The following is a 144,179-nucleotide window of genomic DNA, read 5'->3' on the forward strand; positions in this document are numbered from 1 at the left end:
ACTCATTTTCCACCTCCCCATAACCATTTCTTGTCCTTACCTGAGTTGGTTTGCCACATGTTTGGCATTTTCCAAGTAGGCAAAACTCCCACCTAATTTGGTTATTTGGGAGTTATTATTCCTCTTGGAATTATGTGCCCACAATTTTCTATATAATCAACACTCACCTCTCCCTTATAAGCTAATTTAGAGTTAACTCATATGAGTTCATATCAGCTCAATCAATACAAGTGAGTGTTGATCCATATTGTATCTTTTGGAGTGTAATAATATCATCATTTTGTTATTGCACCATATTTCAGTATTTCATCCTCCTTGTTGCTATCGTGTAGGAGGTTGATCTTGGTTTTGCATGTGATCCTGGGAGATTGAGTCCATCAGTGAATTTGATAGGAAGAACGATCTCACACATGTGAGAGTGCTACATAAAATATCTAGTCAAAAGATAAGTTTGAAGTGGGAAAGTGACATATGCATGCAAGTCATTTATGAAGGCTTGTCATATGCAAACTTAGGAGCTTGGGAGGAATTAAAAATTAGAAGAAATGTTAATGAAGTTAGGAATGAAGAGATTAGTTAACTAAAATTAGAGGAATTTAGGAATTTTGGTTAAGGTTGGATTTGAAAAATTAAAATTAATCAAACTTTAGAAGGATAGTTTGGAACATAATTATTCTAAAATGAATTATGGAGGGAAATTTAATTAATTAATTATTATGACTAGAAGAATAAAGGTTGAAGTGAACTTGAATTAATAATAAATTCAAGTCGTTAAATTTAAGTGTCTACATTTTACACCTCTTTGACACGGTGTTGTTGAATAACATCACGCCAAAGAAAAGTATGGCTCGGTGTGGAAATAGAAACAGGTGCATCAAATGAATTAATTCATCATACCTGTTCCAAGCATTGATTAGTTTATGGGAAGTATCTTCCTCAAACAAAATAAGGAAGGGTTATGTACCCTTTAGAAAATGGCTAAAAAATGAATTTTCAAGGAAATTATAAAAAAAATAGAAGAAAACTAGCGAAGAAAGAAGGGGAATTGATTCAAGAGAATCCTTGGTTTTTGGCAATCTTGCATCAACCAAAAACATTTTCTTTCTATTTTTCTTTTTGTTTTGTAGTTTGAACATTTCATTGTGCGTTTTGCTGCATTTTCACACTAGATCTTGTGGAGATGGATTTTGTTTGTGGACATGTTCATCTACCTTATCCTAAGTCTGCGGGACGTTTGGATCTTTTTCCAGCAAGTTATCACTTCCAAAATTTGAGATAGTTTTTTGACAGGAGCACTGGAACCGTTTGAACTTATTTTCCTTATGGAGAATCTTGTGGATAATTTCCATAGCTTGCGGAGCCTAATTTCATTGCTTCCAATGTTCCTTGGCTTGTGGCCAACCTTCCTTTGGGTCTACACATTATTCTATGTTGTTTCTAGAGGGATTCCTTTCGTGGAGGCCGACCTTGTTATTTTACATGTCACATCTTCTTCATCGGCGATTATTCCATTTTGGGCCGATGCAGATCATCCTTGAGCTATGAAAATCATATAAATCAATGTAATCAAGAATTTAGACACAAGTAATACATACATAAAAGATCAATCAGAGGATCCAAAGTTGGGTTGGATTCTTGCTTCAACCTAGATACTATATTTGAGCATGTTTGTAATCAAGCCTATGTGCTGAATCTTGTAAGCCCGCATGTTGTCTCCCAGTTTGTATTTGAATTCCATGAAATAATATAAGCCTTATTCTGCATTGCCTCCATCATATTGTGCTACTTCTGTTGTGTTTACTCTTGTTGCAATGTCCAGATTGTTCTCTTTAAGGAGGCTCCTATCCTTGATTGCGTTAGGAATAATAGATGAATTTGACAAAAGAAAAAAGAAGAAAGAAAAAAGGTTGAAATATGTACAAATGAAAGTGAAATGAAGGTAGAAGGTGAGTAAGTGCACCAAGATGGTGTGCAAAAAGGGGGGTATAAGTGGACACTTTTTTTTCTTTCTGAAATCAGCTAAACCTAAACTTAGAGGAGAAATTTGAGACTCGTCCACTCAAAATATGAAGATACTAAAAGAACAAAGATTGTAGTACTCTGAATTTAGTTTCCAAAATACTATTATTTTTCAAAATTGGATAAGATTAAGGGGGTCAAATCCTTCGCGAATGAAAAACAGATCTTGATTTTTTCTGAAAAACATAACATAGTGTCTGGCATGCGCATCAAATAAGTCATAGTTAGATTTAGTATTTTGACAAATCCTTCAATAGAAAGATAGTTAAGAGTGAGCACTAGAAGTTGTGTATTCTTTTGTAATTTTTTGTTGAGTATTTTTTTTTTTATGATTTTTCGAAACGGTCACATCCTCTCTCTCTATATATATATATATTTGGATGAGTAGATCAAAAGTTATTAAAAAAATGGTACACATATGTCTCTGAGAACTATGAAGACACTAGTAAAAGAAATTCAAGTTTAATATGTTAATGTTGTTCAAATTTTTTTAAAAATATATGGTTAGAAATATCATATTAGGGTGAAATTATGGTGGCAATTTTAGAAATACCCACTTGATAATGTGTAAACCTGATGACGATGAAGTTGAGAAACTAGTTTGGAAGAAGAAAAAAAGTAAAAAGGAGGCGAAAAAGGCTCCAAAGCCTCAACCTTGTTATCCAAGCCTAAGTACAAGGCAAAACACGTACGGGTTCTTTAAATAAAAAATGCGTATGAGTTTTTTAAAACAAAAATGCGTTCGGGTTTTTGAAAAGACAAAACGCGTATGTTGTTAGAGTAATTGGGTCTTTACTTGATTAATTAAACAATAGTTGTTTAATTCTTTAAGTTTCCAATTATCTTTTTACACTTAAGCTAACATTAGGTGCATATAATCAATTATTTTAATTAATTATTATGTGCAAGCCTAGGGTTTTCCCTTTTTAGGGTTTCTTGACCTATTAGAGGTTACTTTTTCTTTTCATTGTATTATCTTTTCACAATACATTTTTTGGTGAATTGGAGCTCTCATTTTTGGAGAATATTTTTCCTGTGTTTTTTGTATGTTCTTCAGATTTTGCTTCATTGCTTCTCCTTGTAACAGGTTATTCGGCTTGCAGAAGATCTTCAGGCTACTATGGGGTTGTATTTCTCAACTCGTATATGGTATCAGAGCACAGATCTACAGCTACCTATTCCTGTTTTTTGAGAATTTTGCATTTGAAGCAGATCTGGGGTTTCAGGCATTTTTTGTGTGCTTAGGGTTAAGGTTTTTTTTTTGAGCACTTTGGGCCTAAACGGACCTCACCATCGTGCTTAGAAGACCCAAAAACCCCTATAGTCATATAAAATTTGTCCATTTTTGACCCCTCAGCATCTGGGTGATTTTTTTCTCCAAGCCAGGCCGTACGACCTTGACACGCAAATCGAGAAAAAAATTTGAATTTTTTTTTTTTTGCCTTTTTATGACATGCAGGCTGAATTGTTTTGATTTTCAAAAAAATCAAACAAATAAAAAAAAATGCATTAAAAAAAAAAAGTGTTTTTTAACACAATTTTTAGGGTACCGGACCTGACAGTCCGGCGCCATACGGACCTATTAGGCCGGCCCCACCCGACGCCGCAGGCCTCCGGCTCCAGCAACGCCCACCGGCTTTTGCTTCCCTCCGACGCTACCCGCCCATGAAGTCCTTGCCTCCGGCTGAAACCTCCCTCTGGCGCTGCCCACCCATGAAGTCCTCACCGCTGGCCGAAACCTCCCTCCGGCAACAGCCCGCCCGTGAAGTCCTCGCCACCGGCTGCTACTCCGTCTCCCGCTGACGACTTTCCCTCCGCTCCGGCCGCCACTCCAACCGTCGCTCCTGCCCCGCCAGCGAACCACCACCATCGGGCTGAGCTCCGCTCTGCCCCAGCACCTCCTGCACCCGGCCCGAGCACCACCTCTACCCGGCCTGAGCCCCACCTCCGCCCAGAGCACCACCAGCCCCTCCTCTCTAGTCTTTTTGAGAGGAGGTTGGTTTTTTGGGCCTAGATCGTGCATCCGGAGTTGGATTTTGGCAAACGAATAGGCGTTGGAAAGGTGATTCTGAGCCGGACCTCGTGGTGGTGAATTTTTTCTTGGATCTGCTATTTGACTATGTTTTTTTTACCAGTCAAAGTCAGACTTCATTTTTGCACTTCCAGGGCCATAGAATGGGCAAACGGCTCCGTTTTTTGAAAACGAATAGGCATTGGAAAGCTCTCAGCATGCTCTATTCAGATTTGTGATCTTTTTTCTCAGGATTTTCACTAGGTACATGAGATATCAGTTTGAAGTTTTTTTGCTTATGCACTACTTCCTTCTCATTACTATGTACTAGGGTTTGGGTTTCTCCATTGTGGGGGGGTGTTTTTTCTCACTTTTTGTCATTTATATCAGAAATCAAGAACACCTAAACTCTCAAAAACAAAAAAACCCTTCTGCATCTTTTGTCTATTCTGAAAGATCACATAATAAAAACAACCACCAAGCAGGTGCAGGTGCGGAGTTTTTTCTTTGTTCTCATGGTAGATCCTTCAGTTGAGTTGTTGAATTTACACAACTATCACACCTGGAAGCCCCACATCACGAGGCTTCTCAGGTCATGAGGGTTGTGGGCTACTTTGGATGAGGTTCAGCCAGACCTACAACGTCCTTATGAGATTCTTATGTACCGAAACAAGCTGGATGAGGCCATGGGTTTGATCACTTTGCATGTCTCCGACAGTCTTCTGTTTCACCTTGATGAGTTGCTTACTCCTCGGGATATGTGGTTGAAGTTTGATTCTCTCTTCGGGAGGGTCAATGAGATTCAGGCATTACAGATTGAGGTAGAGTTGACTTCTTTGTTACCTGATTCCTTTCCCACTATTGAGGATTTTTTGAACAAATTCAAGACTACTAGATCTACTCTTCAGGGATGTGGAAAGAACAAGACTGATATAGAGTGCATTCATTTGATTCTTTCGAAGCTTCGGGGTCCCTTTTAGTTTTTTGCCTCTGATTTCTACTCCACCATGGATGGCTTGGGTACTAATTTCACCATGCCTAGCTTTGATGTCTTTTGTGAGTGATTGTCTCGTGAGAAAACTCATCTTTCTCAGCTGGATACGCTCTCAGGATCCAAGAACAAAGCACTGGTTGCTTAGTCCTCTAAGGAGAAGGAGAAACATAAGCAGAAACCGAAGCCGAAAAAGCCTTCTGCAGGTAGTGAGAATTCCTCCAAGCCTGCTCCTAAGTCTAATTCAAAACCAGTTCCTCCCAAACAAGGGAAATCTTCACAGTCCAGTGAGTCTTCCTCCAAGACTAAGAAGAAATCATCATAAAAATGCAATTTTTGTGGAAAGGACGGACATCCAGTTTCCAGGTGTTGGAAACAATTAGAGGCTTTAGAGGAAGCCATGCAGCAGCATCACATTTCCTCACCTCAGGCATCTTCTCCTTCCACAGGGAAAGGTCATGCTCTCACTGCTAGAGCTTCGACCTCTGGGTCCACATGGATTCTAGATTCTGGTGCTTCTCACCATATGACACACACTCAACAGTTGGTTACTTCTCTTGCCTCTTGTGGTATTTCACAGATTTCAGTGGGTGACTTAATTCAGCTTTCCATCTTGGGTTCAGGTTCTGTCTCTTTGGATGGGGGTACTCTACAGGATGTTCTGGTTGTCCCTGACATCTCGACCAACCTCCTATCCATTTATCAGATTTGCCACTTTGGCTCTGGTAAGATAGTTGAGTTCTCACCACATGATGTGGTTATTCGGGACCTCCATGACCCTGATTTGGTTGTGGCTTCTGGTAGTGTGGATTCTGCATCTTGTCTCTATAGGTTTGATGAATTTGAGCCCTGTTCGGGTATAGGTTCATCTCTCATAGCACATGCAGATTCAGTGAGTAAGCTTTGGCATGAGCGATTGGGCCATGTCAATTACAAATATCTTCAGCAGATGAGTACACAGGCACTTGTTCTTGGGCTCCCACAGATTTCCTGCACTAATGGTGTTTGTCATGTTTGTGTTCTTGGCAAGCATCACAGAGATCCCTTTCCGAAGAGGAGAGCCTCTCATGCTTTGGCACCCTTGGAGTTGATTCACAGTGACCTCATGTCATTTCCCACTCCTTCTTTTTCAGGGGCCAAGTATGTACTCATTTTTATTGATGACTTCTCTAGGCGCACATGGGTGTACTTTCTTAAGTACAAGTTTGATGTCTTTGATTCCTTTCAAATTTTCAAGACATATGTAGAGAAGTAGTATTTGGCGAATACATACAGATAATGGGGGGCAGTATGTGAATCAGGCTTTCAGAGATTTTTGCACTAAGCATGGTTTGCAGCATCAGTTTCCTGTTCCCTACATCCCTCAGTAGAATGGTGTCGCTGAACGTAAGAATAGAACTTTACGGGAGATGGCAAATTGTATGATTCAGTCTAGGTCCATGGATTCATCTTTTTGGGCTGAGGCAATCAATTATGCCGACTATATTTAGAATCAGATGCCTCACAAGGCTATTCGACATATGACTCCTGAGGAGGCTTGGTCTCATGACAAGCCTGATGTTTCCTTTTTTCAAGTATTTGGTAGTGAGGCATGGGCCTTTATTCTTGATGCTCAGAGGAAAGCCATGGAGTGGAAGAGCTAACCCCTCATTTTTGTTGGCTACTGTGAGGATGTTAAGGCGTATAGGTTGTTTGATCCTGATTCCAGAGAGGTCTTGTTTCGATAGGATGTTCAGTTTGATGAGCGTCTTCCCACAGTGGATACCCTGACTCCAGTGTCTACTCCTCTGCCTACTCTGGCCACTGCACCACTTCAGGATCTTTTTGAGGATGATTCTGATGATTGTGCTGATGATCCACCATCCCCACCCCCACCATCCCCACCTCCACCTGCTCCACCTTAGATGCCCAAGTGGGCTCGCCTTACTATTGCAGCAGCAGGTCCTTTGGCTGGTGATCCTTTAGATACTCATCGCACTCATTCTCATACTATGGGTTCTAGTCTTTTGAGTCATGCTATTTTAGATGATCCTCAGAAGTTTTCAGAGGTGACAGGTCACCCTGAGTGGGATTGTGCTATGGAGGAGGAGTATTCTTCTTTGATGAGGAATCATACATGGGATCTCTGTCCTCTTCCCAAGGGCAGAAAGATGGTTAGGTGTCACTGGTTGTATCGCACTAAATATGCTGCTGATGGTTCCATTGATAAGTACAAATCACGTCTTGTTGCGAAGGGTTTTTCACAGGTTGAGGGTATTGATTACTCCGAGACATTTGCCCTTGTTGCCAAGATGAATTCCATTCGCTTTGTACTATCTCTTGCAGCTTCTCGGTGTTGGCCTTTTTTTCAGATGGATGTGAAGAGTGCCTTCTTGCATGGGGATCTAGAGGAGGAAATCTACATGGAACAACCTCAGGGATTTGTGTAGGATAGTTCTTTGGTTTACAGACTTCGGCGTTCATTGTATGGTCTCAAACAGGCCCCTCGGGCTTGGTATGAGAAGATGGACTCTTTCTTGCTCTCCATTGGCTTCTCCCGTAGTCATTCTTATCACACCATCTACATTCAGCTTCTTGAGGGTGACATCTTGATTCTTGTGCTATATGTTGATGATCTTCTCATCACGGGTAGCTCATCATCTACGATTCAACATATTCAGCGTGCCTTGATGGATTAGTTTGAGATGATAGATCTCGGTCTGTTGCACTATTTCCTTGGTCTTTAGGTGATTCAGTCTTCTGATGGGATCTCTCTCTACCAGTAGAAGTATGCTCTTGACATGCTTCAGCGCTTCGGCATGCTTGATTGCAAGCCTGCTCCCACACCATTTCAGTCAGGGGTTGTTTTGACCACAGCTTGTCCCACTCCTTCAATCGATTCTACACTTTACATGCAGTTGGTTGGTAGTTTGTTGTACCTGACTCACACCCGTCCTGATATTTCCTTTGCGGTTGGTCTTGTCTCTCGATTCTCCCATGATCCTCATGAGAGTCATTGGCAAGTTGCCAAACGTATTTTGAGGTACATTTAGGGCACTAGTTCTCATGGCATTCATTATACATCAGGGGAACCTCACATTGTTGGCTACATTGACTCAGATTGGGCTGGTGATGTCACAGATCGAAAGTCTACTTCCGGCTTTGTTTTCTGTCTTGGCTTTGGTCCTATCACATGGTCTTGCAAGAGGCAGACTGCTCATGCATTATCATCTACCGAGGCTGAGTACTGCTCTGCTGTGCTCGCTAGTCAGGAGATCTTATGGCTTCGACAGTTGATGATTGAGTTTGGTTTTCCTCTTGATAGTCCCACTGTTCTTTGGTGTGACAATCAGAGTGCTATTCATATTTCCCGCAACCCGGTAGAGCATCAGCGGATGAAGCACATTGAGCTTCACATGCATTTCATCCGTCAGTTGATTCAGGATGGTGTTCTCATTCTGGAGTACATTCCCACTTCTGCGCAGGTTGTAGACATCTTCATGAAACCTTTTGCATCGCCGCGCTATCTTTAGTTGCGCTCTATGCTTGGGGTGAAGGAAGTTGTCCTTGGGGGGTCTTTATGAGGCCTTCCTTCCTTCTTCTTCTTTTAGCATGTTCTTTTATCTCTTTTTGGAGAGGAGTTTTTTCCCACTGAGTTTTCTCCTTTGTCTCCATTTCATAGAGATTTCATTGTATTTGGGTACCTGATCAGACCTTGTTGCCGGGACCCATCTTTCATGCTTTCAGTAGTTGTTCTAGGTTTTAGCTTCTCCCTAAGTCTAGCTCAAGGGGGGGTGTTAGAGTAATTGGGTCTTTACTTGATTAATTAAACAATATTTGTTTAATTCTTTAAGTTTCCAATTATCTTTTTACACTTAAGCTAACATTAGGTGCATATAATTAATTATTTTAATTAATTATTATGTGCAAGCCTAGGGTTTTCCCTTTTTAGGGTTTCTTGACCTATTAGAGGTTAATTTTTCTTTTCATTGTATTATCTTTTCACAATACATTTTTTGGTGAATTGGAGCTCTCATTTTTGGAGAATATTTTTCCTGTGTTTTTTGTATGTTCTTCAGATTTTGCTTCATTGCTTCTCCTTGTAACAAGTTATTCGGCTTGCAGAAGATCTTCAGGCTACTGTGGGGTTGTATTTATCAACTCCTATATATGTGTTATGTTTAGTAAGAAAAAATGTGAATGGATTTTCATTACACAAAGTTAGATTAGTAATATGTACTTGTATGCAATTCATTTGGCATTCCATTAGGTTTTTCAGCAGGATATATACATAAAAGTATAAGTTACATTTTCTCTTTGTCTTTTATTTTTCTTATACTTTAAGTTATATTTTATGTATATATTGTCAGGATGTTTGAGTGTGGTTTCAAATCTCTAGGAGTCATAATTCAAATTCTAGATTTTAGATCTTATAATTTTTTAGACTTAATCAAATTTTAGTAATTAGTGGGCTCGTATCCTCATTCACTTGCTATCTCTCTATCTCATGCTCTTTGTCTCCCCTAAGCTCTAGACCTATCTATTTTCCTATCTCTATCATCCTCCCTTCACCTCTCTCTGTCTCACTCTCTCCTCTCTCCCCAAGCTTTAGATCTTATAATTTCTCAAACATAATCAAATCTCAGTAATCACTAAGCTCTCTCTCTCTCTCTCTAGACCTATCACTCCCCCTCTCCCCTTCTCTCCCCCATTTCTCTATCTCACTCTCTCCTCTCCTCCAAGATTTAAACCTATCTCTCTCATCCTTCTTTATATCTCCTTTCTATTCTTATATCTCCTTTCTATTCTCTAAATATGTGACATGCATTCTCTCCTTTGTATCTCACCTATCTATCCCCCTCCCAAAATCTCTCTCTCTCTCTCTCTCCATTTATCTTTGTCCCACACTCCCATGCTCCATCTTTACTTCTCCATCTCCCTTCTCTCTCTCTCTCTCTACATACCTCTTCTTCTCTTCCTCCCCAGCTCTATAAATCTTCATAAATATTTCTCTCTACTTTTTTATTTCTCGCTTCCTCCCTCCATCCTTCCCTATCTATTTTTCTTTATCTCACACTCTTTATCTTCCCTCTCCTTTTCTCTACCTAGCACTCTTTTCACCCCTCACTACTTTTAACTCCCCTAACTCTCTACCTCCTTCCCTTCATACTACTCTATCTTTCTCTCTAAATATCACCTCCACTTTTATCTATCTAAACTATCTATATCTCTCTCCTTCTCTTTGCACCTCTCTCTCTCTCTCTATCTAGGTATTTAGATAAATATTTTATGGGAGGAGTGCAAAAAGGTAGGTAGATATAGATAAGTAGAGAGAAATGAACAAAGAGAGAGGTAGATATATAGGTAGGGAGAGAGAGAGAGAGAGAGAGAGAGAGAGAGAGAGAGAGAGAGAGAGAGAGAGAGAGATGTAGGTTGAGAAAAAGGTAATAGAGAGAGAGAGTGGGGAGAGAGTGAGATTGATAGAAGTGGGAAGGTTTGGGAGATAGAGGAAAAGATAGAAATAGAGGTATTTTAGGGAGGGAGATATATATAGAGAAAGAGAGAGTGAAATATGGGAGATAGTGATAAGTTGAGAGGGGGAAAATAGATAGAGAGAGGTGGAGAGGGAAGGAGAGATATAGAGATATGTGATATGTGATATATACACAAGTGGAGGGGAGACTTGGAGTGAGAGAAGGAGAGGTATTTAAAGAGAGGTCTTGGGTAGATAGAGATAATTAGCTAGAGAGAGAGTATGGATATGGAAAGAGGGAGGGAGAGAAATAAAGGGATAGATCAATAGAGAGAGAGGTGATATAAATAGTAGAATGGAGGGAAGGAGGCATATAATTAGGGGAGATAAAAGTAGATAGGGATGGAAAGAGGGGTAGGCAAGGAGGCATATAATTAGGGTGCTCAAGGGACGATGCCGGTAGGGTATGACCCCGAGCGTTTGACTGAGTGGGGGGGGGGGATAGGAGAATGCATAAGGTAATAATTCCTAACTAGACATGTTGGAACCAACGGTTCGTTATCACGATGAGTAGAACGATAAATTGGCCACGTGACAACATTTGATTGAATGAGTGGCGATTTTTTTGCCAACTGAAAAAATGTTGCCCTAATAAAACCATAGGGAAACTTGAAAATACAAGATAGGATTTTGTAAGGACCTCTCTCATGGCCTCATAGGTTCAAATGGATTGTTCGCAGGTGCCATGGATTCTGAGTTAGGGTCCGTCAAAGTTTGACAATTTTTAGCACTTAGGGTGCTCAAGGGACGATGCCAATAGGGTATGACCCCGAGCGTTCGACTGAGTGGGGGGGGATAGGAGAATGCATAGGGTAATAATTCCTAACTAGACATGTAGGAACTGACAGTTCGTTATCATGACAAGAAGAACGAGAAATTGGCCATGCAAAAACATTTGATTGAATGAGACTGACGATTTTTTTGCCAACTAAAAAAATGCTGCCCTAATAAAACCGTAGGGAAACTTGAAAAACCGAGATATGCTTTTGTAGGGACCCCTCTTGTGGCCTCATAGGTTCAAACAGATCATTCACCGGTGCCACGGATTCCGAGTTAGGGCCCGTCAAAGTTTGACAATTTTTAGCACTTAGGGTGCTCAAGGGACAATGCCAGTAGGCTATGACCCCGAGTGTTCGACTGAGTGGGGGGGGGGGGAATAGGAGCATGCATAGGGTAATAATGCCTAACCGGACATGTCGGAACCAATGGTTCATTATCACAACAAGAAGAATGAGAAATTGACCACGTGAAAACACTCGATTGAATGAGACTGATGATTTTTTTGCCAACTAAAAAAAATGGATCGTTCGTAGGTGCCACAGATTCAGAGTTAGGGCCCATCAAAGTTTGACAATTTTTAGCACTTAGAGTGCTCAAGAGATGATGCCAGTAGGGTATGACCCTGAGCGTTCGATCGAGTTGGGGGGGGGGAAATAGGAGCATGCATAGGGTAATAATGCCTAACTGGACATGTCAGAACTAATGGTTCATTATCACGATGAGCAGAACGAGAAATTGGCCACGCAACAACATTCGATTGAATGATACTGACGATTTTTTGCCAACTAAAAAAATGCTGCCCTAATAAAACCATAGGGAAACTTGAAAAACTGAGATAGGATTTTGTAGGGACCCCTCTCATGGCCTCATAGGTTCAAACAAATCATTCCCAGGTGTCACAGATTCTGAGTTAGGGCCCGTCAAAGTTTGACAATTTTTAGCACTTAGGGTGTTGAAGGGACGACGCCGGTAGGGTCTGACCCCAAGCGTTCAATTGAGTGGGGGGGGAATAGGAGCATGCATAGGGTAATAATGAATTATATTGTATTGTATTGTTCATTAAATGAATTGTATTGTTCATTATACAAACAACACTTACGATGAAATGAAATGAATTGTGTTGTTCATTAAATAATCATTATTAACCATTGTTAATTATTGGATTGAAGATTAAAGTTTTCCATGATAACACCATGCACACATGAGCAACAATTTATATGATCAAATATCAACTTCTGTATATATGAAAATGTCAAATGATTACAAGTGTATGTCCATACACAAATATGGCATAAACGCCAACTCAAACAAAATGTATGTCTATATACGTGAATGTATGTCCATATACAAAATATACATGCCAACTAGACATGTAAGCATCCCAAAACTATCTATAACATCATAAGCTACTTATGGATCATCAAAATTGATCCTCTTCGCCGCACTGCTCGACTTCGAAGGATCCTACATAAGAAAAAACAAACCACAATTAAGATTAGTTATATTATATAACTCATATTCGAAAAGTTAACATAAAAATGAACTATAATTGAACTATTCTTGTTTACCTCATCTCGACGTTTTCTCTCCGGCTTTGGAGGACCCTTGATGTATGTCTTCGATAGAGGAGGTATGTTTTCAATATTTTCATACACAACCTACATATGTTCACAAACATGACATTGATACAAGTTAGCATATAATTTTCACTGATAATAACGAATTATATCTACTAAACACAAAATAAAATAAACACACATGTAATTTAGGTATCTCTTCTTCTTCTACTTCATCTTTAGGTATAGTGGGTGTAGTCAACAAGGATGTGAAGCCAATAATTTTCTGTACATATACACAACAAGTATATGAAACTATCAATCTATGTCTAGACGTGTATAATCATTATAAGTTATTTAAAATATTCATTCAATCATATTTGCATTCAATTACCTTTCCCTTGTCTCCAACTGCACTACCAGATCCTGAATCACACAGCCCCACACTCATGCTACTTGTGCCCTACAAGAGTAAAATAAGATATACATGCAAGCTACTACATAATCTAATTAATACCAATATAAATGATGAGCATGTATGTACAGTAAAATACAAATGACTAGGTGCAATAATATATGTACTGTAAAACTATCAAGGCCAAATGAAATGGCTGTCAAGGTGCCCTCCTGGATCTATGTCAACTCCTCCTCTGTCATCAACCGTTAAATAGACCATGTAAATAAAAATTAGTACTTAATATTATCTAGATTATAAATATTAATTTAAAATATAGAATGAACTATGAAAATACAAATATTACCACTACATCATCAATTTATGATGAAGGTGCCTCCTTGCCTCTAACATGTGAGGACTCTCCAAGGTATCCTCTAGTCTCTGTCATAACATCTGGTGCATCATGCATCTCATGCACCTCATAATCTGCAGTGTGTGCAGGAGGATCAACAGGCTGTCCAAATGGACCCAAGCATACGTGCCCACATGGGGCACGCAAATGTGTGGAGCCGAGGAGAACATGTCAGCGCCACTGGATGCACTACTACCATCAAAAGTAGGCTGAACTACTGCCCCGGCCTGAGAAACCAAAAGGCTAGTCAAAGAGTGAATAGCCGATATGGTTTGTGACACCGCCTCACAGATGATATCTAGATGTTGCACTGGAGGTGGGGGATCAATAGGAGGAGGGGGGATATATGGGTCCTGGACTACTTTGACTATCCCAGGTCTGTTTTGGGGCATACCTAAACCCACACCCTGGAAAGGTTGGATGTCAAAGTAGTTCACATATTTTCCTAAAACAAACTCAGCATACAATTTTCTGATGAAGTAGAAGGGGACATAAAGATTGTTGTTGGGTGGTTTATCGAAAACCATCCACCATATATCCCAAAAGTTTGTCACAATACCATCATTTGTGCACCATTTAATAGAAAGTTTTGTTTTTTTGAGGTCTACGGGTTGACCAGTGCGGGGATTCACAAACAATGCGGCGATAGCGGCTTTGGATATCTCAAGATCCTTGATCTCCTTATAGGACAAGTCATCTGCATATTGTTCCCTCATAGAATCTCGCCACAAAAGAGCAACATTGTGCTCCTTAGTGACGGTTTCTATACTCTTTATGATCGACGTGAGGGGATCAAACATTGGGTTCAGGCAAGGGATCCTACGATAGACATCTACAATCCCCCTCAATTGGTTCAAATTTTGTGCAATTAAATCCTGAATTGAGGGGGGGTTTGGCAAAGGAGGGTTTTGTGCAGGAGGGTTTGGTTGTCAGAAGCGGTTAATGAGGAAATACTTGCACTCTCGTGCCCTAGATGGGTTTTAATTTGAGACGTGCCTCCATTGTTGTGGAGATTCATACCTCAAATCGTTGAACCGATAGGAAAGGCTATTCAGGTTGATAATTCTTCCTTGCTTATTCTGCATCTGGATGCTAGGGTATTGATTTCAATCAACCCTGGTTGTGATTTCCCCAAAATGGTTAACATTAACCTAGAATCCAAAGTTGTTACATGCCCTGTTGAAATCCTTGGCGGGGTGAGTGCGTGCTTTCTCTATAGGAAAGAGGGGCATATTCGCAAGAATTGCTTGATTATTAACAAATTCAAGGGTTCGGATAGACCTCGAAGTCAATCCAATAACCCGCAACTTGTGCATACGAAGCACATCCCGAACATGGAAAACCTTAATGCCATTAGTAAAAAAATCAATAATCTCTTAACTGGAGAAAATTATAAACCCCAAGAACCTGATAAAATATTTAATTCGGGTAACTCTGGAGTTGTCCCCACCCCTCACTCTGTGATCTCAGATGCTCTAAAACAGATGAATGAGAATTTGTAGGATGAGTTTCAGATTGTGGGAAAAAACCCTAAGAAAAGAAGGAGGAAAAATGCTCAACAATTAGCCTTGGAAAAAATTAGGGCAAATGCTCCTAATAATTCAAGTTATGCGATTAAAAAAATGAATATGAATAGCAATTTAATATCACATATGGAGGACGATGTGCATGAGGTCCCCCTAGAGATGAAATTCTCTATCTCAGCCTCTAGTGATAATAATCCTGGAACACAAAATCATAAAGATAGGGATGGTGTGAGTGGTGAGCTGAGTAGGGGAGGGAGCTGGTCTAGGGTGATGAATAAAGCTCCCCATAGAAGTTCGATAGACATGGATGTCTCATTTGAGATTGATTCATCAAAAGACTCCAAATATCACCGAGACAGATCCTTCCTCCATTACTGAACCCACCCTTGACGCGATTTCTATCATTCCCCCGAAGAAGTTTGTTGAATTAGAGGATACCTGTGTGATTGAGGTCATTTTTGTTGACCCTAAGGCTGGTGAAGCTAATTCCCTATCTAGTGATGTTGTTAATTTAGACCTTCCAGATAGGTTGAAGGAATTCGAGCCTAGTTTTGAGACCCCAGAGACCCCCAGTCAGGGGGACAATAGGAAGGATTCTGAGGTTGAGGATCAAGGTGAAGAGTGCACAGGAGAAGAAGGAGAATGGACAACAGATAATGAAAACCCCAAGGCAATTCCTAGAAGAAGAAGGGGTAGACCTCTGGGATCCAAAAACAATGGTGCTAATAATAGAAGGAATAATGAGGAGAGGAAATATCTCCTGAGATTCTTTAACAAATTTAAGGCATCCAAAGAATAAAAATATTACACCATGTTAAGATGAACTGCATCTCTTGGAACATTAGGGGTTTGGAATCTCCAGACAGGAAACAAATTGTCAGAAAGTTTGTTAATCAACATAAAAACGCAGATTTTATTATGTTTCAAGAACTCAAGGCTATCAAGTTTACCCTGGAAGTCAACCTAGAATTTATATGGAAAGACTCTATCAAGGTTTTCTCAAAGCATGACAAAGGTAGAGGAGGTGTTGGAATACTTATTAACCCCAAATGGAAGGAGCACATAGTGAACCAAGGATGCTCGCCATGTAACAGAGCGGTCTGGGTGTCCTTAGAAGATAATGGAATCAGATTTGGAATTTGTTCTGTCTATGCCTCCAATGACTACAAAGAGAGAACTAAAATGTGGGATTAGATCGCTGCATTGCCGGATATTCCTTGGATTGTTGGGGGTGACTTTAATATGGTTGAAACTCATGAAGATAAAAGTGGAGGTATCCCTATGGAATGGAAAGGGATAGAGAAATTACATTGGGAGAGAATGAAAAGCCAAAAGAAACTGTTTGACCCCCTGTTCTACAATAAGAAAGATAACACCAAAATTGGGTACACTTGGTGCAACTATCGGAGAGGAAAACATAGGATCTACTGTAGGCTGGATAGATTCTATGTTAACAGAGAGCACTTCTCCTTTGACCTTGGCAAGAATGGCAATCCCGTGACAGTTTATCCGACCACACTTTCAGACCACCATCCTATCATTTCACAGATTAAGCTCAAAGACTCCCCCAAGGGACAAGGAACTCCCAAAGATAAATTCTTTCTAAACTCCAACCTTTTAAAAGACACTGATGTGTTGAGTGCAATCAAGATTGTCAGGCTGTTTAACAAGAGTAATAGATTGTTGAACTCTAGTGTGGATAGATGGAATCATAATGTCGATAGTTGGCAAGTGCTACTTCAAACCATAGGGCAAAAGAAAGTCAAGGATTATAGGTGGAAAGAGAGAGCACTATCTAACAACCTACACTTATGTGAGGCTGAGATCCAAGACAATCCTTGCAATGTTGAACTTTCTCAAAAAGTAGCCCTAGCTAGGGATAGCCTCAGAAAGCATCAACAAACTAAGACCAGAGGGGCCATGATCAGGGCTCGAGCTCATTGGATGCAATTTAGGGATAAAGGATTCAAGTTCTTCTTCAATATGCTGAAGAAAAACCAGTGTAGAGAACAAATTGATAGGATTTGGCTAGAGAACAGAGAAATAAAGGATCTGGAGGATATCAAGGAGGCATTCTTTCAATTCTTCAAAGGTCTCTTCACATCTGAAGATTCCGCTAATTCCTGGGAGGCAAGTGAAAAATGCAGAAGGATTATCCCCTCCAAGATTTTAGTGGAGGATGCACAGACATTAAGGAGGCCCATCACTGTGCAAGAACTAAAAGGTGCCATTAAAAGCCTGAATAATGATAAATCTCCGGGCCCGGATGGTTTGACGGTAGAGTTCTACAAAGCTAATAAGGATTGGGTTTGTCATGACCTATATGAGCTTTACTCTGAGGATTTTGCCACTGGTTCCTTAGGGGAACACATTAATAGAGGGATTATCAAATTAGTTCCCAAAGATGGAGACAAGTCTCTTATAAAAAATTGGAGACCGATAACACTTCTTAACGTATCTTACAAAATATTGGCTAAGACCCTTGCGATCAGATTGGAGAATATACTTCCTAAGTTCATTTGCTCCACGCAAACATGCTTTATCAAAGGAAGATATATCCTTGAAAATCTAATTACCAGTTGGGAAGCCATGGAATGGGTGAAGACCTCAGGACAGAACGTGGCCATGTTTCTCCTAGACTTTGAGAAAGCATATGATAGGGTAGAATGGGGGTTCATTCTGATGATGTTAGAAACATTTGGTTTTACAACAAAATTTTGTAAATGGGTGATGGTTTTACTCAAAGATGCTTCGACCCAGGTGGAAGTTAATGGTTCCCTATCATAGAACATTAATTTAGGCAGATCTATTAGACATGGCTGCCCCCTAGCCCCTGCTCTCTTTGTTGTTGCAGCCAATGCTCTGTTTTACATTCTAAGAGACTCTACTATCTCTCCTAAAGTTCAAGGGGTCCAACTTCCGAATGGTGAGGAACTGATCAATGCACAATTTGCTGATGACACGACACTCTTTATAGAAACCAGTAAACAAAATATGGAGGCCCTGGAAGGAAAAATCAAATTCCTAGGAGAAATATCAGGGGCTAAAATCTCTCAGGGCAAGTCTACCATGCTTGGGTGGGAGGAGCGGCCTCCTAAGTGGCTACAATAGTTTGGGATCCAATGGAGAGGGCCCAATAAAATAGTCAGATACCTAGGAATTCCGTTTGCCATATCTCCATCCCTCAAAGAGATGTGGCATTGGGTTAGAAGGAAGATAGACAAAAAGCTTAACAAATGGAATAATAGGTATCTCTCACTTTCCGGGAGAGTGCAGGTGTGTCAAAAAGTTCTCTCCTCATACAACATTTACTACTCCTTAGTATGGATCTTCTCCAATTACCAAATCCTAGAGATACAAAAAACCATTAGGAACTTCCTTTGGTCTGATGGAAAAGGTAAAAAGAAGATGCACTCTGTGAAATGGGAATGGTGTCATAAGGACAAGATTCTGGGAGGGCTAGGACTAAAAGACTTGAGAATCCAAGGGATTGCTCTTGTAGCAAAATGGATATTCCAGGCACTAGATGGTAATGAACCTTGGAAGGTTCTGGTTAGGAATAACATTTTGAGGGATGTACCGAAAAAGGCCAAATCTTGGAAATCCCTACCTTTTTGTGACCTTGTGGTTGGAGACTACGCAGTCTCAGTACAAGGGTCGAATGTCTTCAAGTCTATCTGGAAGGCCCGGGATAGTATTAAGCCCTTCATCAGCAATAATAGAGTCAACAACAATGAGCTAGTCCATGGAGGTAGATCCATTTGGTGGAACCTCTTGCACTCCTCCAAACCATTGGCTCTTATGCAGGGGTGCTCTACCAAAGAATGGGCGGAAAAAGGCATCTACTGCTTTAAAGACATTATTAAGGATGATAGGCTACTTGACTAGGATACCCTCAGAGTTAGATTTAACCTTCAAGGCTCCCATAAACAGACTTATAACATGCTGGAAAAAGCTTGCGAGAAACTTTACTTGCCCAAAAAGTGCAAGAATGATATTGACTATTGTAAGGAACTTTTGTGGAATAATACCATCTGTGTATCTAATATTAAAGCTAGCATTATATATAAGACACTAACATATGATGAAGCAATAATTTTCCATGTTAATAAATTGTGGTTTGCAGATTTTTTAGTTGAGCAATGGCAGAAGGTTTTTACTAGACTGTGGTGTAGCCCTGTTGTTCCCAAAGAAAAGTGTTTTAAATGGCTTATGATTATTAATAGGTTGTCCCTCAGAAAAGATCATAACAACTGTGATATTTGTAATATTTGTAGGGTTCTTGAATTAGTTAGACATATTTTTTTTGAATGTAGCATTGCTAGAGAAATCTGGTTACTGTTTGGTATTGCTATTCCTAGCCAATTTACTGTGCTTGATGTTATAGTCAAGTATATTAAGGGTCTGAAAAAAGACACTAACCTCTTTTGGTATGTTCTTACTTATGAGATTTTATGGTACATTTGGAAAATCAGAAATGAAGATAAGTTTCAGGGCATAGGTAGAGCCCTTATTGAGTCTTTTCGTGGACTCACCCTTCACCAAATTCTCTTGCAGGTATCAGTGACGATGAATTTAGAAAAGAACTAATTATTCAGGTTCATAAAGGATGGAAATGCAAGGATGTTCCTTCATGAGATGGAAAACAGATACAAATGGAAGAAGGCAATCGGAGGGAAGCAAGATGTAGACCTATCTCTGGAGTCCCTGGGAGCAGAGGTTGCTAGAGCTAGAGACTCTGTTAAAGACCAGATCCAGATGCTCACAGAACTTCTTGACAGAAAACAAGCTGTGTGGATGGAGGGCCCCAGGGGATGGACTATGTGGGTTGATGCATCGCAGGAGCAGATTCTGTGTGGATAATCGGCTGGCAACTTTGAAGATAGTGGTTTTTTGTATAAAATATTATAGTCTCATGTTCTAAAAAATGTATTCCTCCATGTATATATCTTAGTAGACAATCTGCTTACTGTTTTGTAAATGTGGACCGGGGGTCCAAGTAGGACACTCTTTTTGTAACAACGTTTATTTAATTATATGCAATATAAAAAAATATATATAATATATAATATATTATAGATTATATAATATAAATTATTATATTATATAATATAATATAGTATAATATTATATATTATGTATTATATAATATATAATATAATATAATAATATATTATATAATATAATAATATATTATATAATATAATAATATATTATATAATATAATAATATATTATATAATATAATAATATATTATATAATATAATAATATATTATATAATTTATAATATATTATTATATTACATTATATATTAAACATAAATTATGAGCGAGCTAGCCCCGAGGTTTAGATTATTCCCAATCTACATGGAGATGTTGGTAACATTGTTGGGATAAAATTATAATATAATATAATAATATATTATATAATACATATTATATAACATTATATATTATATAATATATAATTTATTTTTTAATTTGAAATTACCTATAAAAATCGGATATCCAATTTGTTTAGGTGTTTACCATGCCAAGGTGTACTGACACCCAGGCCAGTTAAAAAGTCAACATGGATCTTTGCATTTTTAGGCGAGTGGAGAGGGCTATTTTTTTCACATCGCCACTTTTTGGCTCCCCATGATCTTGCACTAACCCGTCTGCCTCTTTGGGATCTTCCGGTAGGAGCAGGATCTGAATTGGTCTTTTTGATTTGCTGTGCTCCACCGGATTGAGACTTTCTCACCAGTCCGACAAATTCTCCCTTTTTCTTAGCTCTTCTTGCCTCTTCCTCAGATTCAGTTTCTGAGGCCATCGGAGATACTGCAAGATAGGTTATTTTGGGTTTTTCTTTTTGCTTCAGCACACCTTTTCCGAATGGGCTTGGTTTTGTAGGCTGAGTCACCTGAGCAGGAGCAGACTTAGTTGCCTTACGTTTTTTCTTGGAGGGAACCAGATCAACCTTGGGTTTCTTGGTTTCCTCTTTGGCTTCCTTTTGAGCATATTTTTCTCTTGCTTTCTTCACCTCCTCCTTGGTGAAACCCATTTGAGTAGCTACTTCTTCTACCATCTTAGTTACTTTTCTCTTCTGGGTGGGAGCAGTGAACTACATATGTAAACTAAGGTCCTTTTCCTTAAATGTGCCAAATCTCTCTTCCTTGGGATCCACCGATTGACTCAGAAGGTATTGTGCATATGCCTCAAGTGTACCAGAGCCAACTTCATACCCCATGGGCATGATCTAGACTATCTGAGGCTCCACTGTTTCCATTAGACATTGATCTTTATCAAACATGAAGCAAATGGTTTTCTCATATTTCTCAACTACCTCCTTCAGAATCCTTTCCTTGTTTTTCATTGCTACTTGGAAGGTTTTAAAATATCCCCAGAGGGCAGATATCCTCATGTTTGCATCACCAACTTCCCATAGACCTTCCTTGATCTGCATGGCCACTGGTCTATAATAGGCCCATTGGACCTTACCGTTGATACCGGGTATCTCATTCAGGAAGTAAAGTGCTAGGAAAATAAGGAGTGTACCATATTTAAAAGTATGCTTTTTATCCTGCTTAATTTTCTTCAGATTGCTCAATAATTCATTTAGAAGTGCAGTGCATAGATCATATCTCTTATCTTCCTTGAGCATTTGGTACACATAGTAGATAGCAATACTGGAGACAGATTTGTACTGGTTGGACTGGTAAACCTTGTATCCGTCTACCATTGAAGAAAACTTTACATCATTCTCCAAAATGTCATTCATAGTCATGGCTCCACTGTCAAATTTGGATCCAGTGGTAGCTATGATGATTTCATTTGATACCTTTCTTAGACTGGGCACATCATCGGTTTCAGCTAAACCAGTTACAATATGTATTTCTTGCTTGGTGATTTTGTGAGACCTATCAAGCCATATAAACTCATCATGCACATGGCTAAGGATGTAGTGAATCCATTTTGCCTCATCAAACAATGAAAATGCATGAATTGTGAGAAAATATTATCCTTCAACACCTTATATTTGGGTTTGAGATTTTCCAAACCATCGGCCAAATGCTTGTTATATAGGTCCAACATGTTTGCATTCCCAAGCTCTTCAAGGTCACAGTGAATGTAGGCCCTAATATCTTCATTATACAACACATCATAGGACACGAATGAGAATGCACCTTTCGGGTCATCCCTGACCAATTTAAATGGATGTTTCTTGAAGACTGGATGAGCCCTATCCTTAATTTCATCCACCAGAGGAGTCACAATACCAAAAACTAAAGCCATTTCGAATCCTAGGGTTTGCAAAAAACTAAAAAATCTGAACAAATAGATACCTTGCTTCACAGTCGAGTGCTAGAATTCACTTAGAAGTTGTTGAAATTGCTATTGAGATTGCCAAGTTTCTTTTCTCTCACTTATACTCTTACTCGCTTGATCACATTGTGATAAATCAAGTCTTGAAATGCACTTTTATCCTTCGAAAACCTAATTTTTTTACTGTAACAAATGTAGCAACCGGTTATCATGATCTTCATGAAATTTCATACCGGAGCACAAGGTCCTTGAGAAACTTCCAGATATCATCTACACATATGATTCAATCCTTTTGCAATCTTCTGGAATTGATTGCAGACCATCGAAGAGGGGGTTCTTAGGATTTGCATGAAAAAATTCTCCTAAGGCATAAAGCCCTAGTTACCGGTTGAAGATCCTACACCAGATTTGAGTGCAGATTTGTTGTCAGCTCTGGATTCATCATTTCTCACCCACATCTTCTCATGCTTGTCTTCAATTTCTTCTACTTTCGCTTTACCTTTCTCATCTGATTTGTCCTTGATTACCAAAGCACTGTTTTTGCTTCTGCTGAATTTTGTAATATGATCGGTTTTGTTGCATGCTCTGCAAACAACATTATTTTGCATAGGTCTAAAGTTCATTTGATTCTATCTTGTCCAACACTATTTATAAATATGTCCAAACATTCCACAAGCATAGCATCTTTTATTCTAAAAGTTGTTCATTACTGCTCTACACATTTTTGTAAGCACACTTAGTTTTTAAAATTTTCCTAAGTGTTGCCATCAATGCCAAAGGGGAAGAATGTTGGCATGATGATGATTTTTGTATCTGGTGACTTCATGTGTTGTCATTGATGGCACACATATGTTTTGATTGTCATAGTCATCTTAGTTAAAGGGTAAACTGGTACTACTATTAAGTCATTGTATTGTTAACCGATATCATTTGTATAGAGTAAGTTCAACTAGTATGAAGATGTCTAAACTGGCATATGCAGTTAAGAAAATCAGTTTTGGTCAGTTCTACTATTACCAGAATCAAGATGCAGCAAAGAGAGACAAGGAGGCGCATGGAGACAATCACTCAGTATGATTTGAAGTGAATCAGTTTGTGAGTTTGATGCAGTCAACACTCAACCGGTATCGATGTTCCAATTGGTTTCCCAGTTTGTGTGATGAGTTATCACCGGTTGTGATGTGTTACCACCAACCGACACTTTGGTGGAGATTTGTGTCGTGTTAAGGAAGATTGTCTAGATTCACTAAACTTAGAAACTTGTGTCAAGGTTCAGGAGTTGACATGAAATCTAATGTCTATAAAAAGACATTGTGATGAGTTATTTCATTTACAAGATACAAGTGATGTTATGAGTTGAAGTAGATGCGATTTATTGAAGGAGTTGCAGAGTATGTCAGTGATGTAGTAATGTGTGAGCATAAAAGGATCTAAACAAGCATCATGTGATATTCTTAGATCATACCACTTATTGTTTTCTAATCACTACAACAGTTAAATCCCCTAATTGGGTAAGCTCTAACAAGCTTCATTGTAGAAATCCTTTAACAAGGCGATTCATTAACTTGGATCTAAATCCTCCACTGAGGTTACCTTTAACCAGGTATAGATCCTAACAAGGCTTGGGATTTGCTCTTGACATAGCATTTTGTAGACCTTAACCGGTCAGTTACCTATTCTGCAGATAGTTAACTTGTGAGTTCCATCTCACTGTGGTTTTTCCCAGTTGGGTTTTCCACGTATAAATATTTGTGTTATGGTGATTGCTTTTATAACACTTTGGATTATATGCAAAGTCATTAGTAAACTAGTCAAATATTATTACCGGTCTGCAATTAAAGTGTTATAGTTTTTGCTATCACTGATTCACCCCCCCTCTCAGTGCTTTATAAGTTTATCAAAACACTGACCAGTAAAGGTAGGAACATTATTCATGTTGTTCATCATATTGTTATTGTTCATCATTCCATTATTCATCCTACTTCTATACTGACTTGCCATATGACCAAACTTGTTGCAAGTAAAACATCTACCATTGAATTTATGGGCATTAGGTTGTCTTACTGGAGGATTCTTTCTCTTCTTCTGATCAAGTTTAGCATTGCCTTGTCCAGATTTGGAGGATTCACCTTTCTCAAATCCTAGGCCTCACATATCCTTTCTATGTCTCTAACTTTCCAGCATCTCATCAAGCCTTGCTGAACTAGCTTTCAAGATCTTTCAATCTCTTGACCATTGTTCCTTGATTGTGTCAATTCAAGCTTCAATTGATCATTCTCATAGGTAAGCCTGAAGAATTCATCAACTCTTTCCTTCAATGATTGTGCCAGATTCTCTTCATTCTTCTCCCGATCCTTAATCTCCTTAGTCAGTCTCATCACAATGAATTGCATCTCATTATTCAAAGAAACATTCTTTCTCAAGCTTGTTAACCTCACCAGCTTTGTTCTAGTATTCCATGATTTGATCTTCTTTCTCCTTCAACTTGTCCATTAATTCCATCCTCTTTTCTCTATAGACACTTTCTTGATCCTTTAGCTCACTAATGAATTCATCATCAACATTCAGGTTCTTCTTCAAGGTCCAGACCTCACTACTAGCTGCATTAAGATCCTCAAGTGCCACATTGAGTTGGCTCAAAAAATCGGAATTCCATATAATCAATCTCCCAGATCTTCCTCAAGCGGTTAAGCTCCCTCAGAGGAACTAGGCTCTGATACCAATTGTTAGAATCAAAGATCACTGAGAGGGGGGGGGGTGAATCAGTGATCTACCAAAAGTAAAATCCTCAAACTTATTCTTTATCCACCAGTTAGCAATGCATAACAGAAAAGAACATAAACATGCAACTAAGAATACACAAATCTACAACACCAAAATTTTTACGTGGGAACACGAAAAGGGAAAAACCACGGTGGGGTTGGAACCCATAGTATTCATATACTATGGCCAGGAGTACATAAATATTACATAGATGGGGAATGCACTTGCATTCAGGTTCACTGCCTAGAGCTCATTGCTCAATTATAATTGCTCGGAAGGCTACAACCTTCAGGGAAGTCTCACTGACTTACAATTTGATTTATAGTGAGGAAATACAATGAAATGAACTCTCAATTAGCATCTAACTATGCAAGAATGAGTTCCGGTTAAGCACTGAATCTTTGACTATCTTCGCTCTTCTGAATACTCTGTTTTTATCTCAGTCAGCTACTGGTTGGTCTGAAAGCAAAGTGCGCACATGAAACTGCACTCAATCACACCAAAATGGATCACCACACTACTAACACACCAAAAATCAATCACCAAGTCGATCTTATATATCTAGTAGCTCCAAGTCGACTTCAATCTTGAACAAAACATAGCATCGGACCAAAACGTTATAATCACACACTTCCTAAGGGTCTTCCCAATCACTGAGATCACAAAAACAATCACCAAAAACATCACAATCATCATAAATTATTCTGGATCAAAACATTACTAAAATACCATGTTTTACCAATTAATTGCCTACCGATTAATTCCAGCTTTCAGATAAGTTGAATCACGACTGCCAGATTGAATCACCAAGAAGAGTTGTCATCAATGACAACCCTAAACAAATATGCAACTACTGGAAATCATCTAAAATCACTGGATGAGTGTCAATTGCCAACATATCTAGCCAACCAGAAGCTTCAGGGAGAATTTCGCACCATTTTGTACTCAAATAAGAACTTACTATAAATAGTAACCTCATGTAAATGCAAGGTTGAGACACCATTTTCCAACAAAGAATTTATGGTTTAACAATAATGAAATTGTCTACAAAACTAATATATCTTACTATTTCTAAGGATTTTCTACATTACATAGAGCATGTTGAGAAGTCTTTCATTGTTTGGATAATAATCCAATAGTTGTATGGAGACATTGAATCTTCATTATTAGTGATGTTTCTTTAGACAACTAGGCTTTTATGGATGATATCAAGACTTATTTTTTCCCATCTTTATTTTAGAAGATTATTTTAGATATGGTATCAACATATTGTATTGTCATTGATATCAACCCTTAGTATGGTGTGATGTCTTTGATGCTTCCATTTGTACATTGATGATGTGTAGTGATGATAGTGAAGTTCATGGCTGGATGTCATGCTTTGATTGAGACCAATTAAGGTGGTATTGTGTATACTTATTGTCAGTAAGAATGTGAATCATGATGATGTATTAAGATGAAGATTAGAAGTATTAAGATGAGGATTAGAAGTACATCAAAATGGTGATTAGAAGTATGATGATGATGGTGATTGTCATGAGCATACTGTAAACTCTTTTTCTATATCTCTTGTTTTCTCCTAAATAAGGAATTGATGTTATAAAGATGTTGTGGTCTTTGTGACGAGCCTATCTTATGGTATTTTATTTCAAGTGTTTTGGGACCTTATCTTACATTTTGAGACATTAACTTTGTGTTTATAACCATTTTTAAAGTCATAATGTTGGAAGACCTTGATATGTCTCTAGTCATTTATAATGCTATCATGGATGATATATGAATGCAATATGAATAGGTTTTATCTATAAAAAGTGTTAAATGTTGTATTTAAGTAATTATGATTTTTTTAAGATCTTTGTATTTTAACCTCGGTGGATGCAGCTAATGGGATAAGGCATCTAAGTTGTTGAGATGGATTAAATGTTGATGCCAGGATGTGGCAGAACTGTGAAGGGGTCGTGGACAACAAAGAAACGAGTCAAATCTATTTTACATGGCTAGCTAGCTATTGTCACCATCTAGAGACTCCTTGGATCATTTATAAGGCAGTTAGCTTTTCATTAATTTGCCATGTCTGCTCGAAGAGAAAATATGGGAATAAGATGTAAATGCAACAATGAGGAAACAAAGTCCTATTAGTTCTTAGATATTTCATGTTTTTAATAAAATCCTTCCTCCAAATTGTTAAGAGTGGAATGTCTATTGTGCATAGAAAGTTTAAAATCCTTCATTTTTTGCAAATTCTCCTGGTCTTTCTTGAAGAGATTAGTTAGAGAAAGCATGCAATCTTTTGTTTACTGTTAAAAGCATTTGAATAAAGATACAACTAAACTCTCTTTGTTGTCAGCATGAGTAATGATGTGATTATGTGTGTGTATTACTTGAGTTTATAATTTACAACTGAGAAGACTCATCCAAGCCAGCCCACTTGGTGAGGATTCTGTGTATTTGCTTCTTGTATATTTACTTCCTAGTTAGTTTCATTCTGTTTTTGGTAGATTTCATAATCGACTATTCCTACAGCCAAAGAGAACAACACAGTCATTCTTGCTAATTAGAAGGATTATTATTTCAAAACTAGTTTCAGTTGGAGTAGAATGCAGTCATTGTATGTTAGAAGTGTTTTCTTTGTAATTTTTATTTCATCACTTCAATTGTTTAAAACTATGATAGCATAACTCCTAAAAGTTCTTAGTGCACAAATAGTGCTGCATCCCATTTCAAGCTATACGTCCTTGGGTTTGATAAGATCAATGAGCTTAGTGATTAAATCTGAAGGCTACCTAGAAAAGATATTATATCTTTGAATTAAGGTGTTATGCCCAGTTATTGATTCATTGCTTGAGTCCAACACTTTTCATATTGTTGAAAGTATGAGAATGTAGGATGTTATACTATTGACTATCTAGGAGAATTCTCTACATTTCTCTTTAGTTGAAGATATGAACTTGTCATTTGGAAATTATCTTGTATTTGTTGGGAATGATGTATCTTTCTCTTTTTAGGATACTAGAGTTGTTGTAGATGGTTTTGGCATGATATTACAAGACATTTGGAGAATATGGTATATATCATGCAATATTGATCTAGTCATGAGGTAATCTGATAATATTGTACCCTACTTTTGGGATAAGAAAAAATAATAAGCCCGAGGTTCCAAAAAATATCTAATATTGTTGAATGAGCATATATCATCAAATACCTTCCACTGAAGGTGTATATCATAATTCCCTTCAAATGAAAAAAGGGTTTATGTTGAGCATAGGTTCAAATTTGTTAAAATATGAAACAAAGGCATAACATAAGATATTTCTAAGAAATAAATAACCTATAAAAAAATTAATAAATTATTGAAATACTAATAGATGTGTAATTTTCTAGGTGACAATATTGAATTTGTTGGAATCCAAGAACACTAAGAGGGGTGGGGAGGGGAGGGCGGGGGGGATGAATCAGTGTTCTACCAGACATAATATTTTTAACCTTATTAACAAATCCACTTAATAACCAATATGCAGAAAATAAATTAACAAGAAGTAATATTAATGCAACCACATGAATCAACACCATAACACATAGATTTAAATGTGGAAAACCTCAAAGAGGAAAAACCACGGTGGGATTGGAGACCCACAATATCTATCCAGTGGCCAACTAAATAAATATTACAAGAGGGGCCTGCACATGCAGGAAGGCACACTGCTCATCACAAAAGGAGCCTCACTGATTACATATCCAAAGTACTAGATTACAAATAAAAAATTGAACTCAGAGTGAGCATTTGCTATGCTGGATGAGTTTCGGTTAAATCATTGTCTGTACCGGTTATACTGTAACCTCCCTTACCGGTAGCTTAGATCGCTTCCCAAACCTCTAGACAAATAATCAAGACCCATTACAAATCTTTACATTCACATTTTATCAATCAAGATCTCGCTCACATACCATCACATAACCTATCACATCTCTTATTTTTCATATCCACAAAATGATCTAACCCAAACTGACTTATATACCCAATTACATGAATAAACACAAATGCCTTATGTTGGCTTACAACCATATTTCAAATGATAAGACACATGTCGGTCTAAACAAAATATAAACATGAAACAATATGATCATTGTCGCTTCCACGCTTGCTGGATCAATCTCCTATGTCGGCCTTAGAATATCGGTTCCAAGTTTGTCGGTTACATGCCTGTCGGTTCCTTGAATGTCGGTGAAGTGAATGTCAGATATGAAGTGTGTTGCCATCAATGAAAACACCTATAACCCAGATGAGTGTAATTTGCTAACAAAATTAAGATCTCACAAAGAGAAGCTACTAAAAAGATTTAAAATATAAGCTAGGCAGCGTGTACAAGTAGACTGAGAGAGAATAGAGGTGGCAAGTCCAACTAATAAGGAGTGGTCAACAATAAATAAGTTTAAAAATAATAATTTTTTTTTTTTTTTTGCAATGATGACCTACTCACCTAATTAAATTAACTTTATTAACCTTAGAATGTGTAGTAAAAGTATGCAAAAAACATCTAGGAAAATGAAAAAAAATTACAATAGCACCCCACTTAGATATCTTAAGTAGGAAAAAAAATGAAGCCTATTGAACTACCCATGTACAAATAAATTCCACCCAAAGAGAAGAATCCCCTTCCCCATAAAAATAAAGAAGACTTATTAAAGCAGAGAGCGATAATACTCCTAGAATAGAGAGAAATATAAGGACTAAGAAGGCTGCTAAAGTGGATAGTGAAGATTTCTATGATCCTCTCTAATGTTGAAAAGTATTAAAGATTAATAATGTGAAAATTTTTGCCTCTTTAAAAATACAGAACTACTAATTTTGAATCATTAATTAAAATGATTAAAAAAATTTACCTTAAACCTTCAATCCCATGCATAATGGTGGCAACCAACAAACATTTGAGCACCCAACAAACTTTCTGACATTTGTCTTTTGCACAACATCCAAAAAACTTTGTGTCCTAATCTAAGCCTGCACTATGTGCAACTTCTCATTAACATGCCTTCTCACTCTAGCCTATTCACTATCAATTTACACACCCCCAGACAAACCAATTCATGGGACATGATCACAAAGATGTCTAATATCATGTTGAAAATTGGTGAGCAAATACATTGAAAAATTAATCAAACCATGGCTACAAATAAAATCACTTTAAATAATCTTTATTAATTTGATTTTATTTGGATCTTTTATATTACAATTGAATGACTTATAAAGCCTTCGTTTTCAACCAACTAACCTACAAGAATGCGACTTCCAACCAATTATTTATTAAACTAATTAATATTGCAACCGTACAATGCAACTGCGCAACTTCTCTGACCTTAGTCATTTAATTATATCCGAAATAGAATGTTTGCTTCATTATGTTGGCACATCATTTTTGAGAATATGATAAAGAAAATTCTACATGAAAGCATAGAGGTGGGGGATTATAATGAATATATGTGTTATACTTGGGAAAATTAGACAAACCTTATGGCTGATTTATGCTAATGCACATAGATCTCTTGTGTTTTAATTCAATCTAAAGTAAACTACATGCCAATCTCTTAAGAAACTATGTAGATATCTTATTTTTTAATATTTTTTAATTTTTTTAAATTTTGATTTATAATGCTGATCTAAGATGATGAATGGGAATCAAAGAATTTGAACCAGAAGTTATGGCTGATTTTTGGTAATATGCATGGATCTTTTGAGTTGTTTTAACTCAACCCAAAGTAATGTTAGGATGAAGAAATCAAATTGAAAACATCAGATAAACAAAATTAAATATACACAATACAAACAACAAGAACACACAGATTTATCGTGGTTCGACAATTGCCTACATCCACTCTTGAAGCAGGGGAATCACTATATTATTCACCAATCTGGTTTACATCTACACAGCTGCAATCAACTTTGGCAATCAAATTTAGAAAATGAATTACAATCAGCTCTTAAAGAGCTTCCAAGAAGAATATGAATAGCCAAGAGTTTTGGCGGCAAATAGGGAAGGAGTCCGTTGGACTTCAACTTCCAACAATCTCCCACTAAAGGCCAACGAACTGCTGCAACAAGTAAATTCCCCCACTTAGTTTTGCTATCAGTTATTGGAAAGGCCGAGAGAAGCTCGGTAGAAATCGAACTTCTCCCACTTAACTACTTTAGTGAGTACATCAGCTGGATTCAGATCGGTATGAATCTTGTCTACATGAAACTTGCCTTCTTCAACCATATGGCGAACATAGTGACTGTGAACATCAACATGTTTTGACCTTGGCTAAGATGTTTGATGTTTAGTCATAAAAATTGCACTGCTGTTATCACAAAACAAAGAAAAATCTGATTGCTTCAAACCCAACTCGCTGAACAAGAGTTGCAGCCATACCATCTCTTTTGCTCCCTCAGAAAGAGCTATGTATTCTGCTTCCGCGGTTGATTGAGCAACTATATGTTGCAATTTTGAAGCCCAACTAATTTCTGCCCTAACAAATGTGAAAGCATAACCAGAAGTAGACTTTCTTTTGTCTAAGTCGCCGGCAAAATCTGAATCGGTAAACCCTTGCAAAACTGCCTTGTCCTTTCCAAACCATAAACAAAAATCAGAAGTACCTTTGAGATACCTCAAGCTATACTTAACCACCTCCCAATGTGATTTACCCAGATTAGACATAAATCTACTCACCAATCCTATGGCATGAGCAATGTCCGGTCAAGTAGACACCATAGAATACACGAGGCTTCCAACTGCAGATTTGTATGGAATTTTATCCATAAATTCCTTATCTTCTTTTGTTTTAGGACACAATTGAGAAGACAACTAAAAATGAGAGGTTAAAGGTACACAAACAGTCTTAGCATCCACCATACCAAATCTGTCCAAGACTTTTTTAATGTAGTCTTGTTGAGATAGTTTGAGTTCTCTCTTTTTTCTATCCCGAAAAATAGTCATTCCTAAGATTTTCTTTTCTACCCCTAAATCTTTCATGGCAAATTCCTTTGCTAAATGAGTCTTAAGTTCACTCACAATCCTCATGCTTGAGCTGGCTATGAGCATATCATCCACATAAAGGAGAAGAATGACAAATTCGCCATTAGGAAGCTTTTTGTAATAGATACAAGGATCAGACTCGCTGCGAGTAAACTTGTGATCAATCATGAATTTGTCAAATTTAAGATACCACTGCCGGGGGGCTTGCTTAAGCCCATACAAACTACATTTCAATCTGCAATAAAGGTGTTCCTACCCCTTTTTAATGAACCCTTCCGGCTGATGCATAAATAATTCCTCATCAAGGTCGCCATGGAGAAATGCTGTCTTCACATCCAGCTGTTCAAGTTCAAGATCCCACGCTGCAACTAATCCCAATATTGCTCAGATGGTAGTCATTTTAACTACTGGCGAGAAAATTTATTTGAAGTTGAGGTCTTGCTGCTGAGCATATCCCTTTACAACTAGTCTCGCTCGAAATCGTTTGTGACCATCGGCTTCATCTTTTAGTTTATACACCCATTTATTTCTCAATGCTTTCTGTCAGGCAGAAGTGGCACCAAATCCCATGTTTGATTCCTCACTAGTGTGTCCATTTCTTCGCACATTGCAATGTGCCAGTTATCACGGTCTGCATTTTTACAAGCCTCTTTGTATGTTGCAGGCTCTGGTTGATCAGAGATGAGCAAAGAAGGTTCAACCTCTTCACAGAACAATAAGTCATAATTAGAAAATTTTGCAGGAGGTCGCCTCTGTCTGGTTGATTTCCTCAATTGACTCTTAGCTGGAGTAGTAGAATCATTTAATTTTTGTGATCCCTGTTTAGGCAAGCGAACATCTCTCCCATTTTTAATTTGCCTGGGAGTTTTACTGACATGTGGATTTTTGTCCACATTTGATGTTGTCAAATTGTGAGAATGAAGACCTTGCTCTGCCTGCGTTCTGAGCATGTGAGGAGAGCTAGGTGCGGTGGCACCATATCCCATTGTAGGGGGTTGTTGAATTTGCAGAGAGTGGGGAGCCGTGGTGGCATCCTCCACGGTTTGCGTTGGAGGATGACCCCACGGTGGGACTGCAGAGGATAGTTCTGCAGGGGCGGCCACATGGACTGGTCTGCAGGCGGGGAGCACACGAGAGTGGGTCTATGAAGGAGAAGGAGAGGTTGGGGGGTCGCGGGGGGTCTGCAGGGAGGGCCCGCAGGGTGGGGAGGCAAGAAGGCTAGCAGGGAGCTCGCGGGGAGAGTAGACTACGGGAGGAGCACGGGGAAGGCAGCAAGGAGCTGCGGAAGACTCCCGGGAAGGACTGCAGGCTGCAGAGTGTGAAGATTGCTGGAAGGGGTGTGCTGCATGTGAAGGCAGTGCATCATGCCTTGGGGAGAATGCACTTGCAGAATGTGGTGGAGGTGCAGAGTACCATGGAGTATTCTCAACCAAGGTTGAAAAACGTGAGCCAAGATGCTCACCATAAGAGTGATCTTCCAAATGTGCTCTATTTTGCAAACCCCCAAATTCTGAATTAAAAGAAGACCAATTATTTTCAACACTCACTTCATCATTCTCAGTCTGAGAATTATATTCAACAGATGTAGATGTCATAGGAGCTCCCACTGAGTGAGAGACCGGAGGCAGAGCGCTGGTAGTCGCATTCTGAAATAGAGACATAGGAACAAACTCTGTCTCTGATTTATTTGAATCTTGTAGTGCTGGAAAGGAGGTTTCATGAAAGACTACATCCCTACTGCAAACAATCCTTTTGTGAACTAGATCCCACAATCTGAAACCAAACTGCTCTTCTCCATACCCCACAAAGATACATTTCAGCGACTTTGGATCCAATTTTGTTCCCTTTTCTTTAGGTATATGCGAGAAGGCTTTGCATCCAAACACATGAAGATGCAAATATGAAATCCTTTTCCCTTGCCATTCCTCTTCCGGAATACCAAAATCCAATTTAGATGATGGACTTCGGTTAATTAAATACACTGTTGTGTTACACGCTTCTGCCCAAAATTCTTTGCCTAAACTTGCATTAGACAACATACATCGTGCCTTCTCAAGGATTGTTTTATTCATCCTCTCGGCTGCACCATTTTCTTGAGGAGTGAAAGGAACAACCTTGATTCTTCTAATCCCATTATCAACACAAAAATTATCAAATTTATGTGAACAAAATTCCCCACCATTATCGGTTTGTAAGCATTTAATCCTATGCCCAATCTGATTTTCAACTAATGCCTTGAAAATTTTAAATTTTGAAAACACTTCTGATTTCCTAGAAAGCATATAAATCCATACTTTTCTTGTGCAATCATCAAGAAATGTTACAAAATAGTTAGCTCCTCCAATGGAGGTTACCTCGGTTGGTCCAAAAACATCCGAGTATACAAGCTCCAACGGTGTTGTCTTTGTGTCACGCCCACCTTTCAAAAAACTGACTCTCTTTTGTTTGCCATAGAGGCAATGTTCACAATAGGCTAAGTCCACAAGCTTGAGGCCTGGTAGCTGATTTCTTGTATGCATAACATGAAGACCTTTCTTGCTATTGTGCCCAAGTCTTTGATGCCAAAGATCTGCTTTTCTGTCCTCAATCACCATTGCAGCTCCCACTTCACCATGAGTCTTAAAAATGTAAAGACTTCCCACTTTATTACCATTTGCAATCAGCATGGTACCATGTGTTACTTTCCATGTATCCGGAAGAAAATTAACATTTAGACCTTGACCAAAGAGCTGTCCAACGGATATCAAATTTCGCTTCAATTTTGGGACATGGCGAATATCTTTGAGTAGCCATGTTTTACCACTTTCTAATGGCAACAATACATCCCCTTTGCCTGTAATTTCACAAGCTTTGTTATCTCCTAAAAAAACATTGCCAAAGTGCCCTTCATGGTAGTTGATGAATGCTTCAAGACATGAGGTAGCATGGTAAGAGGCACCAGAATCAAGCACCCATGAATCCGGAGTAGTGTCGGTTGTTGAAAGGATTAAGACGCTATCATCTTTATCATAAACGGTATTTGCTTCGCTGTCCTGCACTCTCTCTTGTGCTCTTTTGAAATTTCTGCAATCCTTTTTCACATGACCCGCTTTGCCACAAAACCAACATTCACCATTTCTGTTTTTAGACTTCGATCTCTTTGCTGATTTCAAACGTCTATGGTAATTATTTCTGCCTCTGTTATGATTTCTACCTCTATTATCGGTGTTGACCACCATTAAAGCTTCACCGGATGAAGGTTCATCATTCTTTCTTCTCAAATCCTCGCTGAGAAGAGTAGCTGCTACATCATTAAAAACTAATTTATTTTTACCAGATATAGATGTGCTAACTGCTGTTACAACACCATCCCAGCTGCTTGGTAAAGAACACAATAACAAAACAGTCTTGCTTTCATCATCTTGTGTCATCCCCACCGAAGTCGCTTGACTAATCAATGTATTGAATTCATTGATGTGGTTTGCCCTAGCACAACCTTCCTTCATTTTCAGTTTGTACAAGCGCTTCATAATAAAAACTTTATTTGCAATCAAAGCCATTTCATACATGGCTGAGAGTCTGTCCCATGCTTCTTTTGTTGTTGCATCACCCATGACATTGAAGAGAACATTATTGGACAGCGAGAGAAAGATTGTCGCTCTCGCCTTCTTGTCCAATTTTACAAAATCTTCATCAGCCATCCCAGCTGGTTTCTTTGCTATCCCTTCAAGCGCGATTGAAAGGTATTGCTTTATCAGCAAAGACTCCATCTGCACTTTCCATAATCCGAAGCTTTGACCGGAGAACTTCTCTATCTTTGATTCTTCCATGATTCTGGAAATTCAAACACCAAAATCTAAACAGCGATCTAACCTCGCTCTGATACCAATGGTTAGGATGAAGAAATCGAATTGAAAACAACAGATAAACACAATTAAATATACACAACACAAACAACAAGAACACACAGATTTATCGTGGTTCGACAATTGCCTACATCCACACTTGAAGCAGGGGAATCACTATATTATTCACCAATTTGGTTTACATCTACACAGCTGCAATCAGCTCTGGCAATCAACTTTAGAAAATGAATTACAATCAGCTCTTAAAGAGCTTCCAAGAAGAATATGAATAGCCAAGAGTTTTGGCGGCAAACAGGGAAGTAGTCCGTTGGACTTCAACTTCCAACAAGTAAAACATCATCACACAATGCTTTCAATCTTTGATTTAGTAGCTTTGAAATTCCAAGCCTAATAATCTTTTTTAATGGCGATTTTAACATTCAATTGTATGCAAGTTATTAAAGGCTCTTAGAATCAACACAGTCAGTAGCAACAATGTTGTGTTAAGTAATAAAAGTGGGAAACATCAATATATGAATTTGTTTTTTAAATTAAAGAAAAAAATGTTATTAAAATAATAGAAGATTATAAAGTAGGTCTGGTAATTTAAAAATGATTATTTATTATATATTAAGTTTAGGATAATTGTGCTTATGTGAATAAATTTCATTAGATTAGTCTAAATCACACTTAAAAGATTGTGCTTTCCTTTTAAAATAGATAATCTTACTCACTAATCAATAAACATAACTTTAAATAGTTTGTTTTAAAATATCAAGTTATTTAACAACTAATAAAATTATTAATAAAAAATAAGACAAATACTTATCACTTTTTAAAATAAACAAAATTATTAATAATTATAAAATCAATAAACTATTTAATATTTAAATATAATCCATTAAATGTAACTACCTAAACCATCCCTCGCAGCCTTGTTGAGTCCTCAACATCTGCATTCTTGCCTACTTATAAAGAATATAATTTGCCTATATTTACAATTTCCACAATAAACAATAAACAATATATACAACTTCAACATCTGCATTCTTGCCTACTTATAAAGAATATAATTTGAGTATATTTACAATTTCCACAATAAACAATAAACAATATATACAACTTTAAAATTACGGAAATTTTTTTCATAATAAATGTAGTCACATAAATCTGTCCACTTAATTAAATGAATACTTAGTATTTATTTGATTATTTAACCATCAATTAATAATTAATTAAATTAATATTTAATTAATTCATCTTAACCCTCTTCTCCTATTAATTAAATAAATTATTCAATTTATTTGATTTAATTCACTTAACCAAATTCATACCATTAATTAAATAAATAAATCATATTTGTTTAATTAAATCTTCTCTCACATTTAAATAAATTAATATTTATTTAAATCCCCCAAAATCCCACCTCTCACATTTAAATAAATTAATATTTATTTAAATCCCCCAAAATCCCACCTCTCACATTTAAATAAATAAATCATTTATTTAAATCACCTTTATCCTCCACCCACTTGTATTTTCCTACAAAAGCAAGTTGCACAACTATTTTAAATAAATTATTTATTTAAAATCCTATTTATCCTCACCCACTTGAAACCTTTAATGGTTTCCCTTAAAGTATTCAAACTTGATGGCTTTAAAGTCTTCAAACTTGATGGCTTCCTTCTATAGTCTTCTTAAGACTTTAATGGTTTTCCTTAAAGTCTTCAAGCCTTTAATGGTTCCCCTTAAAGTCTTCAAGCCTTAGTGGTTCCCCTCAAAGTCTTCAAGCATTTTAATGCTTTATCTTCCTTTTTCTCATTTAAATAAATTAATATTTATTTGAATATTTATCCAAATACAACTTGCACACATTTATTGAAATAAATGAATTTTTATTTTAATAAAATCCTATTTTCCCTCACCCACCAAATCCACTTGCAAAATCTAATCCCCTTCTAGATTCTTCTAACCCCTTCCTAATTAGCTTAATCCATCCCCTAATTATTGTCACATTCCTAAGCAAAATGGAGTCACTTCTCAAAGCCTAAAAGTCTTGGATAACCTTTGAAAGCTTCCAACCTTCAACCACTAAATGGTTCAAAGTCTTTGATAACCATTGAAGTCTTTCAACCTTCAACAACTTAATCCCCAAAGTCTCCAATAACCATTAATGGTTACCTCAAACCCTCCCACATGGTTAAAACATTTGTTTTGACTCAACCTCTACCCAACCCAAGGGTCTCATCAAGCCTTTAATGCTTTGACCATGATTATCTCTTAATCATTTGCACAAAGGTTTATCCTTGCATTAACTCCTAATCCAGTGGGTAATCCTAATTTAGGCTTGACCCTTACCTTCTAGATAACCATGAGGTCTCCTCAGGCATTTAATGCCTCCAACCTCTTCTCTCAACCCAATCTTATGTTGACACTTGTCACCATTTCATTGGTGCAAATTGTGCACATGGATCCCCAACTTTCAAGCTTGACCCTTGATTAAACCTTTCAATCCTGGCCATCCATTGCTCCATTTTTCCTATAAATAGAGCCCATTCCTTCATAATCCAGATCCTGAAAAATTGTAAGCATTTAGACTATAGCCATTTTAGAGAGCATTTAGCATAGCATAACTAAATCTTGTCTTTTTGGTAAAATCAATCATTTTAGCATTAAAAATAGCTTTTCATTTCATGTTTGGAGCTATTCTACAAATCTCAATCCTCCATAAGCATCCATAGTGCAAAAAGCTGCTGAGAGCTACACTATTTTGGAACTTGGAGAGGAGAGGAACAAGGGAGAAAGGAGCTAATATCATGTTAAGAGATAGTTGGAGATATCTCATTGTCTTACTTCTTTAGTTAGATTCATTAGCATGTTTTTAGTGTCTCCTTTGGAATGCCTTCATGTTTTAGTTTTTGATTGACTAACTCTAACGTCTTGTGTGTTTTGTGTTACTTGATCATAGACTAACATTGTGCCATTTAGGAGGGCATCATTTGTTTAACCCGACGTGAATGAAAGAGCAATCATTTTGAAGACTACTAACTTTTGAATGTTTTAATTGACACACAGGTCATTCTCTTGCATTTTTCTTCTCAATCTAGCACCTTCACAAATTGATACTTTAACGCTATTGTCTATAATGTTGCTCTTTCATGTTAAATAGCACTTCTGTTTTCACACAGAGTAGAGCTATTGTAACAAAGAGTTGTAAGAAAATTCCTTGTAACCGAAAACCAAAAATTTTAGGCTTGTAGAAGCCCACCAAAACATGCAGATTTTTCTAACTAATTATCTTTTGTGCAGGTTTTAACTAACCCCTACAATAGCATTATTTTTAGCAATTTTAGCTTAGGAAATAAATTTGTTCATATTGCTAACTTTGTCTTTCAAGTTAGGATAAAATAAATTCATTTTCCTTTTGGGTTAAAATCAACTACACTTTCATTTGGAGTTTTAAAAAGAACCATATCTTTCGTTTGGAGCTCTAAAAAAGAATCACACTTGTTCAAAGTTAAAAAGAATCACAAAAACAAACACGCAAATTTTTTTATTTTTTATTTTTTGTTGCAAAGTTAGGAACAAATTCTTTTGGTGCTTAAAATCAACAAGGAAAATTTTATTTCTTGCATCAAGATAAAACTTACAATCCACACTTCCATTTTTGGTGCAAATAAAATTCACAATCAACTTGTCTCATTTTTAAAGCAATTTTACTTCATGCAAACGTGTTTTTCATTAAGTTGACCAGGATTCTCAAATTCTAGTTTACTCCAACAATTGCCTTTGAAAATTAAAAAGAACACCATGATTGTTGGAGCAACATCTCCAAATAGATAGAAAATCATTGTGATGACAAATTAAAAGGAACAAGTGAATTTTGTGTTTGGCACACTTGTGCAAAAGAGTTGGTCGAGTGGTCCTACCTCTAACACACACTATCCTCTCCCTTGGCTCTCGTGGTCCTAGGTGCAAGAGAAAAGTGTTAGTAACGCTCAAATTTTATCTTTTTAAGAGAGGCCTGCCAAGGGATCGATACTCTTGGGAACGACCTCGAACGGTAAATCCTTCGAGCCGCTATAGAAATCAGGTGAGAGCGAAAGCTGTAGCCTTGGGTATAGCTGTTCCTACAGTGTAACTGGCCGAAAGGACAAATGGGCCCCACCACCAGTTACAAGGCTCTTAAGTGAGTCACTGCAGAATGAACTTATGTCCAAAGCCATCGAACATGACTAAACACCTTTAAGTAGTAGCCCACCTGTTCTATTGATTGAGGATATTTGAGGTATAATTTAGTGCAAGAGCATAGAAGGTTTTGCTCCCAAGATACTCACCATACATATTTCCTTGAGTAGAAACATAGCTTTTTGAAAAGTCACTTGTGGCTTGATAAAAGTGGTGACTCCCCCATCATAGGGATCATCTATTTGTTATGCTCGTACAAGACTTAGTATATCACATCCTTACCTGCCACGGCGGGATTCATAAGGTATGTAGTACCAAAGTCGAAGAAATATCAAGATGTGGGCTAAATTTATCACAACTGGCCATTTGACCTTAGGGATAAAAAGTGTTTGAAGTGTGTTCATTTTACAGACCTAGTGCGAATTGAGCCGACTTCAGGCTTTGGAAATACACCTTAAAATACATCTAAAGGAAGGGTCAAAAACAAGTCCAAGAATTGGGTTGATCTAGACCCATACTCATTTGTGCCTTTGAGGCTACAATCTTGTGTTTGTGTGCTTGCTTTGTTTTCTTGTCAAAGAAAAATCAGAAAATCAATCCCAAAAACAAAGTATTCATCCAACATCTGTCAACACAACCAAAAATACCAAAAACAAAGTGCAAACAAACAAAGAGTCAAAAATTTATGACCATTCTTCACATCTTGCGAAAGAAGAAGTGTCATCAGAGTATCACCTTGAAAAGGAGACCACTAAGCTCAAAGGCTTTAATCAAAAGGAGGAAATTCTTCTATATCAATCGACAAATCTTTGTCTCCCATAGAGTCTTTCTACATCGCATGCGTCTATACCTTCAAGGTAAAACAAACGAGTTTGATTCAGAATCATTGAACCGCAGAGCTTTTATGCAATATAGAGCTCTGAGTTATCACAAAAAATCAAGGAGGAAAGATTAATCCCAATTTCTTCCCAAACATCTGTATCACCTACAACACAGCTCGAGAAGTGCCACCAACGTCTGAAAGGGAAGAAGAAGAGTTTGTCCCATTTGTGACACAAAGTTTTTATTGAAAGTTGAAAACATTTTCATCCATCATCCCACTCATACATCATCACTTCATCATCAATCCATCCCAACTCTCAAAACATTAAGAGGTTCTTGTCCCACGATTCCTTTTAGATATTGCTTGAAATCAAACACATCACATCACTTTTAGATTGTTTCTACATCTAGGATAAGCTCATCCTAAGAGACACATCTACGCAGGTTAAAACTAGTTCATGAGTGAATCCTCTCATTACTAGGTAGTCAAAATCTGTAACACATCTCAGATTTCTCTACACCTTATCACATCCAAAATCATCAAAACAAACAAGCAATTCAAAGAAAGAATTCTGGTTACATTTACCTTTAGAGTGCTAGAGATCTACAATCCACCAACCATCAATCTTTCATTTCATCACCAACTCATCATCATCTTCAATCAACTTCAAAACAAACTTGCAAACAAAATGGCTCAAACCCGATCACGATCAAGGCAACGAGAAATAGAAATTGAGGAAGAAGAGGACAACCTCAATGAATTTCAAGAAGCCCTTGGAGGAAATGTGAATGATGAAAACCCAAGTACTCCCACTCCTTCAACAATCGAAAGGGTTCAGCATAACCCTCATTTTAACAGATTATTTGATGAAATATTAAGGAGCAATGCGAATGCTCACTTTTTAAGACTCGCTCAAGAAGGAGCCAAACTCCCCTCAGACTTTGATCTTGCCCAATTAAGACAAGCATCAAAAAGACAAAGTCGCCATGAGGAGGAAAGAGGTAGAAATCACATCAGATATAACATCCCTCGAGGTAACCCACCACCTCCTCCTCCAAATGAAATGGAGATGTTGCGGCAACAAGTCGAGAATCTCGCCCAACAACTTCATAGTGGTGTTAAGACCAATCAATTCTCACTTAATGACATCTGTCCCTATCCGTTTGATAGGATCTTTATATGCCACCCTTTCCATGCGGGTTCGAAACACCAAAATTTGAAAAATATAGAGGAAAGGGAGATCCCCGCGATCATGTCCGAGAATTTCATTCCGCTTGTCTCGAAGTCGCTTATGAGGACACATACCTAATGCACCTTTTTCCCCAAAGCTTGGGAGGAACAACCACATCATGGTTTTACCGACTACCAGGTGGCATAAGAACATTTGAGGAACTCATCCAGAAGTTCCTATCTCATTACTCTTATAATATTGAACGCGACATCACCATGGCTGATCTGTGCAACACCAAACAAAAACCAGGTGAATTATTCTCAGTATTCCTGCAACGATGGCGCCAAATGTCTAGCAGACGTTCTCTTCAGTTACCTGAACAAGAACTAGTGGAAATTTTCATTTCCAACTTAAACGAAGAAATGGAATTTCACCTGGATGTCAAAGACACAGACTCTTTTAACGATATGATCACCAAGGGTATAAAATGTGAAAGGGCACTCATCAAAAAAGGACTCATCAAAATCTTTAATGAACCCAAAGATGGTCCTCACCCGCGCTTCAATAGTGATAAACCGAACTTCTGGAACAAGAATAAGAATATCGTCAACGATGGAGTTGTGGATGCTCGAACTATCCAAAATGCACAACCTGTGGTTCGATTTGCAGGACAAAATCCTCCACCTCAAAATAACACAAATGTTCTTCCTAATCAAGGTCGCATCACATCTCATGATGAACCAAGACCCCGTCCACAAAAACAAAAACGCACATACACTCCCTTAGGGGAACCCATTGAAACGGTGATGCGACAACTTATTTCTCAGAATTTGATCACTCTACCTAAGTTATCAAATTATGAGCCCCAAGTCAAACCAGCATGGTGGAAGGATACTGAACATTGTGAGTTCCATCAAGGAAGAGGACAGAAGACAAGTAATTGTCACCGATTGAAAGATCTCATTCAGGATCTTATTGACCGAGGAGAAATTGAAATTGAAGGGCATGACCCAAAAACAACCAATAATGATCATCAGATGTTCAAGAATCCACTTCCATCACAAGATCAAAGGGGTCCTTCGACGTCCAGACGAGGTCCTGATACCATTGATTATACGCAAGCTGCGTATAATTACACTGTCAATCACCTGTATGATGCCAGTGAACAAATTGCAACCATAACCCTCAAAAATCCCACCTCAAATTGCAATGTTGTTACGCGTCGCGGCAAAGTTACCATCAAGGCAGCTCCACAAGGCACCACCTCCATCCCAAAGCAGTACAATCTTGTGGAACAATTAGATAAAATGCCTGCGCTCATATACATTTTAGAACTATTGCGCCTATCACCATCTCATAAAACAATCTTGGATCAAGCACTCCAGGAGGCGTCAGTCCCTGCAAACCTGAACACAGACCAATTTCAAGCCATGGTTGGAAATCTAAAGTCATCACCTTGTCTCACTTTTTCTGAAAGTGACAACTCTTCCTTCCAACAACCTCATAACGCTTCACTACACATTGAAGGCTTTATCAACCAACACAGGATCAAGCGAGTCTTGATAGATAATGGAGCAGGCCTAAACATTTGTACACTACAGTTGGTCACAGCATTGGGATATGCAATAGAATCAGTGGATCCTCGCAAGAAGATCACCATCAAGGCCTATGATGATGCAGAGCGTTCATCCAAAGGAGCGGTGGTGCTACCAATCCAAGTGGGCCCTATGGTAAAACACATAATTTGTCAGGTTCTAGACCTTCCTCTGCCATATAATCTATTATTAGGAAGACCTTGGATACATGCCATGCAAGCCGTTCCATCTACCTACCATCAATGTATCAAGTTCCCACATAATGGTGCAGAGATCACAATCCTGGGTGATGCAAATCCCTTTGCATTTTGCCATAATATCAGCCATCAACCAGAAATTACTGTTCCTAATAATAGGGAAGCCATTTCCTCTACATCATATGTAAGTCGCACCTCTCTTGCCAGTTTGAACACCCCTATACCCAAGCAAGAAAAGCTTAAAATGAAAGTCGCAGAGGAAGGTCCCGGGGAATATAACTTAAGTCAACTCTTTTGTGTGGGACAAATGCCCACTTCTCCTAAAACACATGGTAAACCACAGCAGTTACTCCAGCAACGACTAATCACACCAGCATGTGCTTGGACGCCTTTCGTCCTTGGAAGGAGTCAAGAGGAAGAAACACAAGATGAGGACCTAGCGGACTGGATCTATAAAGATCCCATCACCACTGACATACCACGAGTTACACTTCCTACAGAACAGTATGGCAAAGGCCTCCTCATTATGCAAAGAATGGGATATGATGGTCAGAGTGCTTTGGGATACTGCAAACAAGGACGACATGAACCGCTGCTGCCAGAGTTCAAGCCCAAAGGTAATACAGGCCTAGGCTTTGAAAAAGAGATCCTTCCTAAACTCAGATTTAAAGGAAAACCTAGCAAACCATTTTGCCCACCTACTGTAAAGAGGACACCTTTCATAATCAAAGAACCATCAAGCAATATTGTCACTGCCCCATCGAGGCTCACAAACCCACCGCAACCGTCATCAGTGCCAAAAATCCCACCAATCGAACTAGTAATCCCATCCACAGCAGTCATCACATCAATAAAACCATTCATAGCAGCAACTATATTGGAACCCGTAGTAGCATCTATGGCACCAACCATTCCAATAGAAGCCACTAAATCAACCCTATCGATACTTCCAGTGACAAAACCTTTAAACCCCACCACAGTTCCTGCAGCACCGATCACCTCAAAGGTACATAAACCAATCACACCTGCAGTATTCAACTCCAGCGACATCCCAGTATGGTATAGCAATCGGATGCTGGAAAGTGATTCAGAGACCGACTCACATGAGTGGGAATTTGATTCTGTACAGCTTAACACTTCAGATGAGGAAGACACGTCACCACCTCCGCCACGCAAAGACATTCCTATTTACGGAGAAGCACAGATAAAGACCACTTGGGTACCTGAGCTGGAAACATCTTCCACAGACCCTACGTCTCATCCTACGTCGGATTCTGATAGGGAGAGTACCATCAACGACCTTCACCACACTTTCTTAACCCTCACTGATACATCTCCCACACTTAACTTAATCGATGAAGTAATGCCCATTATCCACCCTGAACTCATCGAATGGAACCAACCAAATCCCCCATGTCTTGACCTCTTCCAAAATGATGAGGCTATCATTGACTTTTTGGAATTAAGGGATAATCTACCAAGCGGGGATCACAAAGCTGGATTTGCCATTGAACTTAATAGCACAGCATACTTCAGGGCGGATGCCAAACCCTTCAGCTGCAAAAATATAACATTAAAACATGGATCTTCCAGTGAAAACCACACTATGGCACTGTTTGATCCAACAAAAGTAAAAAGAAAGAGCGTATCCAACGGTGAAAACCTCTCTGAAGCACTTGAGGATGAAGGGTTTGACATTCTCCCTGCTAGTACACAACAGGAACGATCGACGATTCTCATTGAGGAGACTAAAGAATACAATGTGGGGACTCCTGAAAACCCTCATATCATACATCTGGCATCTCTTCTCACTCCAGAGGAACAACCTCAATTTATAGAGTTCTTCCAACAGCGTCAGATCAACTTTGCATGGTCATATGCAGACATGCCTGGGCTTGATCCTGATTTAGTCATGCATCATCTCATAGTAGCAAAAGGAGCCAAACCTGTCAAGCAGAAGCTTCGTAAGATGCATCCTCAGATTGCCGTGCTAGTCAAAACAGAACTCAAGAAACTCCTGGATGTTGGTTTCATTAGACCAATTGATTATGCAGAATGGATCTCCAACATTGTACCAGTTGGCAAACCAAAAGGGGGCATCCGCATTTGTACAGACTTCAGAGATCTAAATAAGGCATGTCCTAAGGATGACTTCCCTCTACCAAATATCGACATCATAGTAGATTTGATAGTAGGACATGCCATGCTTTCACTCATGGATGGCTTTTCAGGATACAATCAAATAAAGATCGCACCAGAGGACCAACATAAGACAGCCTTCACATGTCCATGGGGCACATACTACTGGAATGTAATGCCTTTTGGTCTAAAGAATGCAGGAGCGACCTATCAAAGAGCAATGACCACCATCTTCCATGACATGATGCATACTATAATGGAAGATTATGTGGATGATTTACTAGCAAAATCACTTACTAGAGAAGGACATCTTCACATCTTAGATAAAATCTTTGATAGACTGGAACAATACCATGTTCGACTCAACCCAAAGAAATGTGTCTTTGGAGTGACCTCCAGGAAGCTTTTAGGATACATTGTCTCAAGCAAAGGTATTGAGGTCGATCCAGCAAAGGTTAAGGCAATCATGGACATGCCACCTCCAAAGAATATCAGTCAGCTAAGGACACTACAAGGACGGCTTCAATCCATCCGAAGATTCATTGCACAATTGGCCGATAAGTGTCACCCATTCACACACTTGCTACACAAGAACATCCGCTTTCAGTGGGATGCCAGATGCCAACAAGAATTTCAGACGCTTAAAGACTATCTCATGAATCCACCATTGCTGATCCCACCAGATCCAAGTAGACCATTGTTACTTTATATCTCAGCAACAAGTACAGCATTGGGTGTACTACTAGCACAACATAATGCAGCAGGCAAAGAGTGTGCTGTATACTACATCTCTCGCACACTGGTGGGCTATGAACTCAATTACACACCTATTGAGCGAGCTTGCCTAGCAGTAATCCTAGCAGCTACTAAATTGAGGCACTATCTGTTAACACACAAGGTGCAACTCATTGCAAAGATTGATCCACTCAAGTATTTACTTAGCAAAGCAGCATTGACATGTCGCTTAGCCAAATGGGTGATGATTCTAAGTGAATTTGATATTGAGTATGTGGATCGTAAAGCTATCAAAGGTTAGGTTATTGCAGATCAGTTGGCCGATGCACCTCTCATAGGTGATCATCCTCTCATTTCCAATTTTCCAGATGAAGAGATATTCATGATTACAGAAGCACAGTCATGGAAATTATACTTTGATGGTTCATACACTAGGCACGGCTCGGGGGCAGGCATTCTGTTTATCACACCTCAAGGTGATAGCATCCCGAAGTCTTACAGGCTCACATTTCCATGCACAAACAACATAGCAGAGTATGAGGCCTTGATCACAGGACTCAGATTAGCCATACAATGGAAATTAAAAGAATTGCAAGTATATGGTGATTCCCAACTAGTCATTCGACAAGCAATAGATGAGTATCAGACCAAAGATGATAAACTCATGCCATACAAGCAAATGGTGGACAATCTAAAGACATCATTTACTACTATCACTTTTGAGCAGATACCAAGAGATCAGAATCAAGCTGCTGACGCTATGGCTACCATCGCATCTCTACTAGATCTTCCACAGAATTCAACACGCTACGAGTTCTTGGTAGAACAACTTTGGATCCCCGCTTATGATATCCCCGAATCTGAAATGATATGTTGCCTTGTCGGTTCAGAATCCCCATGGTACGGTGAGTTCTACACCTATCTCCGCGATCACACCCTTCCTCCCAACCAATCAAATAACCAACGTAAAACCTTCATTCGCCAAACTGCTCGATATACCATTATTGCCGAAACCCTATACCGACGCGGTCTTGATGGTACTCTCCTTCGATGTCTAGAACAAGGTGAGATAACAAAGGCTTTGGAAGAGGTACATGAAGGAATTTGTGGGAATCACTCAAGTGGTCCATCACTAGCCAAGAAGATCATGCGAGCTGGATACTATTGGCCATCTATGGAAAAGGATTCCTACTACTTTGTCAGGAAGTGCAAAAAATGTCAAGTTCATGGCGACCTAATACATTCACCAGCTCAAGAACTGCAACCAATCACAACACCATGGCCTTTTTGTCAATGGGGTCTTGATCTTGTGGGTAAAATCCATCCATCTTCATCCAATGGCCATAAATTCATTATTACCGCCACCGAATATTTCACCAAGTGGATCGAAGCTGTTCCACTTACCCAAGTCACCGGCAAGCAGATCGCCTCATTCATCCTCAATTACATCATCTGCCGGTATGGTGTGCCCATGTCCATTGTCACAGATAACGGTCTTCCTTTCAAAAATCAGGATGTCCGTGAGCTTTGTGAGAAATTTCATATCCAACACCACTTTTCCACTCCCTATTACCCACAAGGCAATGGTCAGGCCGAAGCATCCAAAAAAAAACATATTGAGAATCCTAAAGAAGACAGTCAATGATGCTAGTCGTGATTGGCATGTTCAATTGAATCCAGCACTATGGGCATATCGAACTAGCATTCGAACCCCTACAGGTGCAACTCCTTATTCATTGGTCTATGGTGTAGAAGCTATCTTACCTATTGAGGTCGAGATACCATCCTTACGAGTTTCATTGCACAATCTCATCGATGATGAAGCATACAGAGTCTCACGTCTTCAAGACTTAGAGTTACTTGATGAGAAGCGACAAGCTACATACAATCACCTCAAAGCCTATCAGCAGCGCATGAGTAGAAGCTACAATCACAGAGTTAGATCTCGTACATTTGAGGTAGGTGATCTTGTTCTTCGAGAGAATCCTCGCAACCAACCAAACAGAGAACATCAAGGCAAGTTTGAATCAAATTGGCTCGGCCCATATGTTGTCACTGCTGTATTCGGGTCCGGGGCATATCAGTTGGCTACATCAGATGGAGAACCGCTCGCAGATCCAATCAATAGCATGCACCTCAAACGGTTTTATACCTAAGGTGTACAAGGCATCAGGCTCCTCTGCATATCAGAAAATACCAAAAACATTCAGAAAAATGTCCTAAAGAAAATACCAAAAACATTCAGAAAAATGTCCTAAAGAAAATACAAAAACATTCAAAAAAGTAAAGAAAAAAATCATGCATCCAAACAGTGAACAACCACTCCGGTGGCACCTTGGGTAAGTACGATGGCGAAAACCTGGCAAACAGGTGCCACTCGTAAAGGCAATGGCTCCAGTATCTTTCAGGCTCGTTGCGATCACATTCATACATACACACATCCATCCATCTAACCATGGCTTGTTATTTGATCTGTAATCCAAGAAAGTACTTCATGCGTCTGGCATCCCGCTTTTTCATAAATCATGTCCAACTTGGGGGCAATGCCCTTACAATCTAGATGATGGAAGTGGATTCTACATTACTGGTGATTCATTGGCAAAAACATTCAAAAATGTCTCGCAAAATACAAAAACATTCAAAAATGTCTCGCAAAATACAAAAACATTCAAAAATGTCTCGCAAAATACAAAAACATTCAAAAATGACTCACAAAATCCAAAAACATTCAAAAACTATTACACAAAATCCAAAAACATCGAAAAACCCATCGAAAATCACACAAAAACATGGCAACACCTTGTACATATTCATTCAAGCAGATGCAAAACCAACATTAACACAGTACTCACACAATGACCATTTACCAATCGACCACACAATCCACATCCAACAAATCAGAAACTGTCTTTAAAAAAAAGGATGCATCCTTCCTTACCAGAACAAAGACAAAAGTGACGTTTTCTTTGACAAGAAAATTATGTTAAGCTATCAAATGCTTGGTTGATTCGTGAGTAATTCATTTGTTTATCTGTATCGGGATCTTTCAACATTGTTTTGTATCGTTTGTGCATTATTTCCGATGAAGTTCTGGGGCATGTACTAATGGTGTCTACGTGGGAAGTTCACTAGGCTACGTGATCTTATGCCAAATGCAATCATAGATCACTACGGCTTGCTGACTATAGCGTATACCTCAACCATATGAGCATGAACCATTACCAAGGATCCTTATTCTTTATTCTTTATGTATATATTGTTTGTTTGCAGGTGCAATGCTCTTCCTTTGGTTCCTCCTACCTCATCCAAACTGGATAAAGGTTTTTTATCTCTTAGTACGGTATGAACTTGTCTCAGGATATGATCAGCCTAAGATCAAGGAGGACGATCCAAGTCATGCATGAATAGAGATAATCCTTGTCTATTCCACAAGCAATACTCTGGTCGACTTGATCCCTTATATCAAGTCGTTTGTATTAACTTGCTATATAAAATCCATGTAAGGAATACTCAGGTCATCTTGAATCATTATGTCAAGATGCTTGTATTCTCTTCCAACATTTTAAAGCTCAATGATGAAAATAGAGCACTATGGATCGTCATTCCATCTCATCTATATATACTACATTCCGTTGCATTCCAACCATCCATACATTCATAATAGCTGCATATCATGCATACATAGTCATAATAATGCATACTCTATTTTACTCATCTTCTTCCATAGGACTCGATCCTAGTCCTCCATATCTTCTATCTAACATCAAATCCCCCCTCACCCTCCCTATCTTGATCATCAACATCATCCTAATCCCTTCATCGCTTCCCATCCTCACTCATCCACAAAATTAAGCCAGTTACTCTATCTACACAGATACATCGACTCCCACACACCTAGACTATCAACAGATACTCTGATCAAGTATCTTCGGGTCTCAACAGGTAATCGATTATGGTAATCCTAGACTACATCAGGCATTTATCACAATGACCTAGTCTCAACGGGGTTGCCATGATTCCCCACAACCATCCATCACACGCACACACTATCAATTGATCAACCAATCAAACACAATCCAACGGACAATTACATCAATTGTCTACGTCTCAACGAGTATTTTGCTTCATATACCTTGACTTCATCGGGCAATTACATCAATTGTCTAAGTCACATCAGGTCACTTTGATTCACTTACTCAGGCTTTATCATGTCCAAGCGACCAACTGAAATCAACTGTCACGCTTTGACTTGACCGGGGCAATTAAACCGATTGCACCAGATTGTCCAAACAATTTTGATCAATTGTATAGCATCAATCAAAACCCCACACTACATCTGCTATGTATCTCTTGCATGACCTCAGGGTACTTGTTGGCTTGTTGTTTCTTCATATTCACTCCATTTTCTCCCATTCTTTCATCATTAGTTCTAATTTCTTCTATTCTACCTCCCCTCCGCTTTTCATTCTTTTTCGAGAGATCACCCGATTTTTCAAAAAAAATCAGCCCATCTCTCGAGGGGGCATACCACCCATTAAATTTACATTTTATGGGGCATTTCTTCACACCTATTTTTCTTTCTTTGAAACGACGCGATAAACCGCACCGTCTCAAAGAGGGGCAAATGTAGTCACATAAATCTGTCCACTTAATTAAATGAATACTTAGTATTTATTTGATTATTTAACCATCAATTAATAATTAATTAAATTAATATTTAATTAATTCATCTTAACCCTCTTCTCCTATTAATTAAATAAATTATTCAATTTATTTGATTTAATTCACTTAACCAAATTCATACCATTAATTAAATAAATAAATCATATTTGTTTAATTAAATCTTCTCTCACATTTAAATAAATTAATATTTATTTAAATCCCACCTCTCACATTTAAATAAATTAATATTTATTTAAATCCCCCAAAATCCCACCTCTCACATTTAAATAAATAAATCATTTATTTAAATCACCTTTATCCTCCACCCACTTGTATTTTCCTACAAAAGCAAGTTGCACAACTATTTTAAATAAATTATTTATTTAAAATCCTATTTATCCTCACCCACTTGAAACCTTTAATGGTTTCCCTTAAAGTATTCAAACTTGATGGCTTTAAAGTCTTCAAACTTGATGGCTTCCTTCTATAGTCTTCTTAAGACTTTAATGGTTTTCCTTAAAGTCTTCAAGCCTTTAATGGTTCCCCTTACAGTCTTCAAGCCTTAGTGGTTCCCCTCAAAGTCTTCAAGCATTTTAATGCTTTATCTTCCTTTTTCTCATTTAAATAAATTAATATTTATTTGAATATTTATCCAAATACAACTTGCACACATTTATTGAAATAAATGAATTTTTATTTTAATAAAATCCTATTTTCCCTCACCCACCAAATCCACTTGCAAAATCTAATCCCCTTCTAGATTCTTCTAACCCCTTCCTAATTAGCTTAATCCATCCCCTAATTATTGTCACATTCCTAAGCAAAATGGAGTCACTTCTCAAAGCCTAAAAGTCTTGGATAACCTTTGAAAGCTTCCAACCTTCAACCACTAAATGGCTCAAAGTCTTTGATAACCATTGAAGGCTTTCAACCTTCAACCACTTAATCCCCAAAGTCTCCAATAACCATTAATGGTTACTTCAAACCCTCCCACATGGTTAAAACATCTATTTTGACTCAACCTCTACCCAACCCAAGGGTCTCATCAAGCCTTTAATGCTTTGACCATGATTATCTCTTAATCATTTGCACAAAGGTTTATCCTTGCATTAACTCCTAATCCAGTGGGTAATCCTAATTTAGGCTTGACCCTTACCTTCTAGATAACCATGAGGTCTCCTCAGGCATTTAATGCCTCCAACCTCTTCTCTCAACCCAATCTTATGTTGACACTTGTCACCATTTCATTGGTGCAAATTGTGCACATGGATCCCCAACTTTCAAGCTTAACCCTTGATTAAACCTTTCAATCCTGGCCATCCATTGCTCCATTTTTCCTATAAATAGAGCCCATTCCTTCATAATCCAGATCCTGAAAACTTGTAAGCATTTAGACTATAGCCATTTTAGAGAGCATTTAGCATAGCATAACTAAATCTTGTCTTTTTGGTAAAATCAATCATTTTAGCATTAAAAATAGCTTTTCATTTCATGTTTGGAGCTATTCTACAAATCTCAATCCTCCATAAGCATCCATAGTGCAAAAAGCTGCTGAGAGCTACACTATTTTGGAACTTGGAGAGGAGAGGAACAAGGGAGAAAGGAGCTAATATCATGTTAAGAGATAGTTGGAGATATCTCATTGTCTTACTTCTTTAGTTAGATTCATTAGCATGTTTTTAGTGTCTCCTTTGGAATGCCTTCATGTTTTAGTTTTTGATTGACTAACTCTAACGTCTTGTGTGTTTTGTGTTACTTGATCATAGACTAACATTGTGCCATTTAGGAGGGCATCAATAAATAATACAACATTTTGGAAGCAGCTTCCATATCATTCGAAAATATTAAATAGCGACTTTTACCAAACCTTTTCAGAGTATACACCCATTTTAAGATATTTAAAGTTTGAAACTGACAAGAAATGTGGAACCATTTTTAGGAGCAAGATTAGACTGACTTTATGACTGATTTATTTATAGTAATACAAACGTCTATTTCTTACATGAGAAAACCATGGGCCACGTCTATGAGGCTCTTTGTAGGCATTCATTTTTTGTAGATCTATTTTATGCACATGATTTTAACATGTAATTTTTAAAATATTAAATAAAATATAAGAAGGTATTCTCTTTCCAATTTAAAATGCTAACAGTATAAATTTTTAACAATTTTTATTAGCTTTTCATAATTGAAGGTTATCTTTTAAAATATCTTTATTATATTTAGTTTGTTCTATTGGAAATGATTTCACACTAATCTTACAAAGTTCTATTTTTTGTTTCAATTGAAAAAGTCTATGCATTTGCATTATAGAATACAAAAATTTAGAATGATCATTTAAGCATTTTGTAATTATGAACTAAGACAAAGTTTTAATTTTGGAAGCGTTCATCATGGTTTTTGAAATTTATTTTTGTCTTTTTGATGCCAAACTAACTTTAGAGAACTATTTTTTGTAGAAATAAAAGATAAAGAATCAATATCTTTAGCAAAATATACTGCCCTATCTTCTCGGACTCATTCTTGATCCAAGTGACTATGAACATAAGAATTCATGGTTTAACAATAATGACATTGTCTATGGACTAATATATCTTATTATTTCTAAGGATTTTGTACATCACATAGAGCATATTGAGTGCACTTCCGTTGTCTAGATCATAATCCAATAGTTGTATGGAGATTTTGAATCTTCATCTAATTGTGTTGTTTCTTTGGATAACTAGACTCTTGTGGATGATATCAAGACTTATTTTTTTGCCACCTTGTATGGACATACCCTCATGAGATGATTAGTTTATTTGTTGACATACACTGATACCCCATCTATTGCTAATTTAGAGTTTAGTGTTTCTTCTTTGATATCTTTAAGTGACATAATTTTGTGCTTTTACCTCGTTATATGGTATAAAAAAATCAACCAAGATGTACCAATTTTTTTTTATGTTTTTACATTACCTTTTGATTTTGGCATGAGTGAGAATGATCATTATTTTATGCTAGAATTATTAATGGTCAATTCTAATTGTTTTGTTGTATTTCACTTACATATTATTTATTGTTAACAAATTGATGACTAGGGAGCTCAGAACTTAAGTTTCTAAAAAGATTGATTTTAACTATTTAAGGTTTGTAAAATACATTCTTGGGATGGAGATCATCAAAGATCAAGTATAAAATATTTTTTTGTTAATTATGAGTAAGTATGTTGATACCACTTTACAATGATTTAGTGTGCATGATTATAAAATGAGGAGTATTCCATTTGCTATTGACACTATGATTTCTTTACAAATGGTTTATAAATCATATAAGTATTTTGAGGATATATCTAGAATTCCTTAAGCTAGTCTTTTTAATAGAAAAAATGTATATAATGGTTTGGAACAAGATATATAGATCTCCTAAGTAGTAAGATTTTGAGTAGGTATATGTCTAACCTTTATAGGGAATATTTGACTTATGCTGAAAGAGATTTTAGATATTTTTGAAGTAGTTCTAATAATTATTTCTGTGAGATTTTGCCAAGATCAAGGGCACAATGAAAAACATAAAAGAGAGACAAAAGTATGACAAGAACAAACTGTATTCTCATCAATATGTAAATGATCAACTGGATTAGCCAATATAATGAATATGGGCCTGCTTATATAGGCAAGGCCATATGGATATGTGAGCACACAATCATGCAATGTGGTTCAATGAGAAACAAGGGTAGGTAAGAAAAAGTAGGGGTAGGTAGGAGAAATACTATAATATTCCACAAGAGGTGGATGACCCACTGAATGTGGAGTGTAACAACAAGATAAGACCACGAAAGGTGGAATTTCTCCTACAAGCTATATCCCTATGTGCACACTTCCCTAAGTGTCTCATATCCAAACTACGATGAGATGCATTATCCTAAGTTAACTTAAGTAATGTGTAATAATATCCATGATGAATAATTATTTACACCAACACCCCCCCTTAAGTGCAATTGAGGGGAATGAAGACTCAAGTCAACAATGCAAGATGGGTCCTGACTACTAGGCCATGATAGGTACCCATGTACAATATGAAAATGCAAGCAAAACTATGCAATGCAATCTCTCACAAATGGAGAAAGGGAGAAAACCCAGTGGGAAAAAACTGCCCCCCAAAAGAGAGATGAATGTACAAAAGACTCTCAAAGAAGAAGGACAAAACCTCAAAGAGGAAAAAGTCCCACCCATAAGAGGGGAAGGAGAAGTCAACTAACCCCCCCTAATGAGATATCCCACACCCCCAAGAGAGCTCGCAACTACTGGAACTTACTCTCGGTGAAAGGTTTGGTAAAGATGTCAGCAACCTGCTCTGTTGTATGACAATATTGCAAATCAATGACCTGCTCTTGAATCAGCTCTCAGATGTAGTGCGGGTTAGTGCAGGATCAAGGGGGGCCAAAAAGTGGCGATGTGAAAAAAATAGCCTTCTTCACTCGCTTAAAAAAGCGAAAATCCATGTTGACTTTTTGCTTGGCCTGAGTGTTAGTACACCTTGGCTTGGTAATTACCTATGCAAATCGGATATCCAATTTTTATTTGTAATTTTAATTTAAAAAATATATTACATATTATATAATATATAATATATTATTATATTATATAATATATATAATGTAATAATATATTATATTATATTATAATATAATATAATAATATATTATATAATACGTATTAAATAATATATTATAATAATATATTATTATAATATAATATAATAATATATTATTATAATATAATATAATAATATATTATTATAATATAATATAATAATATATTATATAATACGTATTAAATAATATATTATAATAATATATTATTATAATATATTATTTAATACGTATTATATAATATATTATTATATTATATATATTATATTATATTATATTATATTATATTATATTATATATATTATAATACATAATATAATATAACATTATATATTATATAATACGTATTATATAATATATAATATTATATTATATTATATATTATAATATATATAATATATAATTATATTTTGTAATATAATACAATACGTATTATATAATAATATATTATATAATAATATATTATATAATAATATATTATATAATATATTATTATATTATATATGTTATTTTAAAATAATTTAAGTATAAAAATTGGATATCCGATTTTCTGAGACAAATATATTTCGACAGTGACAGCCCATGAGTCACTTTTAACTCACGAGCTACGCGATTTTATCAAAATCCGATATCCGGTCGATATCCGGTGTTTTGGCAAAAAATTGCTAAAAAATAGATTGAAAGGTAAGAATTTTATCGTTTTCAATCATTTTCATTCATTTTTTGTAATTTTTATTAATGTTTATTTGATTTTTCATTGAAAATATGGTTTTTTTAAATCAAATATCTAATTATTTAAATTTGTTAACTAAATTTAATTGTTTACATTCAATTAGATTAAAAATGAGGGATAACAATGAAAACACTGACCAGCCACAACTGCAACAACCAAACCCTCATTTGCCAAACCCCCCCTCAATTCAGGATTTGATTGCACAAAATTTGAATGAATTAAGGGGGATTGCAGAAGTATATCATAGGATCCCTCGTCTAAACCCAATGTTTGATCCTCTCACGTCGATCATAAAGAGTATGGAAACCATGACTGAGGAGCACAATGCCACCCTTTTGTGGCGAGATTCTATGAGGGAAAAATATGCAAATGGCTTGTCGTATAACGATATCAAGGATCTCGAGATATCCAAAGCCGATATCACCTCATTGTTTGTCAATCCTCGCACCGGTCAACCCGTAGATCCCCAAAAAACAAAACTTTCTATTAAATGGTGCACAAATCATGGGATTGTGAAAAACTTTTGGGATCGTTGGTGGATGGTTTTCAATAAACCACCCAACAACAATCTTGATATCCCCTTCTATTTCATAAAAAAATTGTATGCTGAGTTTGTTTTACGCAAACATGTGAACTACTTTGACATCCAACCTTTCCAGGGTGTAGGTTTAGGTATGCCCCGAAATAGACCTGGGGCAGTCAGAGTAGTCCAGGGCCCATATGTGCCCCCTCCTCCTATTGTTCCCCCACCTGCAGTGCAGCATCCTGATATCATTTGTGAGGCGGCTTCACGGACCATATCGGCTATTCAATCTTTGAGTAGCCTTTTGGTTTCTCAGGCTGGGTCAGTAGCTCAACCTACTCTTGATGGTAGCAGTACATCTGGTGGCATTGACATGTCATCCTTGACTCCACACATATGTGTGCCCCATAGTTGTGTCATGTGTGGGCACGTATGCTTGGGTCCAGTTGGACAACTCATTGATCCTCCTATGGACAGTGCAGATTATGAGGTGCATGAGATGCATGATGCACCAGATATTATTACATAGACTGGAGGATACCTTGGGGAGTCCTCACATGCTAGAGGCGAGGAGGCACCGTCATCATACATTGATGATGTAGTGGTAAGATTTGTATTTTCACAGTTCATGTTATATTTTAATAAAACATTTATAATCTAGATAATATTAAGTACTAATTTTTATTTACATGGTCTATTTAACAGTTGATGATTGAGGAGGAGTTGAGACAGATTTAGGAGGGCACCTTGTCGGACATTTCATTTGGCCTCAATAGCTTGACGGTACATATATTATTGCACCTAGTTGTTTGTATTTTATTGTACATACATGCTCATCATTTATATTGGTATTAATTAGATTATGTAGTAACTTGCATGTATATCTTATTTTAATCTTGTAGGGCACAAGAAGCACAAGTGCAGGGCAGTGTGATTTAGGATCTAGTAGTGCAGTTGGAGACAAGGGAAAGGTAATTGAATGCAAATATCATTGAATGAATAGTTTAAATAACTTATAGTGATTATACATGTCTAGACATAGATTGATAGTTTCATATACTTCTTGTGTATATATACAGAGAATTCTTGGCTTCACATCCTTGATGACTACACCTAGTATACCTGAAGAAGAAGAAGAAGAAGAGATGCCTCGAGTAGATGTGTGTTTATTTTATTTTTTGATTAATAGATATAATTTGTTATTATCAGTGACAATTATATGCTAACTTGTATCAATGTCATGTTTCTGAACATATGTAGGTTGTGTATGAAAATATTCAAAACATACCTCCTCTATTGAAGACATACATCAAGAGTCCTGCAAAGCTGAAGAGAAAACGTGGAGATGAGGTAAACATGAATAGTTCAATTATAGTTCATTTTTATGTTAACTTTTCGAATGTGAATTATATAATATAACTAATATTAATCGTGGTTTTTTTTTCTTGTGTAGGATCCTTCAGAGCCGAGTAGTGTGGCGAAGAAGATCGATTTTGATGATCCATCAACAACTTAGGATGTTATAGATAGTTTTGGGATGCTTACATGTCTAGTTGGCATGTATATTTTGTATATGGACATACATTCACGTATTTAGACATACATTTTGTTTTAGTTGGTGTTTATGCCATATTTGTGTATGGACATACATTTGTAATCATTTGACATTTTTATATATACAGAAGTTGATATTCGATCATATTAATTATTGCTCATCTGTGCGTGGTGTTATCATGGAAATCTTTAATCTTCATTCCAATAATTAACAATGGTTAATAATGGTTATTTAATGAACAATACAATTCATTTCATTTCATCATAAGTGTTGTTTGTATAATGAACAATATAATTCATTTAATGAACAATACAATACAATTCATTTAATGAACAATACAATTCATTTAATGAACAATACAATACAATTCATTTAATGAACAATACTTGATACAATTCATTATTACCCTATGCATGGTCCTATTTTTCCCCCCACCTCGGTCGAACGCTCGGGGTTTTATTAGGGCAGCAATTTTTCGGTTGATGAAAAAATCATCAGTCTCACTCAATCGAATGTTGTCGCGTGGCCAATTTCTCATTCAGCTCTTCGCGATGATGAACTGTCAGCTCCGACATGTCCAATTAGGCATTATTACCCTATGCATGCTCTTTTTATTCCCCCCCACTCGATCAAACGCTTGGGGTCATACCCTACTAGCGTCGTCCCTTGAGCGCCCTAAGTGCTCAAAATTTTCAAAATTTGATGAGCTCGAACTCGGAATCTGTGGCACCTATGAACACTCCATTTGAACCTATGGAGCCACGAGAGGGGTCCCTACAAAAGCCTATCTCAGTTTTTCAATTTTCCCTACAGTTTTGTGAGGGCAGCAATTTTTCGGTTGGCAAAAAAATCGTCAGTCTCACTCAATCGAATGTTGTCATGTGGCCAATTTTCTCGTTCAGCTCATCATGATGACAAACCATTGGCTTCGACATGTCTAGTTAGGCATTATTACCCTATGCATGCTCCTATTTCCCCCCCCACTTGGTCGAACGCTGGGGTCATACCCTACCGATGTCGTCCCTTGAGCGTCCTAAGTGCTCAAAATTATCAAACTTTGACGGGCCCTAACTCAGAATCCATGGCACCTACAAACGATCCATTTGAATCTACGGGGCCATGAGAGGGGTCCCTACAAAATCCTATCTTGGGTTTTCAAGTTGCCCTATAGTTTTATTAGGGCAGAAAGTTTTTAGTCGACGAAAAAATCATTAGTCTCACTCAATTGAATGTTGTCACGTGGCCAATTTCTCGTTTAGCTCATCGCGATGAGGAACCATCGGCTCCAACATGTCCAGTTAGGCATTATTACCCTATGCATGCTCCTATTTTTCCCCCCCACTCGGTCGAATGCTCGGGGTCATACCCTATCGACGTTGTCCCTTGAGCGCCCTAAGTGCTCAAAATTGTCAAACTTTGATGGGCCCTAACTCAGAATCTGTGGCACTTGCAAATGATCTGTTTAAACCTACTGGGCCACGAGAGGAGTCCCTACAAAAGCCTATCTTGGTTTTTCAAGTTGCCCTACAATTTTATTAGGGCAGCAATTTTTCGTTTGGCAAAAAAAATGTCAGTCTCACTCAATCGAATGTTGTCGCATGGCCAATTTCTCGTTCTTCTCATCGCGATGATGAACCGTCGGCTCCGACATGTCCAGTTAGGCATTATTACCCTATGCATGCTCCTATTTTCCCCCCCCACTCGATCGAACGCTCGGGGTCATACCCTACCAGCATCGTCCCTTGAGTGCCCTAAGTGCTAAAATTATATATAAACAAGCATTACACTGTAGACACATAATGATCATCAATATTTCCATGTATTGTATACACATAATTACCATTACACTTGAATGTGACATCCATGAAGGGATATGCAGACATGATTTTTTTTTTCATTATCAATACAACTACACCAATGTACTCATGTACAGATACAGGGATATTATCATCAATATAACTAAACCAATTTGCTTATGGACATTGTATATCATCATAACAATGTTACATCAATTCACATCCATATACAAATACAACATCCCACTTCATATGCATTAGACATCCTCATGTCCTAAGAGAAAAGCTTACGTACAACAATGCCTGGATATAAATGAAGACCAAAATAAGTAACCTTTTTATGCGGAATGAATGTGCTACAAGAAACAAATTATAACACTTAATACAAACTAGTCTGGCAAATTATAAATAGATCATTTGAAACATTTTTAAGATGCACAAGATTGTATAATTATGAAACTTACCAGTTTCTCTGCAAAGTATACAAGCATAACTTTGAAGAAAGACGCATGTTGATTAAAGCCCTTCTCACTGCATTTCTCTGCATGGTTGAAGACGATGGTAGATATGGTCATTTCTAAATAGCAATACATTCACTTGACTTAATGTTTATGTACAAAATTTTATCTCATTAACGCACAAAGGAATATGTACCATCACCAAGAGAGGGTCTTGTCAACGACGAATGATCTAGCATGAACCTGTATTTTTAAGAATTGTTAGTCTACACATAAAATGCATGGATGAACATAAAGGCTTCATGATAATCACTTCAACTGAAATGCATGATAATAAGTGAAAAGGTCAAATTATATACCACAAAAATACATCCCTTCGAATTATATCAACAAAACCCACTATGTTGACGCAAAAATCATAATGTGATACTATTGTATATCATCAAAAAAGACCTGCATGAGCATAAAGGTTTTGCGATAATTATATCATCAAAAATTGTCAAATAGTGTTCTCTAATAACAAAAATTGTAAAGCTCATCAAATGCATGATAATAAGTCGTGTTGCAAAAATATGTCCCTTCTGATTATATCAAGTGTACTCGCTATGTGCATGCAAAAACCATGTTGCCAAAAAAAAAACGTTTATCAATAGACCTGCATTTTCAACACATCCTTAATATACACATAACAAACTTGATCATTAAGGTTTAATGATCATTGTTTGAAATGAAATGCATGATAAAAAAAATAAGGCACCATTAAAGACCTACTACTCAAGTGTGCCTGAACGGTCATCTCTTTGCTTAAGAGTATCTAGTATTGCTTCATGATCAATAGTCGTCACTGTCCATAGCTCTTTGGTCTTCAGTTTTGCTTGATGGTTCAACAACTTGACATTTGTAGCTATAATAAGGTGTGAATACATTATAATGGTTTTGTGTCTCTCATAGTCTTCAAATGCAGGTATGCCATTCTTTCTAATTATGTATGTTCGCAACCAAGTTCCCACAACAACAACTGAACCTGTAGGATATTTTAACCCGTCATCATTTGCCACTAGTTGTGTTAGCTTTTGTTTTCCCTATACACATCATGCCAACCAATATTCTAATATCTCTTCATTCCCTTGTGGTGCGACAACTGCAAAAACATGTCCTAGTTGTACAAGATTTGATAGACGATCATACTCAAGTGAACTTTCCATGTCATCATTTGATAAGGATATTGTTTGAGATAAAGGAGTTAGATAGTGGGGAACCCACGTATCAACCCACTCACTTGACTCGCACTGATCCCAATCACATCGAACACAACTCTGACAAAAACAAGCCAACGCTCGTGTCCAAATGGTCGATGTACTTGCATCTGAGATGAGAAATGAATGCATCTTTGAAGAATCTTTAATTGTTTGACAATCCAATCTATCTCCCACTATTCCCTCCTCAACCAACCAAAAGAATCTGCTCACTACTGAATCAAGAGTACCTCCATGTGATAATGCTGAACTACACCAATCAACAATAGAATGTGCATCAAATAAATTTGCACCTGAAATCCTCAGTTGCTCCTTAATTAGAGCTCTCTTCAAACATGCACCTGCTCCATCATGCTCTCCCTTCCCATGCCCTGCCTAAAAAAGACACCAAATATGAGGTATACGCCTCTCTACATGCATTCTAATCAACCAATAGAACATATGGGCATTCTTGAATTGACCCAGACAGTTATCTGACCATATTATATGTCGGTCAATTGCAATATCTTTCTCATGCAAGAACTCAAAAAAATTCTTGAAAGAATGTTGCACATACTCAGAGGAGTGTGATCTATCATCACTCATATAAAAATGATACTCCCTGATTATCTTCTTGTCCTCTTCTATACTATCAGGAGCATGTCTATATGTATTGTGAACAAAAATAGCAATCTGGACTAAATTGTAGTACTGAGAGTGTACCTCATTCTGTGGTTGCAATGTATAGTTCTCTGCAAAATCAACCACCGATACAATAGTGCCAATTGGGAAAGAGTTCTTACACATCCTGAACTGTTGATCCAACCACTAAGACCTATGGGTGTGCCTTGCATACTTGTAGAAAATATTTTCCTTAAAATCCAAAATAAAATCAGCAATACTCACTTCTCTTGAGACTAATTCGGATCTAGAACCTTCACCTCCACTCTTCAAAGTATATTTCAATATCTTGTATCTTTTTTTCTCAACATAATTCTTTCCAAACTCGTGTTCGCTGCCCTCATGAAAACATGAAACAAACTTTGACAACCCACCACATTCTGAGCACTTCTTATTCAAACAATCATTTCTATAGAAATAGTAGCCATCATCTCTAGGGCATAAAAATAGATCTTGCAAGTCTCTTGATGATCTCAGAAATAGCATTGCACCACACTCCTACAACATCTCATTAGTATGCATCGTAGAACGAATATGACATAAAAGTTCATGGTACATTGAAAACTCCACATGGTACTTGCAACAACAAGTATTGTGAATCTTAAGAGGAACACAATAAAATGGTTTCAAAGATTCAAAGGCCCTTTGTGATATTTGCAAAATTGGATATAATTCACAAAAAAATTTGTACAACATTGTTTGGCTTGATTTCAAGAAATGTTTGGGATGCGATGTGCGGTCTCGGTTACCGATTCTTAATTTCAAAACGTCCTTTACATTGGGTGACACTCTAGAATTAGAGTGCCAAAATTTTTGAATCTCTTCCTTCACATTGTCAGTCAACTTTCTATCAACACATGGAAGCCTCCCACCAAATGCCCATGTATCTTGTTGAAGTGGATCGTCAAGTCTTTGTCTTCGTGCAAGTGCTCTATCTAAAGTTTTACGGTTTATGTTAAAATCAACACAAGTTTGTCTCATTTGATGAGCCTTCCTAAATTGATGGCTTACTAAGGAGGTTGTAATCACTCTTCTAGTGGCTCTCTTATCTCTTTCTTTGGTATTCTTTCCAATATAATTGAGAGCGTCAAATAGATTTTTTGCAATAATAGAATTTCTCTCCATCTTCTTGTTCATACGAATCTTCAATTTGTTTAGCAATGGTCTCATTTTTATCATCTTTAGCAATTGAACAAAGAGTTGGCATTGCTCGATCAATGTCTTATTGCTAAAATTTTCATTGAAAATTTATGTAGCCCACAACCGAATGGTTATTGTTGACCTCTTGCCTTCAAGATTCACAATAATGTTCTCATCAATTTCAAATAACCATTTTGGGGTTCTTGAAGGTCTTGGATTTGGAATTTGTCTTTCATCCAGGAGAGGGTCTTCATTTCTAAAGTAATTAGGTGTTTCATATGGTTCACTTGGTTGAGCAATTCCACCTTCAATGTTAAATTTTTCCACATTTTCTTCTCCTATGTCAAAATTTTCCACATGTTGAGCATTTTCATTATCACTTTCAACATTTTCAATATTTTCACTTTCAAAATCTACATTTTCATTTTCAATAACTTGTGGCACATTTTCAAATTCAATTTCCTCTTCACTTGAAGTAACATTAGCAATATTTAACATACCTTGTCTTCTCCTCCTATGACATTCTCTATCTCTTTCTCTATACAGTTCAATTTGGTCATTTGAAAGTTTTCTTTTGCATTTAGACTTCTGACGACTACTACTCCCCATTTCCCTCCACACATATGCTCCTACATGATTGACAATGTAAGTTTTCACTTTGAGAATCTCCCAAAAGCACAAATTTATCTCTACCTATCTAAAAACCCGTGATCCTTGACAAAAAATAGAATATGTAGACTATGGGCCGTTGGAATCCACAAAATGGCCCACAAGGCCTTTTTTCTTTTTTTTTGTACAAAAATCGGATATCCCTTTTTAATGTATAAATTTGTGGTCCCCCAAAATTTTCCCATTGCCGCATTTTATTTACTGAACTTCCACATTAATGGCGATGGCAGAAATCAAATATCCGATAAAATCTGATATCAGATTTTATTAGTCATATTTTAGAGAGAGAGAGAGAGAGAGAGAGAGAGAGAGAGAGAGAGAGAGAGAGAGAGAGAGAAGGAGAGAGAGAGAGAGAGAGAGAGATATTAGGGGAGAGGGAGAGAGAGAGACCCCTAATGACCTATTGGGTCATATTGTGTCCTACGACCCCTTAGGACACCATATGACCCCTAACGACATGATTTGGTGTCTTAAGGGGTCCTATGGTGTCGTTAGGGGTCATATGCTATCCATAGGGGTCATATGGTGTCTTGGGACACCATATGACCCATAATGACACCATATTGGGTCGCTTTGGGTCATATTGTGTCCTATGACCCATTAGGACACCATATGACCCCTAATGACATGATTTGGTATCTTAAGGGGTCCTATGGTGTCATTAGGGGTCATATGGTGTCCATAGGGGTCATATGGTGTCTTGGGACACCATATGACCCCTAATGACACCATATTGGGTCGCTTCGGGTCATATTATGTCCTAAGGGGTCATATTGTGTCCTACAACCCCTTAGGACACCATATGACCCCTAATGACATGATTTGGTGTCTTAAGGGGTCCTATGGTGTTGTTAGGGGTCATATGGTGTCTTGGGACACCATATGACCCCTAATGACACCATATTGGGTCGCTTTGGGTCATATTGTGTCCTAAGGGGTCATATTATGTCCTATGACCCCTTAGGACACCATATGACCCCTAACGACATGATTTGGTGTCTTAAGGGGTCCTATGGTGTCGTTAGGGGTCATATGGTGTCCATAGGGGTCATATGGTGTCTTGGCACACCATATGACCCCTATGGACACCATATGGGTCGCTTTGGGTCATATTGTGTCCTAAGGGGCCATATTATGTCCTACGACCCCTTAGGACACCACATGACCCCTTATGACACTATATGGTGTCGTAAGGGTTTCTATGGTGTCCATAGGGGTCATATAGTTTCCTACGACCCCTTAGGACACCACATGACCCCTTAAGACACCATATTTGGCCATTATGGGTCATATTGTGTTCTAGTGGATCATATTGTGTCATATGACCCCTTTAAGACATCATATGACCCCTTAGGACACCATATGACCCCTAATGACACCATAATGGGTTGCTTTAGGTCATATGGTGTCTTACGACCCCTTAGGAAAACATATGACCCATAACGACACAATTTGGTGTCTTAAGGGGTCATATGGTGTCCTAGGACACCATATGACGCCTATGGACACCATATGACCCCTAATGACACCATATGGTGTCATAAGGGGTCGTATGTTGTCCTTAGGGGTAATATGGTTTCCCATGAACCCTTATGACCCCTTAGGATGCCATATGACCCATTATGATACCATATTGGGTCGCTTTGGGTCCTATGGTGTCTTAATCTCTCTCTCTCCCCCTCTCCCCTAATCTCTCTCTCCCTCTCCTTCTCTCTCTCTCCTCTAATCTCTCTCTATCCCTCTCCCCTAATCTCTCCATCTATCTCTCTCTCCCCTAATCTCTCTCTCTCTCTCCCCTAATCTCTCTCTATCTCTCTCTCTTCCTTCCCCCTCCCCATCTCTCTCTCTGTCTCTCTGTCTTTGTCTCTCTCTCCCCTAATCTCCCTCTCTGTCTCTCTGTCTATGTCTCTGTCTCTCTCTCTCTACTAATCTCTTTATCTTTCTCTCCCTTCCCTCCTCTCCCTCCCTCTCTCTCCATCTATCTCTCTCCCTTCCCCCTCCCCATCTCTCTCTCTCCCCTAATCTCTCTCTATCCCTCTCCCCTATTCTCTCTCTCTCTCTCTCTCTCTCTCTCTCTCTCTCTCCTCTCCCCCTCCCTCCCTCCCTCTCTCTCTCTCCCCCCCACTCCCCCCTCTCCCTCTCCCTCTCCCTAATATCATATACTAATTTATTTATAAATTAATATATTAATATATTAATAAACATTAGATTAATTATGGGCAAATCTAGTTAGAGAATTTACTGATTAAAATTGGATATCCGATTTTTGTAGTCAAATTTTCAAATTTCAAATTTCAGCTTGGGAATGCTTTGGTATTTGGCTTGGAAGTGACAAGCCTAGAAAGTCAACTGAAAAAACGTGTTTTTCAGTATTCCTTGATTTTCCAAACTTTACATTGGTGGCTAACGACTTTTTTTGTAGCCAAAATTGATAAAACGAAAAGGGTTTTTTAAGGACGTTCCCATCTTTCCAGCATTATAAGGCTTTTCTTATTTCAACTTTAATAAATAATTATTATTTATTTTCTAATTGAATTCTGACAATAGTCCTGATTGATATACTGATTGAAAAACACTCATAACTTTCAAACAGTATAACATTTTTTGAATCTGAAACGCATCACATCCTATGCTTCATCTACTATAGGGAAAGTTTTAAAAAAAATAAAATTCATAAGGTTTTGACCAAGTTAAGGTGGTCAGACGTAGGAGTTTCTGAATTTCTGAAAAGCTGTAGTAAAAAATTCATAAATAATTATTTACTTTATAAAAAATTAAAAAAAAAAATGTGTCACATCCGGACATGAGTCTAATACTTATATTATAAATATTATAAAAAAATATTATGATTTTATTGTGATTAGGGTGGTCAGGCATACGTCTACTTCTTATTTTTTTCCTGAAATTTTAGTACCACATCAAATATGATTTTTTTTTTCCAAAAAACAACTAGTAGCTTAGAAACTACATTCAATTTTCTATATATTCTCTTCTTACATATTTTAAAATTAATGTTCACAACTTATTCAAATTTTCATGTCAAGTTGCATAACTCTAATTTTTTGAAATTTCATTGCCACTTAAGGGCCTGTTTGGGCACATCATGATCCTGCACATACCTGTGCATATGAATCTCGATGTGTTTGGTCCACTGATGCTGGATCGGGTTCTTTGAGATTGCAATAGAACTCTGATTGTCACAATGTAGGACTGTCGGCTGTGGAGTGGTGAACCCAAACTCTATGAGAATCTGCTGAAGCCAAATGGTCTCAGTCGTTGCATTAACAACTCCTCGATACTTAGCCTCAGTCAAAGAGAGAGAAAAAGCATGCTGCTTCTTGTTCTGCCAACAAATTGGGCCTGAACCAAGATGAAAGCTGTAACCTGAAGTAGACTTACGATCATCAAGATCGCCATCCTAATCGGAGTCTGTGTAACCAACCAAGCGAAGTCCTATACTTGCTGCATAGTGAATCCCATAATGATGTGTACCCTGGATGTAATGAAGGATGCATTCAACGGCTTTCTGTAGGCACCTAAAATTGTCCAGTCTAATTAAATAAATAAATATTTAATTATTTAAGCCTAATTCTTTTATTAAAAAAATGAATCTTTATTTATTTAATTAATTCATTTCTCCTCTTCTAGCCTTATTTCTCATTTAAATAAATAAATTTATTTATTTAAATTATCCTTTTTCTAAATTAAATAAATACTTTTATTTATTTAATTATCCCACTTCTTCTATTAATTAAATGAATCTTTATTTATTTAATTAATTCATTATCCTTTTCTGGAGTTGTTCACTTACGAACGATGACGGTGTCGTGCGTGCAGGGGCTCGTGGGTGGTCGAGCTAGGGTTTTGATGCCCTAGCTCGTGGGTAGAGGAGTTGCAGGTGCGTCAGGGAGGGGAAGTGCAGGTGTGTCGGGGTAGAGCAATGGAAGACGGTGTAGGGCAGGTAATAGCCGAGGGTGTGGAGGGTGGAGAGGTGGTCAACGGGTGGGGATTTGGTTGCGCGTGACTGGGGTTCTGGTCTGTAGCGGGCTGAAGGTTTCCAATGGGTCAGGGGGGTACGACTAGTTCCTCCTCTTGGTGGTTCTTGGGAGGGGTGGGGTCTTGGGTGCTGTGCCTTCTCAAGTGGCCCTTTGGGGTGTGGGTCCTTATTATTCTATTATAATTTTTTGAGCTCCGATGTCGAGTAATGGTGGTGAGGCCTCGAAGGTACCGTCCACCATGAATTTTTGTGCTGCAGTGGGCTCAAAACCCCCACCCCAGAGTATGAATACTTTTAACAATAACCTTTTCTCATCAGAATCGGGGTCTGGGAGTGCTGGTAGCTCTCGCATTATGAAGATTAATGGTTGCTTGGAGAGATGCAGTGAGAGGCCGAGGCTGGTTATTCCTCCTGAGATGATAGCTGAAGACATTGAATACTTTTCAAAACACTCGCTATATTGCAAGTTTTTGGGAATGAGGGTTTCTTTGCAGTTCTTGGAAAACTGGGTGCAAAGGACTTGGGCACTGGAAGGGGAAATGGAGATTATGCTACTGGCAAATAACTACTTCATGGTTACTTTCAACTGCATGGAGGATCACAATAGGGTCTTTGAAGGAGGCCCACATTTTTACAACCAGGTGGGGTTGTTCATCAAACCTTGACATGCGGGGTTTAACCCTTTAGAGGAGCTCCCAAATAGGGTTCCAGTGTGGGTTCGTTTACCACGTTTTCCAGTGGAATGTTGTTGGCAGGATGTGCTACGGATGCTTGCTGCACTGCTTGGGAAGCCAGTGGGATCTTCAACGCAAACCCTAGGGAGAAAGGTAATGACCTTTGCACATATCTGTGTTAAAATTGATCTTAGTAAACCTTTGCCATATGCTATAGATATGTGTGTGGGCTCTTACTCATGGGCTCAATAGTTAGATTATGAGACTTTACCATTCTGTTGTCGTCTGTGTCATGAGTATGGTCATTAACAGTGTAAGTGCCATAGATATAAACCAGTGGTGCGCCAACCTCAACAGCCGGCCCAGAGCCAAGATAGGGCTGATAAATTAAAAGATGCTATGTCGGTAGAGGTAGTGGGTGCTGATGGTTTTGTCTTAGTGAAGACAAAGAACAGGAATCGAGGATAAAAGAGGTCCTTACAAGAGAGACAGGAGGAGGATACCTTTAACAGATTTAAGGCCTTGGATGACCTTAGCCAACAGGAAGTGAATTTGGGGCTAACCCCTTTGGATCAAGGTGCTTCACGGGGGGTCCAGAAAGAGTTACTGAGGACTTTACCTAGACCCTGCAAGTGGTCGGAAGCCAGCAAATGGAGATGGATCAGATAGTAGGGGTCTATTTGGGACTCACTCCTGGTTCAGAGGTGAATTTGGTTGGGGGGAGGGTTCTCCAATAGCTCTGAAATTGGAACTGGTTGGAATTAAAAGTAATAAGTCCTCAGTTCACCTGGGTCTACATCAAAAAGATATTAAAAAAAGCGCTTCAGAGAAGAACTCAAAGATTGGCAGAAAGAAGGATTTGGATAAAATAAAATTGATGGGAGAGAATTTGGTTGAGTCAGGGTCAGTAAAGACTATGGATTCTCACTTTTCCAATCCTCTAAAATGATTGTGCTTTCATGGAATGTGAGGGGCTTGAATAGTGGCCCTAGACAAAAAGCTGTTTGAGAATTGATTAGGAATCATTCACCTGATGTCCTATTCTTGCAAGAAACTAAACTCTTGGTGGAGAGTATGATGGGTCTGGTGCCGAAGCTCTGGGGGCGAGGTGAGTGTCAGTGTATTGGGGTAGCTCATTCCTCTGGAGGGGTGGCTTGTCTTTGGAACCCTTTAAGGATTCACCATGTCTGGTGGGTGGCTTCCAGATCCTCGTTATTCGGGGTTGCCTCTAGTCTTGAGACTGGAGATTTTATCTTGTTTACTAATATCTATGCCCCCACCAATCTTTAGGGTAAGCAGAACTTATGGTCTCATATTTCTTGTATGCAAAGGCTGGTCCCTTTTTATCCTTGGATTATGGCGGGAGATTTCAATGCCATCCTTGAGTTGAGTGAGAAGAAGGGGGGTGTCATGCGGTTGGAACCTTCTTCTTTCCTTTTTTTGGGATAGTATATCTTCCCTGCATCTTGTTGACATTAAGCCTAGTAATGGTTTGTTCACTTAGAAAAATAAGAGAGTGGGGGAGTGTTGGATTGCAGAGAGGCTGGATCGATTTCTGGTTTCCAATTTTTGGGTTGGTGGGGGCTGGTCCACAAGGTCTGAGATTCTTGACTGGAGAGGGTCAGACCACTGGCCTATCAAGATGATTTCTTCTTCTGCCTGGGTTGCCCACTCTCCTTCCTTCAAATTCCAACTTATGTGGCTTCGGGATCCTGCTTTGCAGACTCTTGTTAAGCATTGGTGGAGGAAGGGGAGGCTGACCTTTGGCACTGCTATGTACACTTTTGCCAAGCAACTGCAGTTTGTTAGTTTCAGCTTAAACAGTGGAACCGACAGGGTTTCGGGAACATTTTTCATGCTAAGAAAGCTCCCAAATAGTGTTGAATGGCATCATCAATGAAATCAGAGAGCATGGCTTGTCTGAAGGCTTGCTTAGGGAGGACATGGTTGTCAAGGCTTTAGAGGAATGGGAGCTCAGGGAATAAATATAATGAAAATAGAGAGCCTGTATTCATTGGATTCAAGCGAGAGATACGAACACTACTTTCTTCTTCAACTCTGTGAAAGAAAGAAGACATGGAAATTCCATTCCTAATCTGGTTAATGATAGAGGTGAGTTATTATTATCCTTGCAGGAGATCTCTAGGGAGTCTTTACAGTATTTCCAATCCCTCTTCAGTGAGGATTCTCAGAGGGAATTGGTTGAGGAGAATCAGGTTCTCGCTTGCATTCATTCTCTTGTTACTGGGGAGACGAATGAGAAACTTATGGGTCCTATATTGCTAGAAGAACTCGAAAGGATTGTTTTTCACATGAGGAAAGGAAAAGCTCCTAGACCGAATGGGTTCCCGGTTGAATTCTTTCAAGAGTTCTAGGATATCATCAAACTGGACTTACTGTAAGTAGTCCAAGAGTCCCAGAGGAATAAACAGATGCTTCGGGCTTTGAATGTGACTTTCATTGTGCTAATCCCCAAGTGTGATGGGGCCGACCGATTAGGCCAGTTCCACCCTATCTCTCTCTGCAATGTGATTTATAAGATCATCTCTAAGTTGATAGCAGATAGGTTGAAGAAGTGTCTGGGGGATGTTATCTCTGAGGAGCAGAGCAAGTTTGTGGAAGGGCGCCAAATTCTATATGGTGTGGTCATTACTATGGAGACCATTAATTCTATGGCAACCTCCAAGGAAAAAGCTATGTTTATCAAGCTGGACATGGCTAAGGCTTACGATAGAGTTCGTTGGTCCTTCCTCTAGAAGATTTTTCAGGGCTTTTGGCTTTGCTGAGGAATGGATCCAATGGGTTATGAGTTGTGTTACGTCCACCTTTTTTCAGTGCTAATCAATGGTGATCATACTGAGTTGTTTGGTGCTTCTAGGGGTCTTCACCAGGGGGACTCCCTTTCCCCTTACTTATTCATTCTCCTGGTTGAGGTCCTGGGGAGGCTAATTAAGCATAATGTGGGTCCGGGTAGTATTCAGGGTTGGAGTTGGGGTAATGACTTGCAGTTGCAGTCTCATCTATAGTTTGTTGATGACACGACCTTGATGGGACTTTCTCAAATCAGTGAAGCTACTAATCTGCGTAAGGTTTTGGATGTTTATTTGGCGGCCTTGGGCTAGTTGATCAATGAGGATAAATCTTCTATCCTTTTCTTCAATGCTCCTGGAGCTATTCAAAGGAGGATTGCTCTTATCTTGAGATTCCAAGTTGGCTCTTTGCCCTTGACTTATTTGGGTATTCCTATTTCTCCTGGTAACCCTCCTCTGGAGTCATGGTAGGGTATCTTGGATAAATTTTGCTCGAAGGTTGAACACTGGACTCATAGATGGTTATCATTTTCTAGGAAGGTTCAATTGATTTAGTCGGTGGTTCAGGCTCTTCCGATTTATCGATGTATGCTTCAAGTGGCTGCTAAGTGGTTCTTGAAGGGTTTGGACTCTCTGGCAAGACAATTATTATGGGAAGGAATCTATCCTCTTCCAAATGGAGTCTTGTCAATTGAGACTTGGTGTGTAGCCCGAAGCAGTCGGGGGGGCTTGGTTTAAGGTAGGCTATTTTATATGGGGAGGCTCTGGCAGCTAAATTGTACTGGAGGTGGTGTGTCGAGTAGGATCGAGGCTAGGCTAAGATTTTGGCCTACAAATATATGCAAAGGATCCCTTTGGAGGAGGTTCCAATATATCCACTTGAGGGAAAAGGCTCAATGATTTGGTATACTCTCAAGAAGGGGGCTTCTCTCATTAAGGAAGGACTCTTTTGGATCTACAGGCGGGGGGAAGAGGTCCTTTTCTAGAATGACTCTTGGGATGGTTATCCCCCCATCCTTGTTCAGTTTCCTAACCTTGGGAACCTTAGCTAGAGGTTTTTGGAGGCAGGGTGGTCAAGGGTGAGTGACTTCAAGGCTGTTTATAGGTGTGGGCGGCTGGAGTTGGAGCGATGGAAGGCTCCTAATGAGTGGTCGGTTATTAGGATGGAGGAAGAGTGTGCTAAGTTGCATGGAATTCTGGTGAGTAGACACTGTAGTGCCCTCAAGTGGAGGGATAGACTTGCCTGGTCTCTAAATCCTAAAGGCATCTTTACTATGGCTAGTGGATACCGGAAACTATTGAACCAAATATTGGAGGGAAGAGAGGTGCACTGGTAGAAATAGGTGTGGAATAATGTTTCTTGGCCGAAGTGCAACTTCTTCGCTTGGACTCTGGCCTTGAATAGATGCCTAACTTGGGACAATATTCGCAAGCGGGGATTCTTGGGGCCTTCTATTTTTACTTTGTGTGGTAATGGGGATGAAGATTCCTCACATCTGTTCTTCAGATGCCCCTTCTCTATGCTTATTTGACATTACTGGTGGGGAGTGTGGAAGCACCCTTGTGTTCACGCAGATTCTCTGGTGGAGTTTTGGAGTAGTTTGGGCAGACCTCCTATCTTGTCCTCCTTCCTATAGACTGTCTAGTATATTGGGCCCATTTTCATACTCTGGTAGATCTAGCTCGAGAGGAACATGAGGATCTTTCATGAGGTCAGACTATTAGTTCAGCAAGTGTGGAATAGAATCATGGTTATGCTTTGGGAGACGGTGGAAGCTAAATGCGAGGTGAATTTTCTTTTGGATAGAGATGAGGTGGATATTGTGAGTAGGTTTGGCTGGCAAGAGTTGTCTCCCACCTCCGCTTGTGTCAGGAGAGGTAGACGTGCTATGAAGAAGGTCCAAAGGGTGGGAAAGTGGAGACCCTCTCATGACGAGTTTATCAAGATTAACACCAATGGCTCCTCCAGGGGTAACCCAGGCCCTGCTGAGGTTGGTGGTGTTGGTAGTAATTGTATGGGGGAGGTGGTTTTCTTCTTTTCGGTGCATAAAGGGAGGCAATCTAATTATTTTATGGACTTTCTATTCTTTATGCCCTGGAGCTTGCTTGGGAGTTGGGTCGAAGGAAGGTTATCTGCGAATCAAATTCACAAATTATTGTTAACTTGTTGACAGAGCAGAAGGTGAGTGGGATTCATTGGTTGGCAGGGATTGTTCACCAGATTCTTCAAATTAGTTATTTAATGGAGCAAGTGTCTTTCATCCACATTCCTTGTGAATGGAATAAAGCAGCTGATTGTTTGGCTAAGTGGGCCTCGGAACTTGACAGTGAATGGAAAATTGAAGGTTGGGAGCATCTCTCCTCGGATTACTGTCAGGTCTTCAGAAGATTTTCGCTGAGGACATGGATAGTTATGATGCTGGCTGATCTTGGGCTGGGCTTGTGGCTCTTTTTTGGGGCCTTGGGGCTCTGGTCCTCCTTGTAATTTTTGTGTCTGATTTTCAATAAAGTTTTTACCCCTTTATTTCAAAATTCATTAGCCTTTTTTACCCATGACACATGTCATTCATCTCTTAATTCCTACACTACCTACCCCTTTATTATTTTCTCTACCTACCCTCTAATCCTAGCCGACCATTTATCTTTTACACCTCTCAATATTATCCCTCCATTTATTATAGTGTCTTCTATATAAGGAGATTCTTCCTTCATTATTGACCCTAATCGATCTTTGAAACCTTCTAGCATTCAAACTTTCATATGCGATCAAGCCTACTTGCAACCACATTTTCGTTCTTTGTTGAGCTCTTGTGCACACATAAAATCTGAGAGCAAATATATCAATCAAGATCAATGGAGATAGGAAGAATGGAGATCCGAACCCTATTGGACATATGATGGTATAATCTTTGTGATTTCATTTGATTTACATTGTCTTACTTAATCTTCATATGTTATGGTGGATCTTTGTTGTTGTTAGGCTAGGGTTTTGTGGTTGAATCTATTTAGTTTTTCAATATTGTTGTTTCCATTTTTACTATAAACATTTTGGCATGCCCCGTGGGACATGGATTTTTGTTAGATCTGTGTTTTTTGCAGGTTTTTCTAACCCTATATTGTTGTTTTGTAAAACAATTTGGAGAATAACCTTGTGTAGCTAGGGTTTTGGACACAAAATCAAGATCTTGGAGAGATTTGATCCGATCTCAAAATGGCTTCGACATTTTACCCCAAATTTTTTTGGTAGGTTGAAGATAGTATCAAAAGCTCTCAAACAAAAATTCAGATCTACCGGAGCATATTTTAATTTTCTATGAATTTTCATAAAAAATTAATTTTGAGAGAAAATGAGCGAATTTTTTGGATTTTCTTATATTTTTGGAAAGCTCTCTAATTTATACACATGATCTATTCTTTGTGATTTTAATTTTGATGCAAAATATTTCCTTGAAAATCTTTTTTTTTTTTTATCGGTAATTGGCCGAAGCTTGAATAGCTTTTGACTAGAGCTATGAACTAGTGGGGACACAGTAAGGGGCCCCATCCCCATTACATATCTTTGAATTATTATTATTATTATTATGTTTGATTAGATTGACCCCAAGACCTTCCCCATCCTATGGAAGGCCAACAGTCACAACTTAGAATTCCACTTCAGATGTCCCTATTGGGAATTGAACTTGGGTCTCCACAGTGAGAACCCAGTGTTTTAACCAGTTAAGCTCAACCCCTTGGACAATTTTTTGTTTTGGTAGGTAATAGGTCGAAGCCACGGTATTTTGAATTATTATTATTATTATTATTATTATTATTATGTTTGATTAGATTAACCCTAGACCTTCCCCATTTTTATGGAAGGCCAAGAGTCATAGCTTTGAATTCATTTTAGATGTCCTTATTGGGAATTGAACTTGGGTCTCCAAAGTGAGAACCCAGTGTTTTAACCAATTAAGCTCAACCCCTTGGACAATGTTTTGAAAATTAGGGTTTTTCATTAGTTTGATCAGATCTCACAAAATGGTTTGAATTTTGACATCAAATTTTTTTTGCAAGTCAAGAACAGTATCATAAATTCTCAGTAAAAATATCAGAGTTTTTGGATCATATGTGAAATTTCTATGAATTTTTTATGCATTTTCATAAAAAAATAATTTTGAGAAAAAATTAGCGAATTTTTCGGATTTTGTTACATTTTTGGAAATCTCTGAGAATTATACAAAGGATCTCTTCTTTGTGATTTTAAATTTGATACAAAATCATTCCTAAAAAATTGGATCTTTGAAAATTAGGGTTTTACATTATTTTGCTCATATCTCACAAACTACTTGGAAATTTTGCAGGATTTTTTTTATGCAGGTTTGGAAGACTATCAGAAGTGTCCAATAAAAACTTCATATTTTTTGGATCAATTTTTCATTTTCTATGAATTTTTTATGATTTTTCATAAAAAACTAATTTTTGGAGGACATTAGCAATTTTTTGGGATTTTCTTACATTTCTGGAAATTTCTTGAAATTTTACAGGTGGTATGTTTTTTATGATGCAAAATAACTCATGGAAAATTAGATCTTTGAATCTATACAAAAAAAATGTCCTGTCGAAGGCCCCTATTTCACAAAGTCTTTTGGATCTAAAATTTACCTAACTTGTGTGCTTGTATGAGGGTTATTATTGCAAAACTACTAAAAAATATTTGTTGCAAAATTTTGGCAAGGGTTTCTTTTGATTTTAATTGTGTGCCTTGTTTTCATAGATTAGCAAACACTCCAATTGATGCACTCAAATTGAACTAGTGTCTTTTGTGTCTTGAGTAATAGGCTCTTTTTGTTTAATCTCTAGAGGGCTTGTCTCCCCGTGTGGTCATTAGGACTACTAGTGAGGAGAGAACGAGCCAAGTGGTAGTGAGGAAAACCCACCTCTTTCGAACCACTATAAATAACTGTATCCATGGTGAAAGCCATGGGTAACGTGTGTTGATTAGTTCATACCGACACTATGTCTCCCCATAAACCCGTTTGATCAAATTTATTTGATCAGTTGTAGGGCGTAACCCCTACTGGCTGGGAGTCTTCTATATTTATAGAGCTAAAAGTGCCACATGTGTGGCCACATGAGCTGATGCCCTTACTAGCACCTTTTTGTTTTAGAAAGCCAAAATCCTTCTAGTTGTTGGGGCAGGAGGTCGGACCTCTAGAGCGGCCCACACACATACGGTTCTTAGTAGAGATATAAAGCTCACCATGAGGAGTTTTTGTGGGGACTGATGCTTGGATGCTCCAGAGAAGTGAGTGTCGAGGGTGGAGCCAGTGGGGTCAAGCATCTAAGTATCCGCTCTGAATAACGTAGCCTCGGGGGAAACCCCATGTGGGATCAACAACTATTGTCCTGGCCAACCATAAGAATTGTGCTTGTCTTCTTTTGAACATTCAAACATTCAAGATCAAACATCAAAACATTGTGTCTTTTGTGTCTTCAAGTGTATGCAAAACATTTTACATCAAACAAGACACTTTCTTTTGAATCTCCAAACACTTGCAAACATTGAGTCTTCATCAACATTGTGTCCTTTTGTCATGAAAAACGGTCAAACAAATTCAGATTTTGTCACAACAACAACTTCACAAATTGGAAAAATTGCACTCAGTTTCCAAAAACGCGTATGTGTCTAAGAGAAACACGTCTATGTCATTTAACCACGCCTGTGAAGTACAAAAACGCATCTGTGCCATCCTAAAGAAAATTGCATTCACAAAATCTCAGAAACGCGTATGTGTAGTGTTCAACCACGTCTATGTCATTTAACAACGTCTGTGAAGTATACAGGCACGTTTGTGTTCAGAATTGGAAAAAATTATAGGCCAGCAAACAAGAGCAGTCGGTTTCAGACTTTTTGATCTTCCTAGGTTATCTCTCCGGGTTTTCATCTATCATTCAACCTACCTTTGGGTCTCACAAAGTTCATGATTACTTTACACACCCTACATTACATTCACATTTTTCTAAACTTGAGTCAAAAGGTCACTTGCTTGTCCTCATCTTACTTTGTCAACACACTACATACAACACCATTTTGCTAAGTGGTCCCTCATCAAGGTCCATCACTTTTGGGTCTCATTTGGTCTTACTTAGAGTCAAGGTCAACTTACCTCATCAAGAGAAACTATCATCTCTTTGGAAGCCACACCTACTCTACTGCATACATACTTGGTCTTACACTTTGGACATTGCAAGCAAACCTCAGATTCATTTACATTCCATCCAAATCTCGGTCTTCCATACTCTTTTCCATTTTCATCTAGTCTCCCACATCTTGGTCAATACCTAGTTCATGGTTGAAATGCGTTACCAAAAATCTAGGAGAGAAACTAAAGAGGCTCAAGAGTCCGCAAACATGAGTGCCTATGAGTATGACAATGATATCTTTTTCAATTCTGATCATACCACATTACTTGCCATGGATGCCTATAAGAACATTTCAAATGTTGATTACATGGACACTACAAACAACAATGATACACACAATGACAATATGGACAACTTTTCCATACATTCAGCAGAAGTGGAAGACTCCATTATGGATCCCTGTTTTAATTGATTGGTTGAGGAAATAATGAGGAGAGATAGACAATATTTCTTACAAGTGATGGCACAAAGTGGAGCCAAGATCTCTCATGATTTTGACATGTCTCAAATAATGGAAAATTAACCTTTGCAAGAACCACAACTCAACATGGATCAAAGGAGGCCTAATAGTGGAGGCAATAGAGGACCACATCTTTTGTTGAATCACCATCATCTTTATTTCAAAAACCTGAGGTCCCACATACACATGGTCAATCATATGATGCTCACCTTTGCAGACCATTATGGAAGTCTTATGCAAAAAAAAAAAACTCAATCACATGCCAATGCTAAGGACCAACCACCAAAGCAATTGGATAAACAAAGGCATGTTCAAAATTTGGACACAAGGAAACCCCACATCAAATTTAGGGGAAACACACTAGAACAAACTCATGACATGCCTGTAGAGTATGGTATACATGGACAAAACATATATTCCATTCCTCATCATGACTCTATACCAAGTGCTACATATACGCAACATCACTATAGACCTCCTCCATATGAACATGTGTATGATCAATACCATCCATATATGCAACATGCTCCTCCTCTACCCAGTGGTTCAGGCATGGGGTATGGTCCAAGAGGTCGATCTCCACCTAAGAACAATTTGGAACAACAAATTAAGGACTTACAAAAGAAAATGAAGGACATAAATACACTAAAGCCAGCTTACACAATGAGAGACATATGTCCCTATCCATTTGACAAAAGAACTCCAATGCCTTCATTTCCTACACACTTTGTGACACCTAAGTTTGATAAGTATAGAGGAAAAGGGGATCCTAAGGCATATATAAGACAGTTTCTCACAACTTGCATTGAGGTAGCAGCAGAAGAGACATATTTGATGAGATTATTCCCACAGAGCTTAGGTGGTCAAGCTATGGAATGGTTCTCCCAACTCCCACTTGGAATTAAGTCATGGGGTGACTTAGCAAAGGCAATTATCCAACATTTCTCATACAAAATAGAGACAGACATATCAGTCACTACTTTGTGCAACACAAAACAAAGGGATGGAGAGTCTTTTTCATCATTCTTACAAACATGGAGGAAGCTAGCCCAACAGATGCTCTTGTGAAATTCCACAAAAATAAATGGTAGAGATGTTCACCCAAAATGTCAACAAAGACATTGGTTATGACTTGAGAAAAGCTTGTTTGTCCACCTTCAAGGATGTCATTGAAAAAGGCTTAGCAACAGAGAAGGTCCTAATTGAGCAACGCATCATCAAAATATTCAAAGAAAACAAAGAGGACTTTAAAGGAAAAGACAAGCCAAGAGTTTGGAATAAAAACAAGAACACAGTTAATGATGGTGTTGTTGATGCCAATATAGTACAACCTAAAATCATTTTTTTCCAGATCAAGCTCTACAAACAATCAAGTGAATACTCAAACAACTTCAAAATCACGAAGGAAGTACACCCCATTGGGAGAACCACTGGAGTTAGTTTTCAAGAAGTTAGTGGCAAACAAAATAATAACAATTCCAGATTTGCCTCCATATGAGCCAAATGATAAACCAAATTGGTGGAATGATGATGAGTATTGTGAATTTCACAAGAGCAAAGGACATAAAACAGAAAATTGTCATCGACTGAAGAACATCATACAAGATCTTATTGATAGAGGTGACATTAAGATTGAAGGACATTCATCCAATCAAGAACATGAGATGTTTAAGGAACCATTCCCTAAACATGACAAGGGAAAAGCTAAAGCCTCAGATGACCAGGCCATCTATACCAGAGCATCCTATAATTATGATTCAACTGTCAATCACATTTCGATGGATAATTATGTCTCTACCATTATCATCAAGGACAAAACACCTGAAAATTCTACCCAAAGACCCAAGATTGTCCTAAAAGGAATTGGATCTTCTTCTGAACCTACCTCTGAATGTAATGTTACAACTTGTTGAGGTAAATTAACTTTTCAAGGTACTCCAGCTAAAACTCCCACTTCCTCATCAACCAAACCTGAGTATGACCTTGTAGAACAGTAAGGGAAGACACCTGCGCTTATCTCCATCCTTGAACTTTTACGCATATCCCCCACACATAAAGGCATTCTTGACAAAACTTTGAGAGACACTTCCATCCCCACTGATCTGAACGTGCACCAGTTTCAAGCCATGGTGGGATACCTTTCCGTTCCACACTCCCTTACATTCACAGAAGCTGACGACGCCTCCATGAGCCAACCGCATAATGCACCTTTACACATTGAAGCCTTCCTACACAAACATCGAATAAAACAAGTCCTGATAGATGGAGGAGCTAGTCTCAATATATGTACTTTGAACACAATAATAGAATTGGGATATTCAGACAAAGCTGTGAATGCTACAAACAAAATTACCATCAAGGCATATGATGATGAAGAGTGCTCATCCAAGGGCATAGTCACCTTACCTTACAAAGTTGGGCCAATAAATAAGGATGTGGTTTGTCAAGTCCTAGACCTGGATCTCATGTACAACATATTGCTAGGGCATCCATGGATTCATGAGATGAGCACAATACCATCTACATATCAAGTTTCCACACAATTGAGTTGAAGTGACCGCCAAAGCTGACCCAACCCATTCATATATTGCAACAATCTATGACCTAGATCAGAAATAATAATCCCAGACAACCAAGAAGCTATTCCTTCATTAGCATATGTTGATCCGGAATCCTTGAAAGCTTCTACATTCAAACAAACAGAGCTAAAAGAAAAATTCAAGGTTAAAGACATGAGATGTGGTGAGTACATATTTCATGTTGATCAACTCCCACTATCTTCAAAGGTATTCAGTTGACAAGAACAACCTATAAACAATTTGCAAGCAATTGGGTGTGAACCACCTAGTGTTGTGGCTACTAAGTCTAAATGCAAATATCCTCTAGTGGTGCAAGCATCTCTTCATATCAATAATCCTAAGAGTGGTTTCAGTGAAGAATCTATTGAGCGTATCACTAGTCCTCTTGAGAAATCATATAGCTTTGCCATTTCATCCACTCATTCCATTTCCAGTCCTCTCCCATACTTGGACCAACAAGAATTAGAAAATCCCTTACTAATTGGGGATAAAAAATCAAGCCTTGAAAAGAAAAAACTAAAAGTCAAAACTAAAGAAAAGCCCTTTAGTCCAAATCAAAATCAGAAGCTATTGGACTCTGCAAAAATCAAGGTCAAGGATAAAAATCCTATGAAAGAAAAAGAGCAAGAGATGATCTCCCCTAATATAAAAATAACTAGGGGCAAAAGTTCTAAAATTTCAAGTGAAAAAGAATACTTGTTGATCCTAAGTCTCCATCATGCTATCCTACTTTCACTTCTTTTTGCAATCACAAGCCTTCATATCCTTCCCCTTCTGGCGATACATCATGGACCTTTAATGGAGCTTCCTCAAAGGACTTTGTTATCAGGGATGCCCAAGCATCTTTAGGTGACACACATATGGGCCTATGTAGTCCACACACTAGTAATTCTATCTCTATTCCTTTATCAAAGAAGATAGTCACTTGAGCTACACATCATTCAGTGAAGGAACAATGCAGTTACAATCATAAGGTAAAGCCTCGTACATTTGAGGTAAGTGACTTAGTTCTCAAAGATAATCCCAAAAATCAGCAAGACAGAGAGAAAAAGGGCAAGTTCGAACCAAATTGGCTTGGTCCTTACATCATCACAACGACCTATGGATCTGGTGCATATCAGCTCTCAACCACAGAGGGTGAACCTTTGGAGGATCCTATCAACAATATGCACCTTCGCAGGTTTTACACATAGCTCTTCAAAGTATCCTAATTCAAAAATACAAAAAAAAAAAAACAAACTCAAAAATATAAAAAATTCAAAAATACAAAAAAAAATCATAAACATAAAAAATCGTTACTTGGTGAAAACCTAGCCAACAGGTGCCTTGTGACACAAATATTTTTTTGAAAAATCAAACAAAAAAAAATAAAATTGAAAAATAAAAAAAGTAAAGAAAAAAGCATTTCATCCAATTGTGAAAACCACTTCGGTGGCGCCCTGGGCAAGTACCATGGTGAAAAATGGGTCATTGGTGCTATGCGTAGAGACATTTCTCCTCCCTCCTTTAGGATTCCATTTCATCCTTTCACTTTGCACACACTCACAACCTATCCATTCATAATAAACTTATGCATTCCCATCATGGCTTGTTATTGATCTACCTAAGATTGGTTAGCCATTCTTAATAAACCTCCCTTTTCATCCTTTTCATCCATAATAAATCCGATCCTATTTGTGGCTAAGGCAAATCCTACATCTAGTGATGGGTGTGGAACTGAGAGCATCACATATTCTGAGGAGTATAGTTTCTTCCAGCTTTCTTCAGTCTATCTGCACAATCCACAATAAAGCAACATTTGCATCGCCAATCCGCAATAAAGTTCCGTCTTCTCTGTAATAAAGTATCAGTTGCATGGATTCAGTCAGTTTCAAATGAGACACATCAGCAATAATGGGCTTCAACAAATCAAATCTTTCAACAGACTCAGACTACATTATGGTTCAGTGCCATCTATCCTTTTGTGAAAGTAAACATTGTGACCACAATCAAATAGATTTATACAAGTGACAAGAGACACTAAACTTGAGGACTACAATGGATGTTGGTGTCAAGTCTTGGTTTTCTTTTGATTTTATCTTTTTGGTGACATGTCTTTTAGCTTTTCCAGGATGTCTTTGACTAGAGATTCTATCTCCAGGATGTCTTTGACTAGAAAGGCAAGGATGGGGTATCGTCACCTATTTTTCTTTGCTGTCTATGGATTGTCTCTTAGTAATGTTATGACTTGTCCAAGGATATGAGGACACTGTGAGTCTAGTATGAACTTGGGCATTCCTTGTTTGCGACTGTCTGATCTCCATGTAAACAGGTACAATGACTTTCTGGGTCGAACGTATATCTGGATTGTCATAACCTATTTTCCATAATAAAACTCAATAATGATAAAGCACAAGAAGCTCTTTCACTTCCAAATCTTCTATCTTTCACCCCCCTTTCTTTATTGACCTCCATCACCTTTCCTGAGTTTGTGTAGCCTGCTATCACATGAATGAGTATAATGACACACCAAAAACATTTGCATTTCACGTAGTTTGCACCTGCATTACCACATGTTAGCATTTCATACATACATATAGATATCACAATTGCATCACATCCCGCACACAACTCATGTTAGCACATTTTTTTACATTCTCATCATATAAATAGTTATTTGCATTATCATATTCATCTGCATGTCATACATTCCCACTCACATTTTCATAACATATAAAAAACATAAAAGAACAAAAATATTGCATTTCCTCATGTACATATTTGCATCCATATCATAAGCATCACATAGAAACATACATCACATAGGTACACATGCATATAGCTGCTGCAAGGATGAATCATCTCATAATATATATATATATATATATATATATATATATATATATATATATATATATATATATATATATATATATATATATATATATATCAAAATCATAAGTGTCATGTTACAATGATGTCAAAATACATATGGCTACAATCACCCGAAGGTGTCATCATACAAAATAGTACAAAATTGATACATAAGGAGCCTCTAAGGCTATGATGAACTCCCTCCCTTGGAGCTAGCTGGCCTCGACAAAGTCTAACCTCTGGAAGGACCTGCCCTAGGATCATCTCTCCTACCCCTCTATCTGGTGGTGGTGGAGGACCAATACCCCACCACTAGACGCCTGTCTCCTGTCTCTCCCCCCAAAGGTCATTGTCATCCGCGATGGTCTCTGGAAGCTCCTCGCTCACTGATCTGGTGGCACCACTCCATAATACAGGTCTTTCCAGTAGGCTATCTCCTCCCCTAGCCACAGAACATAGGCGTATCCGACCCCTGTCTCCTCTGCTACCTGTCTCCCTACCCTCCATACTGTCTCAACCTCTGTATAGTGTTGAATAGCCTAATCTCTCTCCCACTCAGTGTCCCCCAGCTGTCTCCAATGTCCTCCCCCATCCCAAAACCAACCCTCATGTCGCCCTGTCCAGACAGAGGAACCCATTGATCACTCCTACCAGCACCGTCAGTAGAGACAATCCTATCGCTGCCATGGTATCCCAAGCCACATGTCGAGCCCTCATCTACAGTCCTGGATCCTGAAACACTCATCTCAGTGCATTCCTGTCTCCATCTTGATCATAAGGAACTAACTCCCCAATGTTCGGTATCCTTAGTATCCTGTATACATCCTCTAAGGTGACTGTCATCTCACCCATCAACAAATAAAAAGTGCATGTCTCTGAGTGCCATCTCTTGGCTAATGTAGTCAACAATCCCATGTTCGCCTGAAACTTAGGCACATACATAATGTATCACAACCCATAGCCTCAATTGTTGCTTTATCCTCGAGTGTCAGCTCTAGTCATAAACTCTGAGTCGAAGGGAATCTCTCTCGTGACTCCAACATAGGTAGGTCCTCCTACAGTCAAGCAAATCAACTATGTCAATCCTAGTGGTACTCCTTGTTCATCACAAAGTGCTGCTTTCTATTCTAGTAGCATTCCTTGTTCATCACAAAGTGTTTCTCTGATCCTATCTTTTAGGGCACCTACTTGAGTGTATCCTTTTGAGTAGCTCAATATGTTCTATCACACAATTGTCAATTTCAGCTTAATCCAATTGACAACATATGTTCTATCACAAAATTGTCAATTTCTTTGGTACTCCCTATTCATCACAAAGTGCCTCGATCTATCCTATCCTAGGGCTCTGATTGAGTGTATCCTCTTGAGTAGTTTCCTGATTGGCAACGTATGTTCTATCACAGAATTGTCAATCCTAGCTCTATCTGTTATCCTAGTCTTCCCTAGAGGACCTACTTGAGTGTATCCTCTCAGCAGCTTATCCAATCGACAACGTATGTTTATCACAGAATTTATGATTCGACCTTGAAGATATAAACACACCTTTCCTGCACAGATGCACTCGCATTTCACATAGACGCTACTGAAATCATAGATATGCCTAGCCTACCCAGACATGCCTAGCACCAACACAGACACGCCTTGGCATTTTTATTGCGCTTGACATTTTTTTTGCACCCTACCTAAAGCACATTTATTAAACTACTTGACATGCATTTATGACAACAATTAATGTGACAAAGTACAAGGAGGTTTTGTGGTACTCACCGGCTCTCCTGCATCTACTGGCCTCTGAAATCAGCGAACGCGATCGAATCTATGCACCAATGCCATCGCTGCTGACTACTGACTACTCTCTGCTCTCTCTGCACTCTGATCTCTTGGATGTGTGGATGACAATGAGGATGTTTTCCCTCGTAGTCTATCTTATAGACTACCCTATCCCTAGTCTCTCAAGTCAATCTTCTTTCTCCGGTGACTCTGTCACTCTATCCTGTCTAGTCAGTCCATTCTAGCCTTTCTTTCTTATCGAGAAATTGTCTATGATATTTTCAGACATTTTCATCCAATCTCTCAAGGGGGCATATCATTCCCATCTTGGGGCAACTTTGTATCAGTTTATCTTATCTTCTTTGAAACAACACGACAAGCTACATTGTCTCAAAGAGGGGCAAAATGTAGACACCTAAAATTGTCCAGTCTAATTAAATAAATATCTTTATTTATTTAATTATTTAAGCCTAATTCTTCTATTAATTAAATGAATCTTTATTTATTTGATTAATTCATTTATCCTCTTCTAGCCTTATTTCTCATTTAAATAAATAAATTTATTTATTTAAATTATCCTTTTTCTAAATTAAATAAATACTTTTATTTATTTAATTATCCCACTTCTTCTATTAATTAAATGAATCTTTATTTATTTAATTAATTCATTAGCCTTTTCTACCTATGACACATGTCATTCATCTCTTAATTCCTACACTACTTACCCCTTTATTATTTTCTCATTTTCTCTACTTACCCTCTAATCCTAGCCGACCATTTATCTTTTACACCTCTCAATCTTATCCCTCTATTTCTTATAGTGTCTTCTATATAAGGAGATTCTTCCTTCATTATCAACCCTAATCGATCTTTGAAGCCTTCTAACATTCAAATCAAGCTACTTGCAACCACATCTTCGTTCTTTGTTGAGCTCTTGTGCACACATAAAATCTGAGAGCAAATATATCAAGCAAGATCAATGGAGATAGGAAGAATGGAGATCCAAACTCTATTGGACATATGATGGTATAATCTTTGTGATTTCATTTGAATTACAGTGTCTTAGGTAATCTTCATATGTTATGGTGGATCTTTGTTGTTGTCAGGCTAGGGTTTTGTGGTTGAATCTATTTAGTCTTTCAATATTGTTGTTTCCATTTTTACCATAAACACTTTCCAATGAAGCTCATGTGGTTCCTGCATGAAGCGGGAAACCATGCCAATTGCAAATGAAATATCAGGGCGTGTGTGAGTCAAGTAGATGAGACTACCCACAAGCTGATGATACAATGTGGCATCAACTGGTGGAGAAGAGCACCGAGCCTCAAGCTTCACTCCTGAAAGAAAGGGAGTTAGTGTAGGATTACAATCAACCATATGAAAGAGTGCAAGTAGATCCCAGAAGGTGACTGTGAAATCTCTATCCCGAGAAAGTACTGCAAAAGACCCAAGTCAGTCATAGAAAATATGTCATGCAAAGCAGATTTGACCCAACTAATGATGGATGCGGTGCTCCTTGTAATGATCAAATCATCAACATAGAGCACAAGTATCAAGTGAGAGTCATCTTTTCACAAAATGTAGATATTTAGATCAGAATGACACCCGGTGAACCCTGCCGAGAGAAGAAAGGAATCCATCTTGGAGTACCAAGCCCAGGGGTCCTCTTAAGGCCACAGAGAGATTTCCTTAGTCTTCAAACCAAGGAAGAATCTTGGATGAAACCCTGTGGCTTCTCCATATAAATCTCCTCATCAAGATCCCCATGAAGAAATCCACTCTTCACATCCATTTGGTGTACAACCCAACCATGTGCTCTGGCAATAGCAAGTGTCAAGCGAATGGAGTTCATCTTGGCTACAGGTGCAAAGGTCTCAGTATAGTCAACACCTGGAACCTAAGAGAAACCTTTTGCAACAAGCCGAGCCTTATACTTATCCACACTGCCATCCGCTGCAAACTTGGTCTGATAGATCCACTTACATCGAACCATATTTCTCCCCTAAGGGAGAGGGACTAAATCCCATGTGTTGTTCCTCATCAAGGAGCTATACTCTTCCTCCATAGCGTGGCCCCACTCAAAAACCCCTGATGCTTCCGAAAATGTTTGTGGATCGGAAGCGGTAGCAATGAATGCATGTGGAAGGTCCTGATGTTGTGATCGAGTCCTCCGTGTATCTGAAGGATCCCCAACAAGAGAACCCGCTAACTCAAGTGTCTGTCGAGCCCAACGAGGTCTAGGTGGAGGTGAAGAATGAGGATCCTTAACTGCAAGTGAACCCTCTGGAGGTGTAACCTTGCGATTCGGAGTTGAAGGAGTCTCATCATCTGAATCACTGGCATCACTATCCACAAAGGAGGAAGGTGGAGGAGGTAGAGAGGCTAAGCTAGAAGAGATTTCCTCAAAATGAACACTCCTCTCAATGAACACCTCATGTGTCTCAGGATCCATCAATCAATATGCCTTCACACCCTCAGGATATCCAACAAAAAGACAAGGCCTACTCTGAGGTTCCAATGCCTTGCGCTTCTGTGGAGAAATGCGAGCCCATGCTAGACACCCAAAGACTCTGAAATGTCTCACAATCGGTTTTCTACCAGCCCAAGCCTCAAAAGGAGTAATACCTATCAAAGGATTGGTGAGGAACCCGATTTTGGATGTGTGTGGCACAACTGATAGCCTCTTCCCAAAAGACAGGATCAAGAGAACGTGCATGTATCATACAACTAGCCATTTATTTGAGAGTTCTATTCTTGCGCTATGCAACTCCATTTTGCTGTGGAGTGGAAGCAACAAAATGCTGAAGATCAATCCCCTCAAATGTACAAAAATCCTCAAGTCTTTTATTCACATGTTCCCTTCCATTATCTGTGTGAAGAATCTTGACCACTTTCCCTGATTGCTTCCCCACATGAGCCTTCAAGTCTAGAAATCTGTCAAACACTTCACTCTTGTGAACAAGAAAATAGACCCAAGTGAAGCAGGAGTAGTCATCAATGAAGGTGAGGACATAGTGGGCCTTACTAAATGAAGGTGATGGAAATGGACCTGCTACATCGTTGTGAACAAGTTGAAGAACTTCCAAAGCTCTCCAAGCTTTCCCCTTATCAAACTTCTCCTCAGGATGCTTGCCCATGGAACACCTTGAACATACACCCTCTGAAAAATTGATTCGGGGTAGACCTGTGACCATGTCTTTAGTGCTGAGCTACTGAAGATAGCGGTAGTTGAGGTGACCAAACCGCTCATGCCATAGCTTACTTTCTGAATTTGAAGGAGTAAGAAAGGCTCTAAAAGGAGAACTTGGCACAAAGTGGGAGAATGAATAAAGTCTTGAGTTGTCATTGACTTGTCCCACTACTACCAAGGCATCATTATCAAGTTCCTTTACCACAACTGAATCAGGTGTAAACTCAATGTTTTACCCATTCCCATAGTGAGTGATTTGGTAGATAGAGAGAAGATTGGTAGACAAGTCATGAACATAGAGAACATTCTCAAATGTTCCATCATCCATGTCAACTGAACCTTTCCCTTCAACCTCAACTTGTGTATCATCACCTATGTAAATGTGAGGTACCTTTGATGGCTCCAATGAAGAAAACTGCTCCTTTGTAGAACTCATGTGATAAGAGGCACCCGAGTCAAGTATCTGTTAGGCCCAATATGGAAAGCTAATGTACTAAGAGGGGAGGGGTGAATCAGTACTTCAAAACTTTTCTTCAACAATAACTTTACTGTTAAGCATAAACTGAATAGTGCAGTAACATAATATAATGCTAAAACAAATAGATAACAATCATACATGATTCACTCCATAACACATATATTTTGGTTACACAGGAACTCTTGGTTAGAGAGAAAAACTGTGGTGGGGATGGCACCCACAACTTCACTACTACAATAATAAAGGTTGCTTGGTTAGAGCTACATGTTTAACTATTTCTTATAGCTTACCCTGTTAGGAGTATCAAGACCTGTTAGATCTACCTTGCTAAAGGATTTTACAACACTTAATCTAAATGCTGCACCTGGTTAGAGGCTTTACAATTTATAGACTTGATTAGAGTCTTTTACCCTGTTAAAGGTTTCTCTTACAACTTCAAAATATTACAATAAAATCATTACAAATATCTGCAACTTTACATCTGGAATGTTATAGCAGATTCTATGTGCTCAGAATAAGATTACCTTGCTTATAGCATACCTCGATAACCCATATAGTAACTCGGTAAACCCTTCTGTTTACTCTGTTCTTTGACTATTCTTTGAAATCCTTCTCGGTGACCTCTGTGTCTCTGTAACAGTCATAACACTTAGTGCTTTCACATGTCTTGCTTCATATACTTCTATATCTTCCTTTCTGTCATACTACATGTATATGTGTGATCTTAATCCATGTTGTATAAATAGATCTCTTATGATGGTGATCCATTCATTGCTTCGATCTTACAAACATGTTTTATCAAATGAATAACCATGCAAAATATTTAATTAGTTAGATGACCTCAAAATCATACACAATCTTTAAGTGCAATTTCCAATGTGATAACGGTTCTATGTTCCTCAATCTTGTAACACATTTTCATATGTATGTCTAGGTTCAATGAATCTGGTAACACGTTTCACTCGGTGTATATCAACTTGGTGTGTCATCTTTGCTGCTCGGTAGACATGGAATGATACTCGGTAGACAGCTCAGTACATACTGGGCTCTGTGACTACTTTCTTCTATTACCAACTGGACTGTGCATACCGACTGAATATTTTGGTAGAGATAACCAACTAGAGTATATAGAATAACTTTGAACATAAAACTAATGGCAACTTGATAAGTAGTAACAATATCTACTACTGTGAAGAACCTGTTGTAGCCACAAATGCTTTCCCTTTTCCCTTAGACTGCGAGGAAGAGGAAGGAGATGAATCCTTCTTTGTGTAGGCAGATGGCAAGTTGATGTTATTTTTCTTAAGAAGATTTGTCAACTCATCAACTTGCTTGGCGTGGCATCCATGTCAACTCCCCACTGTCAAATGATGAGTTTGGAAGCTAGAAACAAATGTTGCATATTCAGGTGCAAGCTTGTCCAACAAGTTGAATATCAACTGAGCATCCTTTTTGTCAATTCCACAATCCTTAAGCTTTGCTCTTAGCTCATTTGTTTTGATGACATAATCTTGGATTGTATCAAAACTCTTGGGATCCAAGTTGGTGAGCTCATTGTCAATCTTGTAACCTCTGACTTAATCAACTTGACTATACAATTTCTGAAACATTTCCCAAGTCTCTTTGATTGTAGAACAGTTCTCAATGTGAAAAATGAGGTCATTTGATACATACTTATGCAAAGTTCCAAGAGCCATGCAATTCTTAGTGAGCCATTCTAACTAAGCATTAGGATTAGCCTTAGGATCAGGTGGTGTTGCTATTGTTCCATCTATGTAATGCGTGAGTCCTTTTTCCATTAATCTCCATGTTTTAATTTTTCAAGATGCATAATTATGTGGAGTTAAAGGTGGAAATTTATGAGGACTCATAGCAAGAAAAATAAAAGAGAACAAGGAAAGAGAGGCGCAATCACACAAGACACCTCCCAAATTCACTCAATCAAAGAACCCCCCAAAAAATGATGATTTGACACTTTATACTTAGTGCGTGTACAATGGGCCACTTGCAAAAAATGGCAAAGTGGACTTCTGATTTCAACTTTACAACTGCCTCAATGAGGCCAAATGAGACTCAAACTGATAATGCAAGAGATCTAAACTAAGATCCAAGCAAAATATAAGTACCAAGTAGGCCAAAGAAGACCAATATCTAAAAGTACAATATCCACTCAAAATCTCTGAAAATGGATCATAGATTATGAAAGTAGAATAAAAAATATGCACTTTAAAAAAAAAGGCACCTGAAAAGGAGGTCGTATGAGCTCAAACGAAGCCTTTGAATTTGCAAAATCAAGGATTGGACAGGTACAACTGAGAGAATTTGGAAATTCTGAAAAACTTGTGCACCAAAATCAGAAAATAACCACACCACTGCAAAGAGCATAAAAATTAGCCCAAATAAAAAAAATTCACCCAAAAAGGAGCAAAATTGAGCAAGTTATGAACCTCCAAAGTTGGCCATAAAAACCAAACTGTGCAATGGAGAGGGGTCTAAAATTTTCAAAAAGATGCTGACGCAAGGTAATATGTCAGCAAAACACTGTGTTAAATTTGACGGTCGTTTGACTGTCAAAATGATCGCCGCACCCCCTGGACAAAGCTGACTGGGCAGTGATGTGGCGGCTGACTGAGCGTTGTTGACGTGTTAGAGGGCACGGATGACGTGGCAGAAGGTTCGCGTGGCAGCGGAAGGCGGGGCCATCGGGACTGGAAGGCGTTACCAAAGGGCGAGGTTGCCAGGCCGGAGGGCAGGGCCGCCGGGCCGGATGGTGGTGTCAGAGGGCGGGGCCGCCGGGTTGGAGGCGGGGCCGTTGCCGGTGGCTGTCGGGGTTTCTGCCGGAGTGGGGTCGCCGGTGGCCGGATGGTGGAGGCCGCCGAGAGCATGCTACATGGTGGCCGAGGTACCGTGGTGCAGAGTACGACGACTGTTGGGCAGGTCAGATCTACAAACACCATGTATAGTACGGGTACGGTGGGGGGTGGGTCACAGGTCCCCGCAAAAAAATTCGATGATTTTTTATTTTATTTTTCAAAAAAAACTTTTTCAGAATGAAATTTTTTTTCCAAAAAATCAAAATATTATTTTTAAAACTCTGAAAATTCCATACCGTACCGCCCGAATTGGGCAAAATTTTCCTCCACACCCAAAATTTGACTTTCGCCAAAATAGGTCGAGTTTATACTCAATTTTTATGGAAATGGCCTTCCGGACACAATGGTGAGGTCGAAAACTCTTTGGGATGCCTCCAAAACGCACAGTACCTCAGATCCAAAAATAGAAGTCTTCCAAAAATGTCTCCCAAAACTAATCAATGAAGCCCCAATGGCTCTGATACCATGTGAGATTTTGCCAAGATCAAGGGCACAATGAAAAGCATAAAATAGAGACAAAAGTATGACAAGAACAAACTGTATTCTCATCAATATGCAAATGATCAACTGGATTAACCAATACAATGAATATAGGCCTGCTTATATAGGCAAGGCCATATGGATATGTGAACACATAATCATGACATGTGGCTCAATGAGAAACAAGAGTAGGTAAGGAAAAGTAGGGGTAGGTAGAAGAAATACTATAATATTCCACAAGAGGTGCATGACCCACCGAATGTGGAGTGTAACAACAAGATAAGACCACAAAAGGTGGAATTTCTCCTACAAGCTATATCCTTATGTGCACACTTCCCTAAGTGTCTCATATCCAAATTATGATGAGATGCATTATCCTAAATTAACTTAAGTAATGTGTAATAATATCCATGATGAATAATTATTTACACCAACAATTTCTATTACCATGATATAGATAATGTAGATAAGAAATAATAGATATATTTTTTATGAATGCAAATTAGATAATCAAAGTCTTGCTAGTAGTTAAAGTCTTGCTAGTAGTTATGTGTGTTTTTATTTTGAAGTACAATGAATCAAATGATTAAGAGGTATCCAAATGCTATGAACTTGTCGACTGTTGAAGTAGATCATTTGGATAGGACACATTCATCTACCACGTCATGAAGAGTGGGCGGTGGTTTTGTCTCTTATTTTGTTTAGAAAGACTTCATCTATGGTAGTTATGACTGTGAAGAAGAAAAACTCAGTGCTTAAAACATTCGCCTGTTAAAAATAACGCATAATCAAAGATGAGCTCATTGCAAATTTTCTCAAAATGTGACTAACTATTTAATCATTTCATTAAGGATTTTAGAGATTACGATCAAGAAAATAATACAATCATTTATTTTAAAAGAATTGGGCAAAGTTGGCGATCTGACGACATCACTTGACCAATTCAAACACACATGATCTGATTTATGAAAACCAGATTACAATACCTGGTGTGATACCTGTGGTATTGTAGATTTCAACACAAAAATTGACAACAAGAAGATTGCGAACCAAAAACTGTCTCCATTCTATTCAAAATTGGAGTTTATACAAGTCGAATGTATCCCAAGGGTCACACAAATCCCTTGGAATTGAAACGAAGAGTCACCATAATGTTTATTACAATTAAACTACTAAAACTATCAAAATTATCAAAAAACTAAATATAAAATTTTAGTCCACTTTGAGAAGGCATAACTTTCTCATCCTAGCTCCGAATTACAATCGTTTGATGCGTTGGAAAGGTATTCAAATAATCTAGAACCAAATTTCGGAAACATTGAAGATGTCTCTTCATGTTTCCGCGCACATTTGTCCAAAAATGCACCGAAGACCCTCAAAATTGCAATTTACTAAAACATAGAAAATTTTGAAAAAAATTAGATTTCAATATTTTCCCAATTTAATCCTGATCATTCCTCCCCCCTTAAGAGGCAATGGGCCCCATTGCACTAATCTGCTGCAACAGATGAGGAAATTGTTCTTCAATTTGTTCCTTAGTAAGCCACTTGCCTTGATGAGAATGCTGACCAGCTCGAACCACCCAATACAAAGGGATTTTCTGATTTCTCAAAGTCTTTAAAATGGCTTCAGTAACATGGTCACACTGGACTGAAGCAGTAGTAGAGGGGTTTAACTCTGCAGCTTGAATGTATTCAGTAGCTTGGGAGATATCCAATAAAGGAGGAAAATAGGGTCTCAACAACTTCACATTGAAAACTGGATGCAGTCCCAAAAAGGATGGCAAATTAAGTTCAAAAGCATTCTCACCAACTTGTTTCACAATAGTGTATGGTCCATAACGAAGAGGTCGAAGCTTCCTATTTGGTCCATGCAGACGCTCTTTCTGAAAATGTAACCATACCTTGTCACCAACCTGAAACTGATGGGGAGTTCTATGTTTATCATGTCTTTCCTTATATTTCTGATTACTCTGCTCCAATATCTCATAAACTTGTTGTTGTAGGTGTCTAATGTTATCAATGAATTTTTCTGCTTTATCTACCTCCTTGTCACCATTCAATGGACTGCTAGACTGTAGAGATGGTATTGCTACATCCATAGGTGCCAATGGCTGGTACCCAAGAGAAACCTCAAATGGACTGTGCCCTGTAGTACTATGGAGTGCACGGTTGTAGCTGTGTTGCACATAGGGTAAGCTTTCATCCCACGTGCGAGGATGTTTTGAATGATACATCCGTAAAATATGAATAATCATTCGATTCACCACTTCTGTCTGCCCATCTGTTTGAGGATGGAATGCTGTGGACTTTGTCAGTTTCGTGTCCATTTTAGCCCATAGTGCAGACCAAAATTTGCTGATGAACCTGCTATCCCTATCAGAAATAATGGTTTTTGGCAAACCAAAATGAACCCACACATGTTCAAAAAATAGCTTGGCAGTATCTTCTGCAGAAATCATCTTTTTACATGCCACCATGATAGCCATTTTAGAAAACCTATCTACCACAACATATACACAATCATGCCCCCGCCTGGTAGTTGGAAGCCTAGACATAAAATCCATTGAAATAGATTGCCATGGCTTATCAGGAATAGGTAATGGTAAGTATAGACCCAACTTACGGTTTGTTGGTTTTGCAATCGCACAGGCTGCACAAGCTTGTATATGTGAAATGACATCTTGCTTCATTTTTGGCCAATAGAAATACTTTTGAAGGATAGCAGTAGTCTTACCAATACCAAAATGTCCTGCAACATGACTGTAGTGAGCTTCCCATATCATTTTCTTCCGTTCTTCGGTGGGTACACATATGTGACCATTATGGCAAAGAAACCCATCCTGCAAGTGAAAATCAGAGACAGATTTTCCTTCTACCAAATTACTATAGATGTTAGCAAAATCAGGGTCAGTACTATATAGTTGTTCCCAAGTGGATGATTGATGACCGCATGAATCCAACACTATTGTCAAACCTGCAATTGGAGGCCTACTCAAACAATCTGCCACCTTGTTACTGCTTCCTTTTTTATGATGAATGTTGAGGTGAAATTGTTGTAAATAGACTGACCACCGTTGATGTCTATCATTCTGTAGCTTTCCTTGTGTTTGCAAGAATTGGAGTGGTTTATGGTCTGTATGTATAACAGTTTCTTTTCCCAGTATATAGTGTTTCCATTGTTTGCAAGCCTGAACAATGGCATACAACTCCTTATCATAGGTGGGATACTTACGTACTGTATCAGAAAAAGTTTCACTGTGATAGGCAACAGGATGCCCATTTTGTGTGAGTACTGCACCAAGAGCATAATCTGATGCATCTGTTTCTATCTCAAATGCTTGGTGTAGATCTGGAAGGACCAATACTGGTGCTGAACATAGTCTTTTCTTTAACTCCTCAAATGCTTGTTGTTGTGCCTCTGTCCATTGAAATTTTGCTTGTGCTCCACCCCTGAGTGATTGATTAAGAGGCCATGATATGTGTGAGAAACCAAACACAAATCTACGATAGAAGTTGGCTAAGCCCAAGAAGCTGCGAAGCTCTGTGAAATTTTTAGGAGATGGCCAATCTTGAATTATTTGAATCTTTGCTGGATCAACATGAACACCCTCAATGTCAATGATATACCCTAAGTATTGAATACTCTGCATACCAAAAGAACACTTCTCAATGTTGGCATAAAGTTTGTGTTTTTGCAGAGTTGAAAGAACTTGTTCAACACGCTGCAAATGCTCAGACCAAGTTCTGCTAAAGATGAGTATGTCATCCAAATAAACAACTACAAAGGAATCAATGAATGGTCTAAGCACATCATTCATCAATTTCATAAATGTGGCTGGGGCATTTGTTAGGCCAAAAGGCATGACCAACCATTCAAACAAACCTTCCTTAGATTTAAATGCAGTCTTCCACACATCTGCTGGATCAATTGGTACTTGGTGGTATCCAGACTTCAAGTCAACTTTTGTAAAGAATTTAGCCCCCCTAAGTTGGTCCAACAAATCATCAATTCGAGGGATTGGATATCTATTTTTAACAGAGATTTTGTTTAATGCTCTATAATCAATACAAAGCCTCCATGTCCCATCTTTCTTTTTAGCAAGGACAATTGGACTTCCACAAGGTGAAGCACTTGGACGAATGTGTCCTTTCTGAATCAACTCCTGAATTTGTCTCTTAATCTCATTATTTTCCAAAACTGACCTCCTATATATTGGCTCATGTGGTAGCGGTGTGCCTGGAATTAAATCAATAGAGTGCTTGACTTGACAGTGTGTTGGTACTCCCACTGGTGGTGTAAACACATTGTGATATTCTTTCAAAATTTTATCTATTTGATTTTGTTGATTCTCTGTTACCTTAGCATGTGTATTAAGAACAACTGACTTTGTTTGTTCAGGGCGAATCATGAGTACAATAAAAGCTCCAGTTTGAGCAATCAAGCGTTTACATTGTTTAGCACTAATTAAAGATGCAGTTTTTGTTGGACATACCTCTGGTATTCGGTACCTCTTCTCACCAAGCTTGATTGTAACACTACGTGGCCTTGACTCATACACCCCATGCCTCTGATACATGTATGGCTGCCCCAGCAAGACATCGCATACATCCAATGGTGCTACATCACATATCACTTCATCCTTGAAAGGCTTGATTGAATATGGCAAACGACATTGTTGATTGATTTGAATATCTTGTCCCTCATTCACCCATCCCATAGAGTATGGTTGTGGGTGTCTTGTCACTTTCAAATTTAATCTTTTGACTGTCTCCCTAGAGATCAAATTCTTTTGACTCCCACTGTCAACAATAAAATGTAGAGGCTTTCCATCAACCCACATCTGTGAATGAAAAAGTCTCTCTTCATCTTCACGGGGAAATACTTTAGCAGTTCCAACTACGGCATATGGGTTTGCTTCTATGATGGAATCATTCTCCTCTTTCTTAGAATTATCTATTGGTGGCGATTCAGGTTCAGCTTCCTCCCCTCGTATTTCTGTCATCAAATTTTTAATACTTCGACAATCCTTTGTATTATGGGTTGGGGACCTATGCAGCTCACACCACATGCCTGTGTCTGTCTTTTTAGTAGACCACCATGTGTTCTTGGGTGAATTTGAATGAGGTTCCTTGGTCACCTGTTTCCCTGCAAATTTATTGCCACCTTCAGCCCTTGGCTTGTTGTTTGCAAAGTAGTCCCTCTTCCATCTTTGCTTGGATTTTTCTTCAATTTTTGTAGCATATTTATAGGCAGTTGCCAATGTCTCAATATTTAAAAAATCCATCTCTGTTTGAATATACCTGTGAAGTCCACTCCGATATTTTAAAATTCTATGCTTCTCTGAATCATTAATACCGAGTTTTGCTGAAAGTGAATGGAATGTATTGGTGTAATCTTGCACAGACTGATCCCTCCTTTGGCGAAGAAGCTGCCATTCTATGTATTTTTGTTCATATATATCCTCCGGGAGGTAAGCTTCTTTTATATATTCCACAAATTCTCCCCATGTGGGCTTCTTATCAAGAGATAGTATAAAATCATCTTCAGCAACTGATTCTTGTTCTTTGTTTGCTACTTTGGTTTCCCATGCTAATTTCACATGGGTTTCAGCTTTGAGGAGAGCAAATGTTATCTTTTCAGCATCTGAGAAATTATTTACAGAAAAGTACCTATCCAACTTTGATAACCAGTTATCAACAGCTTCAGCATCGACCTTTCCTTCAAAATTTGGGATGTCGAAATTGACCTGCACTTTGAAAGGGGTATTTCCACGAAATGGTGTTTCAAATTCAGAGGGTTTTTGCTTCTGTAGGAGGTTTGAAAATTGACTCATCATCTCCTCTCGTTGCTTATTTAAAGCTTCCTCGACCAACTTCTTAACATCATTGTCTGACATCTTCGATTGTGTGCGTCTCAAAGGTGGGTATTTTGACAAATCTTGTGTATCCAATCCTAATCTTTGGTAGGAAGACCTTGTGTAAATTGGCATAAAGGAGCGTTCCCGCTCTGATACCACTGATCTGATTTATGAAAACCAGATTACAATACCTGGTGTGATACCTGTGGTATTGTAGATTTCAACACAAAAATTGACAACAAGAAGATTGCAAACCAAAAACTGTCTCCATTCTATTCAAAATTGGAGTTTATACAAGTCGAATGTATCCCAAGGGTCACACAAATCCCTTGGAATTGAAACGAAGAGTCACCATAATGTTTATTACAATTAAACTACTAAAACTATCAAAATTATCAAAAAAACTAAATATAAAATTTTAGTCCACTTTGAGAAGGCATAACTTTCTCATCCTAGCTCCGAATTACAATCGTTTGATGCGTTGGAAAGGTATTCAAATAATCTAGAACCAAATTTCGGAAACATTGAAGATGTCTCTTCATGTTTCCGCGCACATTTGTCCAAAAATGCACCGAAGACCCTCAAAATTGCAATTTACTAAAACATAGAAAATTTTGAAAAAAAATTAGATTTCAATATTTTCCCAATTTAATCCTGATCAACACATCATGCTTAAAAGTCTTAAGCCCGCGTATCTTGAAAAGATTTAAAAGATGACCATTCTAAAGAATGCTTAAAAGAAACTGTTATGCTTCATTTCCTCCTCCATATTCCTTCCCAATCGTGGCTTCAAAAGAGCTTAGAGCAAGGGCCTGGTGCAGAAGGTAGGAAGGAAGACATGGCGATCAGGAGCTTTAGAAAGGTGTGCAAGTTATTAGGGGCTCTTAAAATGGATGCAGACAGAAGCAGATATGCCTTACTGGGCACTGAAAGTAAGCAAGATGATCAAGATATAAGGAATAGGATTCCCAAAGGCTGTTTTTCTGTGTGTGTTGGAATAGAGAAACAACGTTTTTTTGTGCCCATACAATATTTGAAGCATCCGATGATACGTTCTCTTCTGGCCATGTCTGCGGAAGAATATGGATTTCAGCAGATGGGGGTGCTCAACATTCCATGTGACGTGCACAGCTTTCGCCTTGTGTTATCTATCGTTCATTCTGACCAGTTCTAATGCATTTTCGTTGCAGTTTATAAATAACAATGTCACTATGCTACTGCTATTTTGTTAGAAAGGAGTACAGAAACTATGGACACATATAATTTTTATTTTTCATCAAAATTATAATATACTTATTTCTATTTTTCAGTTCAAGGGTGATTTCCTAATATTAACTATTGAGCCATAATCCAAAGTCCATATAAATTGTTAACTGAGTCATACTAAATTAAGCGCATTTTAGCTATTTAACTTGATTTACCATCAAGTTGTTCATTCTTCAGTTAACTTGTGAATAGTCATAATTAAGATATACTATAGTTCAATTACAATGTAAATTTCCTTTATGATGAACCATGGATAAGCACAAGTTTCATTTCACATTATAATTAACAATATGTTATATTTCAATTAGAATTTCAATTTCATTATGAGCAATCATTAATGAATACAAATTTCATTTTACATTATTCTTTTCATAATAATTGATGTCATTAGATTGTAATAGAAATATAATTAATTTAGTATAAATACATTGAGTATCTATTTATATACCATAACTATATACAACATAATTTAAAGCACCATTATTAGATTTAAAAGCACAAAATACAATCGACAACAAGTTTTTTTGAGTACATTAGAGAGTCAATGGTACATCTTATCATAGATGGGGTAATATTCCAATCCTAGATATGTAAATCATCTCTATATAAGTAGAATGTCTAAGAGTTGTTGATAATTATAGCTCAAAAGAAAATTCCACACAAGAGAGAAGCAATGGAAAGGATATGAAGCCAAACAAATCATTAGATGCAAAATTAAACTAATACAATATAATTTGAGGAAACTATTGTTATAAAGAGAAGGATGATACCATAGTAAAAAATATCATGAAAAGAATTGTAATCATATGAAAAGAGATGTAAAAAGTAAATGACCTTAGAGTAATATTTAGTATGTAATTGTGAAAAGGTCTTAATATGAAACTAGTTAATTAATATATACCATATTCACACTAACACCCCTTCTTAACTGTAACTTTGGATGTATAAAAGAAATACAAAGATACAAGGAAGGATCCTAACTGCAAGGACATGTTAGATATCCATGTATAAGAAAATAAATTTCTTACAAATGTAAAAAGGAGAAAAAATCACTTTCCAAAAGATGAAAGATGAAAATGAAAAGTATAGATTAAAAAGGGAAGGACTCAACATGACCACCAAGGGTTTCCTTTTTCCACTCATATACAGTAGATGTTTCTCATATAATAGAGAAAGAGAGAGAATATGTAGCCCCCCATAATATATAATCTTCTATAGTGCTACTATATGATCAAGACAAAGGATAATGAAGATGATATAAGAATCCAATGCAACATCCAGGCTTCCCTTGGGAAAGGAAAAAACCAAGTAGAGATGCAAGATGTCTTTCCATGAAGGAAGAAAGATCACAATGGATTTTATATATTGTTGTTGTTTCTAAACTCTACTGAAGTGTCATCATATTTTTATGAAAGTATGTTGCAATAAAATAAAATATGAGACCAAAAAATAAATAAGGTCAAAAGATAGGAACAAGTACGCATCTATGAAGAAGAAGATCCAGTTGTGAAGATTATATGATGATACTATCATCAATTAGGAGATGTTCCCTCAAGTGTGTATAATATATATAAGATAAAAAATAGACAAAAAAAAATAATATTTATCAAGTAATCATCATAATATACCAAATTTAGAAGACTATAAGTTACCTACTTTAAAGAAAGACTTGAAGAAACAAGAATCAGAGATTATGTGAATTTGTCAATGTATGTCACCAAAATATATTTTTCATTTACAAGATGTTTGAATTTGAACTCCTAAATAAGAATATGTTAGTTCATGAAAACAAGAATTATCAATGAATATATCCATCAAAGTTGAAAGAGTATTAAGGTTTAAGCCGAAATTTTATCGCAACTATCAAGAACTACAAAAAAATCAAGGTTTTCTTCTATATTATCATCATATGGTCAATTATCAAAATCATCAAAGGATTCAAGAATATCCTTCATGAGATTATCTAGGAATAGAGAGTTATGTGACTCTCCAAAGTATTCTAAATTCTAGTCCAAAGAGTACGTGAGAAATCCATATATTATATGAAACACATAGTGATGTAGGAGCATCCAGGGTGAAGAGAAATATTGTATCACCCAAAAATATTATTATGTTCTCAATATTTAGGTTAAAAATGGCAAGGTTACTATATCAAGTAAGTTGGCATTTATGTGCGTATGAACACGAAAACTTACACAAACCTATAGAATGGTGAAATGAAGCTAATGGTGAAAAAACCACTTCAATATCATTTTTCATAAATTATGAGATATTAATATTTTCATTTTTTAAAAAATATTTTTAAAAAGGCCAAAGTCAAATTTGAGGCACTTAAAGGCTTTGGATGGGCCTAAAAATTGGCCAAAAATCAAAATGTTTCTTAATGGTAACATTGTTCCCTAATGGTAAGATTTTGTGGATAACCATTTTTTCAAGAGCTTTCCAATTATATATAATTACAGTTGAAAATATAATAGTTAGATCAAAATTTAAGACCATGAGAACTTGTACTACCAAAATCCACAAAAATTCCGAAAAATCTTCTTGAGTAGGAAAATGTATAGTCGGACATATGACACCCAAGTGAGAGTCACACTTTCTAGAATATTATAGAGTGGTTAAACATTATGGATCAAGAAGGAAAATGGGGGGTTTTAGAAGATAGTTCCAATATTTCTGATTGTCTAGCTACAAATTATTATAATGAAAAATACCATGTGGTTGTAGCATGTCATTTTTTGAACGTTGTACTTTCATTTCATTGGTATAATGGAAAGCAAGTACATTTTTGCATCTTTTTTTGTCTTTTCTCTATTTTTGTTATGTGTTTGGGTTTGCAAGGGGAGTACCCTTCGTCACATACTATCGAAAGTAATATAACTATCAATTAATATAAGGCCATGAATAGGATTGGTGTCATCTAAAATATTAAGCATTGATGATAAACTATATATAATCAACAACGTAGAGTTAGCAAAGGGGTTGCAAATTGGTAGCATGATCTATGGAGTTTATAGCCATTTCAATTTGAGTAATACTATGGGCTAGCCTGTATGGGACTTGGGGCTTTCTTTGACCATAATTTAATCTAATACCTATCCTTCAATCATTGATATGTTTGACAATTGAAAACTTATTGTGAAATAAAAATGTTCACTAATGCTAGTTATGATACTAAAACTTCACAAGGAGGTATAATCATTCAATCTTGAGTCATAATTCAACATCTCCCTCAAAAGGAGAACCTTTCTTTTCAGTCATTTCAATTACATTTATCTCAATTTCATGGTTAATTCAAAAACCAGGGTTTGACCTAAGGAAAACCCCTATTCCCAACCTATTTCCCTATTTTTTGGTGTACAGGAGGCAGGTGCGCAACTGTACTTCTTAGAATAAGCTTCAGACATAGAGATAGAATAACCCTTTTTGATGTGCAAAAAATTCGGAGGACCATGTTGCCATGTCATGGTCCCTGCTTTTTCAGGGCATTTTTGCAAGGCAAATCTAAATCAGCTTATATTACTCAGATTTAGGTTTATGACAAAATCCCGAACCTATAGCTCATTATTTTCTCAGTTTTGTCTCCAATTTTAGCACTTTACCCTAAATCAGCATTTCAACTTACAAAGATGGAAAACTTAGTATTCAGTCCTTACCTGATTTGTGATTGAATCTAGTGGATTTCTCCCCTCTTTTGAATGGAAAGGAATTCCTCCCTAAAGCGAAAATTGATTTGGTGATTTATCCTTCTATGTTGCAAATTGCCAAATCAAATTTTTCTCCTTTGGAGTAACATTCTTTAAATTAGAAGAATCTAATGCCTGAATCACTAAAAAGAAGATTTTGGAGAAACTTTGATTTTGGAAAGCTAAAATATTGTGTCTATTTTTTTCTATCTTGAGTTTATTAGATGTCTTCTCTACTCTTATTTTTCAATATTGGTTTGTTGGGAAACTTAGAAATGCGGTTTCTTTGTGAGGAATATATCTATTTTTAGTCTAAGTAGAGTCTATATAGTAGGGAGTGAAAATATTGTAGCTTATATGATCTTTTCTCTTTGTAAGAAATTACTTTTGAGCTTTAATTTATATTTGAAGATGACTTTTCTAGTTATACTATGCACATGATATATCATGATTGCATCCTCCTATCTCTATTTCATTTACAAATGTGACTATTTGTTTTTATGTTTCTAAATATAAAATAGTATTATGTATATTTATTATGGCGCTTTCACTTTGTTGTAGGAGATTTTTTTTTCTTAACTAATTTCAATAGTCTTAATATGTGAAATTAATTTATAATAAAAATTATAATTTAAATTCCTATTCAAAACATACACAAACCTAAGATAGAGAATTGTTTTGGATTTGCTCACATTGTAACAAAGGATTCTTTATGCCAAATAATTATTTAAGATTTTTGAAGCATGTTTATGATTTCTTATAAGTTTATCCATATATGGGTTGATGAAGAAGAGGTAGATCTATAGGTTTTCAAATGAGGAGATGAATGCTTGAGACCAATTAACATAATTTAACTCTTTGAGTAACTTTTCCTTATTTAAATTTAAAACTAATTTGCATGACATTGATTTATATAATTTATTTTATTTAGATATATGCACATAATCAAGGGATTAAAAACTTACATGAGTTGAATGAGTGAAAAATATTTAATTTTTAAAGTGGCATTTTGAGATGATAGTTATTTTATTCCATGAATTTTATTTCTCCAATTAATTAATTAACTAATTATGATAAATTGTTAATTAATTGTAATATGATGTTAGTAGATAAATATGAGAATCAACTAATTGGTAAAGAAATTGATTAAAAACTTATTACTAATTAATGAAATTAATTAGCTTATAGAATGATTATGATATGATATAATGAAATACTTATTAAATTAATCAATATTATGGTGTTAGATTGAAATAGCTAGGATTGGTTAATGTGTATAACTAATGATAGATAGTAGTGGAATTTAGGTGTCTACATTTTCCCATATTTGAAAGGGTGTTGTGACTAAAATAAATAATTTATTTTCAAAAAAAGAAGACAAAGAAGAGATACTAGAGGATCCTCAAGGTTGCATGAAATTAGGAATATTCCCCCTGGGAGGAAATCCAAATATTTAATATATGGAGGGGTGATAAAAATGATAATATTGCTATTTAATGAGGAAAAATGTGTAATAGTGAATTCTATGACTCTCAACACAAATTTTATAGAATTCGAACAACTAAATTTATTATAGCACATGACAAGATGTATCATAATATGGAAGACCATGATCACATTGTTTTCATTTATTCTACAAGAAAACACTCAAGTAAGTAGATGATATAATGCATCATCATATGATGGACCATTATGACACAATTTCCATGGAATAACCAAAGAATTGATGCACAAATACAAAAAATAAGAAACACACAAGAAAGGAAAAATATACATATGTAATGAAATAAAAAGACAAACAAGATTTATCCTTAATCAAGATGAAAATAATATTTGCAAGTTGAAGTTGATAGTTTTTGTTCTTTGAGAATGATATATGGTAAGAACAATTTGTAAGGATTGGGAATGATATATCATAATGATGATATAATAATTGGTCAAAACTAACCAAGGGTTAGATTTCAGCAATACTAGAGATAAAATTTATAGATTCTTTTAGATGTGTATTGGAATTTCTAGGTAAGGTTTGTTGTATTTTTTTCTTGTCCATTGAGATGGAATGTCTTATAATTTGGATTGATTTATTATATAAACTAGTTTCTATTGGATGATCTTTGTACTACGTCAGGATTGTGGTGATTGTGTATAACCAATGAAAAGGAAAAATCAAGTTAAGACATAAGGATAAAGGAAATATTAAATAGAATGATCAATGGATTGTAGATAATAGATGTAATAGACATAGTATATAGGATGGGGGGTGGAGGGATTTAGAATGTCACCTCCAAGAACTGTTATATAGGAATAATATGCTCTATTTTGTATATGTAGTTAATGGTCTTATGTGAAAATTATTACTAAAATAAAGACGTGGCTGTATTATTTGTTAGAGAACTTATTTCATAAACTTTGATACTATACATGAATGTAAATTGTGATACAATCATAGAATTTATTCACGAAAGACTAGACAAGTCAAGATGGTTCCAAATAATGTTTTAACACTTTACCCCTATCCTTGTTAGGGTCAATAAAGGGCGATCAAAAGATATGATTGGATGAATAGGTATGATGCAATAGAGAGGTATAATGTATATCAAATACTATGGAAAGGTGTACTTGGATTCTTAGAATATAGTTGAAAAAATATTTTGTATTCAATTTTTCTTAGGAATTTTGGATTTGATAAGTAGAAAGTATTTTTACAATATATCAATTTATGATATTAATATTACCATTCAACTATATAATTTTAAATGAGACTCAATGACCCATTTTTCATAACAATAAAACAAACACATTAAACATTAAAAACCTGGTCTTTTATATTAGTACTTCAAAGAGTGCAAAACAACGACTAACACAAGTGTAAAGACATGAGGCTCATGCTACCAATCTACCTTGTCATGAAAAGTGGGTGGCTTGGTTTTTTGTCACTTATTAGATGATAGGCTTTGTTTTAAGTGGACTTGCTTGTCCACATCTTCCCATTATACCTGTCTCACGTCGTCAAACCACTACTAAACCTCTTTTAAACCATTTTAAGATGCCACCAAACCATTTACCAATCACCAATTATCTAAATAGTGCTCTACATCTGTCATTTTTGTAGCCATCCATTTTTCTCGTCTATAAGCATTCTCTTATATGGAAAAATAGCACGGTATCACTGCCACTTTTGCATTAACGGGGAAATTACGTTGATAAAATATTTTTTTATCTACTAAATGATGTGGATGTGCAATCATATCCACCACATGACACAGTGAAACGAGCTTGTGTCTATACAACACCCAGACTGTACCATTTATGTTGTTTTTAAATTAATTAATAATTAAAATATAATGAGTGTTTATTTTTTAATTAATTATTAGACATGGTCAATGGTACAATATGGGTGTTGGATAGACGTTGTCGTGAAACGATTGGATGAATGGAGGAGGTATACAGAAACAAATACAACTGGCTACTATACCATATAATTTGGCCCCACCACTCAAAATAATAAATAAATAATGGCCATTTTAAAAACTGGTCCCCATGTTGAAAATAATATATGAATAATACCTACGTGCCAAATTGAAGCCAATCGATGTTTATGATTATTTTTATTTGTAATAAACAACTTATTTGGTGTTCGATTAAAAATTTAATTAAATTACTAATTTATTTTTAATTGAATAATTAGCAATTATGGGTATAGCTCGCAACTTCATAATTTGGAGATAATTTTGTAATTATTACATCGAGAGGCGTCCTATACAATGTCAGCACATCTGTGAAACAAAAAAGAAAGGACAATTACAGTTGCAGCATATGAAATTCCAAGAGTCTTGCCATATTGTGTCCATTAATTGGAATGGTAGTGAAATGCCAGATTCGTAACTACAACGGAGTCATGGCACCGAAAGGCCAAGTGTTTTAGCTTTCATAGCTGCAGTGACAATGGAAGACCAGTTGTTTCATTCGTAACTGTAGTGGCGGTGGAAGACTAACTATTTCGTCTTCACTATTGGTTTTTTAAAATGAAATTGCTTTCTCTTTGCCAGTCCTTGGATTCAAAGATATTTCGTATTCTTTTACCAGTGATTTGTTTCCAAAATTCTTTTTTGCAAAGATTGAAATATAGGTTACAGTCCATAAGCTCAATATCTTGCTTAAGAAGACTATGTTATTGGTAAGCTGGATTTAGAAAACTATTTGTTTTAAATTGATTTTTCCTTTCTTGTAGAGGAATTGAGTGTATTTTCTTACATTTTTCAGCGCATCATATTCTGGGGTTTCCGCTCTATCCTCTGCATTTTTTGTTCAAAATATTTGTTGCATGTCTACTATACACCTTGGAGTTTATCCAAAATCAGATATGCATCCTTCGACTGCCACAACTTAGTCTGTTTAATCATTTTGTTGACTATAAATTTCAATTTTTTTTATTAGTTGTACATTTACTAGATTGTTTCATTTGTCATTTTGAATAAAAGGATATACAATAGCTCGAAATACACTTTTTCTATTGTAATCAATTCAGGCATCGATATTACTTAAACATCAATATCTTTGTAATCAACTTGGTATTCATATCTCTGTATTCATATTAGCTATGCACCATATCTCTGTAATCAACCTGTGAAGTCTATATTTTAAGTAACAATGGAAATGTAGTAATAAGAACTCTTTTAGACCTTAGGTTGTAAATATTTCTAAAACTGTAAGTTGCAAATCATTCTAAATTCGAGTATTTCTTATAGTACAAATGAAAGGATAAATGGCTTACAGTTTACCATGTTATATGCTGTATATATGTTACCTAATATTAGAAATTCTCTATTTAGAACATAGTTTGTCACTGTTTGGTAATTGTCTATAGTCTATTATTTGTGAACAAATCTTGAAATAGAGGGTCATAAATATAGCCAAAGAAAGCTCTATGAAAAACTAGAAATTATAAAAGAAAAACCACAAATTATACACAAGTTTTGTCATGGGTATTTATGATAGAGAGGTCTATTTTTAACTGCAGATTTTGAGGGTTTACAATACCATGTTCCATGTTACCTGTCGATGTGAACTGGTAATCTACATATGATAACTTTACTCCTTAATTTTTGGGGTTCTGGTTTTCAAATTTATTGGATTTTTTATATTCCTCTTCAACGTGGGATTCATATTCAAGCACTGGTATTCCTATATGACATTTCGATTTAATTTATATTTGTCTTCAGCGTGGGAGTGGATATTCAATGCAATTTTTAGTGGCTTCTCCGTAGATATCTCTAGCAAGATCTTCCCTTTGTTTATTCTTATCTTAGACTATAAATCTCCCTGAACTAGTAGATTCCTTCATTTTGTAAATCATCATTTACTTCTTTGATTGTTTCAAGATTTGCATACATATTCAAACATAGGTAACAGACCTATCTATGATATTTCACTACAATTACAAGAACTGGTAAGCGATTTGCCCTACTCCTCTGAAGGCTGTTGATTTGCATATCCCTATAATTTGTGAAGAATTTATATGGAATTTGAATGAACTTGAACAAGATGATGAAAAAAATTGATGGAATGCAGAGCTGTGAGAAACAAATGAATGGGAAAAGAAAGAACGAAACCAGTATCCGAATGTAGTCTCCCAATGGTCTCCTTCAACCATCAAAGAATATGGGACTCCAGTGATGAACCCTACTGTAGCCCTCAGAGACACAATTCTTTTACTTTTCATTTGTTTTAATCAAATAATTTTATGTAGATTTTTATTTAATAAAACAAATTAATATTAATAAATTTAGTTAAATAAAAGTTTATTATTTAGATTTTAATAACAAAATAGAACATGTGGTCTGTAGAAAGTTTATAATACAGTCAAAAGATATTTTATTAAGTATTCTGGATTTTGGGACTATTAAATTAGCCCAACAATCTATCAATATTATGATAAAATACATTTGCACACTTTTACTTAAAAAATTAATTTATCATTATTAGATTGCATAAATAACTATTCATATTATTTACTTCTTAATTTTGAATTATTAAATTTTTGTTAACATCTCTTATTAAGTTTGTTACATAGAATCATTGTCTCTTATATTTTGACTAGTGGTAAGCATCCAATCTTATAATTTTGTTAATATTGACTGAATCCTCATACAGATATTTCATGCCTTAGCCATGTACCGTTGAAATAACTAATAATAAAATAATATTATATTAATTTAATAATAATATATTTTTTGAATATAAATATTATATAATTAGTAATATATTTTGATAAAAATAAAAATATATAAATATCAATATAACGATATTAATATTATATAATATGTTATAATATATTATATTTGAATGTTGCCATTGTTAATTTGTTAAGATATTGATATCTACATGGAATGTTCTTATAAAAAGATTAAAAAGGAATGAAAGAATCTAATTTTCAATTTAGAAAGATTAAAAAGGATTGGAATACTAAAAATAAAAACAATAACTTTACCAAAAAAAGGAATGAAAGAATCTTAATTTTCAATTTAAAAAGATTTAAAAAAATTCTATTTTTCTAAATTCCAATCATAAAAATATAATGTTTCTAAATTCAAAAAAATGAAGTTCCTTACACACACAAATATTATAATATTTAACATATAAAAAATATTTAGTATTAAAAGTTTCTAATTTATCATTTAGATGTGATTTTTCTATTTTAGTTGAGTTATAAAAATATTTGAAAAATAACATATGATTATAAAAAATTTAAAAGGTTAAAGCAAATAATTTTAATTTAAAAAAACTTTAAGCTATTTTAAAATGTCTTATTTTTATTAGAACAATGTTTAAAGGTATTTATTTTATAGAAGTATTGAAAAAATGTACATAGTAATGAAGATTTTTATTAATATTTCATAAGAAATAGATCTAATATGCATAATACTACAATATTAGCCCTAATTGTAGCATAATATTAACCCTAAACTTAATCTTACCATAATTGAAACCTAAACCTTAGAAACTTAACTCTAACCTTAGAATTAAACACTACCTAAAACTTGAACCCTAATTGAACCCTAAACTTTACTCGAACACTAGAATTAAAAGTGACCCAAACCCTTATCCTATTTTAACCCTAAGCCTAAAGTAATTGAATCATAATCACAATTCTAACCCTAATTGAAATCTAATACTAATCATAACTATGATCAACCACTTATCACAATTAAACCCTAACCTTGACAATATCCCTAACCTAGACCCAATTGAACCCTAACCCTAACCTAACCCTAAAATTAACTACAACCCTAGAATTAAACCCCAATTACAAGTTAAACTATAATCTAACAATAATTGAAGCATAGCCCTAGATTTAAACCTAACACTAATTGAACTCTAGCCCTGAACATAACCCTAACTGAACTTTAATCATAATTGGACATTAATCCTTATTAAATCCTAACCCTAATCTACCTCATACCTTGATCCTAATTAAACCCTTACCATAATCAAATAGCAAGAATAATTGAATCCTAACTCTTACTTAACCAAAACCCTAACCCTAATAATAATCCATAGTCCTATCCCTAATACCTAACCCTAACCATAACTCAAAATGTATCTCTAACCCTAACCCTATTCCTAAGCTTAACCATGATGTCGACCGTATCCCTAACTATAATCCTAACACTAACCCTACACCCTAACACTAACCCTAACCTAACCTAAACATAACCATTATTTAAACCCTAACCCTAAACCTAACCCTAACCATTATTTAAGCCCATGTGTTGATCCTAATTAATCCCTTACCGTAATCAAACACTAAGCATAATTGAACCCTAACTCTTGCTTAACCCTAACCCAAAACCCTAACCCTAATAATAATCCTTAGTCCTAACCTCAATACCTATCCCTAACCATAACCCAAAATGTATCTCTAACTCTAACCCTATTCCTAACCTTAACCATGATGTTAACCGTATCCCTAACTACAATCCTAACACTAACCCTACACCCTAACCCTAACCCTAGCCTAACTTAAACATAATCATTATTTAAACCCTAACCCTAACCTAACCCTAACCATTATTAAACCCTTGTCACAAAACTAAACCCTAACCCTAACCATTATTTAAACCCTTGTCACAAAACTAAACCCTAACCCTAACCTAACTATAATTCTAACCCTAAACATGATGTAAACCCAAACCATAATCCTAATCCTAACTCTAACCCCTAACCCAAACCCTAAACATGATGTAAACCCAAACAATAATCCTAATCCTAACACTAACCTCTAACCCAAACCATAACCCTAAACCATTACCTATCACTAAACTTAAATATAACCCTAATTGAATTCCAACCATTACCTAACCCTAAGTATAACTCTAACTAAAGAATGAAACCCTACCTACAACTTAAACCTTGATCTAACCCTAATTAAACCCTAACCTAATCCAAACCCTAACACTTATTGAACCCTAATCCTAATTGAATTCTAGCCCAAACCCTAACCCTAATTAAACTTTAATCCCAATTTAACTGTAACCCTAATGTAATTGAATCATAAAGCTAATTAAAACCCTAACCTTGACAATATCCCTAATCTAGACCTAATTGAACCCTAAACCATAACCTAATCCTAAACTTCAAGCTTCATTTAACCAAAATTGAAATCTAACCATAACCTAACCCTAAATTTAAATATAACCCTACAATTATGCCCTAACTACAACTTGAACCCTAACCTAACCATAACTAAATCCTAGCCTAAACTTGATCCTAACCCTAATTAAACTCTAATCGTAATTGAATTCTTATCTTAATCTAACCCTTACCATAATCAAACCCTACTCATATTTCAACCCTAACTCTAATTAACTATAACCTTAACCCTTAACTCTAATCTCTCTAATTGAATGCTAACCCTAACCTAACCCTAAAGTTAACTCTAACCATAGAAATAGACCCTACCTACAACTTCGACCTTAATCTAACCCTAATATGAACCCTAACCCTTATTGAATTGTTATCCTAATTTAATACTAACCCTCACAATCACCATGCCTTATCCTAACCATAACCTTAATTAAACCTTAACTTTGACCTTAAAATCAAGCTTTCCTATATAATGATGTAATGATATTATAATATAATTTATTTTAATAAAAAGTTACTATATAATAATATAATAATATAATAATTCTAACCCTAACTTATGTTAACCCTAAGCATAATTGTATCCCTAACAATAAAGTTAACCTTAACACTGGACCCTAACCCTAATCGTAATCCTAACCATAATCGTAAACCCTAACCCGAACCATAATCCTAAACCAAAACCAAACCCTAACCTTGATGCTAAACCTAACCATGATATACACCCTAACCATTATCATAACCCTAACCCTAATCATAACTCTAACCATGATGTAAACCTTAACCTTGACCATAATACTAACCTTAACTTTGATCCAAAACATAATCATAAATCAAATCCTAATCCTAACCATACCCCCAATTATAATTATAACACTAACCCTAATTGTATTTATGCTTACCCTAACCCTACCTTTGATGTAAACCCTATACATAATTGTAACCCTAACACTAATCCCTAGCCCTAACCCTTACCATAATCCTAAACCAAAACCAAACGTTAACATTGATGCTAACCCTAACCATGATATAAGCCCTAACCATTCTCATAACCCTAACCCAAACCATGATGTAAACCTTATCATCGACCATAACACTAACCTTAACACTAATGCTAACCATAACCATAATACTTACCATTAAATAAAGTTTAATATATCTTAGAGTTTAGTATTCGCTTTGATCTTGCAACAAATATATATTATTAAAAATACTCTAAATAGATATATAAAATTTCATAGATCTCCACGTAATAATATTATTGTAGACATCTAAAAATGGTCAACGCTTGTGGAGTCATACTTTAACATTTGCGCATTGCCTTATTTTAGGGTTTTTGCATTGCATTAACATTTCTTCTATGTTGTGCACTTGGTCTTTATTATTTGTGAGCATCGAGTCCTCCTTCTGCATTCCTCATTTTTATCACTTTCGAATTAGGGTTTTGTCCTCTTGTCAATCTTGTCATTTTGCAATCGATTCATCATCGATCCTCGTCCTTGTCAATCTTGTCGTTTTGCGATCGATTCGTCATTGATCCTTGTCCTTGTCAATCTTGTCATTTTGCGATCGATTTGTCATCGATTGTTGTCCTTTTTCAATCATGTCAATTTGGATCAATTAGTCATTGTTCCTCGTCAATTGGCGCCTATCAATTTGATCTCTTTGTCAATCTTGGTCAATTTGTCAACCAATCTCAATTGTTTATCAGCATTGGTCATTTGTCAATCAAAATCATGATCGAATCGACATTAATTTCTTGTTGTCTTGACCTAATTCCTTGTCCTCTTATTTCTAGGATTTTTTGATTTATTCATTTAATCTTGATTGTCATTTTCCCTCTAGGTTAAATAATTTATTTATTTATCCTAAGTCTTCTTGTCACAATTAAATATTTATTTAATTGGCTAATTAATTCCCTCTCTTTTTGTGAATTAATTAATGAATGAAAAATTATTAATTAATTCACCTAATTTTCTAATTTCATCAATTTCTAATTTCTTAATTTCCAATTCATCATTTCTAACCTAATTTTCTAATTTCTCCTAATTTCTATTTCTATTTCAAATTTTTGTCATAACATCTTGCATAGCAATTTGTCATAATTTGTCATAAATTGTCATAATTTGTCATAAATTGTCATAATTTGTCATAAATTGTCATAATTTGTCATAAATTGTCATAATTTGTCATAACACCTTGCATAGCAATTTGTCATACACTTGTCATAATTTTGCTATTCTTGATTTGAATTTCCTTTCAAATATCTTCATGCTAATCTTGTCCTCTCTCCAATTTGTCTATAAATTGGATGATTTTCTTCAATCGAAGGAATCACGCTTCTAGTATCCTTACACTGTCATCTCATCTTGTCAATCTTGCTTTCATACTATGCTTGTGCACTTGTAGGTGAGATCCACAAACACACTAATTTGAAGGAGAAAGAAGGACAATGGAGAATTTTGGAGGAGATATTCGCGTTTGTAATGGTTTGCATTTGGTTTGAATGTCTTATTTTCAATATCTCTATTGAATGTTTTTAGGATTTCTTATCATTGCAATCTAGTTTTTGTGATTGAGCTAGTTTAATATCTATTGCTTTGATGATTTCCAAATTCCTATCTACAATTATAATATGATTTATTTTAATAAAAAGATACTATATAATAATATAGTGATTTATTTTATATTTTCCATGTTGTGTTGCACGACTGCCACTAGCATATATACCTTAAATTTTAATTTAATCTATATAAAGTATGCCAAGAGATATCCTTCTCGAGGCGCCTATTTTTAATGAATTTTACACTCAAAAGTCAAATAGGTGCCTCGAGAAGGATATCTCGCGGCGTACTTTATATAGATTAAATTAAAATTTAAGGTATATATGCTAGTATTAATTTCTTTAAAAGCTTACCAGCTTCATAATTTGTTTAGAAAATAATTTTGTAATGATATTATTTTTTTTTAAAGAAGTTGAATTAAGTTTTTAATTATTATTAATATAATGTTTAATAATGATGCTTTTTTTTGTATTTTTTACTCTTGTTTATCATGTTACGATGGATGAAATGCAATGATAATTTTTTAACGCCCTAGATAAAACTTTTGAGAAACAAGTTTCAATTTTAGATAATATTATTGTTTCACAAAGAGTTAAATCATGAGGGGTGAAATTTGTAATTATTTTTTCATAGTAAACAATATTAAATCATTTTGCATAAAAAATTACAACTAATATTATTTTATTAATTTTTATAGTTAGATTTTTAATATCCCAAATCTTTTATTCTTATAATTATTTTATAATAATTCACTTAATATTTGCAATATAATACTTCATCAAATGTAATATTAGAATACATTTAAATGTTACCTATAATCTTCTATCAGCTATCCCTTGAATATCCTATAAATGTAAGTGCTAATTTTATTTGGAAAGACTTCATCTCATAAACACCGAGAAAAAAACAAAACGCGTAAACAAAGAGGAGCTCATCTCAGAAAATGATACCTCAACTGAAGCATTGCAACTTGTCTGAACACGTGATTATTTAATCGTTCCATAAAGCATTTTAGAGATTACGATCAACAAAATTATACGACTCATTTATTTAAAAAGAATTGGGCAAAGTTGACAATCGATATAGATGACGATATCAGTTGACCAAGGTGTGTTTGATTTTATTTAAAAAGAATTGGGCAAAGTTGACAATCGATATAGATGACAATATCACATGAGCAAGGTGTGTTTGACAAAATCAAACACAAGTCATGCTTAGTTATAATACTTCCCCCACGTATTTGAGTCATTGTCAAAGACTCAAGCCCGCGTATCTTGAAAAGATAAAAAACGACCCGTCTTCTGAAGAATGTTTAAAAGAAACTGTTACGCTTCGTTTTCTAAATAATCTTCCTCGTACATAGTCCTTCAAATCCCTCCCGATTGTGGCTTCAAAAGAGCTTAGAGCAAAGGCCTGGTGCAGAAGCTAGGGAGGAAGACATGGCGGGGAGGTTTAGAAAGAAGGTATGCAAGTTATTAGGGGCTCTTAAAATGGATGCAGGCAGCAGCAGATATGCCTTACTGGGCACTGAAAGTAAGCAAGATGATCAAGATATAAGGAATAGGATTCGCAAAGGCTATTTTCCTGTGTGTGTTGGAGTGGAGAAACACCATTTTTTTGTGCCCATAGAATATTTGAAGCATCCGATGATACGCTCTCTTCTGGCCATATCTGAGGAAGAATATGGATTTCAGCAGATGGGGGTGCTCAACATTCCATGTGACGTGCACAGCTTTCGCCTTGTGCTATCTATCGTTCGTTCTCATCAGTTGTAACACATTATCATTGCAGCTTATATATATGAATAACAATGCAACTATGCTGCTGCTATTTGATTAGAACATCTATCTTTCAATCTGATCAGTTGTAACACATTACGTTGGAGCTTATAATTAACAATGTGACTATGCTGCTGCTATTTGATTAAACTATCAACAGGGTACAAAAATTATGAACACATAACTCGTTTAGTATATATTTTTATCTTTCATCAAAATTATAATATACTTGTTTCTATTTTTGAGTTTAGTTTTATTTCCTAATTTAGCTAGCTAGGGGAAAGGATCTAGTAGTTGTGCAACCTAACTTCGCACTTCTCAAAATCTTAAGTGGAAATTTCAAATCACTCTGATTTTTTTACAGCAACTTACTTGGCAAGTCCCCTGCTTATAACTAAGGTTTTGGGGCCACATCATCAAATATGATGCCACATCAGCATGCTTTTTGGCAAGGTGTCCAAAACAGCCCAAAAAAAAGCGAGACCAATAGGTGTGCAAAAAGGCCCCAATACTTGTGCAGCTGATGTGGCATCACATGATTGGTTACTTTTCACAACAAATGGTATATTTCATTCAATTATTGGTACTTATCATACAACTATTGGTGCGATGTTATACAAAGGTTGGACATTAAATCAGCAAGTATGGGGTATTAAATCAATAACTTCTATCACAAGAATTGGAACGTGCTCAACTATTGGGTCCTTTTCCCTATTTAACTTGATTTAACCATCAAGTTGTTTGTTCTTCATTTGACTCGTGAAGTACAATCACAATTAAGAATTTATTATATTTCAATTATCATTATGATGAATCATCAATGAGTACAAATTTCATTTCACATTATTTATTTCATAATAATTGAAATAATTGATGTTATTAGATTGTAAGAGAAGTACAATTCATTAAGTATAAGGATGTTGAGTATCTATTTTTGTATCATAACCACTTACAACATAATTTGAAGCATTATTATTAGATTCAAAATTACCAAGTACAATTTACAATAAGTATTCTCTAGTACATTAGAGAGTTAATAGTACAACTTAGCATATATGGGACAATCTTCCAATACTAAATGTCTATCATTAAGCTAGTGTTCAATGAACAATATTATAGGTATAATTAGAAGATTGTTGTTATTCTCTAGTCACATATTTCACATTCTATAGCTCTAATGTTACAAGGTATGGATAAATGTGTCATCATACAAATACTTTACAACCCAACCAAAGGATATTATGTCATTTCTCACACTAACCATAAAAAATTCATGACCATTCTTTCATCAAGAGGTTTATTTGAGTAGAATTTGTAAGAGTTGTTGATCAACCCCATAGGACCCCAAAGATCACTTCCAACTTGAAAAAAAAAATCTAGACAAGAGAAGCAATGGAAATATTATTATAGTGTCATAAATTACAACTTGTGCTAATTTCACACTTGTGCATTGCGTTTAGTGCATTTATGAAAAAACCTCTAATCGTGATTTCATGATTCTGACTTTATAGGTTCACACTTGTGCATTGCATTTAGTGCATTTATGAAAAAACCTCTAATCGTGATTTCATGATTCTGACTTTATAGGTGGTACATATGAGATATTAGTAGCATGCGGTTTGATTTTTTGAAGATATTGATCAAATGGGATCATGATGTGTAGATATTTGCACGACGTGCTAACATCCCAATAAATTCTGAGATTCAAATGAGAATATTTTGCATAGTTTACCTTTGATATGTGTCACAGTGGCCAAGCATGCTTGTAATGGCTCCTCCCGCACATTTAAAGCAACAAAACTATTTTCCTTCCTTAATTTTGATATATTCTTGGACAATCTTCTTTCTCTTTGCTCTCCTTCTCTCTTACATAGCGAAGATCTATCGATCTTCTCTAAGCTCTTGGATGCTCACAATAACCAAGAATGTTCTCATTGCAAATCAGTAACGTCTACTATCTCAAGAGATGAGCCAAAACTGCAAGTCACACTCTCTTGTGCATGCCATTTAATAATCTTGTCTATTATTTCATGATCTCATCTATTGTCTATATATTGTGATAGGCGTTCTCCTCCATAGTGAGGTTTGTTTCTATCACTCATCTATTTTAATTTATGTGTTTGATTTGGCTGAGGAGGAAACACCAAAATGATTGTTTGACTAAGGAAAACCTCTATATATCTACCAACACTTTTCCCATATCCATGTGTGCAAGTAAACAAGTCTAGCAGATTACGATCTTTTGTCTAGATATTAGTGTAGACATATAGATGTATTTGTAGCATGTTGATATTCAAGACCAAGAGCTAACCTGATTGGTATAATAATCTATTGCTTTTGTACTTTCTATTTCTATAGCTTAGACACTTTTATCATACTTTACTTTTTTTATTTTTAAGCGTTTTCAGTTTTATCCTCCTTAGAAAACTTAGCATAAAATCTAATTTTTAGCATTTCTTCATTAGTTCACTTGAGAATTTTAATGTTGAGGTAATCGAGGGCTATTTTCTCCTTGAGACTTCATTATCTTGAGAGTAGTAAATCCCCTCCTTTACATTTTGGTGAACCCAATGTGAAGCCATGTCAGATCTTTTGATTAAAAGATTTAATATATTTGATAATGCATTTTCAAAAGAGTATTTCATATGCTAGAGGATTCCTGGATGATTCCCTAGAGGCATCTCCTTGTAGTTAAAAACTAGTTATACAAACTCCATTACTAGAATATTTTTCCATGTAAGATGAGAAGATTGTGAATGCTATTGTAGTTATAATTTTCAAAATATTCCTCCATTATAATTTTTGATATCAAAATTGGGCCTACTAAACTAGTTATTATTGGTTGATATCATTTAGTGTTCATCTAATATTGTCATTGCACAACCTATGTATGTACATGATGTGCTCTATTTTTTTATATGATTGACTATAATCCTACATCATTTGCATTTCTATCTATTGTCAATATTGAGGCTTACTATACTTCACCCTTGGTTGATGAAAATTTCTATTGATGGATTTTTTAGGATTTTCATCTATGTGACTCATGTGAGACCCGATATTTTATATGTATGGACAATTATCTCTCAATCCATGTAGGAGCACCATGAGCTAAGCTAGAAAGTATCCAGGAAAATTATCCACTACATTTAGGGAACTCATAACTATGGGATTAATTATACAACAAGTATGGATATAAACTTGACAACACACACATTTATATTAGGAAATTCATTCTAAGGATCACAAGTCTACTTTAGGGTATTGCTTCTTCCAGTCCAAGTTTTTTTGTTGAGATAAAACTAGTCTTCAATTGTTCTTTCATCTTCAAAGGTTTAGTATCGAGTATCACATAATGCTATCACTAAGGCTATTTGAATTTAAGATATTCTTATTAAGTGTGGAATTCTATTAGAATATATCATATTCATATTTTGTAATCACCAAAGCATAATACAAATATCAAGGAATCCAATCCATATCTAGAGCACCTATATTGAGATACAAATGCACTATATATCAAAAGTTGGTTCACAATCATGTCATTGATCTTTAGTGCAATTCAAAATTAGATAGGATCATATAAATCTTCACTATCTACTTTGGGGGCCTTCTTATTCCTAATATTTCTTCTATCTACTTTGGGGGCCTTCTTATTCCTAATATTTCTCCTAATTCTAGGTTTCAATTTTTTCTCTCTGCACTTTATGGAGGCTTTTTTTAATTTTTGTCTGGAAGGAGATTCTTCTCTTTGGGTAAAATTGATTTTTACACATGAGTACCTCATAAAATTTCTTTTTTCAAGATCCACTTTTTTCATACTTAAGACATATTTAAAGGAGGGTGCTATTGTAATTTTTATTTCATTTTCCTAGGTTTTTTCTAGACTTCTATTATGAATTCGTAGGTTAATAAAATGAATTTAATTAGTTGAATGGGTTGTTAAGGCGTCATCACCCCAAGAAAATTAAACTTATAATTTTCAGGTGTCTTTTTGGTCTCTCCTTATTGGTTGGTCTTTCCACCTCTACCCTTTCTTTAAGTCTACCTAGATACACACTACCTGGCTTATATTTTTAATCTTTTTAGTAGCTTTTGTTTGTGACACATTAATTCAATCTTGTTATCTAAATAATTATACATCTCTTAGAAAATATAATTTGTATTTGAATTATTTATTTATAGTTCCACGGGTTATTTATCTCTTATAATTCTTCCAAGTTAATCATTTGTTTCATATTTTTAACACATTTGAACCTATGCACAACTTAATTAAACTATTTTTTTCATTCGAAGGGAATGATGATATACACTGTCAACGGAAGGTACTCCATTTTATGGTATATGTTCATTCAATGGTATTTTATATTTTTTGGAATCTTAGGCTCATTATTTTTCCTTATCCCACAAGTTGGGTACACTATTGTCATATTGCCCCATGACTAGATCTTTATTACATGAAATATCATGACCATTAAACCAAATACAAGATCATTTGTCTAAATAGATCATTTTATGTTCTCATTTCTTATTGTTCCTATTTCCTAGATAATTAAGAAAGCCCTTGTTTTCTAACTATTATTTAATTGCAAGATAGAATTGAGTCAATAAATATTTTTCCTTTATTTTGTAAGCTTCCATAGAGAGTCTACACTGAAGAATGAACCTACACAATGCTATCCCGTGAGGACAATTACTTTCTTAGACCTCATTTGATATGTATAAAATTTTACATTGCATGGATGTTTTGGAATGCTCAATGCTTTGAACTACATGATAAATTTAGGATTCATATGCATCTCATAGTGGAGGAAAAGTATAATAGTTAAATTTACATAGAATTTACAATTTTATTTAGTTTTGTTCCTAGTTTGGAGAAAAAATATCTTGACATATTTACATATTGAAAATGATACACCATTTTATGAATTGATGCCCATCCTCCTAAACTTTACTCGTCCATGCACACAAATACCCTCACACATTTAGCAACAATCTTATCCTTATATAAACACTCTAATGCACTCATCTTCTAATCTATAGATTTATTGCATTCATTCATGCACCTCCTGAAATATAGTCACTATATATCTACATATGATTGTTTTCCCTAATCCTACCTAGGATCATATTTATAATCACAAAGTCAAAATCATACTTGAAATTTTCCAAATCTTTATAAAATTGAAATAAATTTATTGTCCCCTTTATTTTCCTACTAAAAGACTACATACTTATTTTACTAAGTTTGATGATATGTGCTAGTATTTAAATGCATTCATTAGCATTCATTTTATCATCTATCCACATCATCTAGAATACATGAGTCCTCTCTCATTTTAGAGTATTAAAGAAGTAATAAATAAGAAAACATTTGGATCTAGTACACTAAAAGGAGTAACATATCAACAATGACATTCTTTGGTGATTCTCTATTATCATCAAACTAATTCATATATATCAAGGATTGATGTAGGAGAACATGTCTCCTTACAACATTATGACAACCCTTTCGGGGTGCTTAAATATTGTTAGTTAATAGATATTAGAAAATAAAACAAAATATGATTAACCAAATAAACAATATAAGAGAGGTAAACATTGTAAAGGTTCAAATCTAGACATGGAGGATAAATCCATGATCATGGACCTAACCTAGACCCTAGCAAACTTGATCCTAGATTGAGCAAAGGTTCAATACAAGATCTAAGCACTATATTAGTAAAAATATTGTTCCTTTAGGATAAAGATTGTTAAAGTTCAAAATTCTCATCAAACAACACGTATTCTTCAATCATGAAACTAAATACATTATCCAAGCCTTCTATTTAATTTTAAAATAGATTAACTCATATTTATCATACATTAAATCTAGGATAATTGTACTTTTGTGAATGAATTTCATTGAATTAACTTAAATCACACTTAAAGAAAGTTTGTTTTTTTACACTAGATAACCTTGCTCACTAATCAATAAAAATGACTTTATATTTAATATATATTTAAATATCAAATAATTTAATATCTAAAATAAACTAATAATAAAAAATAAGACAAATATTTATCCCTTTTAAAAATTAATTACTAACCAATAAACTATTTGATGCTCTACAAAAAGGATTAGAAAATCTATTTGATGGCAACACACACAAGAGCACAAGAAACAAACGTTAGTGTTAGCAACAAAAGATTATCCTAAACAGGCATATCAAGAGAGATATTAAGCATGAAATAGAAAGCATATAAACATAGAATGAAATAGCTAATCAAGATGCTCATAGTTGCTCCTCCCTTGTTCCTCTCCTCTCCAAGTCCCAAATGAGTGTAGCTCTCAGCTTTTAGCACTAGCCATGGATGCCATATGGAGATTCAAGATGGTTGAATATGATAAGCAAATACTATGCAAGAGTAGATAGTGATGCTATGAAAAAGCTCTATGCTAATGCCAGTATAACAACAATACTCTAAAATGCTTCTCTTTTTGCTTGAGGAGAAGGGTTCTATTTATAGAAGAAATGGGGAAATGAAGGGTTAAGATTGAATGGTTTAATCAAGGGCCAAGTTTGAAAGTTGGGGATCCATGTGCACAATTGACACCAATAAAATGGTGACAAGTGTCAACATAGGATTGGGTTGAGAGAAGAGGTTGGAGGCATTAAAGGCCTGAGAAGACCTCATGGTTATCTAGAAGGTAAGGGTCAAGTCTAAATTAAGATTACCCACTGGATTAGGAGTTAATCCAAGGATAAACCTTTGTGCAAATGATTAAGAGATAATCATGGTCAAAGCATTAAAGGCTTGATGAGACCTTTGGGTTGGGTAGAGGTTGAGTCAAAACAAATGTTTTAACCATGTGGGAGGGTTGAATTAACCATTAATGGTTATTGGAGACTTTGGGGATTAAGTGGTTGAAGGTTGAAAGCCTTCAATCGTTATCAAAGACTTTGAGCCATTTAGTGGTTGAAGGTTGGAAGCTTTCAAAGGTTATCCAAGACTTTGAGGGTTAATTTGTTGAACACACAAAAGCATTAATTGCTTTTCAAAGACTTTGGAGTCTTTGAGAAGTGACTCCAATTTGCTTAGGAATGTGACAATATTTAGGGGATGGATTAGGCTAATTAGGAAGGGTTTAGAAGAATCTAGAATGGGTTCAGGCATACAAGTGGATTTTGTAGGAAAATGCAAGTGGGAGAAATTTTGGTATTTTCAATTAAAATAAAATCATTTATTTCAATTAAATGGTGTAAGTTGAATTTGGATAAATATTTAAATAAATATTAATTTATTTAAATGAGAAAAATGAAGATAAAGCATTAAAATGCTTGAAGACTTTGAGGGAAACCATTAAAGGCTTGAAGACTTTAAGGAAAACCATTAAAGTCTTTAAGAAGACTATAGAAGGAAGCCATCAAGTTTGAAGACTTTAAAGCCATCAAGTTTGAATACTTTAAGGGAAACCATTAAAGGCTTGAAGACTTTAAGGAAAACCATTAAAGTCTTTAAGAAGACTATAGAAGGAAGCCATCAAGTTTGAAGACTTTAAAGCCATCAAGTTTGAATGCTTTAAGGGAAACCATTAAAGGTTTCAAGTGGGTGAGGATAAATAGGATTTTAAATAAATAATTTATTTAAAATAGTTGTGCAACTTGCTTTTGTAGGAAAATACAAGTGGGTGGAGGATAAAGGTGATTTAAATAAATTATTTATTTAAAATAATTGTGCAACTTGCTTTTGTAGGAAAATACAAGTGGGTAGAGGATAAAGGTGATTTAAATAAATGTTAATTTATTTAAATGTGAGAGGTGGGATTTTGGGGGATTTAAATAAATATTAATTTATTTAAATGTGAGAGAATATTTTAATTAAATAAATATGATTTATTTATTTAATTAATGGTCTGAATTTGGTTAAGTGAATTAAATCAAATAAATTGAATAATTTATTTAATTAATAGGAGAATAGGGTTAAGATGAATTAATTAAATATTAATTTAATTAATTATTAATTGATGGTTAAATAATCAAATAAATACTAAGTATTCATTTAATTAAGTGGACAGATTTATGTGACTACATTTGCCCCTCTTTGAGACGGTGCGGTTTATCGCGTCGTTTCAAAGAAAGAAAAATAGGTGTGAAGAAATGCCCCATAAAATGTAAATTTAATGGGTGGTATGCCCCCTCGAGAGATGGGCCGAATGTTTTTTTTTTTTTTAAAAAAAAAATCGGGCGATCTCTCGAAAAAGAATGAAAAGTGGAGGGGAGGTAGAATAGAAGAAATTAGAACTAATGATGAAAGAATGGGAGAAAATGGAGTGAATATGAAGAAACAACAAGCCAGCGAGTACCCTGAGGTCATGCAAGAGATACATAGCAGATGTAGTGTGGGGTTTTGATTGATGCTATACAATTGATCAAAATTGGTTGGACAATCTGGTGCAATCGGTTGAATTGCCCCGGTCAAGTCAAAGCGTGACAGTTGATGTCAGTTGGTCGCTTGAACATGATAAAGTCTGAGTAAGTGAATCAAAGTGACCTAATGGTGACTTAGACAATTGATGTAATTGTCCGATGAAGTCAAGGTATATGAAGCAAAATACTCGTTGAGACGTAGACAATTGATGTAATTGTCCGTTGGATTGTGTTTGATTGGTTGATCAATTGATAGTGTGTGCGTGTGATGGATGGTTGTGGGGAATCATGGCAACCCCGTTGAGACTAGGTCATTATGATAAATGCCTGATGTAGTCTAGGATTACCATAATCGATTACCTGTTGAGACCCGAAGATACTTGATCAGAGTATATGTTGATAGTCTAGGTGTGTGGGAGTCAATGTATCTGTGTAGATAGAGTAACTGGCTTAATTTTGTGGATGAGTGAGGATGGGAAGCGATGAAGGGATTAGGATGATGTTGATGATCAAGATAGGGAGGGTGAGGGGGGATTTGATGTTAGATAGAAGATATGGAGGACTTATGACTCATTCCTATGGAAGAAGAGGAAAATAGAGTATGCATTATTATGACTATGTATGCATGATATGCAGCTATTATGAATGTATGGATGGGTGGAATGCAACGAAATGCAATATATACAAATGAGATGGAATGACGATCCATGGTGCTTTATTTTTCATCATTGAGCTTTAAAATGTTGTAAGAAAATACAAGCAACTTGACATAAAGATTCAAGATGACCAGAGTATTTCTTACATGGATTTTATATAGCAAGTTAATACAAGCAACTTGATATAATGGATCAAGTTGACCTAAGTATTGCTTGCGGAACAGACAAGGATTATCTCCATTCATGCATGACTTGGATCGTCCTCCTTGATCTTAGGCTGATCATATCCTGAGACAAGTGCATACCGTAATAAGAAATAAAACCTTTATCCAGTTTGGATGAGGTAGGAGGAACCAAAGAAAAAGCTTTGTACCTGCAACCAAATAGTATATATGCATAAAGAATAAAGAATATGGATCCTTGGTAATGGTTCATGCTCATATGGTCGAGGTATACGCTATAGTCAGCAAGCCGTAATGATCTATGACTGCATTTTGCATAAGATCATGTAGCTTGGTGAACTTCCCACGTAGACACCATTAGTACATGCCCCAGTACTTCATCGGAAATAATGCACAAACAAAACAAAACAATGCTGAAAAGATCTTGATACAGATAAACAAACGATTGTACTCACAAATCAACCAAGTATTTGATAGCTTAACATAATTTTCTTGTCAAAGAAAATGTCATCTTGTCTTTGTTTTGGTAAGGAAGGATGCATCCTTGTTTTTAAAGACAGGTTTGGATTGTTAATGTCGATTGTGTGGTTTGATTGGTAAATGGTCAGTGTGTGAGTAGTTGTCAATGTTTATTTTGTATCTGAGCGGATGAATATGTACAAGGTGTTGCCATATTTTTGTGTGATTTTTGATGTTTTCTGATGTTTTTGGATTTTGTATTGTTTTGAATGTTTTTGGATTTTGTTGAGACATTTTTGAATGTTTTTGATATTTTCTGATGATTGCCTGAATGAAGAGCGTAATGACATATAAGACAATGTAGAATCCACTTCCTTCATGAGGGTAAGGGTATTGCCCCCAGTTTGTAGACCTGACTATGAAAAGGTGGGATGCTAGACGCATGGAGTATTTTCTTAATTGCAGATCAAATAACAAGCCATGGTTTGGATGGATGGATGTATGTGTGCATGAATGTGATCGCAATGAGCCTGAAAGATACTGGAGCCATTGCCTTTACAAGTGGCGCCTGTTTACCAGGTTTTCACCATCGCACTTACCCAAGGTGCCACCGGAGTGGTTGTTCACCGTTTGGATGCATGATTTTTTTCTTTACTTTTGTGAATGTTTTTGTATTTTCTTCAGGACATTTTCTGAATGTTTTTGGTATTTTCTGATGTGCAGTGGAGCCTGATGCTCTATACACCTTAGGTATAAAACCTTTTGAGGTGCATGCTGTTGATTGGATCTGCAAGCGGTTCTCCGTCTGATGTAGCCAACTGATATGCCCCGGACCCAAATACAGCAGTGACAACATATGGGCCTAGCCAATTTGATTCAAACTTGCCTTGATGTTCTCTGTTTGGTTGGTTGCGAGGATTCTCTCGAAGAACAAGATCACCTACCTCAAATGTACGAGGTCTAACTCGGTGATTGTAGCTTCTACTCATGCGCTGCTGATAGGCTTTGAGATGGTTGTATGCAGCTTGTCGCTTCTCATCAAGTAGCTCCAAGTCCTGAAGGCGTGAGACTCTGTATGCGTCATCATCAATGAGATTGTGCAAGGAAACCCTTAATGATGGTATCTCGACCTCAATAGGCAAGATAGCTTCTGCACCATAGACCAATGAATAAGGAGTTGCACCTGTAGGGGTTCGAATGCTAGTTCGATATGCCCATAGCGCTGGATTCAATTGAACATGCCAATCACGACCGGCATCATTGACTGTCTTCTTTAGGATCCTCAATATGTTTTTATTGGATGCTTCGGCCTGACCATTGCCTTGTGGGTAATAGGGAGTGGAAAAGCGGTGTTGGATATGAAATTTCTCACAAAGCTCACGGACATCCTGATTTTTGAAAGGAAGACCGTTATCTGTGACAATGGACATGGGCACACCATACCGACAGATGATGTAATTGAGGATGAATGAGGCGATCTGCTTGCCGGTGACTTGAGTAAGTGGAACAGCTTCGATCCACTTGGTGAAATATTCGGTGGCGGTAATAATGAATTTATGGCCATTGGATGAAGATGGATGGATTTTACCCACAAGATCAAGACCCCATTGACAAAAAGGCCATGGTGTTGTGATTGGTTGCAGTTCTTGAGCTGGTGCATGTATTAGGTCGCCATGAACTTGACATTTTTTGCACTTCCTAACAAAGTAGTAGGAATCCTTTTCCATAGATGGCCAATAGTATCCAGCTCGCATGATCTTCTTGGCTAGTGATGGACCACTTGAGTGAGTCCCGCAAATTCCTTCATGTACCTCTTCCAAAGCCTTTGTTATCTCACCTTGTTCTAGACATCGAAGGAGAGTACCATCAAGACTGCGTCGGTATAGGGTTTCGGCAATAATGGTATATCGAGCAATTTGGCGAATGAAGGTTTTACGTTGGTTATTTGATTGGTTGGGAGGAAGGGTGTGATCGCGGAGATAGGTGTAGAACTCACCGTACCATGGGGATTCAGAACCAACAAGGCAACATATCATTTCAGATTCGGGGATATCATAAGCGGGAATCCAAAGTTGTTCTACCAAGAACTCGTAGCGTGTTGAATTCTGTGGAAGATCTAGTAGAGATGCGATGGTAGCCATGGCGTCAGCAGCTCGATTCTGATCTCTTGGTATCTGCTCAAAAGTGATAGTAGTAAATGATGTCTTTAGACTGTCCACCATTTGCTTGTATGGCATGAGTTTATCATCTTTGGTCTGATATTCATTAGTTGCTTGTCGAATGACCAGTTGTGAGTCGCCATATACTTGTAGTTCTTGTAATTTCCATTGTACGGCTAACCTGAGTCCTATGATCAAGGCCTCATACTCTGCTATGTTGTTTGTGCATGGAAATGTGAGCCTGTAAGACTTTGGGATGCTATCACCTTGAGGTGTGATAAACAGAATGCCTGCCCCCGAGCCGTGCCTAGTGTATGAACCATCAAAGTATAATTTCCATGACTGTGCTTCTGTAATCATGAATATCTCTTCATCTGGAAAATTGGAAATGAGAGGATGATCACCTATGAGAGGTGCATCGGCCAACTGATCTGCAATAACCTGACCTTTGATAGCCTTACGGTCCACATACTCAATATCAAATTCACTTAGAATCATCACCCATTTGGCCAAACGACCTGTCAATGCTGCTTTGCTGAGTAAATACTTGAGTGGATCAATTTTTGCGATGAGTTGTACCTTGTGTGTTAACAGATAGTGCCGCAATTTAGTGGCTGCTAAGATTACTGCTAGGCAAGCTCGCTCAATAGGTGTGTAATTGAGTTCATAGCCAACCAGTGTGCGAGAGATGTAGTATATAGCACATTCTTTGCCTTCTGCATTATGTTGTGCCAGTAGTACACCCAATGATGTACTTGTTGCCGAGATATAGAGTAACAATGGTCTACTTGGATCTGGTGGCATCAGCAATGGTGGATTCATGAGATAGTCTTTAAGTGTCTGAAATGCTTGCTGGCATCGAGCATCCCACTGAAAGTGGATGTTCTTGTGTAGCAAATGTGTAAATGGGTGACACTTATCAGCCAATTGTGCAATGAATCTTCGGATGGATTGAAGCCGTCCTTGTAGTGTCCTTAGCTGACTGATATTCCTTGGTGGTGGCATGTCCATGATAGCTTTTACCTTTGCTGGGTCAACCTCAATGCCTTTGCTTGAGACAATGTATCCTAGAAGCTTCCCGGAGGTCACTCCAAAGACACATTTCTTTGGGTTGAGTCGAACATGGTATTGTTCCAGTCTATCAAATATTTTATCTAAGATGTGGAGATGCCCATCTCTAGTGAGTGATTTTGCTAGTAAGTCATCCACATAATCTTCCATCATAGTATGCATCATGTCATGGAAGATGGTAGTCATTTCTCTTTGATAAGTCGCTCCTACATTTTTTAGACCAAAAGGCATTACATTCCAGCAATATGTGCCCCATGGACATGTGAAGGCTGTCTTATGTTGGTCCTCTGGTGCGATCTTTATTTGATTGTATCCTGAAAAGCCATCCATGAGTGAAAGCATGGCATGTCCTGCTGTCAAATCTACTATGATGTCGATATTTGGTAGAGGGAAGTCATCCTTAGGACATGCCTTATTCAGATCTCTGAAGTCTGTACAAATGCGGATGCCCCCTTTTGGTTTGCCAACTGGTACAATGTTGGAGATCCATTCTGCATAATCAATTGGTCTAATGAAACCAACATCCAGGAGTTTCTTGAGTTCTGTTTTGACTAGCACGGCAATCTGAGGATGCATCTTACGAAGCTTCTGCTTGACAGGTTTGGCTCCTTTTGCTACTGTGAGATGATGCATGACTAAATCCGGATCAAGCCCAGGCATGTCTGCATATGACCATGCAAAGTTGATCTGACGCTGCTGGAAGAACTCTATAAATGTAGGTTGTTCCTCTGGAGTGAGAAGAGATGCCAGATGTATAATATGAGGGTTTTCAGGAGTCCCCACATTGTATTCTTTAGTCTCCTCAATGAGAATCGTCGATCGTTCCTGTTGTGTACTAGTAGGGAGAATGTCAAACCCTTCATCCTCAAGTGCCTCAGAGAGGTTTTCACCGTTGGATACGCTCTTTCTTTTTACTTTTGTTGGATCAAACAGTGCCACAGTGTGGTTTTCACTGGAAGATCCATGTTTTAATGTTATATTTTTGCAGCTAAAGGGTTTGGCATCCGCCCCGAAGTATGCTGCGCTATTAAGTTCAATGGCGAATCCAGCTTTGTGATCCCCGCTTGGTAGATTATCCCTTAATTCCAAAAAGTCAATGATAGCCTCATCGTTGTGGAAGAGGTCAAGACATGGGGGATTTGATTGGTTCCATTCGATGAGTTCAGGGTGGATAATGGGCATTACTTCATCGATTAGGTTAAGTTCATTAGAAGTATCAGTGAGGGTTAAGACAGTGTGGTGAAGGTCATTGATGGTACTCTCCCTGTCAGAATCAGGCGTAGGATGAGACGTAGGGTCTGTGGAAGATGTTTCCAGCTCAGGTACCCAAGTGGTCTTTACCTGTGCTTCTCCGTAAACAGGGATGTCTTTGCGTGGTGGAGGTGGTGACGTGTCTTCCTCATCTGAAGTGTTAAGTTGCACAGAATCAAATTCCCACTCATGTGAGTCGGTCTCTGAATCACTTTCCAGCATTCGATTGCTATACCATACTGGGATATCTTTTGAGTTAAATACGGCAGGTGTGATTGGTTTATGTATCTTTGTGGTGATCGGTGCTGCAGGAACCGTGATGGGGTTTAAAGGATTTGTTACTGGAAGTATTGGTAATGGTGACTCAGTGGTTTCTGCTGGAACTACTGGTGCCATAGATGTTGCTGCGGGTTCTGATACAGTTGCTGCTGCTATTGGTGTTATTGATGGGATTACTGGTTCGTTTGGTGGGATGATTGGTATTGTAGATGGTTGTGGTGGGTTTGTGAGCCTTGATGGGGCAGTGGGGATAGTGTTTGATGGTGCTTTGATTATGAAAGGTGTCCTCTTTGCAGTAGGTGGGCAAAATGGTGTGCTGGGTTTTCCTTTGAATCTGAGTTTAGGAAGGACTTCTTTTTCAAAGCCTAGGCCTGTATTACCTTTGGGCTTGAATTCTGGTAGCAGAGGTTCATGTCGTCCTTGTTTGCAGTATCCCAAAGCACTCTGACCATCATATCCCATTCTTTGCATAATGAGGAGGCCTTTGCCATATTGTTCCGTAGGAAGTGTAACTTGCGGTTTGTCAGTGGTGATGGGATCTTTATAGATCCAGTCCGCTAGGTCCTCATCTTGTGTTTCTTCCTCTTGACTCTTTCCAAGGATGAAAGGCGTTAAGGCACATGCTGGCGTGATTAGTGGTTGCTGGAGCAACTGCTGTGGTTTACCATGTGTTCTAGGAGAAGTGGGCATTTGTCCCACACAAAAGAGCTGACTCAAGTTATATTCTCCAGGACCTTCCTCTGCTACTTTCATCTTTAGCTTTTCTTGCTTGGGCATAGGGGTGTTTGAACTGGTAAGAGAGGCGGGATTTATATATGATGTGGAGGAAATGGCTTCTCTATTATTAGGAACGGTAATCTCTGGTTGATGGCTGATATTATGGCAAAATGCAAAGGGATTTGCATCGCTCAGGATTGTGATCTCGACCCCGTTATGTGGGAACTTGATACATTGATGGTAGGTAGATGGAACGGCTTGCATGGCATGTATCCAAGGTCTCCCTAATAATAGATTATATGGCAGAGGAAGGTCCAGAACCTGACAAATTATGTGTTTTACCACAGGGCCCACTCGGATTGGTAGTACCACAGCTCCTTTGGATGAACGCTCTGCATCATCATAGGCCTTGATGGTGATCTTCTTGCGAGGATCCACTGATTCTATTGCATATCCCAATGCTGTGACCAACTGTAGTGTACAGATGTTTAGGCCTGCTCCATTATCTATCAAGACTCGCTTGATCCTGTGTTGGTTGACAAAGCCTTCAATGTGGAGTGAGGCGTTATGAGGTTGTTGGAACGAAGAGTTGTCACTTTCGGAAAAAGTGAGACAAGGTGATGACTTTAGAGTTCCAACCATGGCTTGAAATTGGTCCGTGTTCAAGTTTGCAGGGACTGACGCTTCTTGGAGTGCTTGATCCAAGATTGTTTTATGAGATGGTGATAGGCGTAATAGCTCTAAAATGGAAATGAGCGCAGGCGTTTTATCTAATTGTTCCACAAGATTGTACTGCTTTGGGATGGAGGTGGTGCCTTGTGGAGCTGCCTTGATGGTAACTTTGCTGCGACGCGTAACAACATTGCAATTTGAGGTGGGATTTTTGAAGGTTATGGTTGCAATTTGTTCACTGGCATCATACAGGTGATTTACAGTGTAGTTATACGCAGCCTGCGTATAGTCAGTGGTATCAGTGCCTCGCCGGGAAGTGGAAGGACCCCTTTGATCTTGTGATGGAAGTGGATTCTTGAACATCTGATGATCATTATTTGTCATTTTTGGATCATGTCCTTCAATCTCAATTTCTCCTCGATCAATAAGATCTTGAATGAGATCTTTCAATCGGTGACAATTACTTGTCTTGTGTCCTCGTCCTTGATGGAACTCACAATGTTCAGTAGCTCTCCACCATGCTGGTTTGACCTGAGGCTCATAGTTGGATAGTTTAGGTAGAGTGACCAAATTCTGAGAAAGGAGTTGTCGCAACACTGTTTCAATGGGTTCCCCTAAGGGAGTGTATGTACGTTTTTGTTTTTGTGGACAAGGTCTTGGTTCATCCTGAGATGTGATGCGACCTTGATTAGGAGGAACATTTGTGTTATTCTGAGGTGGAGGATTTTGTCCTGCAAACCGAACCATAGGTTGTGCATTTTGGATAGTTCGAGCATCCACAACCCCATCGTTGATGATATTTTTATTCTTGTTCCAGAAGTTTGGTTTATCACTATTGAATCGCGGGCGAGGACCATCTTTTGGTTCATTAAAGATTTTGATGAGTCCTTTCTTGATGAGTGCCCTTTCACATTTTATACCTTTGGTGATCATATCGTTAAAGGAGTCTGTGTCTTTGACATCCAGGTGAAATTCCATTTCTTCGTTTAAGTTGGAAATGAAAATTTCCACTAGTTCTCGTTCAGGTAACTGAAGAGAACGTCTGCTAGACATTTGGCGCCATCGTTGCAGGAATACTGAGAATAGTTCACCTGGTTTTTGTTTGGTATTGCACAGATCAGCCATGGTGATGTCGCGTTCAATATTATAAGAGTAATGAGATAGGAACTTCTGGATGAGTTCCTCAAATGTTCTAATGCCACCTGGTAGTCGGGAAAACCATGATGTGGTTGTTCCTCCCAAGCTTTGGGGAAAAAGGCGCATTAGATATGTGTCCTCATAAGCCACTTCAAGACAAGCGGAATGAAATTCTCGGACATGATCACGGGGATCCCCCTTTCCTCTATATTTTTCAAATTTGGGTGTTTCAAACCCGCGTGGAAAGGGTGGCATATAAAGATTCCTATCAAACGGATAGGGACAGATGTCGTTAAGTGAGAATTGATTGGTCTTAACACCACTATGAAGTTGTTGGGCGAGATTCTCGACTTGTTGCCGCAACATCTCCATTTCATTTGGAGGAGGAGGTGGTGGGTTACCTCGAGGGATGTTATATTTGATGGGATCTCTACGCCTTTCCTCCTCATGGCGACTTTGTCTTTCTGATGCTTGTCTTAATTGGGCAAGATCAAAGTCTGAGGGGAGTTTGGCTCCTTCTTGAGCAAGTCTTAAGAAGTGAGCATCCGCATTGCTCCTTAGTATTTCATCAAATAATCTGTTAAAATGAGGGTTATGCTGAACCCTTTCGATTGTTGAAGGAGTGGGACTACTTGGGTTTTCATCATTTACATTTCCTCCAAGTGCTTCTTGAAATTCATTGAGGTTGTCCTCTTCTTCCTCAATTTCTATTTCTCGTTGCCTTGATCGCGATCGGGTTTGAGCCATTTTGTTTGCAAGTTTGTGTTGAAGTTGATTGAAGATGATGATGAGTTGTTCGATGAAAGATGGATGATTAGTGGATTGTAGATCTCTAGCACTCTAAAGGTAAATGTAACCAGAATTCTTTCTTTGAATTGCTTGTTTGTTTTGATGAGTTTGGATGTGATAAGGTGTAGAGAAATCTGAGATGTGTTACAGATTTTGACTACCTAGTAATGAGAGGATTCACTCATGAACTAGTTTTAACCTGCGTAGATGTGTCTCTTAGGATGAGCTTATCCTAGATGTAGAAACAATCTAAAAGTGATGTGATGTGTTTGATTTCAAGCAATATCTAAAAGAGAACTTGGGACAAGAACCTCTTAATGTTTTGAGAGTTTTGGGATGAATTGATGATGGAATAATGATGTATGAATGAGATGATGGATGTTTTGTTTTCAACTTCAATAAAAACTTTGTGTTACAAATGGAACAAACTCTACTTCTTCCCTTTCAGGCGTTGGTGGCACTTCTCGAGCTGTGTTGTAGGTGATACAGATGTTTGGGAAGAAGTTGGGATTAATCTTTCCTCCTTGATTTTTGTGATAACTCAGAGCTCTATATTGCATAAAAGCTCTGCGGTTCAATGATTCTGAATCAAACTCGTTTGTTTTACCTTGAAGATATAGACGCATGCGATGTAGAAAGACTCTATGTGAGACAAAAATTTGTCTATTGAGATAGAAGAATTTCCTCCTTTTGATCAAAGCCTTTGAGCTTAATGGTCTCTTTTTCAAGTTGGTATTCTGATGACACTGCTTCTTTCGCAAGATGTGAAGAATGGTCATAAATTTTGTCTCTTTGTTGTTTGTACTTTGTTCTTGGTATTTTTGTTTGTTTTTGAGAAATGTTGGATGAATACTTTGTTTTTGGGATTGATTTTTTTGATTTTTCCTTGACAAGAAAACAAAGCAAGCACACAAACACAAGAATGTTGCCTCAAAGGCACAAATGAGCATGGGTCTAGATCAACCCAATTCTTGGACTTGTTTTTGACCCTTCCTTTAGATTTATTTTAAGGTGTAGTTCCAAAGCCTGAAGTCGGCTCAATTTGCACTAGGTCTGTAAAACGAACACACTTCAAACACTTTTTATCCCTAAGGTCAAATGGCCAGTTGTGATAAATTTAGCCCACATCTTGATATTTCTTCGACTTTGGTACTACATACCTTATGAATCCCGCCGTGGCAGGTAAGGATGTGATATACTAAGTCTTGCACGAGCATAACAAATAGATGATCCCTATGATGGGGGAGTCACCACTTTTATCAAGCCACAAGTGACTTTTCAAAAAGCTATGTTTCTACTCAAGGAAATATGTATGGTGAGTATCTTGGGAGCAAAACCATCTATGCTCTTGCACTAAATTATATCGCAAATATCCTCAATCAATAGAACGGGTGGGCTACTACTTAAAGGTGTTTAGTCATGTTCGATGTTTTTGGACATAAGTTCATTCTGCAGTGACTCACTTAAGAGCCTTGTAACTGGTGGTGGGGCCCATTTGTCCTTTCGGCCAGTTACACTGTAGGAACAGCTATACCCAAGGCTACAGCTTTCGCTCACACCTGATTTCTATAGCGGCTCGAAGGATTTACCGCTCAAGGTCGTTCCCAAGAGTGATGTGTCTCTTGGCAGGCCTCTCTTAAAAAGATAAAATTTTGAGTGTTACTAACACTTTTCTCTTGCACCTAGGACCACGAAAGCCAAGGGAGAGGATAGTGTGTGTTAGAAGTAGGACCACTCGACCAACTCTTTGCACAAGTGTGCCAAGCACGAAAAACACTTGTTCTTTTTAATCTATCATTGCAATGTGATCTAACTATTTGGAGATGTTGCTCCAACAATCATGTTGTTCTTTTTAATTTTCAAAGGCAATTGTTTGAGTAAACTAGAATTTGAAAATCCTGGTCAACTTAATGAAAAACACGTTTGCATGAAGTAAGATTGCTTTAAAAATGAGACAAGTTGATTGTGAATTTTATTTGCACCAAAAATGGAAGTTTGGATTGTGAGTTTTATCTTGATGCAAGAAATAAATTTTGCCTTGTTTATTTTAAGCACCAAAACGAAGTTTGTTTCCTAACTTGCAAAAAAAAAAAAAAAAAAAAAAAAAAAAAAAAAAGAAAAAAAGTTGTTTTTGTGTAAGTTTGTGGTTCTTTTTACCTTGGAACAATGAAATTCTTTTTAAGAGCCCCAAACAAATGTGTGATTCTTTTTTTAAAAGCCCAAATTTGAAATGTGAAGTTAATTTTAAACCAAAATAAAAAGTGAATTCATTTTTAAAACCAACTTCAAAAAACAAGTTAGTAAAAAATATAAATCTACTTTTTAATCTAATTTAAATCTGCACAAAAGAGAAAAATAGTTAGTAAAATCCGCCTATTTGGTGGGCTTCTACAAGCCTAATTTTTTTTTTTTTTGGTTACAAGGTGATTTGTACAACGTTTTGTTACAATAGCGCTAGTCTGCGTTTGAACAGAGGCACTATTTAACACAAACGTATTAAAAGAAAGGGAAAGACAGAGAAGGGAAAAGCACTGAAACAGGGGGAATAGCGCCAAAATAATGCCAAACGCACCAAAACAGTGTCAAAATCGCAACCTGTGTGACATTTTCAACATTCAAACATGTTATTGGTTAAAAAAAAAAAATGATCCTTTTGGTGTTTGGATTCACGTCGGGTTCACCAAATGATGCTCTGCAAAAAGGATTAGAAAATCTATTTGATGGCAACACACACAAGAGCACAAGAAACAAACGTTAGTGTTAGCAACAAAAGATTATCCTAAACAGGCATATCAAGAGAGATATTAAGCATGAAATAGAAAGCATATAAACATAGAATGAAATAGCTAATCAAGATGCTCATAGTTGCTCCTCCCTTGTTCCTCTCCTCTCCAAGTCCCAAATGAGTGTAGCTCTCAGCTTTTAGCACTAGCCATGGATGCCATATGGAGATTCAAGATGGTTGAATATGATAAGCAAATACTATGCAAGAGTAGATAGTGATGCTATGAAAAAGCTCTATGCTAATGCCAGTATAACAACAATACTCTAAAATGCTTCTCTTTTTGCTTGAGGAGAAGGGTTCTATTTATAGAAGAAATGGGGAAATGAAGGGTTAAGATTGAATGGTTTAATCAAGGGCCAAGTTTGAAAGTTGGGGATCCATGTGCACAATTGACACCAATAAAATGGTGACAAGTGTCAACATAGGATTGGGTTGAGAGAAGAGGTTGGAGGCATTAAAGGCCTGAGAAGACCTCATGGTTATCTAGAAGGTAAGGGTCAAGTCTAAATTAAGATTACCCACTGGATTAGGAGTTAATCCAAGGATAAACCTTTGTGCAAATGATTAAGAGATAATCATGGTCAAAGCATTAAAGGCTTGATGAGACCTTTGGGTTGGGTAGAGGTTGAGTCAAAACAAATGTTTTAACCATGTGGGAGGGTTGAATTAACCATTAATGGTTATTGGAGACTTTGGGGATTAAGTGGTTGAAGGTTGAAAGCCTTCAATCGTTATCAAAGACTTTGAGCCATTTAGTGGTTGAAGGTTGGAAGCTTTCAAAGGTTATCCAAGACTTTGAGGGTTAATTTGTTGAACACACAAAAGCATTAATTGCTTTTCAAAGACTTTGGAGTCTTTGAGAAATGACTCCAATTTGCTTAGGAATGTGACAATATTTAGGGGATGGATTAGGCTAATTAGGAAGGGTTTAGAAGAATCTAGAATGGGTTCAGGCATACAAGTGGATTTTGTAGGAAAATGCAAGTGGGAGAAATTTTGGTATTTTCAATTAAAATAAAATCATTTATTTCAATTAAATGGTGTAAGTTGAATTTGGATAAATATTTAAATAAATATTAATTTATTTAAATGAGAAAAATGAAGATAAAGCATTAAAATGCTTGAAGACTTTGAGGGAAACCATTAAAGGCTTGAAGACTTTAAGGAAAACCATTAAAGTCTTTAAGAAGACTATAGAAGGAAGCCATCAAGTTTGAATACTTTAAGGGAAACCATTAAAGGCTTGAAGACTTTAAGGAAAACCATTAAAGTCTTTAAGAAGACTATAGAAGGAAGCCATCAAGTTTGAAGACTTTAAAGCCATCAAGTTTGAATACTTTAAGGGAAACCATTAAAGGTTTCAAGTGGGTGAGGATAAATAGGATTTTAAATAAATAATTTATTTAAAATAGTTGTGCAACTTGCTTTTGTAGGAAAATACAAGTGGGTGGAGGATAAAGGTGATTTAAATAAATTATTTATTTAAAATAATTGTGCAACTTGCTTTTGTAGGAAAATACAAGTGGGTAGAGGATAAAGGTGATTTAAATAAATGTTAATTTATTTAAATGTGAGAGGTGGGATTTTGGGGGATTTAAATAAATATTAATTTATTTAAATGTGAGAGAATATTTTAATTAAATAAATATGATTTATTTATTTAATTAATGGTCTGAATTTGGTTAAGTGAATTAAATCAAATAAATTGAATAATTTATTTAATTAATAGGAGAATAGGGTTAAGATGAATTAATTAAATATTAATTTAATTAATTATTAATTGATGGTTAAATAATCAAATAAATACTAAGTATTCATTTAATTAAGTGGACAGATTTATGTGACTACACTATTTTATATCTAAATAAAACCATTTATACATAACTAACCATCCCTTACAGCCTCGTTGATTCCACATCTGCATTCATGTCTACTTATAAAGAATAAAAAATTCTATATTTACTATTTTCACGATAGTCAACATACTACTATAAATTTTGGAATTAGATGCAGCTTCCATATCATTCCAGTAAGTATTCCAAAATATTAAATAATAATGACGTTTACCAAACCTAATCAAAGTATACACTCATTTTGTAATTTTTTTGAAAATTTTCATATGTTAAAAGTCTGAAACTCAAATCCATGGGCTGATATTTTCAAATGTTAAATGCTAAAAGTTCGAAACTCTGTGATCTGGAGGGTGATCTGCTTCATTTTGTCTGTTATTTTATTGGAAAAACTTCATCTATGACGGCTATAATTGGTAAGAAGCTTTTAGTATAATCAACCATTGTAAAGTAAAACATTAAATAAAGAAGGATCTCAACCGGAGCAGCGCAATTTCTCTGACCATATTCTATATATTAATGTTTGTTTCATTCTGTTCGCACACAGTTTTTGAGAATCTGATAAAGAAAATTCAACACGCAAGCATAGAGGAGGGGGAGTATACATGTGTTTTACCCGTGTGGAAATCATTTTCAGGAGCAAAATTATGGCTGATTTTCTTAGACTAATACACACGGATCTTTTGAGTTTTAGTTCAATCCAAAGTAAACTAGCATACTTACGTCTTAAAAAAATTCATTTATGATAAACTAATTTAGATATCTATTTTAAAATCATATTTTTTTTCAGTTTTTCAAGTCTGTATTTGTAATGCTGATCTAAGGTAATGAATAGGAATTTAAAAATTTGAACGTTATGACTAATTTATGGTAATACACACGGATCTTTTGAGTTGTTTTAACTCAACCCAAAGAAAAACATCATCACACAATGCAATTCCATGTTTGATTCGGTAGCTTTGAAATTCCAAGCTTGATAATCTTTTTTAATGGCGACTTTAATATTCAGTTGTATGCAAGTTATTAAAGGCTCTTAGAATAGACACAGGCAGTAGCAACGATGCCGTGCTGAACATCAACATATGATTTTGTTTTTAATATTTTGAAAATATTATTAAAATAATAGCAGATTATAAAGGTCTTGTAGTTTCAAAATGATTTGTGACATACTAGTTTTTGAAAATCTAAATGGATTGAAAATAGACAATCAACAAAAGAGGAGGAAATCTTGAAACTTTATAGACAACACAAAAGCTTGTGTTTATTATTTTGATGATTGTATATGCTTTGAGTATTGAGGTAATGTTTACTTCTATCTTAGGAAAGTTGAATATAGAGTCTTTAGCAAAGTTCTAGATAAATCAATCTTGATTACTTCCAATATCAACTTTGATGGCATTTCAATTAGAAGATTATTTAGACAAAAAATAGCAGATTGATTTTCTTCCCTTCTAATACGTTTCTAATCAACAATATTGAGATATGAGTAATGATATTGATTTTCTTGTGTATTGAACATAAATATATGTACTCTAGATATCAATATTAATAATATATGTTTAAAAAATTATGAGAATATTTTGTTTCTATCTCAACTTATGTGTTACAAATATAATTACTCAAATGCCACAAATCATTCGTTCATATTATCTTAAATTATTTATAATTTTCTTGCAATAATTCAGTAAAAATAGGCAAAAAAGTGAGACATATCTCTATATTGTCATTTTATAATATTTATTTCTTGTGATGCATATGATTCAAAAGTTTAGATAGATATCAAATGATAAAATAACATATTTTAAGTCATAAATTAGGTGATAATGATGAATAATGATGAACAATAGATACCCCAACTAGTACTGAAGGGGGGGTGAATGAGTACAGGCAAAAACTTTCTCAACTTATCAGGTTAAAGCAATACCAACTGGTTGTCACCATTACTGAACTTAACCATGACAATACTGGTTAAACACAGTAAGACATCAGATACCATAAACTGATAAGTCTGAACACTTCAAATACGATCAATACTTGATATCAACTTCCCATAAACATATGCATCTGGTATACAAGTAATACCATAACCTATAAACTCTGCATGCATAATCTTTCAACCAAATAATTCATAAACATCACATGAAAAATGCATAACACATAACACACAGATCTTTCACGTGGAAACCCAAATGGGAAAAACCACGGTGGGGATGAATACCCACAAGCTTGTTTTTGAACTCTTTTGAAGCTCGCCCTGTTAGGAGCCTAGTCCGGTTAAAGACTTTACAATAAGGTTCTGCTAGGAACCGATCCTGTTAGAGATCACTCGGTTAAGGGATGGCTATATACCTTGTTAAAGGTTACCTCGCTAGAGGATTTGAAGAATTGAATGATCTTGAGTCACCTGGTTGCAGGTTTTACAATAAGCCTGTTAAAGCTACCCAGTAAAGGGATTTTCCAACTATTGAAATGAATAGAAGACAACAGGTAGAACTTCTGATCTGATAATAGCACTACATGCCAAGACAGATCCTTTTCATTTCCTCTACTCTGCAATCACACTCTGCAGTTTTCCTCTTACTGGTCTGGTAAGTATCTCATCACTCGGATACACACACAACTTTTGCCAACAACTTTACAATAACAAACATCATCGACCTTATAGACAACAGTCAGGTCGGTAGCATAAACCCTAAACCCTAAGCATCTTAGGTTTACAACACAGGTGGTCCAATCCTGACCGTCCAAACACATTGCATAGAGTATAACAATTTCAAATAGATCACAAGACAATCTGCATCATTCATTCATCACCACACATGGGAATCGGTAACCCATCACACTTTCTTCTCATACCACTAAGAAGAATGATCATTCTCAAGGTAGACTCCAAACGCAGTCGATCTTTTCATGTATATCCTCAAGGAAATCCTTCATGCGCACGAGGCAGACGTGGCACCTCGCTCTCATTCACATCTCTTAGCTAACTCATCACAAAGTATCATCGGTTGCATCGCACAAGCAAGATTGCCAAACTAATAACCCTAGAGCTAAGATTACCAACTGGTAGTCATACTTAGTGAAATCTTGACACCGGTTCACTACATCTCTTCATGCCTCTTCATACCGGTTCACTAACTTCTTTCAATCTGCATATCGGTTCACTTACACTTATTGACATCAATGACAACATACATTATCATCATATCAACATGCCGGTTCATCATATGCCAATGATATCCAACAATCTCCCCCTTTGGCATTGATGACAATACTTAGTGTAGCATTGCAATTGTAGACATCATAGACCAGTGTATCTTTAACTTCAGATATCTTATCCTCCATACATCAGATATCTTCTCCCCCATACATCAAATATCTTCTCCCCCTTTGACAACAATGCCAAAGTGGAGGCAAAAGCTTCCAAAATCTACTATGCTTCTCCCCCTAAGGAGTAGCATCCTTCAACACATCAATCCTGAAGAATTTGTCACTTTAGTACTTGACTGATGAAGAGCACACAACTTTAATTAATTTCATGAAGGGGCAGAACCCCTAATTCACCTCTCAAATAGGTAAATGTAGTCTTCGGTAAGGGCTTAGTGAATATGTCTCCTAGTTGCTCCTTACTGGAAACATGTTGTAGTACAACCTCCTTATTTTGAACTTTCACTTTCAAGAAGTGATATTTAATCTCAATGTGCTTAGTTATAGCATGCAATACCGGATTCTTGGAAATATTAATTGCACTTGTATTATCACAAAATATATTCACCAGTTCAGATACAGGTACCTTGAAACCTTCCAATACATGCTTCATCCAAATTGCTTGAGTGCAATTCATAAATGCTGCCACATATTCTGCTTCAGTTGTAGATTCACAAATACAACTCTGCTTCTTACTTGTCCATGATACTAATCTTCCACTGAGAAAGAATGCTCCACCGGTTGTGCTCTTCCGGTCGTCCACATTACCTCCCCAATCGGCATCGGTATATACCTTGAGATTATAGTCACCATTATATGGATACCATAATTCATAATCAGTTGTTCCTTTCAGATATCTAGGAATCCTTTTGACAGCTACCAAGTGGGATTCTCTTTGACATTTTTGAAAATGAGCTATTATGCCTACTACATGAGCAATATCTGGTTTGTTGTGAACCACATAGTGCAGTTTACCGATCATTGACCAGTACTCCTTTTCATTCACCAATGCTGAATCATCTTCCTTAGTTAGTTTACAGCCAGTCACCATCAGTGTACCAACCGGTTTGCTTTCCTCAATGCCAAAAGTCTTCAATACCCCTTTGACATACTTGGACTGGGTAATAAAAATACCCTCTTTCATTTGCTAAATCTGTAAACCAATGAAGAACTTTATTTCTCCTATCAAATACATCTCAAACTCTTTCTTCATTTCATCTGCAAATGCATGACTCATTTTATCATCTCCTCCAAAGATTATGTCATCCACAAACACTTCACAGATCGAGATCTGATCACCATTTGAATTCAAGTAGATGTTGCTATCTTCACTTGTTCTCTATAATCCAATCTTCATAAGATGAA

This window comes from Cryptomeria japonica, chromosome 10 (genome assembly GCF_030272615.1).
Source record: "Cryptomeria japonica chromosome 10, Sugi_1.0, whole genome shotgun sequence".
NCBI classification, from domain to species: Eukaryota; Viridiplantae; Streptophyta; class Pinopsida; order Cupressales; family Cupressaceae; genus Cryptomeria; species Cryptomeria japonica.